Source organism: Gymnoscopelus braueri (genome assembly GCF_963280865.1).
Source record: "Gymnoscopelus braueri genome assembly, chromosome: 21".
In the NCBI taxonomy this organism is placed as follows: Eukaryota; Metazoa; Chordata; class Actinopteri; order Myctophiformes; family Myctophidae; genus Gymnoscopelus; species Gymnoscopelus braueri.
This window is the reverse complement of record NC_137623.1, coordinates 24,668,201-24,812,379: the sequence shown is the minus strand read 5'-3', so window position 1 is coordinate 24,812,379 and position 144,179 is coordinate 24,668,201. Positions and strand designations below refer to the sequence as shown.

The 144,179-nt window shown below is 43.1% G+C and overlaps 7 protein-coding genes across 10 annotated transcripts in view; 3 read left to right on the top strand and 4 right to left on the bottom strand.

Annotated features, from left to right (window-relative positions):
- Positions 1-19,991, top strand: part of qtrt2 (queuine tRNA-ribosyltransferase accessory subunit 2) — a 20,732-nt gene extending 741 nt beyond the window's left edge. Inside the window, exons 2-9 of one of the 3 annotated variants that reach the window (XM_080417367.1) lie at positions 142-351; positions 1,258-1,313; positions 5,763-5,839; positions 6,493-6,702; positions 8,764-8,963; positions 11,281-11,450; positions 18,206-18,323; positions 18,568-19,991. In XM_080417367.1, the coding sequence (XP_080273493.1) occupies positions 149-351; positions 1,258-1,313; positions 5,763-5,839; positions 6,493-6,702; positions 8,764-8,963; positions 11,281-11,450; positions 18,206-18,323; positions 18,568-18,820 (1,287 nt within the window). In that variant the 5' untranslated portion in view covers positions 142-148 and the 3' untranslated portion in view covers positions 18,821-19,991. Of the gene's footprint in view, positions 1-138; positions 352-1,257; positions 1,314-5,762; positions 5,840-6,492; positions 6,703-8,763; positions 8,964-11,280; positions 11,451-18,205; positions 18,324-18,567 lie in introns of those variants that run through there. The other 2 variants (XM_080417368.1, XM_080417366.1) reach the window with 2 other exon arrangements.
- Positions 19,992-64,071: 44,080 nt separating this feature from the next.
- drd3 (dopamine receptor D3) lies at positions 64,072-95,872 on the bottom strand (the record flags this gene model as incomplete). The annotated part of the gene is given in 9 exon segments (XM_080417897.1): positions 64,072-64,268; positions 67,232-67,607; positions 68,625-68,672; positions 71,556-71,601; positions 71,603-71,810; positions 74,678-74,814; positions 79,904-80,016; positions 82,620-82,955; positions 95,764-95,872. Coding segments are annotated over 8 exon segments (1,419 nt in total). The 5' UTR covers positions 82,914-82,955; positions 95,764-95,872.
- Positions 95,873-100,060: 4,188 nt separating this feature from the next.
- LOC308077285 (thiosulfate:glutathione sulfurtransferase) lies at positions 100,061-104,654 on the bottom strand. Of its 2 annotated transcripts, none has more exons than XM_080417912.1 (4): positions 104,565-104,654; positions 102,685-102,807; positions 101,915-102,077; positions 100,061-100,435 (listed from the first exon to the last, which is right to left on the bottom strand). In XM_080417912.1, exons 2-4 carry the CDS (start codon positions 102,773-102,775, stop codon positions 100,381-100,383), a joined length of 309 nt encoding a protein of 102 aa, XP_080274038.1. In that variant the 5' UTR covers positions 102,776-102,807; positions 104,565-104,654; the 3' UTR covers positions 100,061-100,380. The 2 variants fall into 2 exon arrangements, with proteins under 2 accessions (XP_080274038.1, XP_080274037.1); XM_080417911.1 differs by having other exon boundaries at positions 104,269-104,644.
- A 5,832-nt stretch (positions 104,655-110,486) lies between these two features.
- On the top strand, positions 110,487-112,089 carry LOC308076845 (cystatin-B-like). Its single transcript, XM_080417356.1, has 3 exons — positions 110,487-110,661; positions 111,313-111,414; positions 111,727-112,089. Exons 1-3 carry the CDS (start codon positions 110,593-110,595, stop codon positions 111,853-111,855), a joined length of 300 nt encoding a protein of 99 aa, XP_080273482.1. The 5' UTR covers positions 110,487-110,592; the 3' UTR covers positions 111,856-112,089.
- A 1,680-nt stretch (positions 112,090-113,769) lies between these two features.
- Positions 113,770-119,834, bottom strand: mix23 (mitochondrial matrix import factor 23). Its single transcript, XM_080417365.1, has 5 exons — positions 119,769-119,834; positions 117,798-117,923; positions 117,046-117,192; positions 116,597-116,656; positions 113,770-115,274 (listed from the first exon to the last, which is right to left on the bottom strand). Exons 1-5 carry the CDS (start codon positions 119,817-119,819, stop codon positions 115,224-115,226), a joined length of 435 nt encoding a protein of 144 aa, XP_080273491.1. The 5' UTR covers positions 119,820-119,834; the 3' UTR covers positions 113,770-115,223.
- An 866-nt stretch (positions 119,835-120,700) lies between these two features.
- Positions 120,701-124,920, top strand: fam162a (family with sequence similarity 162 member A). The gene is made up of 5 exons (XM_080417235.1): positions 120,701-120,885; positions 121,898-122,026; positions 122,687-122,798; positions 123,620-123,728; positions 123,835-124,920. The coding sequence occupies exons 1-5, from the start codon at positions 120,843-120,845 to the stop codon at positions 123,958-123,960; spliced, it is 519 nt and encodes a 172-aa protein (XP_080273361.1). The 5' UTR covers positions 120,701-120,842; the 3' UTR covers positions 123,961-124,920.
- A 1,076-nt stretch (positions 124,921-125,996) lies between these two features.
- kpna1 (karyopherin alpha 1 (importin alpha 5)) lies at positions 125,997-136,806 on the bottom strand. The gene is made up of 14 exons (XM_080417597.1): positions 136,766-136,806; positions 134,758-134,891; positions 134,111-134,224; positions 132,964-133,066; positions 132,762-132,856; positions 132,057-132,188; positions 131,801-131,889; positions 131,610-131,709; positions 130,661-130,824; positions 129,908-129,986; positions 129,302-129,427; positions 129,087-129,214; positions 128,409-128,584; positions 125,997-128,119 (listed from the first exon to the last, which is right to left on the bottom strand). The coding sequence occupies exons 2-14, from the start codon at positions 134,881-134,883 to the stop codon at positions 127,932-127,934; spliced, it is 1,620 nt and encodes a 539-aa protein (XP_080273723.1). The 5' UTR covers positions 134,884-134,891; positions 136,766-136,806; the 3' UTR covers positions 125,997-127,931.
- Positions 136,807-144,179: the final 7,373 nt, after the last annotated feature.

Genomic DNA, 144,179 nt, shown 5'->3' with positions numbered 1-144,179 from the left:
GGAAACAAGCCCTGGTATCTGGGCTTTTTGTGTTACCCTTTTAGCATTATTGTATAACTGGTACCACTACCTCTTTACCTTTTGCAAACTGTTTATAAAGTATTCAATCAATCGATCAATCGGTGCTTGTGTTGCAGACAGCAGCAGGATGAAACTGGAACTGTCCCGTGTGATTCACGGTGGATGCCGGCTTGGTGTTCTGACGGGGCTCGGCAGGGCCGGGCAGCACTCTCTGGAGGTCCCTGGATGTTTACTGTACACACGCTGCGGGACAGTACCTCACCTCACACAGGACACCCTACACACCCTGACCAACCTGCCCTCTGTCACTCAGCTCACCCTGTCCACAATGTAAGCACCCCACCTCTCTCTCTCTGTCTCTCTCTCTGTCTGTCTGTCTGTCTGTGTGTGTGTGTGTGTGTGTGTGTGCCTCTCTCTCATGATGAGAGTAGGATGTGTCGTCTTAATAAGATGAGAACTTAACACAAACACATACTGTATTTGTAGTTTGCATGTAGGTAAAAATGCAATATGACAATGTCAAGTTAACTAGCTGACTATATATATCCTCCAAAAATGTCAATAATACCAATTGTTATTGTTGTTGTATTTTTAATCGTTGATTAGTCACCTTTACAACGAGGTATAACTCGTAAGGATCGTGCAACACCGATAAACGTGACCCATGTCCAGGCGCGAGTCACACACCTGTGACTGGCAGGTCGCTGAAAACGAGAGAGATTACCAACAGAAGCATATTGGTAATCGTTTAGCTGTGTTGCTCATTCCAACGATTGCACGTTAACAATAACAACGATATCAATTACAATACCAATTGGTATTACTGAAGGGGAGAAATAATCAACCGTAATTAAGTTGTGTGCTCTGTTGGGTGGAAACCTTATATGTTCAAAACTGTTACTTTTCAGGATTTAAATTCAAAAATAGCAAAAGTAGCAGATCTACAATCTTCGCGCCGCTGTAGGATGATGAAGTAGGGCATTAATTTACGACGACACTAAAAGTTAGAATATGGAGATAATATATAGACAATATATATATATACTCTCAAAATTCGCCCTCCCTGAAAAATGTGCCAGGAGCCACCACTGCATCTTATAATAAATGCACGGAACCTCTGTACGTATGTCCGTAGAATACATGATACTCTATGTGTTTAGCATCTATAGCATGTATTCTCATGTATGGCTGGGTCATTCTCCCTGACATTGTTAGTCTCTCTTTCCTCTCCTCAAGAGCAGAACACCAGGAAGTATTGGAGGAGTTCAAGAATGGATTCAGGACATTTTCAGGTAATGCAAGCACAAGCTCCATGATGATTTTTTGATTGATTCATATTTCTAATGAAATATTTTTTCTTTCTTACCAAGTACTGTAAATCACTAGAGGAGATATAATTTGAAAAATACAATACCAATCCATTGGTTGAACAAACATGCAAAAATAAACAAGACATACAACAGTGTTTGAATATTAACTAGGTTTGGGGTAGTTATGCTGAGCTCTATCCTTCTTATAGTGTATTTCTGTTGCTTTTGATGAACTGGCAATGTCGCATAATGTTTGATGCTTCCTAGCTTCATGGCATTTTATGTCTGTAGTTGGTTTTGGTACTTTGAAAAAGCTCTGGCTGTTTCTCAATAATTGTACATGTCGCAAACTACTGTCCCAATTAAACATTTTGTGTCTAGCCAGGAACAGTACAATGCCCAGATGTGAACTCGATCCGCCCTCTCTATCAGGGATGCATTGGTGGTGACTTGTGTAAACTTGGGAAAGCCAAATATCCCTGAATATAGCTTGAGGAGTTCAATGGACAGGTGGCGCCATCTTGAGAGGTGTTTTTTACTTTCAATGGGGTGACGTCACATTCTCTTTCTTCGCACCAACCAGTGGCAATAGCGGAGGAGAATACTCAAAAACAAATTTTCTAAATATTACTGGTGTTGTGTCACAAACTGTAGTTTTAAGATTTATTTTAATGCGAGAATGTAGTTGTTTAAGCCATTAAATCTGGGAAGCATTCTGTGTCATTTGAGATTTTAGCATTGGCTATTCAAAAATAGCAGATATACAAGCTCACAGTGCATCACTTCATGCCACGCTGCAAGCTTGTACATCTGCTATTTTTGAAAACTTTTGAAAAATCTTGAAACTCCCCCCAAAATATTGAATAATTTAGATTTTTTTTAACACAAATTTCTCTTCTGGGTGTCCCTGGCTCAAAACCTTTTCAGGTGGGGCGGGGTCGTTGGCCAAATACATATCATTTGGGGGTCCTTGGGACGAGAAAGTTTGAGAACTACTGATTTAGAAGGCATTTGTAGAATCGGCCGCAGGTCTTAATGGGTTAAATTCAAATCGTAGTAGTAGTTGTCTGTCCCAAAATATTACTCGGGTGCCTGGTCTCTTATCTGTGGCAATCCTTTTTTAGCTTACTTCCGTATTGACAAACGCTGTAAGGACAATGGAGCCACAAGGGGTGTAATAAAAAAAGACTATTAAAATGAATGTTACAGTATTACTTTAAAATTACTATTGGGTGGAGGTGGAAGGCATACAGTATAATGTATAATCGCTGAAGGAGGCGCTAGAGCAGGGGTGTCCAAACTGTTTTCAAAGGGGGCCATTTTTGAAGATATGAAAATAACTTAGGGCCGACTGCATCTCCTGCCATAATGAACCATAACAAAGTCACATACAAATGCACAATTTTAATTAACTACAGTGCAATATCATCAACAGTCCGTTGTTGGCAGTGTAGCCGAATGAAAGCCACTCATCTGTGGTGTGAACTAAAACCATTAAGTCCTTTTTTCAACCTTTTTACACTGAATTGCAATTATATTTACAGTTTGATGGTTTTGTTCAAATGGCATGTGTAGCCAAATGTAACCAGCTGTGAAAAGGTCTCTACAAAAATGAAAAACATCCTCTCTTTCACATCTTGAGAATGAAACGACACAAGGAACAAGATACACAAGGAACAAGATAAATATTGTGAAAATAGCAGATCTATAAGCTCACAACGCCTCGCAACGTGATGCGTTGTGAGCTTGTAGATCGGCTATTTTCAACATTTACTTATATTATTCGACAATTTGGCCAATGTTTTAACAGTTTTTATAGTATAGTTTTTTTTGTAATTATGCAGTAATGGTCCTTTTTTGTCACTTAAAGTTGTATTGCCTTTTTTGTTACACACACACACAAACATACCACATCAGAAAAAGACACGAAACCAAACAAACGAAAAGAGAACCATAACCAAACAATAAACGAAAATACAACCAACTGTTAAATTTCCAATTTGGAATCACATTACTACAATGTCACATCTTCATACTGTAGTAGTCTCTCTCCTCTGTATCAGATGGCCTTCCCACAAACCTTGTCTCTGTTAGAGTTTGTGTGTATTATCCATTTGATCCAGCTGTAATGGTATTTTGTCTTTTCTTTTCTTTTTCTTTTTTGGAGGTATTAAAAAGGTCTTAAATTGTCAATTCACTGTCATCTAGGGACCCCCACCACAGGTTGAGAACCACTGCGCTAGAGGAAAGGCCATGGGAGTCGGCAAAATCATTAGTGTTCATCCTGCAATCTTTGTCAATAGTGTGCGACTTGATTGAGTAGAAAATGTAGATTGTTGCATTTGGACCTTTTTAGTCTATTATGCTATCTTTCACTATTCTATTCTTTCTTCTCTTTAAATGCTCTTTATGCATTATGTAAAACACTTAGAATTGCCTTTTGTCTATGAAATGGTCTAAAATGTACCTTGCCATCAAAGCTCCTGCATAATTAATTTCAATTGTATTCAATTGTTTTATTATTCCTTTTTTATGTTTTGTGTAAAGCACTTTGAATTACCTTGTTAAGGGGGCGGGTGCATTGTTGTTGAAATGTGCTATACAAAATTACTTGCCTTGTCTTTTTACAGCGTCAGTATAATTATAGCATTGGAAATGTCACACATACAGTATTTAACAATTACAATCACTCTGGTGTATATGTTACAGGGAAAATGGCATTCCAGGGAAATTGAAAGGGGTACGCTTGTTTTCATGCCCCTCATGCAATTCTGTAGAATCAACGCTAGAGGGCAATGCAAGCCAGACATGAGCCCCACACCACACACGCACGCATGCACAAACCAGCACGCAAACACGCATGCGCACACGCGCGCGTGTACACACACACATACACACACACACACACACACACACACACACACACACACACACACACACACACACACTCCAGGGGGCGGGCCTGGCGGGCTATGTTAGTGCAGTGAGTGGCACTTGGGGCAAACGCAGTCCCCACACAACATCATTTACGATTCTGTGCCTATCGGTACATAACTCGGACGGCGCTTAAGTCGACTAGCAGACCATCGGCCGGTCGTCGCGGGCACTCGCGCCTAGAGGCGCTCGGGCGCGACTCCTCGGCCTCAAGGTCTGCTAAGTCGGAGCGCCTTCCGTCATGGTCCAAAACTATACTTTATCAGCGAAAAAAAAGTAGTCCGCGGTTGTTTGAAAAAGTAATGTCCCAAGCTGGAGTCAAACCCCGGCTCCCAGTGGTAGTGGGTGGGGAGTCCAATGATTATCGAAGTGCGCCACTGAGGCTTGTACTAGTGGTGCAAAGTAACAAAGTAGATTTACTCAAGTACAATTTTGAGGTATTCGTACTTTACTTGAGTATTTCTCTCATATTATCCATTTTATTTTCAGCGTTCCCCTAGCGTAGCTTCCTGGTTAGTATGTTGTTGTTGTGGTCGTCGTCCTCGCATCAAAGCCCCGCCTCGCAGCACCGCCCCGTGCCTATAAAACAAGCGCTCCCCTGTCAATTTCCCTGGAATGCCATTTTCCCTGTGACATATGTTCTAGTGTGTTTGTGCTGGTTAAATTGCAAAGACACAAGCGAATTACCCATAACCCATTAAGACCTGAGGCCGATTCGAACAGTTTTCTGTAAAATGTTGCTATATCAGTGGTGCTGGAACTTTTTCATGTTAAGGACCCCCGAAGTTATGTGTTTGGCCGCCGACCCCCACCTGAAAATGTTTTGTGTCAGGGACCCCCAGAAGCATAGATTCAAGTTAAAAATGTTTCCTTAGTTTAAATATATTTATACATTAAAAGATTTGCACAAATTGTCACGCTATTTTTTTTTTTATCGTGGCACAAAGTGACGTGCTATGAGCTTGTATATCTGCTATCTTTTATAAAGTATAAAATAATGCTTTTTAGCGCAAATCTAAAATTACACGCTTGCTTTCCCGCTCTTAATGCGTTAAAAACATCCATTTGCATAAGGAGCTCAACTCAAAACTAGTTATCCTTTGAGGATTATATATACAGTATACCCCAGACGCATGACCTCATTTACCTATGCTATAGTAACGTGTACCTCAAAGCCAGTATGCTGCCCCAGGCAACTAAAGTTGAAATTACAAATATAATTGCCATCCTGATCACTTCATCATGGACAACATTATTAAATTGTTGGCTCCAGGGGCTGTGGAGAGTGAGAGCAGTGATTGGCCAGTTGGAAATGTGAGGTGTTTGCTGCTGGGCTTTGTCTGGAGAATTAACTAAGAGTCCTTGAACTGCCTAGCTTAATCACCTCACTTTGTAAAGTCTATTTTCATACTATATAAACGTTTTTTATGTTGATTTGCTTGGCGAGTCATCTTTGCGTTTATTCTCTGTTGAAAGTATTTTCTTGTTTTCACACAGGTCTTCATGATACAGTGTTGTACTGCTCTCTCCATGACCCTGCAGCACAATGCCCTACAGGCCACACAACCAACAAGGTCAGGGGCCACCCCCCTACATATTCATCAACAGAGAGATGCACATAAACATGACCTTTTACCCAGTGGTGGAAAAAGTACTTGCATACTTTTACTTAAGTAAAAGTATCAATACTGCAATGTGGAAATGCCCTGTAAAAGTCTGGAATAAAAAATTTACTTGAGTAAAAGTACCAAAGTATTGGTATCAAAATGTACTTAAAGTACCAAAAGTAGAAAGTACTCATTATGCAGAATGTCCCATTTCACAAGTTTTCACAATTATAAAATGTATAAAAATCTTTTGAAAATAGCAGACTTACAAGCTCACGATGTGACGCATTGTGAGCTTGTAGATCGGCTATTTTCAAATGGCCGAAATGTATATAGGCCTGAAGTGGCTAATGTATGTTTTGTAATAATAATCAAGATCTACAAAGTAACTAAAGTTTTCAAATATTTGTAGTAGAGTAGAAGTAAAAGTACTTAAATTGGAAATACAAAAATACAAAATTTTACCTAAGTACAGTACTTGAGTAAATATACTTAGTTACGTTCCACCACTGCTTTTACCATTATATATACAGTATATATGAATGATGCATTTTTCATTGTGGTTGTCTGACATTGGATGTCTGAGATAATAATATAAAATTATACATCTCTGTTGTCAGACGGTGTCTGTGTGGGGGAGTGGGGGGCGGATAGAGCTGACGGTAGCCAAGTTCATGGCTCTCCAGAAGGCAGTGCTGCCGGATTGGTACCAGAGCATGGCAGACGGAGAGACCTGGCAGTGCAGTCCCTCTCGTAAAAGGGTCCGAAAGTCAGTGGACCGAACTCTAGCCCACCTGGACGAGTGTTTGCTGTTGCACCACAACATGCAGGTACACGCGACGAACCACTGGTCTCCCCAAGGGAGGTATTAGACTGTGTGATTATGTTTAGTGTATTTCTTATTTGTTTATTTGCACAATACAACAAAACAACATAGCCAGCAACAACATAAAAAAGCAGATTGTGCAGATGAGATAAGAGTTAATCTTATCTCAATTCACATTAAGAAATACTAAAAAGCAAGTCTTTTGCACACCTACAAAGGAGACAGGTGCGTAGAAGAAGATCATGCGAGGGCCCCAGCGTACTGAAAGCATTTGCTTAATATAATAAGATTTTTGAAACCTCAGGTGTTTCATGTTGCGTTAAGGTTGCTGTCTACGCTACGTTAATGTTCATTGTATTAACGTAAGCTTCAAGCAAGTAGCATGTCTATTGTTCACCACGTAATGTTACAGGCTAAGGTTACAGGCTTATTTGCTAACCAAAATGCTTAGAATTTGTATACTCCGCCGCGCCTCATTGTTTATGTGGCTTGTGCCCAAAAGAACGGATCTATAAGCTGTCGACACAACCATGACGCGGTGCGTTGATAGCTTGTAATGTTTTTTGGGGTGATATTTCTAAATGAGAGTCTGATAGGGAAGACATTGGTTTCCACCCTATATTGTGGAGATAACTGCTTTACCAAATAGCCTAAGCCTGAAGAACGAAGAAAGCCACTCACTTTTGAACAGTTTTCATAGCATGAGAACATACAGTAGAAGAGCAAGTCACCATAAAGTATTTTCTACTATCTAACTATCATTTAACCTTATGAAGTAAAGTTATGCTTATGTTGTGTACTTACTGTAGCCGCCGCTATTAGTCATTGAAAATGTTGATTGTCGGAGGCACGGTGGCGCAGTCGGTAGCGCTGTCGCCTCACAGCTAGAAGGTCCTGGGTTCGATTCCCGCCGGGGACGCTGTGGGCGCTGGGGGCGTGTCTTCTCCTCCGCGTCATCAGCGCCCATACCCTAGGTGGGGTCGGCGAAAGGGCCTACTCTGTGTGGAGTTTGCATGTTCTCCCCGTGTCTCCTAGGGTAGTTAATACCCTCACAAAAACATGTAGTAATCCTGGTCGCTATACCGCCTCCCCCATGACAGACGGGGCGCCTGATGGAGGGGAAGGGAACTGGTTGGAATAACGTGTTCCTTCCACGCGCTACGTCCAACCAGGGAAACTCCCCCCTGTCAGGTGACAAGAAGGTCAGTTGGCTCTCATGCCTGAAGGAAGCATGAGCTCGGCCCTGGCCTCCCTACTGTGGGGGACTGGTGTAGTGCTGGTGTAGGGCTGGTGTAGCGCCCAGGATCACTTAGGAAATTGGCACCGGGTGAAAAAAAATGGGTTACAAAAATCGCGGGATAAAAATTTTAGTAAAAAAAAAAGAAAATGTTGATTGTCCCACTTTCTATAATACAACAATTTATTATGAAAGAAAATGTAGTCATTAGATAAAAATGTACTATCGGCCAGACCTTATTGACAGTAGCTCAGCTTATGGACATAATGCTGGTTACTAGTATTAGTTTTTTCAAACCATTTAGTTTTTTTTAATTTTTTTTCAAACGTTTTTTCTGTCATTGCCTCTCGCCGCAATGACAGTTCTGTTACTGGCTACGTGCAGTTGCTCTCTCAACTCCATCAACTCGGTGCCAGACAAGCTAATACACAACAAATCGTTGATCTTTGTATGCTGGGTGTGGGTGTGAAAGAAGCAAATGCCACCCACCCACTAATGTCCCCTCACTTTTTCCCTCATGCCGGCGCCGTTGCCTTGAACCACTTAACCCCTGACTGACAGGTTGGTGCCTTGCATGGATTCCGCCGCCAACATTGTGTGAAAGCGTCTGTGTATGGGTGAATGTAATGCACAGTGTGAAAGGCGCTTTATAAATGCACCATTTATCTGACTGTAAACATGAAATGTGGCAAATGTCATTATTTAGCCATGGCTCGTGTTAACCGTCGATTCTATGTGCGTAGGATTTGTTAAAGTGAGTCATCGGGCACCTGTAAACAACATGAACCGTGGCCAATTTAATTATCTATCGATTCCCGTCGTTGCCAGGAGCTGCAGGGGGTGGAGGTGTTTGGAGTGGTGGAGGGAGGCGACATCCTGGAAGAGAGGTTGCGCTCAGCCAAGGAAACGGCTAAGAGGCCCGTAGCCGGTTTCTGCCTGGACGGGCTCCAGGCGGGCTCCATGGACCAGGCTCTAAGGAGCCAGCTCATCAGTGCCGTGACCAAGGAGCTACCGGAGGACAAACCCAGGTGGCCATTGTGTTTCACATGATGCTGTAGTGCTGAGGGAAACGCATCTCTGTCATTTTTCAGATTTCTTTGGCTATTCAAAAATAGCAGATATACAAGCTCCATAGCGTGGCACATGAGCTTGTAGATCTGCTATTTTTTTTGCTAATCTTTACAAATGTCTTCTAAATCCTAACAGTTTTTTGAAAAAAATTATGTTGTTATATCAGTGGTTCTCAAAACTCTTTCATGTCAATGTTTTTGGCAGCCGGTCCCCATCAAAATATGTTCGAGAATATATATGTATTCAAAGATTTGCACAAATGTTCAAGACTTTTCAAAAATAGCAGATCTGTGTGCCGCGCTATGAGCTTGTAGATCTGCTATTTTTGAATAGCCAAAGTATAAAATAATGGTTATAGCTCAAATCTAAAATGACACGGAATGCGTTCCTGGATTGAATGGGTTAATGGTTTTTGGGTTACTTTTTCTTTTGACACAGACAAACCGATACTTCTGATTATCATCACTTACTTAATCTAGGACACCTCTTCCTACTGTTTACAGTGCTGTATTCTGTCATTCTGCCGTTGTTTGCTTTCCGTGTAAGGAGCTGTAATTATTAAACACTAGAGGTTGCCTTGGTATTCATTAACAAAGGAGATAATGCATGCGCATCCAATCTCTCAGGTGCTGGATAAACAATGATCAACAGTCAAAAAATAAAAATAGAATCCGCACACACTGGTATCGCTGCTCCACTTAATTGTTTATTGCAGTTCTCAACATTTCTACACATGTTGAGAACGGCAATAAACAGTTAAGTGGAGCTGCCATACCAGTGTGTGTGGATTCTATTTTCTTGTCCTATGTTCTGTCCTCGACTCGATAATAATCTGATTCAGAGAACAGCTGTGTCCTTTACGGGGGACCAGCTCAGCCAATTAGGTATCCAATGGCTCGATCACACAGAGACACCCTTACAGTTCCGTTGTGCTCTTTGCCATGTGCACCACCCAACACCTCCCATTCATACTGCGTCGGAAGAACTATCATTATTCTCCTTCTCTGCTTGACCTAGACACTGCCAGAACGGACTTATTGGCCCCCTGTCGTTCCATCCTTTGATCCACACCTTCCTTGCCAACCATCACCTTTCTCCCATTATGGTGGCTAATTCCCCTGGAAGCCATGGCAACGCCCACCTTTCCACTTGGAAGCTATGACAACCGCCTTTGTTTTTCACACAAAGAATATCTCTCCCAGGAGTCTCCCAGTTCTCCCAGCCAGCGGTGGCATTTCAGTGGCATTTCGTTGGAGGACACTACTACCGTCCCTAACCCTTCTTCTGAAGGTGAAGGATAATCTCCGCTGGCCGTGACTCTGAGGATTGAGATTGAACCCTGAAGGAGCAAAGTACTCAGCATCCAGCTGCCCAGAGGCACCCTGCCGGCCTTATTGGGTTTAGTGCTGAGTCATGAATCTTGTCCGATCAGAGTCGCTGCTGGGTGTTCTGGCTGCTGTAAGATACAGAGGTTCCCTCTGGGCCGTGTAGGGTCATTATGGAATGGTAAATGGATTTGGCCTTGGTACCTACAGGCAGAGGGTCAGGGAGAGAGCCAATAAACTGGAACCCACTAGAAGGGAGAAAAATACACAATGTGAATTTTTGGAGTGACGCTATTGTCAATGTAAAGACGCAACAAAGAGCAATGTTTTATGTCTGCACACGAAGTGACGTGAATTGCGTTAGTTGAAAAAAATTCAAATTAAGTTGAAACGGAGAGACACCCATTGTTTGTGTGTGGGGCAAATATCGCTCTAGTAGAATTGCCACGTCTGGTGTGAATGCAACATACAATCCGCTTTTTATGAAGAAAAGACACTGCCTGGCCCTAGAGGGATCGTGCACTTTGTTTACATAACATAAGCTCTGAGTAATCGCTCTACATTCGTCGCTATTTTGGCCTAATATCCTGCAATGGTCATTTTATATAACAAGAGGAGATAAATTGAACTCGCTATGTCCTTTTTTTTGGGAGAGCAGAAGAGTACGGCCGACAACGGGGAAAATGGAGAACAGTACATCCATTATAGACCATAAGCTCGGACATGCAGCTTTGCGTTTGTCTACCATCGTGATTGGTCAGCTGATAAAAACTGGCCCACGTCCCTGAGCGCATTTCTCAAAACTATTCTCAACTTTTGAAAGTGCTCCGCTCGGCCAAAGAAAGCGCACTGACCAGCGCCTTTTGGTCATGCATGATTTCCTGTCATTGTATTTGTTTTTGTTTTTATGCCGTTTGATGCCTGTGCTTGCTGTGTGTTCTGTACGTAGACTGCTCCAGGGAGTTGGGAGGCCTGACGAGGTACTGGCATGTGCAGAAGCGGGGGTGGACCTGTTTGAGAGCTTCTTCCCGTTCCAGGTGACAGAGCGAGGCTGTGCTCTCTCGTTCGACTTCGACATCTCCTCAGACCCGGAGCGCGCAGGTACAGCGCCGACTACAGGTGTGGTGCATCGACGTGTTATGACATGACATGAAGTTCGGTGTTAGATCAACTCTTGACGTAGAACAGTTTGGTACTTTGTTCCAGTGTTCAAATTATAGTTATAAACATGGTCTTTAGGGCGGTAAGCAATAATGTTTATCTTCTGAGAAATTGATGAGTGTGCAAGTGAAGTTTGACACCCAAAAGTAGAACTAGTACATCTGGCGTTATGGAAAGGCACAAATTAAAAGGGACAACCCATCATAAGAACATATCTATGTATATAGGTGTATGTATACTATATATGCATTATGATTATGTGTACAATCTCAATATATAAAGTGTAGACCTCTAGTCTAGAGTATTGTTCAATGTACAGAGCTTGTCAGGAGAATGCAGATCAAATTCACATCATCTTCTACTCTGCACAATACCCCATTTAAACTCCTGTCAATCTCCCTTCACTGCTTACAGGCATACAAGTATATCTAATGCCACAATCCCTCATTTTGACACTGCAGAACCCATTTTTATGGAGAGAAATTGCTTTTCGGGCATTAATTTTGATAACTGCCTGAAGTTTTGTTGACGAAGCATTTCAGTTAAAGCACACAAGGAGCAATTTGACTTTTGTTGGAATTGAGAGCTTGATTGTAACTTATTTATCTTTATTTTTTCTTTTACACGCATGTTTTATCAAAGGAGACATTAGAATTTGGGTGCACTTCCTTGTTATTTTTCACATTGTTGCTCCGGTAATCAAGTGACCTTTCATGTAAAGCGCCATCTATGCCTAAAGCCAATGGGAATTGGTGCAGGTTTTTCTTTTTCTTTCTCGTTTGTTCTTAATGCCAAAATGTGAAAAACAACTGAAGTATCTCCTCCTGAGGGTCAGCGCCGTATGCAGAGAAAGACCCACCCATAGAAAGCTATGATTTCACCATGGAATTGTCTGACAAGGAAAATCTTTCTTCCAACAATGTGAATATACATAGATAGATTATACCTAGTGGAAAGCAGTGTGGTGTGAAACTCCATTCCTCATGGAACGGTATTGCTTTCTTCTTAGAAAAGTAAAGGGACTTCCCTACTGCTTGAGTAAACACTTTGAAACAGTGGTGTGTTCTAGTTTTTTTCGGAGGGTATACAATGTTATTCCCTCGCACACTCGCGACATGCGCGTTGTCACCAAATGAAATGGTTAGTAGAGGGTATACAATAAAAGAATATATATCTTGGACGGCATACTACGTATATAGCGTAACATGGTAGATACACTACTACCATGTTACAATTGTATCTGCCCTTGATCAAAGACCAAGAATGTACTGTATGCCTTTATGCGATAGTTAAGTGGAGAGAGTCGGGGAGTCATGCAGCAAAGGTCCACAGGGCCTGGGAATCGAACCCGGGACTCGCTGTCAGGTATCAGAGCCTATGCAGTACCTTAAAGTTGTACAATGCAGAATCACAAATAACGATTTTTAGCAACCTCTGCTGGTCACTACCGTCACTGCATACAATTTCCCTAGTCCTCGATTACCCAGAATTCCATTCGTTTTCACCGGAAGCCGGAAGCGTTTCAAAAAGCGATCTTTTAATTGTTTTATACTATCTACGGATCGTTTCTCTTAGCCAGTGGAGCATTAGTTACCATGAGCTGTGCTTTCTTTTTCTGTTCTTTTTCGATCTTCCAATCCTACATTATCTTAAAATCAGCGTGAGGTTCCTTTTTGTTAATAGTGCGGTAGTTCCTGGCCAAACAGGAAACCGTTGCGGTAGTTCCTGAGGACGTCGGCCACGACGTCATGACGTTGGCCAGGAACGTCATTTTCCCGGGAAAGTCCCCCCCGTACACGTTCAATAGAAAATATATAAATAAAAGGCTTCCGGGGGTGAAATTCACGGAGTGGGTGTCACTCGCAAAAGATATACAATTTAACTTTAGTTTTGTTGAAAACGTTACCTAGTATTACTTTAACTACTCAACTATTGCCGCCCCATATAACTGTCTCTGACAAACAAATCTGTCTGTATCCGTGCATAGTTGAAAGTCATGATTTAACTAACTATAATCTCTCGTAAACAATCCCTGATGTGGAACAACAAATATTCAATGTTTGAGTATGCTGGTAGTGTGTGAGGTGAGGTGTGCATGCTTAAAGTGGGGGTGGGGGAAGTATATTTTTCAACGGTAATTGCGAACGCGGGAGGAGGCGCGGCGAAGCCGCGCCTCCGACCAAGTGGAGCTTACTATGTAACCCTGCTCGGGTTGTGTCTCTGTATCTCTGTATCTCTGTGTCTCTGTGTGCAGCTCCTCTGAGATAAGTAAATGTCCAATTTAGACGTACCATACATCAAATGAAAGGTCTTTGAAAACTGAACACACCTGTCAAGGTTGCGTTTAAGCCCGCCCCTTCCCCCGGAAGCCACGCCCCGGAGAAGGCTCCTAAAAACTCCCCATTGAAACCCCATGTTAAATGAAAAGTGCCCGAATCGCTCCCAAACTTTTTCTACCCCCCCTAAGTGGGGGTCTACGAACAAATACATCGGGCTCGGATTTTGGCTCCGCCCCCCGGAAGTGGGTGAAACAGGCACTTCAAACACTTTGTTGAATTGTTCAAAAACATTCCAAGTTTTTTTTTTGGGAATTTGTATTTTTCTAAGATGCTCCTTTTAACGGAGATTTTTTGTACTTTGTACTTTTTTTAAAATATTTTTTTTCATTCTTTTTTTTTCTTTTTTTGCGTTCGCTTACCGCGTTCGCGCGTCTTACTTGTAGAATACTAATATGTGCCTAACAGCTAAGGGGTGTGTGTGTGTGTGTGTGTGTGTGTGTGTGTGTGTGTGTGTGTGTGTGTGTGTGTGTGTGTGTGTGTGTGTGTGTGTGTGTGTGTGTGTGTGTGTGTGTGTGTGTGTGTGTGTGTGTGTGTGTGTGTGTGTGTTCTAATATTTCCCGAATGTGTATGAATTAATTTGGTAAAGTGTCAGGATGACATTGCATTCTGTCTCGTGGGAAAGTGGAGATTTTACTAATTGCACGTTTTCCTTCTCTAATGGATATGAAACTAGAGGACAATTAGCTGACCCCAAGTTAATTATTGGGTGAGTACAAGCGAGTGTTACAACTTTTAACAGCGATGAGTCCCAGGAGGGCGTGGACGTGTTCCATGGCAGATGTAGGCTAGGCTTTATACAGTATACAGTTGTGTTATTGTGCACATACTGTAGTAATGTAATATCATTCGCTGCTCAATGTCAACTATGGAATTCAGCACGACTGCTTGCTCTTTGTTGTAGTCGAGAGAGAGAGCAAGAACAGAGAGAGAGAACACAGAGAGAAAGAGAAGAGAGGGGGAGGGAGAGAGAGAACGCAGAGAGAGGGGGGCAAACAGGTAGCTTTAGTAGTCAGTGTTTTGCTGTTTTTGCATCATTAGCTGTGCATTATTGTTTACTGACAGTGCATGTATTTGACCATGTGGTCTGTAGTGAAGATATTATTTATCTTGTATTATATTATATCCGTAGGACTGGTTTACTTCTTCTTGTGGAGGTTGTAAGGCTCAATCCCGTGGTTTGGAAGTTGAGTTCTTCTTCCTTGGCAGTCAATTATATGCTTGGTATCAAAGATATGGTGATATCTGATTAACTGATATGATCAAATACTTGTCCCCCGTGGCATAAATACGATGCATTCCGAATCTATTTCTGTTCGGTTCCAGTATTTATCTCTAGAGATGTGACATCATGCTGTGACGCCACGCTGGCGTTGGCCAAATTAGGCGATCTTCATGCTGGGCGTCGTATTCTTGGTCACAGCTTGGTCACAGCCGTCTGAATTTGGTGTTCAAATTCACCTCTTCTTTCATGGAATCTTCTTGATTTCCTCCTTACTGATGGCTAGTTGGCTGGTAACTCTGGGAGCCTGATCAAACGCGCTACGAGTCATGTATAGGTACGATCGTTCACTTGTACTACGGCTGCTCTCTGGTATTGACCACTTTGTATGTCCTTGGCAAAACTATCATTTTGACGCAAATGTCCACCACCAGCTGGCATGGTGGTGACCCCTGATTCACTTGCCTCGGGTGGTCAGTTCAAATAATTGAGTTGAAAGAAAGTCTACCGGTGAAATCAAATCAATGTAGAGTGAAAGTCGTTGCATCTATTTAATTGGAGGTAGCCATTAAAGCCTGCCCTAGACTCTGTTCGTTGTCCCCAGCAAAACAAGCAGAGAGAGGCATCATTATTAGTGTGCTATCTGGGAGGCAATGACAGTGCCCTCTGTGGCCTCCATTAGATTTTTATTTTTTTTAAGCTAAGAAAGTTATTTTTAAAGTCATGTGACAAAGTGAAGTTCTGATAATCAGTTCTGCTCAGGGACTGTGATGGAGTTCATTCGAGGTGAGAACAGAGCTGTACCAACCAGCAAACCCAGACGAGAGACTCCAATTTCCCCTCTTGGACCAATTAGAAGACCCTGTGGGGTGGAGACTAATCATCCTCTACACCGACACGATATGACGACCATATGCTAGCACACCTGCTACCCCTCTCACTTTGTTTTTTTCTGGTCACACTCCTCTTTTCCGTGCTCTCTCTTTTCACTCTTCCTTCTCGCCATCTTTTCCTGTTTTTTATTTATTCCGGTTGTTTTTTTATCTTTTTTCTTCTGTGATAAATGACTTGTGAGATGCTTTGGCTGGGCGGTCTTAGAACTTTTTCTCTGAACTCGGGCACCTCCAGATGTCCACATCGGAAAGGAGTACTGTATAGTAGCAGTAGTGGCTCAGAGCCTCTCTGCCTGATGACCAAAAAAAAAAAAAATGTTGGCTTTCCACGTGGGAAACCCGGGTTTGATTCTCGGGCGTTACATTGGTGTCGTGATCCGGAATTGGGTTTCCCGGTAGGGGGGAGGTCAAAAGGGGGGGTCAGTGTAGCAGTAGTGGCTCAGAGCCTGATGTCTGATGTAGGGCTTTCACGACTAGAGGTTTTTACTGGTCGACTAATTTGACCCAGTGGTAGTCGACAAAAAAATGAAAAAAAAAATGTTTTAACGCCATTACTATTATTATTATCTTCCTGCCTTTATTTTTATGCCATTTTAAGGTAAGCGCTTCTGGCACAGCAGCACATCAGCGTCTCCAAGGATCCTCAAAAGGGGGTTATTGCCCAATAATAGGCTATTATTGGGCATACTTTTGACCCCCTTTTGATAAAAATGAAGGCAGGAGGATAATAATAATAGTAATGGGCCATTACTATGGCATTAAAACAATGAAAAAAAAAAAAAAATCTATTCGACTAGTGGTAGGTCTACTAGTCGACTAGTTGGTGAAAGCCCTAGTCTGATGACCAAAGCAGCCTAATACAGTATGTGTCCCAGCGAAGGGAGAATCCTCCTTTGGGCTAGTGGTTAAGATGTTGGCTTTCCACGCGGGAGACCCGGGTTCGATTCTCGGGCGTTACATTAATAAACAAATAATAAACTCCCGCTTCGTCCACCGACTTAATTCTTACTTAAGTCTCTTGTACTCCCTTTAGTTTTGCCCTTTAACTTTAACTTTACATTCTGTCTATAGCAGTGGTTCTCAAAGTGGGGTCCCCAGCAAAATTTGTTATTATAGCATGACAATAATTTTAACCACTTTATCCATTTATACGTTGGCTATTCAAAAATAGCAGATATACAAGCTCACAGCGCGTCACTTCGTGCCACGCTGCGAGCTTGTACATCTGCTATTTTTTTTAACGTTTTTATCTCATCTTTGAAGTATCAAGAATCACAAATCTTCTCTTCTGGGGGTCTCTAGCAAAAAAAACTTTTTTAGCCAAATATTTATCAATTTGGGGGTCCTTGGCATGAAAACGTTTGAGAACCACTGGTCTACAGTGCCTCGTGCACTCCCCATCCTCTTCACTTTCTCATGTTTAACCCATTAAGACCTGAGGCCACTTCTAAAAAAAATCTAAATCCTAACAGTCTTTCTGAAAAAAAAATATGAAAAAATATTTTTCACGATTTTTCAAAAATAGCAGATCTACAAGCTCATAGCGCGGCACTCGGTGCCGTGCTATGAGCTTGTATATCTGCTATTTTTGAATAGCCAATTAATTCTAAAATGACACAGATGCGTTCAGGTCTTAATGGGTTAATTTACGCTTTGCCCTTTTTTGCACTCGTACTCATCTCCCATTCCCTTTTTACTGCCTTAGCACCAGCACTTAATGGCATTGTTCGATCTCCCCTTCATCTCCACTGCCATGTGTGTTGCTGTAGCCCAGTTTCTTTATTCATCGCTTCTCCCTCTTTCCTTCTCTTTTATGTCCTTACTCACCGCCGTGCCGTCTTTGTGTTTGACAACTCTTAAAGGACTACTTGACCCATTTCCATCCTACACTGTCTTCATATAACTGGTCCTCACTAATGCTCATTATAATATGGTACCATTTTTGTCTTCATGGTCTGTGTCTCAGAGGAGGGCTGTGAACAATTCCGAAATCTGCCTACCAGTGACATCATCTGGGACACAGCTAAAAATGGTACCAACATGAGCATTGGTGAGGACCAATTATTTGAAGATGGGTTGAAAATGGCTGAAAGGACACACAGCATTGTTTGTAATTGGGGTTGGGTTCTCTGAATGGGGTGTTTTTTTTTTTTTTAAGGTGTGATATCATTTAGGGTAAATATGTATTTTTAGCAGGGGGTGAGATTGTGCACAGTGTTTAGGGATTGTTGCATTGATGTGACTAATGCATTATGTTGGCAGTGCTGGAGCTGAATGAAGAGAGAGACACTGTAGGGGAGTCACAAGAGAATGGGGCTGTTAATGCTGAAGACCAAGCACAGCTGATAACTCCTTTTGAGATCAACCTGAAGGACAAGAGGTTTGTCGCCTTAATATATTCCTGGAGATTTGTTGTGATTTTTATTGTTGATATTATTCTATTGTTCTATCCTAACCTTTATTTCACTTCTGAAATACCAGCTCAAGATCTCTTGTTGACATTGTGTGGTTGCTCCCACCATTTCTTCGCTACTCATTCACAGTGACCCAAAACGTGTAATTTTCTGTTGACCTTTGAACTCCGTAACTGACACTGTCTCTGCCTCGCTTGTCTTTCTGTCCAGATACCGGGAGGACTTCAGGCCCCTGGTGGAAGGGTGTGGCTGCTACTGCTGCAGGAACCACAAGAGGGCGTATCTGCACCACCTCCTGGTGACCAATGAGCTCCTGGCAGGAGTGCTGCTCATGCTCCACAACACAGCCCACTACCACGCGTTCTTCAGGGCCCTGAGAGAGGCTCTGGCCACCGATAAACTGGACCTACTCAAGAAGAGGGTGCTGGGACAGAGGGGTGCGGACACAGCAGCTAAAGACTAGCACGAATAGTCCCATAGGGATTTCAGATGGAGAAACGGAGGGGGCGTGTTGGAGGAGAGAAAGAATGCTCCTCCTCTGAAGGTCAATGGACTACTGGACTCACTTGGCCAGAGGCTCAAACAAAGCACTGCCTTCCACTTCCAATTAAAGTTCAAGTTCAACTTGAGTGTTTTATTTGTATCGTTATCTATCTATACATTCCAGGGAACTCTGTTTGTCCTAGACATATCTTCAATTGTTCATTCAATCAACTTAACCCATGGCAGGTGTATTGTCGAGTGTGAAGTGGCTATCTTGCAAACCGCTCTCCAGAACGGGACCACTCCGTTGCAATCAAAAGGATGTACTCTGACTCTCTCTGGCTCTCTGTGAGAGCTGTTAAGCCAACCTGACGGCCTGCGGGGGGAAAAACTGGCCAGAGGTCATTCTGAGAAATTGAGTTGTTTGAGGTAAGGCCAATACATACAGTACAGTGCATACATATAAGCTAGGCTTCAGAGGAAAAGGTCAGGAGAGGAGGTGGGTGAAGGGTAACTAAGAAATAGCACAAACCTGTGCTATTTCTGTCTTGTGATTTCCATCCAGGTCGTTTCCTTGAACCTATCTTATTGATCCGAGGAAATGACGGGGAGACAGAATCCATGGCAGGTGAAGGACGGAGAATTAGAAGGGAGGAGTCACAGGAGAAAAGAGCGAGAGAGAGAGAGAGCGGGTGTTTGAGGGAGGATTCCATAGACAAAGGACTAGGAGGATGGTAGTGGGGTATAAATCATGACTGCGTCCTTCTGTGCCTGCTAACATGGTCTAGTTCCAGGTCAGCGGATGACTAATGTGACTCATTAACATACCAGTACGTCTAGAACAGCAGCACAGACCAGAGGGAGTGCAACCAGAACAAACAGAAAAGCCTTCCTGTGAAATGTGTTACCTAGTCACCGTGCACAGGTGACTCACCATGTATCCAGTGAGATTTCCTTTACGCTCCGTTTGTGCCTTTTTCCACAGAGACTGGTGGGCGCGATACCATTTAATGTGCCGTTCATGCTTTATTGATTTGTCCAATTTTAGGTTTCTGTCTTCAAGATTGATCATGCTTTTTGCTCCTGCTCGGTTTATCACTTCTAGTAAGAGTGAGCTGTCATGTGTAATAAATTGAAATGTTTGCTTTTTACCTGGTGAAGTTCTCTTTACTTGTGCAAGCATGCATGCACCCACGCACATACTGTACGTACATGAAGCAGACTTACATTGAGCAACTGAACTGACATATGATGGAAAACGTGTGTCGGATGAAAAGAGCTCACATTCCTCTTATCTAGTATGCATTCATACAGAGGTGATGGGCGGGGTTGTCCCTTCCTGTCTGAGAACAGATGAAGAACTGATAAACAGACGGTGGGAGTGTGCTTCTTTTTTTCTTTGAAGGAAAAGTCTTTGAAGGATGAATGCTGTTGACTGCATTAGAAAATAGAATATTAACTCAGTCAATAACAGCATTCCCCACAGTATAGTCAATATACTGTGGGGGATATACTGACAAACTGAGTTACAGGAGGAGACCATGAGGGATTCATGGAATGTTGATGTTGTGGACTTTGGTTGCTATGCATGCTTGCTTTTGTTTGTGTGTGTGTGTGCGCGCGCACGGGGCATTATGTGGAGAGCATTGCATTGTGACTAAACGCGTGCACGACACGTGTGTGTGGGGTCATACGGAGGGCACTGCATCGGGGACAAGTGAAAGTAACGAGATAGATAGTATTGCTGTAAACAGTCAAACTATGGAATATATGAATTTATCACCCAATTACTGCGTTCAGTATTGCACAAGTAGATTGTGTGTTCAGGACAAATGTAGTTGTATTGTGTGGATTTGTTGGCACATGGAAACCTTTATTGGTGTTACCATTGTACAGTGTGTATACTGAAAAATCTATTGATTTTTTTTATTGACTGACAAAGCATAAGGACAAAACGACCGATTTCACATTTTGCTCAAAAGGGTGACCAGAAGGCTTATTTCCATTGTGGTCCTACTTGGTGTTGTGACAAGGGGAGAAACAAAATACAGCAAGAAAGCAATAAAATACATTAAATTCAGTTAAAACCAGGACCAAGTGGTATTAAGAAAACCCTTTAAGGATGGATGGTTGACAGCCCTAAAACAGTTCTGGAGGCCAGTGGTGAAAGATCATTGCTGTCCTTTTCCCCTTTCAGGCATATTGGTTTCTGGGTGGAAAAAATATGAAAAATTCACACATGCTCATTAACTCTAACCTTGGAAAATAAACCATGGTATTTAAAAAATATCCACATCTGACTAAAACTATATTTTGGATACTTTGCTCTAATCTTTATGTTTATCCATCTTTCTCCTCAGTGGGTTTTGTCATTTTCTTTGCCACAGGCTATGTCATCTGTTGTGCTAGTCTGAAGTCTGCACAAAGTGTGGGCTATATGGACTAGTTTTTGCACTAGTTGATGCACTTCAGTAAAAATAGCAACCCCTTTTAATACTGGATGTGTATTTTCCGTTAGCCCCTGCGCATAGCCAATAGAGGGAGCTTTTTCCCTCTACCAACCAAAAATCTATGTGAAATATTACAAAAATATATATTACAGATAGAATATAAATCTTTTGATTTATATTCAACACACTAATGGGAGCCAGTGTTTCTTGGAGAACAAACATGCTGTTTTACTGAATTTGGAAACTAAATTCAGTTAGGTGTATTCTGCCGGCCCTTTTGGCGTAAACATGATGACCATGATGACCAGTCAATTATTTTCATGAAGCTGTGTGTGTGTGTGTGTGTGTGTGTGTGTTTGTCAGTTTCACTTTCACTTTCACTGCTACAGTGTGAGTGACAGTGGGGCTCCCTTTCAAAGAGGCCTGATCTCCACACAAATCTCCAGGTGGCCCATGTAGCTTGTCTGAACCAATTATACAGAAGTAAAAGTGCTCCTCCAGCGGATCATTAAAAGTTTCTCTCTCCATTCCTCTTCTCTCCTGGAACAGCTTTTGCTGTGTGAGTAAGGCCTCACCTTTATCTCACACATCCAGATTGCTATTGACTATTATGGCAGCACAAAGAGTCTACCTGCTCTATAAGAGCAGAGAGGTACACGATACAAGATTCTTTATTTTTTACATCCCGTTATACTATTATGAAGAGTAAAATTCTTGGGTTTTTACTCCTTGACATTGCAGCAACATGAGAAAAAAGCAAAAAAAATAGCAATGAAATAACTACAAATGGCAGTAAAATGGTATTAAAAATACAGCAATTGCAACAATATAGGTGCCTTTGTTAGGCAATGTGTTTATGGGTCCTACCCCTCTCTTTTTATACTTTATTGAGTCAAGACAATACTTATTATTAAGTTAAAAATGTTTTATGTTCCTGTTAACAGACATTTCGGATTTTTTTTGTGTGCATGTAAAAACCCTTCACCTATACTTAGAAAGGGGATAAACTAAATTAAATAATTTCATTCATGTATCCGTATACATATCCTTTATGAGGGAACATAAACAAATATATAGTTAATACAAAAAAAATAAAGGGGGGGCGGTTAGGCTTTGTTGTGTCATTTTGGTAATAGGTCTTCCGTTTTATTTTATTTCGTTTTTGTTTCTGAATACTTAATATTTAAACAAACATTTCTTCTTTTTTTTATGAATAAAAATCTTCAAAAATATGGTCCTTCTAGCGTCATTAATCAAGTTTTTTATTTGAAAGATAGAGAGCCCTTTCCAACATATGGTTATTAGTTTGAGAGCTGTTATTCATCAGAATCCAAAAAATATATAAATCTTCCCTCTGTAAACCTTTGGGAGGTGTTCCCAAAAGTATATTGTGTTTTTCTAAGTTAACAGCTCTTCCAAATATTTGTTCTATAGTTTGTGAAACTTTTGTATTTGTATTTTGGGGCATGTAAGGAAAATATGGGTATCGTCCGCCTTATTCTCCCTACATCCCCTCCAGCAGAGTTTAGTGTGTACTTGGATATCGACAGATGTTTGGAAATACCTTATAGTCATCTTTCAAGCATATTCCGTCCTAAAAAGGGATCTTGTATGATTGAAAATGTCTTTAAAACTCTGATTCCACTCATTTCCTTGTATAATTATTTTCAATTCTTTATCCCATTTATCCTTAATGTAATCTAGATCTTAAATTTTGTTTTCCTGAAATATTTTATAAACTTGCCCAATTGTGTTTTTGTAATCATGTCTTACAAAAGACATGATTGACTATATATCTCAGGAGAGGGTCTCCAAGAGTTTTTGAGAATTTTGAGATTCTCTTTTAAGTAGCTCCTCACTTGCAGATATCGATAAAAATGATGACTAGGAAGACCATATTGATCTGCATTCGAAAGAGATCACCCATCTTCTGAGACCTTTCCCTTCCCATATCGTAAAAACAATCAATACTGTTTGGAGTGAAATCTGAGTCACATGACATTTCTCTCAGATAGTTAATTTCTTGTTCTTTGACTTTACTTATTTTACATATTGTTTTCCAAATTTTAAATGTATTACGTATAGAGTGATTTAGTCTGTATTTTGTTATAAGATGTAAAGATCAAAGTACTGAGTGGCTCAACCAGATTAGACTATGAGCTTTATATTCCATCCAAAAAAGGGATCTTGTATGATTGAAAATGTCTTTAAAACTCTGATTCCACTCATTTCCTTGTATAATTATTTTCAATTCTTTATCCCATTTATCCTTAATGTAATCTAGATCTTAAATTTTGTTTTCCTGAAATATTTTATAAACTTGCCCAATTGTGTTTTTGTAATCATGTCTATGATGGGATTTGACTATATATCTCAGGAGAGGGTCTCCAAGAGTTTTTGAGAATTTTGAGATTCTCTTTTAAGTAGCTCCTCACTTGCAGATATCGATAAAAATGATGACTAGGAAGACCATATTGATCTGCATTCGAAAGAGATCACGCCTCTTCTGAGACCTTTCCCTTCCCATATCTTAAAAACAATCAATACCGTTTGGAGTGAAATCGGAGTCACATGACATTTCTCTCAGATAGTTAATTTCTTGTTCTTTGACTTTACTTATTTTACATATTGTTTTCCAAATTTTAAATGTATTACGTATAGAGTGATTTAGTCTGTATTTTATTATAAGATGTAAAGATCAAAGTACTGAGTGGCTCAACCAGATTAGACTATGAGCTTCCATTTAAGGCTCTCATTATTCATCCAGATTAAGATGTTTTTTTAAAAAAATAGGTCCTACCCCTCTCACGCTCTTGCTCTCTCGTGCTCTGTCTCCTCCTCTCTTCCCCTCTCTCTCTCTCCATACAGTATACAGTGTGTGTGTGTGTGTGTGTGTGTGTGTGTGTGTATTTATACATACATATATGTTACAGTATGATTGGAGAACCAGTACGATTGAAGAAGGCTCGCTCGTTTTTACCACCCACCCAGCAATTCTGTAGAAGCAACACTAGAGGGAGCCACAAGCCAGGCTTGTGCACAAGCATATATTGCCGCGACCACACACACACGTGCGCGCGTGTGTGACCGGCTTCGAGTGCTATCAATGCATTGAATGGGGAAATAGGCGAGTTTATTAGACCTTTCAATGGGCGAAATAGGCTACTACCTACCCGCGATTTATCAGACCATTCATTCAGGAGCTACTGACCTACTTGGAGGCGGAGCAGTCCGCACAACAATATTTACGATTCTGTGCCTATCGGTACATAACTCAAACGGCGCTGAGTAGGCACAGGCGAACGTCACACCGTTCAGGACGGCAACTCGGTCGCCTTAGCTCCCTCTGTGGTCCTTCACGGGGTGACAGTTCGCCTGTGACTGCGCGCCTCCGTCAGGGTCCAAAACCAAAAGCGAAACCTAAACTGAACTATTAAGTCATGTCAGTTGGTAGGTTAGTATGTCTTGATAACACCCAATGAATGGTCTGATAAATCGTGGGTAGGTAAGTAGGTCGCCTATTTCGCCCATTCAAAGGTCTAATAAACTCGCCTATTTCCCCATTCAATGCAGATAGCATTCGAATCAGGTGGACTGTTAAGATACTTTTATTGTGTTCTGCTGGCTTTTGTTTTAGTTTCTCCCTGACACACACACACACACACACACACACACACACACACACACACACACACACACACACACACACACACACACGGAGGAGGAGAAGGAGAAGGAGGAGGAGCTCCTCCTCCTCGCGAGCCTCGCTAATAAACCCTGTCTCGAAAAGCCCCGCATCGCCCCGAAGCCCCGTGCCTAAAAACGAGCGCTCTGTCTTCAATCGTACTGGTTCTCCAAACGTACTGTGACATATATACTAGACCGGCCTTGGGAACGATGCAAGTCGGGAACAAAGCAAATTGTGAATGCATGCATTGTGCTAACGTGTTGCGTCATGACGTGTCGATCAGTGTGTTCAGGTTTTAGTAATCCGCATTGGCCGAGTTATTGCAGTAAAATAGGCCCTCCTCCACTCCTTCTCTTCCTCTCTCTCAACCTCCCTCTCTCCTGCTCCCTTCATCCTTCCTTCTCCCTCCCTTTGTCAATCTGTCGTCCCGGATGGGCATGTGACATCTTAAAAAACAGAAACCGGTGCCTAACTGCATCGATTTGCTCTGATGACAGGGATCACTATATATACGGATCTAAATTCATTGCCTGAAAATGTCAATTTCGGTCATGTCCATATTTACTACCACTGTAGTCTTGCTCCCACCCCCAAACTCGCCGGCTGCTGACCCCCAGCCAGAATTTTTACCCTTGACCCCTTTGAAGTGTGTGTGTGTGTGTGTGTGTGTTTGTAGGTCCTGTTTTAATAAATGCACATGCCCGTATATGTAGTTGTTTGCCTGTTAGTGTGTGATTGTGTATGCACAGCTGTAATTGAGCGTGTGTGTAGAAGGAAGACAGGCAATAGGCTGTTGTGTCCATTGTTCATAAGCCTGTTTGCCTGAGGGAAAGATATGTCCCGGGGGCCTGCTGGTCCGAGCCTTGAGAATGAGGTAGACTACCGCTTGCCAGACGGTTTACAGCTGAAACAGCCTATGGTTGGATCCTACTGGTTTGCCGACACACTGTCCATTGTGTATATCATCCACTGATGCTCTGGGCTGTCCACAGTCCACACGACCCACTACAGCGCTTTGCAGTGGCGGGCAATACAGTTCCCATTCCAGGTGGTGATGCATCCTGTCAGAATGCTCTTCGTGGTGCTTCTGTAGAAGGCCCGTAGGATCTTGGGCCTCATTGCCAAACTTCTTCAGCCACCCAAGGTGAAAGAGGCATTGCTGTGCCTTTTTCACCACAGGCCAGTGTGCTCATCCCCGGTGAGATCCTTGGTGATGTGAACACCTGGGAACCCGAACTTGCTGCCGACTATACAGTACAGCAGATCCGTTGATGGGAATGGCGTCCATTCTCCATCCTCTCTTCCTGTAGCCTAGTCCACGATCAGCCCCTTGTGATCAGTTCTATCACTGTCATTGGCAAACTCAACCAACAAGGTGGTGCCATCTATGGCTACGCAGTCGCGGATGTACAGGGAGTAGAGGAGGGGGTACAGGACACTGCCCTGGGAACCTGCTGTGTTGAGGGGCAGATCGAGTGTTGTAGTCCATCCTCACCACCTGGCATTGACTCCACAGGAAGTATAGGATCCAGGGGTTGAGTCCTAGGTTCCTGCATTTTGGTGTCGAGTCTAGAGAAGACCATTCAGTCGAATGCTTAACTGTGGTCTACAAACAGCGTTCTCATTTTACTCAGGCATTTAGCAGACGCTCTTATCCAGAGCGATTTCCAATTGCGGAGTATGCAAACTAAACATGAACGGAACCCAGATGGATTATAATCCGATCTAATTGGCTTTGTATGCTGTATACATCATGTAAATTGTGACAGCCTGACTTTACAGGTTGAGCTGAACATTTTTATTTTACAAAGAGTACATCCAAAGGGAATATGATTAGATATAGTTAAGATGTGTTCTGAGTCAAGTGTATGGCAGAGTCCACACCACAACTGTAACAAATACAATGGTGAACAATATAATTATTATAGTTATAGTGCTCAGTGCGAACGGCCCTTTACTCTGTGCCTCTGCCCCAGAGGTCAGAGAAAGTTGAATGAATGGTCAGCTACATTTAGTTTAGTAGGACAGAGGAATGAACAAAACGATCATACGTAGCCAGATGTGACCTTTACTTATGAGCATCGTCATCAAGTAATTCTTGAGCTGGGAGGGAGATATTTTCATTCAGGATCATTACTTTGCTGAACAGGTTGTTGAAAAGTCAGAGAGTGCAATGTGGAAGACGATTGCGTTTCCCTAAAGCTGAGGTTCTTTCACCCTTGGCTTGTACTGTATGTAATTGCTTGACATGTCATCTAATGATGCTGTGACTGCAACGTACCTCAACAGAATGATAGATATATCGATAGATAAATAGATAGATAGATAGATAGATAGATAGATAGATACTTTATTAATCCTGAAGGAAATGTGTTCTGTTCAACAGCTCCAGTTGCCATACATTCATACAGATTTGTCAGTAAAAGAAGCTGATGAATATAAAATACATTACATCAATAGAAATAGAATGCAGTGAAAAACGAGTAGTGCAGTAAAAAGAAACACAGTTAAACAAACACAGCTATAACTGTGTGCTGATTGGGGGAATGGAAATGATATGTACATGTATCATGCAACCTAATGTAGTGGGTGTTGTTTGTGCTATTTCCAGGACCATAATTATTACAGTATCAGGGGTAATTTGCAATGCAAGTTTAAACTAAATATAATTAAGTGCCACAGTAGCACGTGACCTATTTGCCTTTATTCCCACAGGGACAGAAATATACGCAAGAGCGATGATATTCTATTTAGCATATCACCATGTTTAATTTCCGTCTAACCCTTCAAACCAATGCAAATAGCCGATCAAGCCACAACTCAAGTGTTCCTGTGTTGGTTGCCATTACTTATTCATGAAATCCCCCAAAAAACCTCCTGACTGGCTTTTTATTGTAAAACAAGGCTATACTTACCCAGCCTGGGTTGCAGAGCAGGAGCATAAACAAACCAACAAAAACATGGTTAGAAGTAACCTCAGCAGTTGTCTACCACACCAGTGATATTGTCTCTTGTTTCATGACAGATCTGAACTGGACATTGGTACTGTTCTTGTGTGAGGAAACACAGACAACAAAACAAAACACCCTGCTCAAATTGGCGTGTAATTATGTTTTTCTTCAGTGTTTTGGTTATTATAAATCTTCAACTGAGTCTGTCCTTTCGCTGCCAAGATCCTAACGTGGTGGATTGGCCAGTGTTACATGGGACACGATTTGGTGCTGGATGTGTCTACCATCATTTTAGGGCACCATAGGTCTAAAGAGATATACCGTACATTTGATTGATTTTGGCAAAAAATGCATATACATAATTTGTCCATGAAAAGCCACAAGGGGTTTCATATCACATTTTGACCAAAAAGGTCCAGGAATTTAGGAACTATAAGCTCTTGGAAATGTGAGAATATGGCAACAAGAACACTAGTTGCTGAATTCATAGTTTCATTCATTGTTTATTTTGCAAAACAGATTTTTTTTATCATCGCCAATACTTTTATTTGGTCTGGTACATTCTGCAAGATGCACTGATGTGCCTGCAACACCAATAACTCTGCTGCTACTATTGCCTCCTGTGTGTATATTATAAACAAGTGCAATGTGGAATGTAAATACATATACATTCATGTAAATTCCTGTTAGACAGCTTAACTAAAAAACACTGTAGAGCTCAAGACCCTGATGCTAGATAGGAGGGCAGCGATTCAGGAGTCCCGAGTTGGTGTTGGCTAGACTGCACTCTCGCATCGCATATTCATATTTATGCCCTCTATATTTTTATGCCTCCGAGGCTCCGCCGATGACAGCCGTGGCCAGAGGCATATTATATTTTCGGGATGTCCGTCCGTCTGTCCGTCCGTCCCATTTTCATGAACACGATATCTCAGGAACGCCTGGAGGAAATGTCATTACATTTGGCATCTGACATCTGATTAGAATTTGGGGGCCAAAGGTCACTGTGAACACACATTTTAATTAATTCAAGTTAATTGATTGATATAATTCATAATTATACCAAAATGTCACACAAATGTCTAATAGGATAAAATGATGACGTTTGCATTCCTATTTTGGGTGGAACGTTCACCAGAAATAGCAAATCTACAAGCCCACAACGTGTCGCACTGTAGTGGAGGTCCCTGCTTCATCTCTCTCTCAGCTAGGGGTCCTTGGCCTGAAAAACATTGAAGACCCCTGGATTAGGACATGGACATTGAAAGTCTGTAATTGCCTTTCAAAATTAGTGGGAGGGACCTATTTATTACCAACAAAACTAAAAAGCCATTATATTATGAACACAACATCCAATGAATCCCAGAATTGAATCAAATGTTGAGAGGCCTTATAGAGCGCACCTCCTGCCCATACAGGACACCACAAATGCCAAACGTTGCACCATATGTCGTAGACATTCTATTTCCCCTGCAGCTTCCTCAGGTCCTGATGACTGCAATCCACAACTTAGTACACAAGCCCTGGCTAGGCAACCCAGCCTGGCAGAGATATGTGCTCTGTGGAGTGCCCCTTTCTAGTTTCCATTGAAATGGCTTTAAACATGAAGCAGAAACAAGCAAAGACATGCTTTCTTGTGAAATAGACTGATAATTAACACATATTGGAATAGTTCTTAAAGTCTCCTGCTGTGCAGGAATTAAGATACGCAGGTGTTAAAGGCTGGAGCTTTTGAGGAACTTGAGATTTCTGAAGTTTTTTTTGTTTTGTTCAAGGTTTCCTTATTGGTATTGTATTTTCTTACATACAGGTCAATAAGCCAAAAGCAATCAAAAACACCTCCCACCCCCCCGAAAGAGCCACAACCCTGGTATCTACACAAAAAGACAATACAAACAAAAGAGACACAATTGCAATGAAAGTTGAAAGAAAATGTAAAACAAAGATGAAAACAAGTCAAAGAAGTGAAGTATACACAGGAGATTTCTGAAGGTTTTAATCACTTAAAATTGTTGTTGCCTACGACAAAGAGGTTTGTAGAAGGAATGAGAAATGAGAAATCTGTTTCAGAGAGCACTGTACTTCTAACGTTGTGTCATTTGACTGCTATTTGTATCCCACTTGAGGATCAATTATCCATGGCCTAGTACTGTATCATCCCTGCAGACAGCAAAAGTGGAAGCTATTCCTCTTGTTATCACTCTGTGAAGATACCAACCGTTTCGCCTTGTGGTTTGACATCAATGTTTTCTCTGACTTTCAATTTCACTGAGCATGTTGCCATGTGTGTGTGTGTGTGTGTGTGTGTGTGTGTGTGTGTGTGTGTGTGTGTGTGTGTGTGTGTGTGTGTGTGTGTGTGTGTGTGTGTGTGTGTGGGCGTGGGTGTGGGTGTGGGTGTGTGTTTGTGTGTGTGTGTGTGTGTGTGTGTGTGTGTGTGTGTGTGTGTGTGTTTCAACTGCAATAAAGTGCTGAATGCTTTTTTCCCAGTACAAATGAGAGATTTATGGAACGGGTAGAATGTTTTGCCTGATTCCATCTCCTTGTGTACTGAGGCATGCAGTATTGATCCAGGGGAAACCGAGCGTTAAATGACTTTGCTTTGGACATGGCACTAACATGCAATACAAATTCCCCGTTGAGGGACACGGTGCACTGTAATATATTCTTCTCAACTAATGTGAGTTTTGGCATACATTACAATTTATTTCGAAAATAGGACAATTTTCCTTCATAATGTAAAATGTAAGCTGAGATGAGATGAGATATACTTTATTAATCCCCAAAGGGAAATTGTGGCGTTACAGCAGCACAGTGTAACAAATAGATAATTAATCTACAGACAAACAGAAACACCTCAAACACAGATGTGTATATCATGCACAGTATACATTGCTGCTATGCTCACGCACCTTTTTATATCTTATCTCAGGTACTAGTGTAAATATGTAGATAACTTGTTTGGTTTTTCTTTGTTCTCTTGTTTGATCTCCTTTTCCACTTGCCCCCCCCCCTCTTCTTCCTCCCCTTCTTCTTTCTATGGAAATAACGTTACGATGGGAACTATGCACGAAAACAAATTTCACCCACTTTTTTAACTCTGTAAACCTGTGATGTGACAATAAACTTGATTCTGATGGACATAATCACACAAGACCAGGGCCGACACAGGACCATATGTATTGAGGGAGAGAGTTCTTAAGCATTGCACAGTCATACATAAAACATATACATATCCATTTAGGGATAACTTTGGACAAATCACACTATCCTAACCTTAGTGTGTGTGTGTGTGTGTGTGTGTGTGTGTGTGTGTGTGTGTGTGTGTGTGTGTGTGTGTGTGTGTGTGTGTGTGTGTGTGTGTGTGTGTGTGTGTGTGTGTGTGTGTGTGTGTGTGTGTGTGTGTGTGGAAACAGGGATACTGGCAGCAGCTGAAGTTGTGCTGTAGTCACTCTCACACACACACACACACACACACACACACACACACACACACACACACACACACACACACACACACACACACACACACACACACACACACACACACACACACACACACACAGATGCAATGCTGAAGTAATGAAATAAGCAGCGGGTGTTGTGTTTATTTTCATTGAGTTGGAACAGCGTGTCTGTGCCTGTCCACGCATGCGTTCTGTAACTCGAAACGTATGACACATATCGCGCCAGTGCACAGGGCAAAATGTGGGAGAAAATGGCAAACATTTATTGATTATTAGAAGTGGAGACACATGTAAAGGTAAAAAAAAATAATGGTTTTCATGCCAGAGCCATGAGTGATTTTTGTGGCAAGTTTGAAGAGAATTGGACAACTGCTGTGCTATGAGTTTGTAGTCTGCATACATACAGGCTGGCTGGGGCCGGGCTTCAATTATAGTAGAGAAGATAGTGGAGAAGATGGAAGGTATTAACAAGGATTCTGCTACATTGGCCATATCTATCAATTATAGTAGAGAAGATAGTAGAGAAGATGGAAGGTATTAACAAGGATTCCGCTACATTGGCCCTATTTATCAGAGAAGATGGAAGGTATTAACAAGGATTCTGCTACATTGGCCATATTTCAACCCTTGGTTTTTCATAATCAGAACAGGAAATGCCTTTCATGGTCTACACCTGCAGTAAAGTATTAATTGTCAGTGGATGCCCCTGAAAAAAATACTAGAGAGCAAGAGTAGAGCAAGGAATGTAATTATGACTCAGATAGGCAGAGTGATGAAAGACCCAAACCAAATGTCAGAAAAAGATTCTTCTGGCAGCTGTGAAAAGTGTAATAAATCAACTCAGAATGTTTTAAAACCTGGCTGGCATACTGTTCTGGGATGTTCCAAAATAGATGAACCCCATACATTTCTGATAGTTTGGAGTCTAGAACCAAGAAGCAGTTTCCTTTGCTGTGTGTCACTTCCTCCCTGTTTCTCTCTCTCTGTCTACACTGTACATCAAAAAATAAATAAAGGCACAAAAGCCCCAAAATATCTAAAAGGAAAAAAATCATCAATTTGAGATCTTTTGTTGATTCTTCCTGACACTCATTTATCTCTTTGAAATGTCACCTTGCGACCTTCACATACTGTACAGTATGTGGAATAGCCAATGCACGTACACAGCAGTCAATAAACACACACAGTCTTACTGTCCATTATTCCTACCAATCAATAACATTTTCACACAATCTCTAACGAGATATATAAACGAAATTGAACGATTCCGGTTGATGGACATGGGAGAAACTAAGTGAGCGTTATGGGAAGGAGGGTGGCATTGGAAGACAAAGGATAACTAATGGATTGGATGCTACGCTGCGTAGCCTCAAGACTATTGCTGTTCACCACTGTCGACAAATGCCTAGACTGGCTTCCGCCAGCAGAGAGGGGGAGGAAGGTGAAAATGGACGCAGGTGATGGTAAGCATCAAGGACAGCAGAAACCTTTTAGAAACCAAAGGTTTCTGCTGCCCTCGGTGCTTCATCTGTTGGAGTAGTTTAAACGGCTACAGTTAGAGTGGGCACCAAGGAAGAGTGGGCACCTCGATGCAAAATTGACTATTTTGTCCAAAATGTAAAAAAATATATATATTTGAAAAATTGTCTTAAAGGAGTAGTTCACCACAAAAAAATCGTATTTTCTATCAATTGCACACCCCATGAAGCCTTGAATTCATGGATGTTTTTTTGTTTTTGTCGCATTCCTAAGACAATAATTTCATGACCAGCGGAAAGATGCTAAGGTATCCGGTAGGAGACACAAAGTAGAGTCTTTGTGTCTCCTACCGGAAATACAGCTGGTCATCAAATTATTGGCTTAGGAATGCGACAAAAACCACAACAAATCCATGAATTCAAGGCTTCATGCGGTGTGTAATTGATAGTAAATAAGTAATTTTTTGGGTGAACTACTCCTTTAAGTAATGTAAAGTATACATGATGTGAACATGTAGCACGGTACATTATTATCAGACTCGCCGTAAAGGTACCCTTCAGCTTCTTGTTTCTGCCCCCCAAAAATTAAAGAAATACAGGTTTTGTAACAATTTGTAGCAATTGTAGAAATATTAGGCCTTAATTGTCAAATGTTCAATCGTGTTCTAATCATGTATACATCACATTACTTAAGACCGTTTTCCAAATATTAAATGTTTTAACATTTTTGACAAAATGGTTCTCAAACAGTGGTCCAGGCACCACCAGTGGTCCTTGAGGGGGTTCCAGGGGGTCCCCAGCCAAATTAATAGTTAGGAACCAAATTGACCCTTATGTGTCTGTAACTCTTCCATTTGTACACTCTCAGAGTTAAATGAACACTAATGATGATGATACAGTGTAGATTGGGACCCCCAAGAAATCAAAATGGTTGAGTCCTGCAGGCATATCTTTTCAAATGGGGCTCCGTGGGCTAATATGTGTCAATTTGGGTGTCCTTGACACGAAAAAGGTTGAAAACCACTGGTTTAAACTACTCCAACAGATGAAGTGAGTGAATGAGCTACAGTATTATGAAGGCCATGCGTTGCATTCGAACGCTGGTGCAGATGTCATGAAACTAAATTGGGGCCCAGTATCAGACCTCAACCCTACGTCCCTGAATACTTATATGAATGGAGGACCCGGCGTAGCAGCGATGGAGAGGAAGGGCGTTTTCATGCCTGGTTTATAAAGGATTTGTGTGTTGTGAATGTGACTGGAGGAGTACAATATACTGTACATCCTACCTCTATTTGTCGGATAATTGGCAGCCTATACTTAGAAATGAATGACGGGTACGAGAATGAAATGTGTAATTAATTAGTCATTATTTATGACACTTTTTGGACATCATTTTAATGTAATTATATTTTGTTTGGTGCTGCCGTCACTCGTCCTCTGTCAGAATAAAATAGATGAGGACCAAGCCCCCTCTGTCTACCGTATCTCTCACACTGACACATTCACATTTCCTCTCCCCCTCAACCCATTCACTCACTGAGGGTCTCCCTCCCCCCGAACCACCACCGCCATCCCAAGGAAGGCTTATAGCTTTAATTGCTCGACAGAATGCCAGAATGAGGGAAGTCTAGGTGCTGCTGAGGGCTCAGACTGAGACAGGTGTGACCGTGCACAGAATGCATTACTTACGAATGCCTGTAGTGATGAAATATTGACTATGTTCTTAAGAGTGCTTATCTGCGGCAAAAAGCAATGTCCTTCCATTTGGGTAAAATTGTAATTTTGCGGCTGTAATTCGCTCTTTTATCTGCCTCTGCATCCAAGGTGAATGAAAATGAATCACCTCCCGCGGGAAGTACTGGCAGGCTCCCACTTTTAGATTTGCTTCCAGTAAAGAGACGGAGGGAGGAGGACTGATTAATTCTGATTCATCGGCTCCCTCATTAACTCTTAAAAGCAACATTTCCAAGGCCGAGACCTGGTCTGAAAAAGATAATCAAGAGTGTCTTTGTGATGTTAATTCTGGGAGCTTAGGACCCTAATCACTTTTAAAAGAGATTAATCTAAAAAAGCATCAATGAAGCCCTCACGCTTTAAAATACAATTGACTCAAATATTGGGAACATATCTTCAGTTGCTCCCGTAGTAATTCTATTCTATTATTATTGTCTTTATTATTATTGTGCGTTTCGTTTAATGACCATTATTAATGGTCTGTTTTGAACAAAATGCCTCAAAACATGAACACAGCATGCAATTTCCGTGAAATTTTGCACGCACATTCCCACTACGCAGAGGGAGAAATGCCACCTGAAAATGTTCTGTGTAAAACTTTGTATGTGCACTCATAGAGGCCAAGGAAAAAAACTGCATTTTTCACATCTGCTATAGCGCCACCAGGAGGCCGACTTATGTAAAACCATCTTGATTGGCTAAGAATGGCTTCCAAAGTTTGCAGAACTGCTCTGTTTTGAACAAAATGACGCAAATCATGAACGCAGCGTCCGATTGCGGTGAAACTTTGCACAAACATTCGCGCTACGTTGAGGAACAAATGCCACTCTTTCAACATTGCCCTATTATAGCGCCACCAGGAGGCCGATTTTTGCTAAACTTTTTTTTATAATACTCCTACAAATTGTGTCCAAACATCACGCAAATCGCTATGATCTCTTTAGTCAAGTGATCAAGACGGTTCTGTCCGATTTGTCACATTCCAGCCTGATTGGCGAATTCCGAACGTTACTGGCCCACTCTAACCTACCTGACCTGGCGGAGACCTGTGCTCCAAGGAGCACTTTTTCTAGTTATTATTCTATTCACATAATTCACCACACTGGGGTGAGATAAACATTGTCCCTTTAAGAGCAGATTTTCAAGAATCAAGAGAATAAAAAATCAAGATGGTCTTTTGAGTGTTTATTTGTCATACAGGTACAAGCAGTGAAATGTTTCATGTTCTGCAGGACTGCAAAAACAACAGCAATTCAATATACAATGAGATAATGATAGATGTAATACTGGATTGTAATGAAATAAAAAATAAGAATACCAAAAATAAGATAAAAAATCACACCCAGTGTGAAGTGGGCGGTGTGGTCACAGTGGTCATCACAGTGATGGAAGTTCACTTAAAGAAAAGTAATATTGTGGACCAACCATTGTACACCCCCCCTTAACTTAAAAAAAAACATAAATGTGTTTTTTTTAAGTGCATAGTCCTATTTATAGGGCTATGCACATGTGTCATGTTTCACTAGCCAATCACAGTCCTGAATAGACTGTGATTGGCCAATCACGGTGCAGGGTTAGGGGGGTACACTGGTGGCCAATCACAGCGCAGGGTTGGGGGGGTGCAATTCTCCAAACCTCACATATAGGGGCGGTTTCACCGCCCAAAAAGATAAATACAAAAATAAGGTTAAAACTGCAGGCAATACACATTCTAACCTTCTGTTGAAAAAACTGGAAAGAGATAAAAAATGGAAAGACAAAAAATTGCAACAGGCTACCCTTGTAAATCCGCTGTCTATTTTTCCCTTTAAAGGTAGGGTAAGTGATTTGCTTTGGTTAAAATAAGTGTTAAATAGCTCTATATTCTGATAGTACTCATTGCTATAGAGTGTTTGTTCAGTATTAGGAGTCTCCTTGTCTCTCCAGCTCTTTATTAAACAGAAAATGCATTTTCGTTTCAGTTTCAGTTTCATTTCCAATTTTATCCAACCAGGACACAGAACTCAATCAGGATACAGATTAAACAAGTGAAATTGGAAGTGATGACACTAAGAAATGAGCAGACAAAATTGGAACTGGAACACTATACAAATGAAGCTTAAAAATGGGTACTTTCTCCTGATTGGCTGAGATTTTGACACCTACCGAAAAATGTATTTTCTGTTTATTAAAGAGCTGGAGAGACGGGGAGACTCCTGTTACTGAAAAAACACTCTATAGCGATGATTACTATCAGAATATAGTATTTTAACCTTTTAACAAAATACTTTTTGTTTTAACCAAAAAATATCACTTACCCTACCTTTAAGTAAAGTAGCTTATCAGATAAACTAGCAACTTGTACTACTACTTATTATTTGCATCATGAGGCTAAGGCAACCCGGAAAACCCCCCTACATCCGCTGCCAGTACTGCTCCCGGTTTGGCTACAATGGGAAATATGGCCACAGGCTGAGTAAATAAGCGATTTAAACGGGTAGTTTCGCTCCGGACCCAAAATATTATGCTCCGGACCAAACCTTAAACATCCGTGCGGTTTGGAATCTACCATTAGTTTTGGGATACGATGTATACAAAGGGTAAACAGTGGAGTCTTGGCGGACGTTCCACCGATTCTGGATGACAACCACATAGAACCTCATCTCGGAGCTGTAGCTATAGCGGAGTGAGAGGTTCTTAATGGAGCTAGTGAGTCAGTAAGATTCAATAGCAGTGACATCACAGCAATGTGTGTGGGGAGAAATAAATTGGCATAACGACTAAATTGAGACAAAAAACACATTCAGGACACAGAGCAAAAAACTAATAGTAAGACAAAAGAAGTGAAATATATGCGAATAATATGAGTACAAATTACGGCACAGAAGGATAACAAAAAAAAAACATCTCAATGCAAGGCAGCATGTTTATTCATGCAGTGTGATGGGGTTCCTCAGGGAGTAGGGACTCTTCAGTGGTTATCTTGGCAAATTGAGCTCTGGCAGTGCAGAACCCTTTACACACTTTTCGATCTCATTTACAGACTACAATCGATACTGATAACTAGCTATAGCTCATTACAAATGCGCAATCACAAAACTTTCGGCCCTCGTTTAGGTGTTTGTCATTCAGCCTGAGCCGAAGAGAATGGTTTCTTAATTAATCAGGGGCCATGACACCTCACAGGGGACATGTAAACTATGGATGAGTTGCAAATGAGTGTGGGCTCAGCTCCACTTCAAGGGGGGAAGGGGTGTCACCTATAGCCTAATAATGCATGAAGAGATTTGCAATGTTATCAGAGGCTGTCAGGGGCAAGATTCACCAACTGCTGAGTAAGATAACAGCCAATTAAGAGTCTTTAAGAGTTTTCCACAATTATACTACTTCTACACTGGCCAATCAATGCCCCATAAAGAGTCCAGGGTGAAGAAGGCCAAAACAATCCGTATCCATCTGCAGCATCTCATGGCCAAGATTTTTTAATTATGCAAAAGCTCTATCTGTGGTAACTTTTAATTGACGTGGTCTCATGCGGCTCTTTAAATATGTTTTCCTTTTTTATGGTTTATTTTTTAAATTATAACTCATTTTGGTTTTCACATAAGTTCAGTCATAATAATAATAATAATAAACTTTATTTGTATAGCACCTTTCATGACATGAAATGCAGCTCAAAGTGCTTTACAGAGCAATAATACAATTACAGTTAGAACCAATTTAACAATAAAGCAAACAAAGATAAAATAAAATAAAATAAAAGCAAGCAAAAGCAAAGGCATAAAACAACATTAAAATAGGGAATACAGTGAGGAATTAAAAATCAACCAAAGAATCAGCTAAAAGCAAGAGTGAAGTAATAGGTCTTGAGCTGTGCTTTAAAGCTATCGACAGAGGCTGCCTGTCTTAGGTGTAATGGGAGTTTATTCCACACTGTCGGTCCGTAAAAGCAGAATGCTGCTTCACCGTATTTTTTATATGTCATTGTAGGCACCTCGAGCAGGTCAGCACTTGAAGACCTGAGGGCCCGGTTTGGAACATATCTCTCTAGGCAGTCAGAGAGGTAGGTAGGTGCCAGACCATTTAGAGCTTTATAAACTATTAAAAGAATTTTAAAATCAATCCTAAAAACAACCGGGAGCCAGTGTAGTGAAGCAAGAACTGGAGTGATATGTTCTCTCATCCTGGTTTTAGTTAAAATTCTGGCTGCCGCATTTTGAACAAGTTGTAATCTGTCAGTTGTTTTCTTTGGCAGGCCAGAGTAGAGTGCGTTGCAGTAATCAAGCCGAGAGAAAACAAAAGCGTGGATCAGCGTCTTTGCATCGTCTAACGACAGATAGTCTCTAATTCGCGCAATATTTCTAAGATGAAAGAAAGCAATCTTGGTGACATGATTAATGTGTGTATTGAAATTCAATTCAGAATCGATAATCACCCCCAGGTTCTTTACTGTGGTGTTACTTTCTACAGCCAGGTTACCAAGTCTACTTGTTATTGATTCTCTCTGCTCACTGGAGCCAATTATGAGAACTTCTGTTTTATCCTCATTTAGCTTAAGAAAGTTCTCACTCATCCAGCATTTTATACTGGACAGACAGGTCAACAATGGGTCTAGAGCGCAGGGGTCGTCTGGAGCTACTGAAAGATACAGCTGGGTATCATCAGCATAGAAATGGAAGTTCACTCCGTGATCGGCGATGAGTTCTCCCAGCGGTAGTATATACAGGGAGAACAATAAGGGACCCAGAATTGAGCCCTGTGGAATACCAGAACAGATGTTGTGTTTGTCTGAGTCAAAGTTAGCTAGACTGACAAAATAGCTTCTGCCTGTTAGGTAAGAGTGAAACCAAGACAAGGCTGTGCCTGACAAACCAATCCAGTACTCCAAACGTTGTAGTAGAATTGTGTGATCAATCGTATCAAAAGCAGCGGTTAAGTCAAGAAGTAGGAGAACAGATACATTTTTGTCGTCAGCGGACACCCTTAGATCATTAATTACTTTTACAAGTGCTGTTTCTGTACTATGACCTTTCCTGAAGCCAGATTGGAATTTGTTATGAACCTTATTGTTCTGTAGGAACACATCCAGTTGATGAAAGATAGTTTTTTCTAAGACCTTGCCCAAAAATGGCAGATTTGAGATTGGTCTATAATTACCCAGCACCAATGGATCAAGGTTGTGTTTCTTGAGTAGCGGCCTGACTACAGCCGTTTTCAGTGAGTCTGGAAAGACGCCTGAAAGTAGAGAGCTGTTTACAATTCTTAGGATATCTCCAATAACACTGTCTAAAACCTCTTTGAGAAACGGGGTGGGTACTACATCCAGTGAGCAAGATGATGATGTCATCTGTGATATAGTTTTACGGAGTTCCTCTTCATTAATTGCGCAGAATGATATTAGGCTTCCTCTGGAGGGATCTACATTTTTGCACCATGCACCATTTGCCGCATTTGCAGTGCTAGCAGCAGCATTTATAATACCAGCTCGAATGCTAAAAATTTTGTTTTCAAAAAAGGATGCGAACTCATCACACTTAGCTTTAGAAGCAGGGAGCGACTCCTTGTAAGCCTGGGGGGGGTTTAAGAGATGTTCAATGGTAGAGAATAAGACTCTGGCATTTTGCTTGTTGTCATTGATAATGCGTGAAAAATATGCCTGCCTTGCCAAGCGCAGTGCTTTGTTATAGGCCACTGTTGACTTCTTAAAGATCTCTAGGTGGACAGTGAGTTTGTTTTTTCTCCAAATTCGCTCAGCTTTACGACATTCTTTCTTGAGTGAGCGCATGTGCGTGTCGATCCAGGGTGTTACTCTAGAGTTAAGTTTCTTTTTAGTTTTCATAGGAGCCACTATGTCGAGAGCTGACTCTAATTTGAGATTAAAATGTTGAACCATATCATTCACTGAGGGAGCATCAAGTAGGGGGGGCACCTGCACACACGCCAGATGACGAGGAAACTCGTTTGCTGCAGATGAGCTAAAAAAACGTTTTTTTATAGTATATTCTGTATTGTTTTTCCCTAGATCAGAGACAGTCATATTAAAACACAATAAATAGTGGTCTGTTAGTTCGGGCTTATCAATAATACTGTCAACAGTGATATTCAAACCTTTAGTGATCACCAAGTCCAGGGTATGGCCATGTTTATGTGTTGGCCCAACAACATGTTGAATAAAGTCAAAGTTGTGCAGTAACTGTAGGAAACCCATAGCCACAACATCCGAAACATGGATGAACAATTCATGTGCATTCAGACACAGCGTGTAAAAGAAAACACACAAAACAAACACAAATATAGCTGCTAGCAGCGATACAGGGGCCAAGCAATGCAATATGCAACATAGAAAAAGCAATGTGCAATATGCGCAATAAGTCATTGAAACATAATCGACTGAACTTGAGAGAAAAAAAGACTATGCAATTAACAAATGAGCATTGGAAACGACTGTCTTTATTATGTTGCTTATAATGTTAGATTTCAAACTCTAAAATTTCAGTTATCAAGACAAAAGTTTGCCCATTTCTGTACTTCATCTAGACAACACAGATGGATTGTAAGTATTCTAATTAGGTTTATGCATTTTATCACTATAGTGACAATATGTGGTTAGTCGGCTTCATTTTTCGACTGTGGAGGTCGGGGTGCCCTTCTACCACTGTAAGAAGTTTGAGAGAAATAATGCCTGTTGCATTTAAGCCTAAAATAGGAAATAAGCTACGTAGCGCCACCATTTTGTTTTCACAGGTCAATATTTGAGTTCAGGGTGCTGTTTATAATAATAAAGATCTTATATGATTCTAACAGGGGAAACTAGGTTTCAGCTTTACCCAGCTGTGGTGATCATATTTAGCACGCAGGGGCGCAACTCATGGACACCTCAACCCATGACCAGGGACAGGATTTTTATTTATTTATTTTTTATAAACTTTATTTTGAACTTGCAGATAAAATAAAACAAGAACCAAGAACAATGAAAGCCACAATATAGAAATAAAATACAAATGAAATAAACAAAAAACATTTAAAATGCAATCATTGATCATCCCCAACATCTTCAAAAAGTAGGTAGGATGAAGCAAAACGTATTTACTCCTACCCCCGTCTTATTTAACATTCATAATCCATATAAACAATTACAATTCCAATCAAACCATTGATCTTCAAACTCACAGGCTGCCACTCTACCCATTGCGCCATGGCCACCCTGTTGACTGTTGATGAGCATAAGGTCATGAACCAAGCCCCTGTTTCACTCACACTACTCTAGCTCAGTGGTTCCCAAACCTTTTAGAGACCCAAAAGAGAAATTTGATTGTCGTTCCGGGACCCAAACTAGTGAAAATAGCCGATCTACAAGCTCACAATGCACTGTGATACGAAAAGTTGAGAGCTTGTGGATCGGCTATTTTCATAAGGAAATATGTTGTATATTGAAATGAAAGTAGAATTTCATGTTATCTTTAAAAAGTCCACATGCTTGCATTAATTAATAAGGTCATGATTTGTGTGTGGCAACTTAAATCAAACCTGCATAAGGCAAAGCTCGAACCAGGGACCTTAGGACTCACAGACAGGCACTCTATGTCTTGAACTACTGCTGCTACACCCAAGCTGTGATCGAGAGAAAGCAACCTATGCAGTTAACAAATGAGTATTGGAAACAGACAGTTGAGCAGCATATTGAGGGATTCTGGGTATTGTAGTATCTTTATTATACAATATTCATTGGCTCACGGAGCAACACAAAATGTTGAAAATATGGTTTATTTTATGTTTCTTGTCAAATTCTCCGTAACATACTCACTATGGGATATCAGCGCCTCCAGGCGATGCACAGAGCTACATACCATAAACTCCCGGGCCATTCATTGGCTGAGAAGGGTATGTCACGTGTCCGGTAGACCAGAAGAGGTATAAAACCTCTTGCGTGACGTGGCTCACCCTCTTTCGCTTCTCTGCATGGCAGATGCAACAGCTCAAGACATACCTACCTGGGTTCTGCATATCGTGCCTCGGACTCCATCATGCCTTCTCGGCGAGGCATTACCAAGATGCACCGGGACGTTGTGAGGACTGCGCTCTGTTCTCCACGCTGCACCTCGATAGCCGCTTAGCAAGGTCTAGCGCCTTTGCTGCGGGCAGCAGCGGCGTCCCGTCCCCGATCGTCGCGGCTCCAGCGACACCCCGCATGGACACCGGCCCAGGGAACGTGAGTGGTGGGACCCACCATGTGCGTCCTCAGATCACCATGGGCCCTCCAGCAGTCCCGGCTGCGAGCGGCGCTAGCCACCGCTCGCAGCAACACCAGGCTGCTACACCAGCCGTGCTACGCAGCACTACGACAGCCGCTGGCGCTGTGCCCGGGGGAACCACCCAGGTGCAGCTAACTAGCGGCGCTTCATCCCCCTCTTCCCAGCCGTCTTCTCCGCTGCCACAACAGGCGTACCGGGACAGTGGTGCGTCGCCAGACGACAGCGAGGGTTCCGACGACGACAGCACCCACAGCATGGACGAGGGGGAAGAGGAGGGTGAGATACCCTCGTTCCAGGAGGCTTCCGGAGCGGCCGCCACCAGTCCTCTTCGGGACGGCGTCCTAGGAGCTTCGGGCGGTCAGCTGGGGCCCAGCTGGCCGGCCAGCCAGGAGCTGGAATCCGATGCCGCCAGACGAGAGGAACCAGTCTCGGCCATCATCGAGAGAGCCTTGGCTAGATGTGGTCTCGAGCGCCCGCTGGAGGAGCGAGCCTCCTCCACCGCTCCGGATGACGACTACCAAGGCCTGGCTCCCCAGGATCAGCGTGCGCCAAGGTCCAGGAAAGTCCCGGCCGCCAGGGGCTTCGCGAGGGCCCTCATGTCCACCTGGGACAACCACTCCGAGCCGGCTCGGCTTGGTTTCTCTCTCGACGTGGTGGACGCGCCAAAAATGGGTCTCATCGCCTGCACCCCCATGGACCCCGTGTTGGCCCAGGGCATCGTGGACCAGCGACATGCAGTGGCCCTGACTCCCGAGCCTCATTTCACCGTCCCCAAAGAAAAGTTGCTTTCCGTGGCGGTAAAGAAGGCTTACAAGTCGGCGGCGCTGGCAGCGCGCGCGCTAAATATGGTGGCCATCCTCCAGGGCTCGACAGCCAAGCGGCTGACCGAGCTAAAGGAGGCTTGGGGCGAGGACGCTGAGGAGCTGGAAGCTCTACAGCAGTTGACCATTAAAGTCACTCGCCACGCTACAGCATGGGTGGGGAAGTCCATGGCGGACAGCGCAGCGATTGAAAGAGCTCGGTGGCTCGATCTGGCCATCTTCAGATCCGAGGTGGTGGATGCAAAGAAGAGTGTCATGGCGCTCCCGTTGAGGCCAGACAATCTCTTCGCGGGCGCTTCAGAATTCCTCCGCGTCTCCACCGATTCCAGGAAGGCCCAGAGGGAAGCAGCGGCTGGAGTTTTGGAGCCAGCTCCTCCTCCGTCTTCAAAACCCTGCAGCGAAAGGCCCGCAGGCAGAGGACGTTCCTCCTCCTCTCGCCGTGGACAGGCCAGCACCTCTCGGTCCTCTTCGGCCCAGGCGAGCTCGCGGGAAAGAGCTCCCGACGCGGGGAACAACCGGGGCAGAGCTTCTCCCCGTCAGCCACCCGCATCCAACACCAGCCGGCCTCCACGTCGCGACACAGGGAAGCCTCGCCGTGGCGGGCGGGGTAAGTGACATTTTATCGCCGGTGCACAGACCGGCTCAGCCCCCCCCTCAGCCGTTCATGTTGGGGAAGAGGACAGTGGCTTTTCAGGCCTCGATGGACAGAGTCAGGGACGGCTCCACGAGTGCGAAAAAACTTTGTGTACAGAATGTGGACGATTTATGTGTGCAAAGCAATGTTTCCGTGAAAAGTGCGATGTGTGCAAAGGTACCTTTTTTCTGCCAAAGAAAATAAATGTGTTACATGTTACAAACAATCTCGTTCTTTCACGTGGCCTAGAGCAGCGGAGCAGTGGGGTCCCCGTCCCGAGGGCACCTCTGCTCCAACGCTCTCATTGTATAAACCCACAATGCCTGGGGCCCCCGAATTCCGGGGCTCCAGACATTGCTGGGGTAACCCCTGTGCATGCAATAAATCAATGTCATCTTTCCATAAGCCCACAATGCCTGAGACACCCGAATTCCGGTGTACCAGACATTGTTGGGATAACCTCTGTACATGCAGTAAATCAATACCATCATTCCATGAGCCCACAATGTCGGGGACACCCGAACCCCGGTGTCCCAGACATTGTTCGGACAACATCTGTGCATGTTTTGGATCATATGAAGGTAATAAAAAAAACGACGTCGCCCTTGTCCGCCAGAGGGCGCCAAAGCGCCAGTGGAATAGGGTCACGCCGGTTTTGCCTTCCGTCTCACAGGCTTCCGTCTCACAGGAAGCGACCAAACGCCACTGTGAACCGGAAGTACTTGGGTCAGAAAGAGCGGACCTCTGTCTCCGCCATTTTGGAGGGACAGATGCCCCCTTTGCCGTACCGCCTCACGGGCTACGGGCCTCGTTCGCCGCTAACGAGCGACAAAGCACCCCCTACGGGGAGGACGACTTTGTCGACGCTCCGTACGGAGCCTTTGGGCTCAGACGAGAGGGTGACGGCCAAAGTAGGCTTATTTCGGACGGCCCCGTTTGTCAGAGTGACAGCGCCGTTGGTTTCCATGGAAACAGACAAGCTGCGCTGGCAGACAAACCGGATGTTGACGTCAGGGAAGGTCCCCGTGACCAGTCACGTGACCCCGCCGGGTCCTCGGGACGGACCGTTAGTACCTCTACTGCCTCGAGCGGACACCTCAGGGTTAGCACCGCCGGAGGCAGTGGCAGCGTCACTGGTCCCCATGGCAACGCACACAGGGTTAGCGCTGCTAGCACCAGTAGTAGCGTCTTTGGTCCCCCATGACAGACAAAGTGTTGTTTTCCAAGGCAACGGGTCCAGCGGCCAGTACTTTGAGGGAGGAGGTTGCCTCCCTCTTGAGCAAAGGCGCTGTCACAGAATTACTTCCGAACCAGAACCGACTGGGTTTCTATTCGAAATATTTTCTGGTGAAAAAGAAGGGGGGGGGGGGTGTACGACCCATTCTGAACCTGAAGGGTCTCAACAAATATCTGACGGTTTTCAATTTTCGAATGCTGACAACCGCTGCGCTTTTACGCACGGTGCGTCAGGGGGACTGGTGGACCAGCATCGATCTCAAAGATGCTTACTTCCACATCCCGATTTACCCACCTCACAGGAAGTTCCTGCGCTTCGGGTTCGAGGGGAGGGTGTACGAGTACAATGTCCTCCCCTTTGGAATGTCTCTCAGCCCCAGGGTGTTCGTGAAATGCACGGACGCAGCCGTGGCTCCACTGAGGAGGCAGGGGATCCGTCTGTCGACTTACATCGACGACTGGCTCTTGGCGGCGGGCTCGAGGGAGGAGGTGATGCAACACACGCGTGTGGCCATCTCTCATCTAACGTCTCTAGGTTTCACCATCAACGCCAAGAAGAGCGTGTTGGTTCCGTCCCAGCGGACCACCTTCATAGGGATCCTACTGGACTCGAACACGCTCGTGGTGCGCCTATCCCAAGACAGGATAGACAGCTTTTTGGCCTGTGTGAGGTCTTTTCACGTGGGGCGTCAAGTCAGTTACAGGCTGTGCATGCAAGCGGCAGGTCTCATGGCTTCGGCCATACACCTGGTCCGTTTGGGCAGGCTCTACATGAGACCTTTCCAGAGGTGGATGTTGGCTCTAGGGATCCCGTCCACTATGGGTTCTCGGAAAGTGTTAGTGCCTCCACGGTGCGTGGAGGCACTCAGGCCGTGGTCACAAGCGGTTTTTCTGTCCGAGGGGGTCAGTGTGGGGGTTGTGACGTCACGGATGGTCATCACCACGGACGCCAGCCTGACAGGCTGGGGGGCCGTCCACGAAGGCCGCTAGGCCAGGGGAGTGTGGGACCCCAGTCTACGGGAGGCCCACATCAACTACCTGGAGCTGATGGCGGTTTTCCTCGCCCTCAAACACTTCGAGGCTCACATCCGCGGTTGTCATGTCGCTATCAGGACAGACAACACCACGACCATGTGCTATATCAACAGGCAGGGGGGCTTGCGCTCCCAGGTGTTGGACAGCCTGGCGTGCAGACTGACCCGTTGGTGCGACTCGCGTCTCGCGTCAATACGAGCTTCGCATGTACCGGGTCTACTGAACAGCGGAGCGGACTTACTGTCCAGGGGCGGACTTCGGTACGAGAACTGGTCCCTCAACCCGTGGGTGGCGGACCTGATCTGGGCCAGGTTTGGCCGGGCGCAGGTTGACTTGTTTGCCTCCAGAGAGAACGCAAAGTGTTCTCGCTTTTTCTCAGTGAGGGTGGGGGACCGTTCCCTGGGCATGGATGCCCTAGCACACGACTGGCCGGACGAACTGCTGTATGCGTTCCCGCCACTGGACCTGATCCCCTCAACACTAGAGAGGGTGAGACTTCAGGGTCCGTCGGTGCTGCTAGTGGCTCCAGCATGGGGCGTGTGGAGGTCAGAGATAACACCTCTCCTCTACGCCGATCCTTGGCCCCTCCCACTGTACAGGGACCTAGTACGGCAGGGAGGGGACGACATCTTCCACGAGAGGCCTCAGGTCCTAGACCTGTGGGTTTGGCCCGTGAGAGGGAGACCTTGACTTCTTATGGCCTGCCCCCTGATGTGGTGGCTACCATCCAGGGGGCGAGGGCCCTTTCCACGAGGTCTGCATACGACGAAAGGTGGAACCTGTTCGTGTCGTGGTGTCTTGAGTGTTTTGAGTCTGTGGATCTGAAGATCGTTAGCCTCAAAACGGTTATTTTGGTTGCTTTAACTACAGCTAAACGGGTCAGCGACATACATGCGCTCTCAGTGAGTTCGGAGTGTATGAGGTTCTTGGGAGACGACAGCAGGGTTTTGCTTAAACCCAACATGGCGTTTGTTCCCAAGAATGGAGTGGTGACCCAGACACTGGTTGAGCTGGTAGCTTTTCATCCGCCTCCTTTCGCTTCAGCGGAGGATAGGCGGCTGCACTGTCTCTGCCCAGTGAGGGCTTTGAAGCTCTACTGCCAGAAGACGGTGGTCGGCCGGTCGTCGTCGCAACTTTTTGTCTCCTTCGGCCCAGGTGATCGGAGGAAGGCAGTGGCTAAGGCGACGCTTTCTAGATGGATTTGGGATGCCATTAGGCTGGCCTACGTCAGTGGTGGCGTTCCAGTTCCAGAAGGACTGAAGGCTCATTCTACTAGGGGCGTGGCTACTTCCTGGGCCCTCTCCAGGGGAGTGTCGGTCCAGGAGGTGTGCGCGGCCGCGAACTGGTCGTCTCCATCAACGTTTGCGGCCTTCTACAGCCTAGACGTGGCAGCGGCGTCAGTGGCGCACGCTGTACTAGGCGTGGCGGCTGTCTCTAGTTAGAATGGGGGGAGTTAGGCAGGTTTTTGTGTTTAGCCTGCCTTCTTTCTCTTCCCTACCTTCCTTCTCTTGAGTCCCCTCGGAACCACCTGTGGTAGGTTTCCAGGGGAGGGGGGCCCTGTTTCCTTGTTTTCACTTAGGGGACAGACTTGTGTCTGTTCATTAGCTGAATGAGGCAGACTTGGTCTGTCAGGGTCCTTTTCTTTCAAATGTATACCGCACCCCGGCCCGGAGGGCTGGGGCGCCCGTGAGGCCAAAGGTCACGTCCGTGGGGACGGGGCCTTGCGGCTAGGGGGCGTGCGGACCTGGGAGGGTTTCGGTATGGCTATAAGCCCCAGGGGGGTTTATGTATCCCATAGTGAGTATGTTACGGAGAATTTGACAAGAAACTCGAGGTTACGGATGTAACCCCGGTTTCTTTAGAATTCGGAGTAACATACTCACCTAACACCCCTGTTTGTGTGCATCTGCATGCAGAGAGCGGTTGTTAAAGAGGGTGAGCCACGTCACGCAAGAGGTTTTATACCTCTTCCGGTCTACCGGACACGTGACATACCCTTCTCAGCCAATGAATGGCCCGGGAGTTTATGGTATGTAGCTCTGTGCATCGCCTGGAGGCGCTGATATCCCATAGTGAGTATGTTACTCCGAATTCTAAAGAAACCGGGGTTACATCCGTAACCTCGAGTTTTTGCACATCAAACACTCAAACACTTTGGACTGACGAATGAATGTAATTTCATGATATATTAGTTGATATTTGATATATAACAAAAACAAAAGGGTGCCTTTAATTAGCACTGACGTGCTTGGCCCCCTAATAATAATATCAGTCCTACTATGAATGTGCAACATTTCTGTCCATCTCCAGAGACCAGAGTTCTAGAGTTCTCTCTGATAAATATTTGTCACTTTCTTTGGCTCTGGAGCTCTTCGTGTGAGGGTCAATGAAACAATCATCCAGCACAGCTAGGACAATGTTTGGGCAATTTGAGATGGCAGAGATAGCAAACATTTCTGGGGGGGGGTCACATGTGATGTTCTTTGCTGCCATTTTCAGATGGCCACAACAAGCCTGAGGGTGCCTTAAATTGGGAGTACGAGCGATAATACAACGTTGCACACATGGCTGGACCTCCTCTGTATAGTTGTCTGTCTGTAAGAAAGTACTAGTGGGCTTACCCTGTATTTCAGGGTAAGCCCTTTGAGTTCTCAGCACCAAAGTTACCACCACCTTTTACAGTACAGTAGCCCAAGCACCTGGCTTTTTAACTTTGGGTGTGCATGCTTTATTCATGGTTATAAAGTAGGCTCTCTCCCACTCCTTCCCCCTCTCAATCTCCCTTCCTCCCTCTCCTTAACTCCACCCCTCTCCCTGACTCCCCCTGTTCCTATCCCTCTCTCCCTACCCCCCCCCCCCCCCCCCCCCCCCCCCCCACACACACACACACTTTCTGGAAAGTTACTACCCCAGTGGCATTAGTCTTTGCTATTCGCAATAAAATCTTTAATATTGATGTAGAGATCATACTGATTCCTTCATCCATAAGGCATTCATTTTAAGTTGTTGTCATGCCTGAGCAAGTATGATACGGTTTTGTGCATTTGTCATATTCTGTGTGAAACGGTGTGTGTGTGTGTGTGTGTGTGTGTGTGTGTGTGTGTGTGTGTGTGTGTGTGTGTGCATGCATGAGTGTGACTAAGCGATAGAATGAGTACAGTAGGAACTGCTCCATATTTTGCTTTGATCAAGTGTGACTTGTTTAAAAAGGCTTTAAGCTTGCTCCCCCCATCTGAACACTGTACACGTGACCTGCCAGGCTGCCACGGTGAGATCACACGTTGTGGCTCGTCATTTGCTTGAGATCTATTAGTGGTTCTAAGACTTCAGCAACCGAGGGCTTACATCTAATTACTGACAAAAAAGATTACATAATTGCCACCATGCACTTCAAGCTGTCCCTATACTGTGCATATACTGTATGCGTGCATATACGGTAGAGGCATGAGGCTTTTCCCGTATTTCAGTCACATCTCTCTCTCTCTCTTGCAGATACTTTGCAGGTTAAACAGACGTGTGTAGGAAGGTTAGGGGGCCTAGCGGTCAACCCATTGACTGCCAATCGCGTAGATCTACGCAAACCTATTTAAAGCCGCCACGTGCCAGTTGCGTAGATCTAAGTGATTTTATTTTTTATTTTTTATTTTTTTGACCCAAAGACCAAGGAGATATGATTTTTCGAAGATCTAGACTCCTATCCACTTCCTTGTTAACTTAAAACTTAAAAATTCTGTATCTCGGCTCCTGAGTACTTTTTTTTTTTCAATGAAAAATCTCTGGCAGTGGGCAAACGCGGCCAGAAATAATTTTGACAGTCAATGCAGATGGAGAAGAAAGTGGCTTTATACCTCTTGACATTCCATCTGCCGGCTGCTCCTCTTGCTACCTCCGTCTCTCACCCCTTTCCTCTCCCCAGGGTCTCAAAACCCTAATTTCATTACGAAGTGGAAGTGTTGGGCCGCCAGGGGCTGAGCCTTTTTATAGCCTGTTTGCCTTTCCATTATAAACAGAGTGAACAGGGGCTGTGTGTGTTTATCGCTATGGTGTTGCTATAGTAGCAGTCAGACGTTTTCCGTTATGCTAGCCGGCTATTACCATTAACCACTTAATCCCTATATTTGTTGTATGTACGACAAACAGCGAAAATAGGCCGATCTACAAGCTCACAACATGTCGCATGGCGATGTGTTGTGAGTTTGTAGACAGATTTTAGAAGCCAATTTCTTTGACCCCTTTTTCTCCCCAATTTAGACGTTATGCCAATTGATTCCTCCCCACACACATTTCTGTGTTGTCACAGCTGTTGTATCCTACTGACTCACCTGCCAGTGAGGAGCCCCCAACAGGAGGACGTATAGAGCCTTCGTCCTACTCCTCCCGCCCAACACTCCCCGCTGACAGGCGCCACCCTAGCCGGTAGGAGTACATGCAACGACCAATATCACCCTCCCCGCCCGACCTCCCTCCCCCGAACACGCGCCAAATGTGTTTGCATAGACAAACCGATAAAGCCGGTTGCATCATGGTGGATTCGAACCCACAACCTCCGTGGTGGTGGGCAGGGACTTTACCACTGTGCCACTGTAGACAGATTATTTCATGACTTTTCAATTAAAAGCAACACTCTCAGCTTCACCTCCAATATTATAAATTGTTTGCACTTTATGAACAAAAATATATGCATAAAAAGAAAAATAGAAAAAGCTAAGTATATATATATATTTTGTCCCACAGACGCCCATTATTTTTTAACCTCTATCCACAATCCTTCCAACAAATAGAGAAATGGTCTAATAACGCTCCCCTCCCCTGACATGATACTGACCATGATACTAACCATGATACTAACCATGATCTGACATGATACTGACATGATGACTCACATTTTACTGACCATGATTCTGACCTTGATACTACCGACAAGCAATTGGTAGCGGACTGTTTTAACAGTTTCTTCACCACAGTTGCAACCCAGTTGGTAAGCAAACTCCCTCAGCATTCAGGTCTGTATGGCCCCGACCACATTCAAGCTCACTATGAGAAACTAGGGGATAAAAAAGATTCCTTCTTTTTCAAACCTGTATTGACTGATGATGTGCAAAACAAACTCCTCGCCCTACAGCCAAACAAGGCCACCGGCCTTGACAACATCCCCACCAGATTCCTCAGAGACGCAGCGGTCTCCATTGCTCCCATAGTAGCCCACATTACAAACTTATCCATCAGTCAGTGTCACGTCCCACAAGAATTCAAGTTGGCAAGAGTAATCCCTCTTTATAAAAAAGGAAGCAAACTAGATCCTGGCAACTATAGGCCTGTTTCCATCCTTTGTTCCATCTCAAAGGTTCACTAGTAAGAGACCACACCTTCTGCTCAGGTTAAACAGCATTTATTGAACACAGTACAATGAAATATATGTGTATAGCTGGGGAGCCCAAGGTGGGGCGAGACTCAGGGTGGGGGTATAGTCTCGGGAGCCAGGCGACCGCCGCGTTGCTCTGCTCGGGAGCAGTCTGTCTGCTCGGGAGCGGTCTGTCGCCTTCGCTCCGACACTGCCCCGCCCTGGGGCTCCTGGAGGAAGGAGAAGAAATAACGTTAGAAGGGCAAAATTGGTGAGAAAGGAGGTGGTTGGGGAGGAGGAGGGGATTGGAACAACTAGCAGTGAAACACAAACAGGTAGGTGCTGCAGACGCAGGTGTATTTATACTTTGGTGATGGCAGCGGAGATTGGCTGAGAGATAAGCAGCACGGCTGAACTTGGTAAGGTGATTGCCTTATCAAGTTGAGCAGAGGTTGAGCAGAGGGAGGTCTCTACTCCTGAACATGCGTTGAATACAACTACATTTCACTAGTAAGAGACCACACCTTCTGCTCAGGTTAAACAGCATTTATTGAACACAGTACAATGAAATATATGTGTATAGCTGGGGAGCCCAAGGTGGGGCGAGACTCAGGGTGGGGGTATAGTCTCGGGAGCCAGGCGACCGCCGCGTTGCTCTGCTCGGGAGCAGTCTGTCTGCTCGGGAGCGGTCTGTCGCCTTCGCTCCGACACTGCCCCCAAAAGGCTGGCTTGGAAGTGGCAAAGCCGGAAGGCGGAGAAGGATGGCATCCGTCGTGCATTGGTGGTTCAGTGGTAGAACTCCCTGGTTTCGGGTTCGGCTCCGAAATCTGGAAGAAACTATGGCATGTACCATGTAACCTCCGGGCGAAGGCCGAGTCCGGTCCATCCTGGCAAGGCCGGAAGGCGGAGGAGTATGGCGTCCGTCGTGCATTGGCGGTTCGGTGGCAGAACTCCCTGGTTTCGGGTTCAGCTCCGAAATCTGGAAGAGACTATGGAATGTACCATGTAACCTCCGGGGAAAGGCCGAGTCCGGTCCATCCTGGCCCGGGGCTTCGGCCGGTCCGTGGACGGGATGCTGGGCAGTGGGGCGTACCTCGGCCGGGACCTGGAGAGCCGGTGGCGTCTAGGCGGCGACTGTCGTGTGATTCCTCCTGTCCTTGGACCCTCGGTCGGGCGAGGAAAAACTCCCTCCGGGGAGGATGGAGGAGGAAGAAACCTCGGGAAGGATCGCGAAGGAGGGGACCCCCTTCCGGGGCGGACAGGCTAGGAAACCAGCGCCGATTACGGTCGGCCTAGGTGGAGATGGGCGTTGCGTAGGTCGTGGACGTTCGTCCTTATGTAGGAGTGGTAGGCTTCTGAGGACCATCGGCCAAGGATGCGGACGAGGTGGTCTGACAGGCCGTGTCTGGATGCGGTGGAGGCGGCGCCGATTCGAAAGGAGTGGCCGGAGTAGAGCTGCGGTGGAAGGCCGGAGAGGGCGAGGATTTGGCAGAGGTGATGGTGGAACCAGAAGCGGGTGACGATGGAACCGGTCTCGGTGATGAATAGAGGGTCATGAGGAGTGGCGTTGAGGGATCGTCTGGTGGCGATGTAGCGGAGGATGGGCTCGTAAGGGCTGAGGGGCGAGTCCAGCTTAAAGAGATGGATGATGGATGCGTGCCCCTGGTCGGATTTGCTGCGCTTCAGTGTGAAGGTGAGGGATTCGCTGGAGTGGAAGGCGATGTCTGCTATGCTGGCGTGGTGTGACGGGTCGTACCGGGAGGAGGAGGACGTCATCTCGGAGCACCGCAGGAAGCCGAAGAACGCCAACAGGAACATGCATTCCAGGGTTAAGGAGACCAGGGGCGTGAGGTAGCCGGCACGGAGTGTGCGGAGGCAGTGGAGTAGTAGGTCGGAGGTTAGAGGGTGGCGTCTGGGTGGAGTCCGGACTTCGCTGCGCTGGAGGCCGCGGAGCAGCATGGTGATGTGGGGGTGCGAAGTGTCCGGGCTCTGCGTTCCGTCCATCAGCCGGAAGAAGAACCGGACTCCACTGAGGTAGACGTGGAGGGTTGAGGTGCGGAGGTGTAGTTGAGTGTGGCTGTAGGTGAGGAAAGCGGCGATGATGGTGACGTCTGATGACGGAAACGGGGTGCCGGTGAGGGTGTGGAACCGCTTGAAGGCGTTCCACGCCGTGAGGTAGCTGGATAGGGTCCTGGGTGCGAAGCTGTTAATGATGTGATGACGTGCCTGGGTGATGAGGTGTTGGAGCTGGGGGTTCAGGTGAAGATTGTCGTGGAAAACTGAGGGACCGGAGTTGGGTAGAGGTCGGCGTCCGGGGCGAGACGACGAAATTTCTGGAAGGAAAGGCGGGAGAGAGAATCAGCAATTTGGTTAAAGTGACCGGGGACATGAGCGGCACGGATGAGGAATTGGTGGGTGACTGAGGTCCAGATGAGGCGGCGGAGGAAGGGCATAATGGCAGGGGAATTGGAACGGCCTTTGTTGATCATGTCAACGGTGGACTGGTTGTCCGAGTGCACCAGGATGCTCCTTCGGGACCACTCGTGCCCCCAAAGAAGCGCGGCAACGACCAGAGGGAAAAGCTCGTGGAGTGCGGAGGAGGGGTGAGTGGAGGGGGGGGTGAAGGCGAGGAATTCAGGTGACCACTCTGAGGCAAACCAACGGCCCTGGTAGTAGCCCCCGTAGCCGATGGAGGGGGCTGCGTCGGTGTACAGCTGAATGTCGTCGGGGTTGGATACTAGCGTGTCATAAAAAAAAGTGATTCCGTTCCAGTTGGCTAACAGGTGACACCAGAGGTGGAGGTCGGTGCGGCAGGAGGGAGTGATGGTGACTTGGTCGTGCAGGTTGGGAACGGAGGAAGCTGTGGCGAGGAGGTGAGAGATGAAGGGGCGGCCTTGGGGAATTATGCGGAGGGCAAAGTTGAGGTGACCGAGGAGTGCGAGTAGTTGGCGTTTGGTGCAGTGAGGGGTGAGAATATAATTTTGGAGGAGAAGGGTGATGCGGTGGAGCTTCTCGAGGGGAAGGGAGGCCTTGAAAGCTACGGTGTCCAGGGTGATCCCTAGGAACTCCAGTGAGGTGGAGGGGCCGATGGTTTTGGCTTCGGAGAGGGGGACTCCGAGGTCTTTGAAGACCGAACGGAGGATGTTCAGGCCTTGGGCTGGGGGGGTTGAGGTGGGCTCGACGATTAGGAAATCGTCCAATAGGTGGACCAGGTGAGGGATGCGGTGGTTATTAAGGAGGATCCAGCACAGTGCTTCGGCCAGAGAATCAAACAGCTTGGGGCTGCTCTTGCACCCAAATGTTAATCTAACTGCGAAGTAGTAGGAGCCCTTCCAGAGCACGCCAAAGAAGGGCCAGTGGTCGGGGTGGAGGGGTAGTACCTTGAAGGCGTTGGTAATGTCTGCCTTAGATAGGAGGGCCCCGTGGCCGGCAAGGTGAATGAAACTGATGGCGTGGTTGACGGAGGAATAATGCATGGAGTAGTCTTGGCTGGGAATGAGACTGTTGATACTGGGGACCGGGGTGTTGTGGGGGGAGGAGAGGTCCATGATGAGGCGCTTCTTCCCCGAGTACTTTCGGGTCGCCACCCCGATCGGGTTGATACGGTAAACGGGGAAGGGAGGCTCGTCGAAGGGCCCCATCATGAACCTCTCCTCGACCTCCTTGGCCAGTAATGTGTCGACCGCTTGGGGGTCTTGGGTGGCGGACTGGAGGTTATGACAGGTGTGGGAAGTGGTGGGGGTGACTACTAACCCGGGGTGAAAGCCATGGGTGAAGCCATTGACGATGAAGGTGACGAAGGGCCGGTCGGGGTGGTTGCGGAGTGCGGTGGCAAGGGCTGGGATGTTGACGGGAGTGCTAAGGAAGTGGCTTAGTCATGCTGTTGGGTTGTGAGGGCAGGCGTTGCGTGTATGGGCGCCTCCACAGAAGGAGCAGATGTGGAGGTACCGGCAGGACGATGAGTGGCAACCACGATTGTTAAAATTGTTGCACACGGTGCGGCCTCCCTGGAGGAGGATAGGCCTCCCCAATTTGTCAGTCCCGCCGGAGTTCCGGGCGGGGTTAGTGACGGCTGCGGAGGGGGCGGGCCTGGGAATGAGGGGGGGCGGAGGGCCTGCGGAACGCATTCGGGGTTGCGAATGAGATGCGTTGGTGGTAGTGGAAGGGAAGGATTTGGGGCGGGGCTTCTCGACGGCTGTGGAGCACGCTTCGGCCGGGTGGGATGGCGCTCCGCAAATGTCGCAAGCCAGCGCAACCCTGGTTGCGAACACTCTGCAGTAGAGTTCCTGATCCTGAGTTCCCCAGTATGTGCATTGGTTGAATTGCTGCAGGCGGGCTGCTGCTAGCGTGGAAAACAATATGTGGTAGTTATAGAAACCTATACCGCCGAACCGAATGGCCAGCTCCAGTACGTTGGTAAGGTACTGGTCCATTTCGGTCTGGCGGTCAGGGTAGGCGGAGCACAAGACGTCTCTGTAAAGGGAGAAGGCGTAAGCAAATTCAACGGGGCTGAGGTCCCGGGACCGGGTAGGGAGGGACTGCCGTAGCTGCGCTAGGAAGCCGAAAGGGGTGGTGAACTCTCGGTTCCGTAGCGGGTCAGTGATGGAGGGTTGGAGTAATTGGGCCAGGTCAACGTACGTACCGGAAATGATCTGTTGGCGGAGGGCAGCGGGGACTAGGGAGGGCCGGTTTGCGTCCTGTTGAGGAGCTGCGGCTGGAGTAGCAGTGGCGAGGGTGTGTGATGGGGCTGGTACCGGGAACGGGTTGAATGCGGTGGGCAAGAGGGCTCCTGAGAAGGGAGCTGAACTGGGGTTGGGAGGTGCGTGGGAGACCTGGGCATACATCGAGGATAGAAAAGAAAACAGCTGAGCTGGGTCAGGTAATGGCGAGGCCTGAGTGGACGGTGCCGGCTGCAGCAGTGGAAGCGGGAGGGAGTAGGTGGGCGGCAGTGCGCCCTGAGCGAGGGGCAGGGCTTGAGGCGGGGGAGGTGCCGCCTGAGCGAGGGGCAGGGCTTGAGGCGGGGGAAGTGCCGCCTGAGCGAGGGGCGGGGCTTGGGGAAGGGGAAGTGCCGCCTGAACGAAAAGGTCGTAGAGCGGCAGGGGAGGTGCCGCCTGAACGACTGGCGGGGGGGCTGGCTGAGCCTGGAGGCGTGCTGTCCGGGGGCGTCTAGCGGGGGGAGGAGACTGGAGTGGCTGGGGTGCGAGACGCCGTGCGGCGTGGGGAGGAGCACAGGAGACGGCCGGTGTGTGGCTGAGTGCCGGGCGCCGATGCTGCGCTGGGGGTGAAGTTGGGACTGGTTGAACGGAGGCGTGGGGAGAGGGCGCGGTGCGCCGAGGCTGCTGCCTTGCGGCGGAGCGGGGGTGGGAATGGGAGGGAGGGGGGGGGTTGGAGGTGGGCGGGGTGTGCTGCTGCACCACCCGCCGGCGTGCTGGTGAGGGAGAGGAGGGAGGGAGGTGGGGAGATGGCGAAATGCGCCGCGATGGCCGCCGTGCGGGGGAGCAGGAATGGGAGGGAGGGGGGGGGGGGTTGGAGGAGGGCGGGGTGCGCTGCTGCACCACCCGCCGGCGTGCTGGTGAGGGAGAGGAGGGAGGGAGGTGGGGAGATGGCGAAATGCGCCGCAATGGCCGCCGTGCGGGGGAGAATGGCGAGGTGCGGAGAAACACCTGCCTGCGAGGCGTGAGCCCTGCGGGGGAGGAAGGCGGGGGAAGGGAGGAGGGAGGGTGGTGGGGAGAAGGCGAGGCACTGGCCGCAGTGGCCGGTACCTGCCTGTGAGCTGGAGGAACGTAGGAGGCTTGCGTCGGCCGGCGTGAGGGTGAGGGAGGGGGGGGGGAGGAGGAGGGCCGAGCGCTCACCTTACGTTGGGAGGGAGGGTAGGGAGCAGCGGGAGAAGTGGCTGAGGATGAAGTGCGGGCAGCGGAGCTGGAGCGAGCGCCCCGAGTGGGCGGGGTCGATCCTGCTGCGGGGGAGGGGGGCGCAGTGCGCTGTGTGTGGAGGTAGGCCAGGTAGGCTGCGAACAATTCATTTTTGCGGCAATTTTTTTGAAATGGGACGCCCCTCGCCGTGAGAACCCCCTGCAAGCCGATGACCGTCCAATCGTGAATTGATTGCAGAGGCAGGGAGGTGGGCGGGGCTTTCCTCTGCGGACGGCCACCGGTTGCAAGAGGCTCGAGGCGAGAGGCTCCGTGGCTAGAGGCGAGAGGCGAGAGGCTCCGTGGCGAGAGGCGAGAGGCTCCGTGGCGAGAGGCTCCGTGGCGAGAGGCTCCGTGGCGAGAGGCTCCGTGGCGAGAGGCTCCGTGGCGAGAGGTGGTGGGTGTCTGGCTGTGAGGAGGATCGGGTCCGCTGTCCTGCTCTTCTCGGCACTGCTGGGCCGGGGGAAGCGAGCGTTGGTGTGCCGTGCTGCTGGTCTCGCGGTGGACGGAGCGGCTGGAGCGGCCGCTGTCGGAGACGTGGGAGTACTCGGAGAAGAGCTCCTCGTCTGACGCGTTGATTTGCAGCTCGTCCATGACGGACGGCGGCCCGAAACCTAAACAAAACTATGCTACGCTACCTGGCTTACCTGCTTACCTGCTGTGAACGCTTGGATTAAGGTTGTTTTTTTGTTTTTTTTAATGCTGAACTGGCTAAGCTAAATGCTTTGGACGGGTCTGCACGGGGAGTTTAGCTGTTATGATGCAAAGACTCACGGTGGAGACGCGCGTTTGTTTTGAATGACTACTAGGTAAGTTCGATCTGGAACGATTGGAACAACTAGCAGTGAAACACAAACAGGTAGGTGCTGCAGACGCAGGTGTATTTATACTTTGGTGATGGCAGCGGAGATTGGCTGAGAGATAAGCAGCACGGCTGAACTTGGTAAGGTGATTGCCTTATCAAGTTGAGCAGAGGTTGAGCAGAGGGAGGTCTCTACTCCTGAACATGCGTTGAATACAACTACATTTATAGAGCGATCAATCCAAGAACAAATCAACAGCTACCTCAGCGAGCGTAAACTGTTGTTTGAATTCCAATCGGGCTTCAGAACATCCCACTCCACTGACACATGCCTACTATATTTGACCGATTACATCAAACGTGAGGTAGACTCGGGCAAATACTGTGGCATGGTCATGCTGGACCTCCAAAAGGCGTTTGACACTGTAAACCACGCAATTCTACTTGATAAGCTGAAGGCGATTGGTTTTGATTGCACATCACTAAATTGGATGAGATCTTACTTGGAGGGTAGAGAACAAGTGGTTGACATCAACGGAACCATGTCCTCATCCCTCCCGGTGAGCTGCGGGGTTCCTCAAGGCAGCATTCTAGGACCGTTACTGTTCCTTCTATACATTAACGACATGAATGCTGCCTGTAACTGCAAACTGTTCCTGTTCGCTGATGACTCGGCACTCCTGATCTCGGGTGAGGACAAGTTGCAAGTTGAGGAAGCTCTCAGCTCTGAACTCTCAAAAATCCGTACCTGGCTTACCGATAACAAACTGTCACTACACCTTGGGAAAACTGAATCCATTCTATTTGGGACCAAACATTCCCTCAGTAAAATGAAGGTAAATGACTTCAAGGTCAAAGTCGATGACACAATCATCACTAGCAAAGAAGAGATTACCTATTTGGGATGTATTCTTGACAAATACCTGACAGGTGAAAGCATGGCAACAAAGGTGGTCAAAGGAGTAAACCAGAGAAACAGATTTATGGGCAGAGTTTCCTCTTTTGTCAACCCTCAGGCCCTCAGGCCCCTCTCAGGGGCCCTGATTCAGCCCCTTTTTGACTATGCTAGCTCCTCTTGGTACTCCAACACCTCAGTGTCACTGAAGACTAAGCTTCAAACCTCCCAAAACAAGTCTTCTCGGACTGGGGCCCATGACCCACCTCTCTCCCACTCACTTTGCCAGCCTAGGCTGGCTCAGGGTGGAAGACAGGGTTAAACAACTAAAAATGGGACTGGTCTTCAAAATTGTAAATGCAGATTTGCCCGAAATGCCCCCTATACCCGCATATCTGTATAAATACCTCGAAAAAGTTAGTGACACCCACAGCCACAAAACTAGAGGGAGCGTAAACAACAATCTGGTACCACCCACCCATAAAACAAACATGGGCAAATTCTCCTTCTATAGCACAGCCACCAAGGAATGGAATAGTCTAACCCCATCCCTCAAAAAATGCAGTTCGCTGGGCTCATTCAAAACAGCCCTAAAAACTCATCTTTCTGGAGGCCTAAAGAGGAGCTAGTACCAGTTTCCCTGTAGACAGACGACCCCCCCCCTCCTCTTTTTTGTACATATTTTTTATTTCCTCATGCTTTTTTTGTATATCATTTTTATTTTTCCATGCTTCCCCCCCCCCCCTTTTTTTTGTACATATATATATATATATATTATTTTTTTTCATGCTTTTTTTTGTACATAGTGGTATTTCTTTCTGTATTATCTGTATTTTCATGTTGATTTTTGAACTGTTTGGTTGCTACTATATATGTCTATGAAATTAATTCAAGGACCCCAACGGAAACAAGCCTGCAAGGACTTTTTTGGCCGGACCTTTTAGACAAAAGCATTATAAATGTAACTGTGTTGTTTTACATTATTTTGCCTAATAAAAATGTCAATCAATCAATCAATCAATACTGACCATGATACTGACCTGATACAGACATGATACTGACATCATGCTGACATCATACTGACTGCACATGATACTGACCATGATACTGACCATGATATTGACATGTTACTGACCAGGATACTGACATGATACTATGATACTGACCAAGTGACCATGATACTAACCATGATACTGACATGATACTGACCATGATACTGACATCATGGGGAGGGGTGTTGGTGATCTCGCCCAGGGTGCCAGGATGGCCAGAATCGCCACTGCCCACGTGGACCAGTCAGTCATCTTTGACAATAGTATGACTCCAAATTTGGGCAAGGTTTCAGCCCGATTCGAGCCCCTTCACTTATAGGCTTACCCATGCACTTGCATATGTTTTCGCGTGTCGCCAACAATGCATGCCGCACAAATACACACCTGCACATACATGCCCAAAGACAGCACATGTTTGCACTTGCACAGACATGCATACACCTGACATCATACATGCAAAGATGCATGATGCAACAAATACACCACTATTTGTACACAAACAAACGTAGCATACCAAATGTAAGGGATAATGCATTGGGGGTATGGTATGTCTGTTATGAGAAAATAACCTCACAAAAGGAGGCTGCTACAGCCCAACGCAAAATGGAGAGCTGTTTACCACTCTGAAGAGCTGTTATTTTCAAAAAAATAAAGGCAGTGCATGTGGTATATTCACCAGTAAAGACTACACCTCCAAACTAAAATAGTATTTTTCAGTAAATAAAGGTTATTATGATGATATACTGTGGAGTGAGATGAAGGGATAAAGGGATAAAGGAATGAGGGTGAAGGAATGAGGGCTCAGGTGTGGAAGGCGATGAAGGGATCAGGGGAAGTACGAATAAGGTGATGAGGGGTAAGAGAAGATGCAGGGGGGAGTTTGGGATGGAGGCATGCGTAGCCTAGGAGCATGAGTGTGGGATGAAGACTCCAGGTGGGAGGAGTGCAAGCCAGAGACTTTGCCTTGGGGGGTCCATTGAGCGTGGGAGTCCGGTGAAGGAAGCTGAACGTAAAAGGTACAGAGCACACTGACAGGTTGCATTACATCTGCTGCCATTCAGCTGGCAGGAGATGTAAGTCACAGAGCCGAATCGACATAATGTGTAAAAAGGCACAGCCGGCAGGACAGTTGGGTCTGTCAAGGCCTTTCACAGGAATGTCAGGCTCTGTCACAGCCCTGTCACCGGGATGTCAGGCCCTGACACAGCCCTGTGACATGATACCATGATACTGACATCATCAGTATGTGTCAGCACCATGGTCAGTATCCGGACAGTATCATGGTCAGTATCATGGTCAGTATCATGTCACAGGAGCCACATCATTGTTAGACCACTTTTCTATTTGTTGATTAAAGTAATTGAAAGGATTGAGGATAGAGGTAAAAGGAAGAAAGAAAGAAAAAGGTTCTATGAGATTTTATATATCTTTTAGCTTTTTATATTTGTATTTTTATGTATGTATGTATTTGTGTTCATAAAGTGCAAACAATTTATAACATTGGAGGTGAAGCTGAGTGTTTCCAAGTTGCCAGTTTTTACATGTTAGGAAGCACACACAGAGGTGGCTGTGTTTGGTTCTGTGTAAATGTTTGTCCTGAACGACCGAAACGTTGAAATAATAAAGAGCATCTTTTTTTGCAGGTTCCAGACAGTGTGCGGGACCTTTTTCTTTGACTTCATAGATCCCTTTCTGGTTCTGTGTAAAAACAAAAAGCAAAGCTGGCACAGGATCTCTGTGTAACAGTGGCTTCTGTCTCTCCAGCTATCCATATTTTCTCCTCCTCCGTGTGTCTTCTTCCCATCTTCAGCCACCCTGTTCCCCATAGTCTTCCGCTCTCTTCCTCCTTTCTGCTTTCCTACACACTCCTACACACTGTTTTTCATCTCTGTCATCATTCTCTGACAGATTTCCTGTTTTCACTCTCAATTCAATCACCTCCTCACCCTGCTCCTGTCTCTCTTGTTCTCTTTCATACTGTAGATCAGATTCCTTTTTATCTAAACCTCCCTCTTCTCTTTACACTCAGCTGGGTTCTTGATGTGAGCTGCGTCCCCAAAGGCCAACTGGCTCTCTAATCCACTAATTCCCCATGATATCGCGGAACACATATACAGTAGACACAAGTGTTAGTGTATGCGAGAAAGAGACAAGGCCTTTGAGAGAATGTACATACTGACAAGCAGCTTACGAATGTTCCATTAACTTTATTCACAACACAAAAGTAGCATAGCCTGCCAATTTCACAGTTTTTATACCCCTGCCTGAATTGTTAAGAACACAAATTCCCACCCACAGCTGACTTCGAGGCAACATCCTCAGATCTTGCAAGCACACAGCAGGCAGCCCTAAATCATAGGAGAGCTTCATCAATAAGCTGACAGGAAAGTACAAAATAAACAATTGAAATGCCTCCAATGGGTACAACATCAAAGTCTCACATTTGGAAAAGACGCCATGTTGAGCACAGTGCCGTTACAAAATACATGACAATCTTCATAATGATTCGAGTCTCATCAGGGACTTGGTTGACTTTTTTCCCCTGCACAATGCAAATTAACTACATGGTATTGTGACTTGTACATGCATTGGTGAGTAAACATGATGGGAGGTGGTCGGCAGCAGCAGGCTATAGGCAGCCTTAGGGTAGTATTGTCTCTCAGCCTCAGATCCGAGGTCTATTCATCTGTCTCAAATCTCCATCTCAGCTACTTTTGAAATGAGTTCAATCTTGTGTCAGAACCAAGTGGGAAACTTCTTTATTTATGTATTTCCAATTAAGCTTTGTTTTTTTTCATCCAAGTGTCGTTATGCCAACTCCCAAATTCCCCACACATTTCTGTGTAGTCTTGTCACTGCTGCCCCTACTTGCACACCCGCCAGTGATGAGTCCCCGCCGGGAGGACGTAGCACATATAAAGAAACACCCAACTTCTCACTGTTCCAACACCCCCCACTGACAGGTGCTGCCCCAGGCTGTATATGCTGGTGCAGTATCAACGATTGCCAGACTTTGTGATTATGGACGCTTAACCAGAAACTTAAAACCTGAATTTTATCTACAGGTAATGGCGAACAGGGGGCGAACAGAAAGCAGTGAAGAGTAGAACCATTTAACCGAGCAGTGCACATATATCACGTCCACAAATAAGTCCACGTAACTGTTACATCAATAAAACAAAATTGAACATAAATATGTTGAGGAGTGATGCCATTCGGAGGGTGCCTCAGCCCTCTTTAAAAAAAACAAAAACACTTGAATTGGTGGAGTCTTGTTTCGGAATGAATCTAAGTAACATTTGTTTGTCGGCTGCATTTATTGCACATCCCTTTATGAGATCATTTGCATGCTTCATGTTGGCGCCATGGTATGCCCTGAAACAGGTACCTAAAGTATTGGGCCCCGACATGGCCGCCATGTTCATATGTGAAGCTTAATGTCCCCAGGCGCAGAGGAAAGAAATGGCATGCATTTCCATATCGGCTTCAAGGCACTCCCTCTGTCCATCAGCAGCTGAGGATCTTAATGAAGGCCCGTCTGAACTCAATGTTGAAGGTGGTGTAGATGACGGGGTTAAGGGCGCTGTTGACGTAGCCCAGCCAAGTGAAAGCGCCGTAGAGTTCTGGGGGTATGTAGCATGTCTTGCAGTGGGTGTTCAGGATGTGAGTCACGAAGAATGGCAGCCAGCAGATGAGGAACACCCCTGGAGCACCCAGATATAGAGGGAGATGGACGGAGCAGGGTAGGTGAATGGGTCAGGGGACACGGTGGGAATAAAACAGATGAGGCCGATAAAAGGATGGTCAAAAGCGAATGTGAAAATGGGTGAGTGGGCGTGCGTGTGTCCGTGTGCACGCGTGTGTGTAGTGAAGCAAGTGGGAACACAATATGAGAGTGTGAAGAAGGTGGGCCGTAGGAGTGGAGAGGAGAGGAAAAGAGATGGAGAAAAACACATTAGTCACACTAATCAAATACTTGCATGCTTTTGCTATCTAGCTTTCTTTTTAAGCTGTACTTTGTTAATACTGTATGTTCAAGATGTATAAAAGGGGAAGAAGCCAACTGTCATGAGTCACCTAACCAGGTACGTCTCACCCCAACATTGTATTCATTGTATTCCCACCATCGATGTAAAAAACAATTGCTCTATTGGAGAGAACAGAGATGTGGTGACTCTCTCTTTAAATGGCTCTGAGTTGGACCATGCCCGCATCGACATGGCTGATAATTGAAGCATGTGAGAAGCTAATTAAACCAGTGTCAGGTGCTACTTCATGGTCTAGACCAGTGCTTCTCAACCCTTTCAGGCAGTGACCCCTCAAAATAATCATATTTGAACTGGGGAGCCCCAAAATGATCATATTTGAACTGGAGACCCGACACCCTGATATGCACTTGTAGGAGTTGAGGCATTGCATTTATGTTTTACTCGGTTCCACAGATAAATATTGTGAAAATAGCCGATCTACAAGAGTTGCGAGGCACTGTGAGCTTGTAGATCGGCTATTTTCACAATTTCTGATTCCTATTCCTCTTTCTGATATTATTTGACAATTTGGCCGAAGTTTGACCAGTTTTTGTAGTATACCGGTAGTTTGTTAATTACATTTGATGCAGTAATGGCAAGGGCGTCAATGTGGGCTGAAGCTAAGGGGGGGGGGGTGCGAACCAAACTTCCCTCATTAACCTTAGTTAATACTGTTCTCGTTGTTGTTGTTGTTGTTGTTGTAGAACTAGCAGTGTTGCCAGCCTTTGTGAGAGAAACAAGCAACCAGGTATATGAAAACAAGCAGTGCGCTTATAATAATCAGACTTGACAGACAGACAACACTGCCAAAACCATTGTGGGGATTATACACGGGGGGATAAATCCTTCAAAAAGCATCGTGTTTGTGTGGGAATGATTTCTAAATTATATTAAAATGACTCTTAAATAACTCTTTGGGGGGGGACCAATCTGATTTTTGGAGGGGAAATTATTTTCTCTTTTTTTATGTCCCCATCTGGGGACCGCCCAAAATCATGTGGCGACCCCCTAGGGGTCCCAACCCACATGTTGAGAACCACTGGTCTAGACTCATGTGTGAACCTCCTCACCCCTGAATGTGCCAGACTACATGGCATTTCAGTTTGTTGCACCTCACTGCAGAGATGTGCAGCAAGGGATAATTGTGGTGCGACGGTTGATTTAAGCAGTCAAACATGGCCCGAGGCAAACTAATTACACTCAGGGCTGAGTGTGAAGCACACCTGTAGTGCCTTGATCAAATCGATGCACAAGAGAATATTTCAGCCCTTCGCTACACACACTCAAATGAGATGTCATGACAACACTATTTCCATCTGCTTTTACCGTCTTTTCTCAATCACAATCTCTTTGTAATGCATTGACCAGACGTCCTGCTGTGGCCAGGTTTACGTGCACATTAAAGGATGCTTTATTGGTGTGTTTCAAGCGTTAGGCTTTGGCTTGGCATAAGTTTGGTGTTGGGAGCATTGTGTAGGTGGTGGCTGAATTAAGCAGTCACACCTGGCCTGAGTTAAACAAATTAGACAGTGGGCTGGGTGTGATCAATCTGGGAACCCATTCGGTTAAAAACCTTAATACCAGCTTGTGGAGCAAGCTGGTCTATATTCAGTTCCTGCGCTAGTAGTGAAGGTAATGGTAGGTAATTATAAATAAAGTACGGTCATCTACATCATTTCGCTATCCAGCAATTCTAGCCGTCAGTTTCGTCGTACTGGGAGGCAAACTGCAGCCGTGGAATACACTGGAGTCAATTAGAGCCAGATGGACCAGCTTATGAAGAAACACTATATTTCTGAACGATTGAGATCCTTATAGAATACTCGGTCCAGGAAAATAAAAGAATACATATCACACATTGTTTTCTGCTGTGCTGCTTTTTCGGTGTATACACTGTATACGTTTATTGGGGTATCTAAAGACCACAAAGTATGTTTGCCAAATTATCCTGTCCATCATTGACCGGCTGACAACCAAATCTCACGATACTGCCGAGCCAGTATGGGTGAAGAGTAGTGTGTCTGTATCTACTGTAAGTTAGCAACGGTAAATTAGCGACTGTTGTGGGGAATTTGGTGACCTGTCAAATTCTTAAATTAACTTAATATTTAGTTGTTTTGGTCATGTTCAGTAAGATGCAAGAGTCATGACAGTACTTTTCAAGGGTTTTAGCTTGGCACAAGCTGGTATAAAATGACAGTTTCATTCATGTTTTTTTTTCGGTGTGATTGTTAATGGATGTATAGGATGAATCAGCCATCTGCACACACACTCAGGAGAGACAGCCTCTGTCATAACAGGGTGTTTCCATCTGCTCTGGCTTGCACCAACTTCCCCTCTCTACAACAAATGTGAGTGTTTGTACTTTGTAGCATGTCCCTGTGTATCGAACCCCATAAAGCCACTGAGGTGGTGTGTGGCAGGCAAATTGGCACAGCCATCATCGCAGACAACCTGGTGGACACTGCTCGTGACCAGCTGCTGTTGTAATGTGTTCCTATCTAAGTACGCATATGGCAATGCAGCAACAGGTGCATTAGAAATATTTATTTAAAAAGGAAAGAATTTATATAATATATAAAATGTGAATAGTTATATCTGCATCCTTCTTTTCTCAGCACAATGCAATAAGCACTCACCGAGCACAATGGCCAACATCTGAGTCGCCTTCTTCTCACGCGTGTGCAAGCTCCTGAAGCGTGGTTGGATGGACTGGGAGTGGGGTAGGGGCTGGATTGCGGTGTGTATGCGTCCGTTGGACACCTCCTTCACCTCACAGCTCCTCCTCCTCACCGGAAGCTGCTCCTCCTGTTTGACCCCCTCTCCTTCTTCCTCGCCCTCTCGCTCCTGGTCAAAGTCAGTGCGGCCACAGGTTGCGTGGGTAATGCTGCAGTAGTTCTGCATGTCCACTTTGGGAAGTAGGTTGTTTTCCGCAGGGCCTGTCCGTGGTCGTTTCCGCCTCAGGCATCCTGGCAACAGTTTGGACTTGGGGGGCCCGGGGGGCTCCGCACTCTCCTGTTGGTACAAATGACACAGCAAAGCTACGTAGGCTAATAGCACAGCCTCAGAACTGCTATACAGTTCTATAGTAGTCCGCTGCTTCCTATTAAGCAAACACACGCACACCTGAGACAAATTAACTCAATTTATTTGTATATAGCCCTTAGCCTCTGTTACAATCTCAACGAACTTTACAGGCCCGCATTTAATAATGGAAACAAAAACAACACCCCCTGTCCTTCAACCGGGTGAGGGAAAACTCCCAGGAAAAGACCCCCTTCAAGGGCGGACAGGCGTGTAATAGGTGCCGAGTGGTAGTAAAAGTAGCAAATAATACACAATAGTATTAATACATTAATAATAAAAACTCTAAAGGGAGTTATTACGGGAGGATACGTTTCACAAGATAATTGCCATAAAATAGAGGGCCGATGCAGGGCACCAGGCCCCTAGCTCGGAATCCTGATTTCTGTTTCCTTCTCTGACCCCAAGGCTACAGTATGTCATAGTTTTAACAATACATGTTTGTGCATGAGCAAACTTAGCTTTCCGTGGCCATAAATTGCTAGGGCCGGCCCTAGGCAATTTTTTTCCCCCCAGAGGCTGCCCCTGCCCCTGCCCCTGCACTCACACACACACACACACACACACACACACACACACACACACACACACACACACACACACACACACACACACACACACACACACACACACACACACTTCAAAGGCTAAAGAAACAGCACTGACTCTGGATCAATGAGAATATGATCACACAGTCATAAGGGTTAGTCATCCAGTAGACCAGTGGTTCTCAAACTGTGGGTCGTATCTAGATACGACCCACAGTTTATAGCTCTGGCTATTTTCACGATGATGAGATTTAACTCGTATACACCCACACGAGCACACACACACACACACACACACACACACACACACACACACACACACACACACACACACACACACACACACACACACACACACACACACACACACACACACACACACACACACACACACACCTACCACTTTAATCCTGGTTGGTGATAGGCCACTCTTGACCTTGGGGGTCTCCTATGAGACATCACAGGAAGAAATGACAAAAGCTTGACAAGATGAGCACACTTTATAAAGCCTTGACTTCATACACAAGTCAAATGTTGTTATTATTAATTAATTAATTCATTCATTTGTATTACATTTCTGTTCCAATGCATTCTCCCCAGTGTAGACACGTTTAACCACTTAAACCCCAGCATCCGTATTGTGGGGAAAGCTTTCGCCAAAAATAGAGAGCAGATCTACAAGCTCACAACACGCTGCGGTGTGAGCTCGTAGATCGGCTATTTTTGGCGAAGAGATTTGGTGTAGAGTACTGTTGGTCGCGGACCAATTTTTATGGGTCGTGAGTATATCCCCTTTTTTTGCTTCCTACATTAAAAATTATTATTATTATTTCAAAACATTAAAAAAAGTTTAAACAAAAAATTGCACAACTTTTCATCAATTAAAAACAATTACAACATTTTTCAAAAGTATTTCATAAACAAAATAATCTGTAGATCTGCTATTTTCACTAGTTTGGGTCCCGGGCAAATGTCTAATTTCTCTTTTGGGTCTTAAGCTAAAAGGTTTGGGTACCACTGGTGTAGATTGAAATAAAGCAGTTGTAACTCAGGTCCACTTTACTAAGAATAGAGTATGGAATACAGAGTGGTTAAAATCGATATGTATTCCAATGGAGCTCTCTGGGCCTGAACGCCTCAATGCAATTACTTTACTATTACTATCAGAGAGGGACTGCCAGCTTATTAGGGCCAGGTGTGTTTGATTTAGTTTGGCTTTTCAGTTCAGTAGGCTATGTTGCATGCATTAGATGAGGGAAGTTAATTGAGAGCTATTTTTTTTTGACATGCTATTCCTTGTTTTTATTTTGCGTTTTGACTGTAAACCATGTAGATATTTTACTTAGCAATTTGGGACTGTTTAAATTCGCTATCACTGTATATTGTATGTATATATTTTTTATTATTGTCATTCTATTCTATTTTCTAGCTTTAATACTTTTTTTGTTATATGTAGCACAAGTCCTACAACAACATTTGATTACTGACTACAAGTCCCAACAACATTTTGCTGCTTGTACCTGTATAAGTCAGTGACAAATACAACTTCTTGAATCATGACACACACACACACACACACACACACACACACACACACACACACACACACACACACACACACACACACACACACACACACACACACACACAAGAATAAAATAAACATATGCCTCAGACCTCACTTCCCCCACAAAGATCGAACATTTCTCCTTCAAAGGAATATTCAATTTCACATTCAACAGAAATTAAAAACAGAACAATACATGCTGAATTCAACTGCATCCTCCTACGACTACTGTATATATCACCACTAAATACCATCTCTCCCTGTCTCTCCCATATGTCTCCACCGAGACTCCTCTTCTATCATCTCCACTGAGACCTCACCTAAATCCCAGAATATTCACACTTTTATCAGCCAATTCTAAAACTGTATCTATATGCTCCAGGCAGTATGCACAAAACAGAATACTCTAACAGAATATTTCTACATTGCTGTATTCATACTTATAATTAATTAAAGAAAATACATTTTCCATCACTGGTAGCCTCTACCTCCTGATTCTTCACCTCCATTTTCTTATTGCAGACTGTCAGCCGAAGCTCCTCGCTCAACATGGCTCTGTGTAATGGAAGGGTCTGTGGGAGCGGATAGATAAATGTGACAACAGAGGAACCAGGGCAGGCTTCAAGCTCCACCTCAGCTTTCACCACCTACCCTGCAGTGATCAAACTCGCCCCCAAGCTTCTCAACTCCTTTGCATTCAGTGCACTTGCACATTAAACAAGCTAGCAATGAGCTCAATAGTGCCAAAGCGAAAAGTTGCCAACCAGAAATATGTATATACAGTATCACTTGACTTACCCACCAACATTTTAAAAATGCTATTACCGGTATGCTAAAGTAAACAACATGGATCGTATGATTTTGTCAGCAATTTAGATACCAGCTACCAATAGTCAATGTAATAGGCCAATACCAATATGCAATGCAAGAACATAGGTCAACAGCAACGTATGTGATCTTATAGTCACGTACTGTATAAGAGACAAGAGGCCCTATATTGCATGGCGTCTTATGCCTTATGACCAATCTTATTAGGCATTTTTATTATTTTGGAAAACATTTTAAAATAGTGAAAATAGCCGATCTACAGTGACGTCTTGTGAGCTTGTAGATCGTCTATTTTTACTATTTTAAAATGTTTTTCAAAATAATAAAGAATGCCTAATAAGGCATAAGATGCCGTGCAAAATAGGGCCCTATAGCTTTTATGTTTGTGCTGGGAGACAAAACGGTAGCCTACTACAACAAGCCACATCAAAATCTACTAGCACTTAAAGGAAAAAAGGCTTTGACAGTATGTACATTAGTGTCTATTATTGCAGCTACAGATAAGAAAGAGCCATGTAGAAGTTAAACTGGTGTTCATGGTATACACAAGCTAAAGGTTTGTAATACATTTCTCACTTGCCCTTATATCAGGCTAATGGAATTATTATCTCCCGTTCCGTTCGAAAATAACCATCTCAAAAGTAGTGAAAAGCTGTTTTCTAGGTCAGTGATTCAACCCTTTTAATTGCAAGGACCCCAGTTAGGCCACGGACCCCCATAACGCTGACAGTACAAATTAAACCAAATCCATTTGGCTCCTAACTATTAATCATTTAGCTGGCCGCAGGGACCCCCGAGGCCATGTTGAGAAGAACCAGTGGGTACTGTAGCTTACAGCAGCAACATATTTTTTTGGACAGCACACAGCAGGCTCTGAATATTAAAACATTTAGCAGCCTCCTCCTGACCTCACGTATTTATTTTCTTGTCTCTCACAGGCAGTGTAAAACCTGGTAAATGCCTAAATTGTAATGTAATTGTGTTGTGGTCTCACCGCTGATGGTAGGACTGGACTGGTAGGCTGGACTTTCCCGCTGGCCTGGCGGAAGGCGATCCTCTTCCGTCTCATCCTGAGGAAGATGTAGATACGTATGTACACCATCAAAGTGACGATGAACGGCAGGTAGAAGGACACCACCGATGAATAGATCACAAAGTCAGGGTTGGAGATGGAGCACACAGTGGGATCATCTGAGAAAGGGGGAGGGAGGTTACAACCATGTGGCACACAATGTCAAAATCTCACATGGAAAACAGACCGTGGCAACTATTAGACTTTTGGGTCTTCGATTCCATCCAGAACCATGTTTTTTGATTTTTTGTTTTTATGTTTCTACTATGACGAACAGGCTCAGAGAATGGGTGGGTGTCACAGGGAGTGTCCTTGACTGGTGGTCCTTGACAGGGAGTGTCCTTGACTTATCTCACAGGTAGATGTTTTTCAGTTGCAGTGGGCCCTCATATATGTCTAAGTCTGTGCCCCTTTCCTGTGGGGTCCCCCAGGGCTCGGTGCTTGGTACAATTTTATTTGCACTGTATTTGCTGCCACTATGACACATTATTAACTCTTAAAGGGACTATACCATGAAACGTTTTTCAAAAGGTTTGAGCCTAAATCAAGCCTCAGATATACTCATTCCAACTAACTTCTCTCTGGCTTATAAAGCACTTTCACCTGCAATACCACATTGTCCTGTTTGGCACGGGGCGCTATTGAGCCAATTTGTATGCATGTTATCTCATGGTTCTGTGTGGAAAAAGTAACCAAATCAGTTTGGCCTGTTTTGAGACCAATTTACAGAAAACCCCAGATTTGCTGTGAAAGCCTGAGTGTTCAAACTGGGGTATTTTTGGGGATAGAAGAGAGGTAGGGGAGACCAAAAACACACAAAAAAGAAGAAAAAGTAAAAATTCATGGTGTACCCCCTTTAACATCTCCTACCATTTTTACGTGGATGATATCCAGCTGTATTGCTCTTTTAAACTGCCCTGATAATTCTAATTCTAATTTGAACTGTTTTACATGAGTTTTCGTATGCTATGAAGGTCTGGTTGGCAAGTGACTTTCTCCAACTAAACAAGGCTGAAACCGAGGTGCTCATTGTGGCCTCCGTTGCCTCTAAGGTGGCTGGTTGCGTTCCAACCTCAGGAACCTTGGGGTCAATTTTGATCAGGCCATGCACCTCAACATGCACATCAAGTCGGTGACCCGTACCTGCTTTTTCCACCTCAGGAATATCGCGAAGCTCAGGTCGATTGTCTCATATACTGACCTAGACATTATTATTAATTTCCTCTCGCCTTGACTACTGCAATTCGGTTTTCACCTGCCTCAATAAAACTTCCATAGACCGCCTCCAATTAATTCAAAATGCTGCTGCAAGACTGTTAACTAGGACCAGCAGAAGGTGTCACATTACTCCAGTTCTTGAGTGCCTCACTCCTAAACTAAAAGAACCGGGGTTACATACGTAACCTCTAGTTCTGGCTGGAGTGGTGACACGTCCTCCCGGTGGGGGCTCCTCACTGGCGGGTGAACCAGCAGTGGCAACACAGAAATATGTGGGAGCACTGGGAGGGTTAATTGGCATAAAAACTAAATTGGGAGAAAAAAAAGGCTAAAGGGCTAAAATTATCTACTCTTGGATTTTAGAAGAAAATAACTATCTGAGGAGCACAATTGGGACAGGATAGCTTGAGTGGATTTGATCATGTTATCTATGGAAAATGGCCAGGTAAAGGAGCTGGATTATGGATGACTTCATGGAACGCAAAGCTCGCCAAGTACCCTTCAAATAGTGGTGAGTACTTGATGAACTGACAGGTACGTCTGCCAATTTTTCTAAACATTCTAGCTATTGATCATTTACAACAGTGATTGATCATTAGTTTTAAGCGGGTTTAAAAATCACAAGATTGCTGACAGTGTGTGTGTTCTGTTTGTTGTGTGTAATGTGTACTGCAGTGTCATGCACACACTGTAGTGTTATTTTGTTTCCCTTGTTTGTCCATTTTAACTAATCAATCAATCAACATGAAATAAAAATGGTCTAAATTGTGTTTAATAATCTTATAAATGTTTGCGAGGATGTCTCAAATGGTTTGAATTTGTGTGAGAAAGATTGATGAAGATGGAGAATAGACAAGACACCATTATTTGCATAATTTCTTTTCTGGGACAGACACAATGAAAGCTCAGAGGGAGACAGCTCAAGGAAACTGTAGTACATCATTCCGTAATACCGTTGACCTTGTCACACCAATATGACTGCTAACGTTCCTGCAGGCAGTTTATGTGCACTTAATTTTGAGTTGTATCTACTTGTAACTGACACTGCTTTGTCATTAGTTTTGAAGGATGTCCTCTTCATCTTAGTTTGAACGGCAGCCTGTCTCTTGAAGTGATGTGTTTGACGCAGTGACTGATTATACTGCAGGTCGGTGAGAGAGATTTGACAGCGATAAAATTAAGATGGATTACTGCCTGTGGAAGATTATTTGCACTATTTGTTATTAGACATGTACTGTGGTGTCCCTGGCGGTGAGTAGTTGACGATAGACTTCCCAACATGCCATAGGGCATGCTTATATTTGTTATTTTTTATATTAATGTGTTATTGTTTGCCTATGGGAATGCATCGGAGGGAATTATATATTGTGATAAATGTTATTGGTTTGCGTTCATGTAATCGTTTATTTTATCCTATGGGAATTGGGCTGAAGCCATGATTGAGCGGAGTATTCATGTGAGCATGTATTTATAGAGGTTCAATATTGTTTATTCAGCTCAGTTTCCCCTATGATTACGGGCAAAATGAAGAGGGGCAAACTTAGAATAATGTGTTTACAAACTGCAAGTGACAAATCCTACTTGTTATACGGTACCTTTCATTCAGTTTTTTTATGTGCATTTCAACTTCCATTACTAACTGAAGCTGTACTTCTGTCAGATCTAGCCAATACCCTTGTCCCACAACCTTACGGGTTAATTACACTCAGCTAAATGAACACTCCGGATTTTGTACTTTGTTGCTGTCCACCACTGGTTGACCACTGACCTGTGGTGTTGAAGCCAAACAGCAGGGGGCACGATACAGCAAACGCCAGGACCCACACTGTGGCAATCATTACAGATACCCTCTTCCTGGAGCTGTGGGTAGTGTTGTACAGGACAGGCATCACCACGGCTGTGTACCTGTGTGTGCGCACGCACGCACGCACGCACGCACGCATGCATGCACGCACGCACGCACGCACGCACGTACGCACGCACGCACGCACGCACGTGGAAACACACACACACACACACACACACACACACACACACACACACACACACACACACACACACACACACACACACAGAAAGAGAAAGACATACACAGCATTAACATACTGTGACAAGGGACTTGTGCAAGACATTCTAATTAAGGAAAATATGTGCTGACATAATGGAAAAGGAGTGATAATTACAGAAAGAGGGAGATAAAGTAACAAAGAGAGACCAAGAGAGAGAGACTAAGAGACAGACAGACAGACAGACAGACAGACAGACAGACAGACAGACAGACAGACAGACAGACAGACAGACAGACAGACAGAATTTAGTTGCTGAAAGAGGAGTGTGATCGGGATGTCAGAGAGATGGGAATAAGCCGCAAACGTAGCACTTTGCCTTCTTCAACAACCATGTGTATGCCACGAATGTATAATAAGCCTGGGCAAAGGGTGCAGAGCATAAAGCCATTGTGCTGGAAATCAACGAAGGACGGATGTGACATTATGTTGTAGACAACTGCCATGAATGCTTCATCAGAGTAATTATTCTATTCTCAGGGCAAAACACAGGGTGAAGACAGGGGTACAACAGCAGACTCCATGTCTCATTAACATCACAAATATGATGAAAAACTAGACAGACAGACAGACAGACAGACAGACAGACAGACAGACAGACAGACAGACAGACAGACAGACAGACAGACAGACAGACAGACAGACTCTGTGACAGTACATTTCCCTAGGACTCGAAGCTCATTGCTGTACCATAATCAACACGTCTTCATAGTGAACAAACGCATCACATAGGCCTCCATGGATTGGTTCATTTGTCTTCTCTGTTTGACATGGAAGCACTGATTTGCTATGAATGGAAACATCTGTTTAATACCTATCTATTTCAATCGCTAAAACCATTGAGGAGGGAGACCACTGTACAGAACCATCAACAGCTCATTGTGTATTGTACCCATGAATGTACAGTATAGTATTGCCATAGTTTTCTGTAAGGCATGGCTGCTTTTGTACTGCAGTTCCAACAAGAATTTCTCCTATGGGAGACAAAATAAAGTGAACTCTCCAGCACATGCAATCTTGCACGTACCTGTGGAGGCACACTATCTTGCACACTAAGAGGCATACATTATAACAAGGGTTCCCAAAGTTCTCAGGCCGCGACCCCCCAAAATAATCATATTTGAACTGTGGACCCCCCACCCTGACTAGCACTTGGAATTGTAGGAGTTGAGGCATTAAATTTAGTTTGACTCGATTCCACAGATAAATATTGTGAAAATAGCCGAACTACAAGCTCACAACGCCTCGCAATGCGAGGCGTTGTGAGCTTGTAGATCGGCTAATTTCACAATTTTTGTGAGGTAATATTTAGGTAATATTTGACAATTATATGAGAGGTATCAAAAAGAAATGTCACTTTATAAATGTGCAGATACCCTGTATACACTTGATTATTTGGGGACCCCCTGGGGTGTGCACAAGCACTCCTGCACACACACGCACGCATGCACGCACATGCACACGCACACGCACACACACACACACACACACACACACACACACACACACACACACACACACACATATATATATATGGAGGTCATGATGACTGCGCAGAGACCCTGGGGAGACGTATTAAATATTAAATATAACACAAAGAGGAAAACAAGTAGATACATAATGTAAATACTGGATGTACTGTGTAGAATATCAAGATTAAACATGCTAACTAATGCACAACACACGGCTGTTCTAACATACCAATGGAGTACAGTTAATATGCCATAGTCACGCAATTTACCAGCAGTGGTGGAAAAAGTACTCAAATGTTTTACTCAAGTGAAAGTATCAATACTGCAATGTAGAAATACTCTGTTACAAGTAAAAGTCCGGAATTAAACATTTACTTGAGTAAAAGTATTGGTATCAAAATGTACTTAAAGTACCAAAAGTTGAAAGTACTCATTATGCAGAATGTCCCGTTAAAGTTTTCAAATCTTTTGAAAATAGCAGATCTACAAGCTCACAATGTGTCCCATCGCGACGCATTGTGAGATTGTAGATCAACTATTTTAGATCGGCTCGTAGATCGGCTATTTAAAAATGGCCGAAATGTATATAGGACTGAAGTGGTTACTCATAATGGATGTAAAGATGGATGGATGGATGTTGGATATGTATCAAGGGAAATCTACAAAGTAACTTGTAACTAAAGTTTTCAAATAATTGTAGTGGAGTAAAAGTACAATATTTGCCTCTGAGATGTAGTGGAGTAGTAAGTAAAAGTACTGAAAATTGGAAATACTCCAGTAAAGTAAAAATACACTATGTTCTCTCCACATTTCTCTCTAATTCAGATTGCAAATGCACAAGCACACACCTGTCAAGATCTATAAGTTAACGCAGGTTGAAGAGAAATGACTTAGACACATGAAAACTTCATACAGGGCATGAACTGTTAATGTTATGGGACAATGGTATAAATATGGTATAACTAGAGGGACTAGGACAACCAAGAGAGAATTACTTATTCATTCCGTTGGATACATCAGGAATGAAGAAGGTACAGGAATCAGTCTGGTTTGTTTATTGTTTGTTACTATAATACCTTGTGATCGTACTCCCCCCCCCCCCCCCCCGTTTATTAATTTAGTTTAGATTGCTTTTCAGCACTACAGACAAGCTGAAATAACTACACACAGAGCTGGCGTAAATACAACACACTGTTTATTGAAGTTGCTTCATCAGAAGTTCTTTAATTTGCATTCAATTCCGTTTACTTTGAGTAACCAGTTCTGTGGGGAGCTGCTGGAGGTGATTGGCTGGCCAAGGAAAGAGGGACCAGCTGCTTCAGATCTGCTTAAGGTGATGGGGAAATTGGACAGCACCATTTTTCCTTCTGGGAGAGGCAGGGTGTTTATTACATTTAATACATCACATTAAAGCCGCCCCCACCCGTGCCCTGTTCAAAGCCTCCCTCAAAACCCACCTTTTCAGAATTGCATTCCCTGCCTAATTCTATTCCCCATCTATGCCTTTTAAGTTAGTTTTTTGCTTAGTTTTTAGCCTTTTAACTGGTTTACTCTTAATAAAGTTGTTACTTTTTTGTTCTGTTTTGTAAAGCGACTTTGAGTACCAAGAACATTGCTATATACATTTCTGAACAAATGTATTTTGGGATGTGTTCAGTTGCATCGTAATTTAATTAGTTAATATTAGTTAGTGTTGTATTGGTTTAGGTTGTAGTTATTGTTGCTGGTTTAAATGTTATGTCTCAGTGTATTCCACGTTGTGTTAAGATTGGACTGATCACCCACTATTATGTTCCCCATATCTCATTTTGGTTAGGTCAGTCATGCTATGCAGTTGAGTTGTGTTTAGTTTGTATAAGTTGACCTCATTTGTTTTGGACTTTTCTTAGAAGAACATTTTTGATCATCTATGAAAAAAAGTCCAAAACAAATCCACAAGTCTCCCTGTGTCTCTCTTGCCAAATCAACTCGGTCCTTGACATAGCTTGAAGATCAATTAGCTGCCTGAAGAGATGATTAACATTTGGGTCCAAAATCAAGAACAGATGGTAGGATATTCATGAATTAGTGAATGATCACTAGGCTGCCCTGACTAGCAAAAATAACACCACAACTGATCTGTGGATTTTAATTAGGTGGAAGTGATCACTAGGCTGTTCCAGTTCTTACAAACATAACATCAGACTTTCATGAAACTTTGTGGGAGTGATCAGTAGGCTGTCGACTGTTAACAAAAATAAGACTTGAATGGACGGGCGGATATTCATGAAACTTGGTTGGAATCATCATTAGGCTAGCTGTCCCGGCTGCTAGCAAAAATAAACCCATACTGATATTCATGAAACTTGGTTGGGGATATGCTGCCCAGAGTTTGCGATCAAAACCAAGGTAAACATGAATTCATGCAACTTGGTGGGGATGATCAGTAGGCTGCCCCGAAGAGGTGAAGTTTCGAAGTTTTTTCCAAGGGGGGAGATCAAAACAATGGCTCTCGACGCAATTGGTTAGACCTACAACCAACTACCAATTACAGTCTCCCATATTTGAATACTGGGCCCTGATTGGTCACCCCAGACTTCGGGAGCAGGAAATGGATTCACAACGGAGCAGTGCTAGACCCAAATCGCCGAGGGCAATTTTTTTTTTTTGCACTGGCAGATTTGTCTGGTCCCAGGCTAGACCTGAGGCCCTTTGCTGCATGTCCTTCCCCATATCTCTCTCCTGTCACTTCCTCTGCATTGTCGCTATCAAATAAATCCTTGAAAATGCCCAACGAATGTGGGTGTTCGAATATATATAAATATATATCTGTATGTAGGTATGAGTATGTGAATGTGTTATGTGTGGAGGTACATTGCTTGAATTATATTTTATATTATATACATTTTTGTATCTTTTATTTCTTGTATTTTACTTCTCTATGTATGTATTTTTATTATTTTCTTATTTTTTATTTTTCTGCAATATTTGGAAGCCTGTTCATCATGCTGTTAGAACTAGGAGTGAATCGTTGGAATATCTACTGGCAAACTACCATGGACTTTACCATCAAGGAGAAACAAACTGAGAACTTTCTAAAAAAGGACTGAAGTTGCTTTAGATTAGGATCCCTCTCCTCTGGACTGAATAGCCCACAACATAATGAGTGTTAAAGATACTTGAAATGTACTAATTTAATGTTACGTGATGCCCAAAATGACCAGCCTGTTCTAAAAACGAAAAAGAAAGTTTAAAAAAGAAAAAAGAAAATGCCCAACGAAATATCTATTCAAAAATAAAAAGAGAGCGATGACGTTTTGGGTTGAAAAGGTGAAATGTCAAGGTCGAGAGTCATAGAACAAGAGATTTAGGTGTGGGCAGGGTTCACACCCTAATTGTTTAATTATTTCTGCCCCCACCCCACTCCCACGGTAGTCCCACCACACACGCACACATACAGAATATATACACACTCACCTGTCAATGCTGATGGCGCACAGGTTGAGGATGCTAGCGGTACACATCATCACATCCAGCGTGACAAATATGTTACAGTAGAGCCGACCAAAGAGCCAGGCACCGCCAACTACCTGGACAGGATATACAGACACGTCAAACCACACAGAACTCCTCTCTCGCTCTCTTTGAATCTACATATACATGCAGTGTGGATCATTTGCATGCTTGTGCGCCAAAAGGCTTCAAAGTGCGACTGTGCTCTCATGTTCTTCACTTGACTGGTGCCACCTGCCCTCTTTATATTCAGCACTCCCCTCACATGTCCCAGAGTCGTAAAACGATGGCATCTGCAAGTTGTCTCTATCCTCCCAACGCACGCACGCCCGCACGCACGCACACACACACGCACCCACGCACGCATACAACAAGACAGCACAAGGGTCAAATTTTTCGCATCAATTCCAAGCCAATCTCACACAGATCCTCCCACTCAGGTTTGTCTTTAGGGAGTTTAATGCTGTATATTTAATAACTGAACATATACATTTCCTGTAAACTGTAACTGTACAGTTACTCCAAGAGCCCATACAGAAACCATATTGGGTTCACGGGGAGCGCACGCCAATTAGTGAGGATCATTTATATGCAGATACAGTAGGTTGAAAATGGGTGAAGTGGTCCTTTGACCTTGTGTGTTTAGCTGGTTTAATGTGTGTGTGTGTGTGTGTGTGTGTGTGTGTGTGTGTGTGTGTGTGTGTGTGTGTGTGTGTGTGTGTGTGTGTGTGTGTGTGTGTGTGTGTGTGCGTGTGTGCGCACTTACACACAGTCAAAGAATATCTCCAGTGTATTTAGAATTCTGTGCTTCAATGTCTAAGCCCATGGGTTCAACAAAACAGAAGTTTGTTCTTAAATAAGTGCGCAGGAAAGAGTGAAAAGCTAAATCATTTTGCAATGTCCTAAAATGTCTTGAATAGTGAGTAGTCTGTAGAACACTGGAATACCAATAATGCTGTAAGTTAACTTGTCTGGCTCAAATAAAAACACAAATGTATTGAATGACTCACTGATTTGCAGTTGGCTTGCTTTGCACATCGTTATTTTTTTGGGGCCAAATCAATTATTGGATGCAAATGAAGTAATTATGAGTCAGTCAGTATTTCTACAACAGTTAGTCATTATGTACCATAAATCAGGGGCTGTTTTACGCCACCCTTTTTGATAAAAGAACAGGTGATAACTGTTATCAGCTCTAGGGCTGATATGGTCACCAATCCGTGAAAGCTATAGTGCCACGGCGAGCAAGGAACCAAAGCCAAAGTAGTTTACGGTAATCTAACGTGGTCAACACTAGATGACGTGAAATCCCATCATCAAACGTCATGGGGCATTATGTGCATTAGACTCACATACCGGTGTATGGAGTCAAATGCACATACAGCCCCTGTCAAATGCACATATATGGAGATCAAGATGCACTGATGTCATGTCAACTGCACATACTGCACATGGAGATCAACATGCACTGATGTCATACACATCCTAAACCAAATGCACTACATGGAGATTTGATTTTCAACATGCACTGATGTCATACATAACAGAAACCATGTCAAATGCACATATATGGAGATTTTCAACTTGCACAGACACAACAGTTATTGATTCATCCCAGTGGTGTGTTCTAGTTTTTTTCGGAGGGATACGATAATCATTCCCTGCACGGCATGCGTGTGGTCGTGGAGATACGCTAGCGCGTTTTTAATGGATGAAATGGTTAGTAGAGGGCTACGCTTGGCTATGAAATATTTCACACTACGTATATAGCGTAACACGGTAGAACACACCACTGATTCATCCCCAAAAAGTATGATGATGAACAACACCGATTTGCGCATGTGTCCAGTGGGTGCATCTGAAACGCCCATACTGTATATGGGCGTATCAGTCGGATCTGCGGTACGACGTAGGTGTGCTGAACTCTAGATGTGAATGCCACGTAGCGGCCCGAACCTCTATGCATTTCTAAAAACCACAGACACACTTAACTACTTTCACTTTCAGAATTGTCAAAAAATATAAAAAATCACACCCAGTGTGAAGTGGGCGGTGTGGTCACAGTGGTCATCACAGTGATGGAAGTTCACTTAAAGAAAAGTAATATTGTGGACCAACACCCCTAACTTTAAAAAAAACATAAATGTGTTTTTTTTAAGTGCTAGTCCTATTTATAGGGCTATGCACAATTGTCATGTTTCCCTAGCCAATCACAGTCCTGAATAGACTGTGATTGGCCAATCACGGTGCAGGGTTAGGGGGGTACACTGGTGGCCAATCACAGCGCAGGATTTGGTGTGCAAATATCCAAACCTCACATATAGGGGCGGTTTCACCGCCCAAAAATAGAATATCTACAAGCTCACAAACACGTAGCGATGCGGCACATTGTGGGATGGTAGATCAGCTATTTTCGGTACTTTCGTCAGAAACTGTTGTTCAACGAGGTAGGGGATTAATTTACGGAAAGAAAAGAAAAAACATAAAAAGTTGACATATGGCAATACAAGGTTTCTGCCCGACAGCAACGATATCGTAATTGATCATAATTTGACCCCCGGTTTGGGAACCACTGCCTTAGGCAATGACAAATGCCTCGGTGACAATTTATCTTTAATCTGTCAAATGAGGACCCAAGCCTACTGAGAAACTTTGGAAATGCAGGCCGTGAAGTCCTCACCTCCAAGTAGACAGCCCAAGGCATGACCAGCGAGGCCACCAGGAGGTCAGCAACAGCCAGGCTGACCACCAAGTAGTTGGTGGTGGTTTGTAGGGAGCGCTCCCTCAGCACGGCCAGACACACCAACACATTCCCAAAGATGATGGCCAGGATGAGCAGAGAGTACAGCATGGCGTAGTAGTTACGCTCTGTGTCCTCCTGACTCCCCGCTGCCTCCAGGCTCCCGTTCCCTTCATCTCCTGTGAGACGGTCGGATTCATTCCAGAAGCGCTCAGCGCTGCTAAACATCGCCATGTGGACGTCCCGCTGACATGGGAGATGAGACGGAGGAGAGACCTGCCAGAGAGGAGCAGAGAATGATTTTTGTCTTCCCATCATAACCCCTTTCCCCCAAACAAACATTACTGTATGTAACATATAGGCAGTGGTTCAGTGCTCATTGCATGCGGTACCACGGCGTCCCACCAGTCTTTTGAGCAGGAGCACGCGCACACACATGCACGTCCGTGCATGTGCGTACCCGTGAGAGTGCGTCTACCTCATGTATCGATCAAAAACAACTCTTCACACCTTAGCACACAGTACTTAGCAGAACACACAATGAACCATTGATATGCATCTAGCCAGGGTCATTCCTATGCTAATTCATTCACACTGTTGACACTCGGCAGCTTTTGTAAGCTTTGGTAAGAGGTGTTACTTATCGATACGCAAGGTAGTTTTTGATCAAACTCACGGGTACGATTGATCTCACGGGTACGCACGTGAACATCCGTGCATGTGCGTGCCGCGTGCGTGTGCTCCTGCTCAAAAGACTGGCGGGACGCAATGTAATGCAATGCACCACTGCCACTACAACACTAGCCTGGTAAAGCCCCTCCCTCCGGAAAATCTCATTCCCATTTGATTTCAGGAAGGAGTCTGGCATGAAGGCTTAAGTTGTCTGGGCGTTTCTAGCGCATTACCAAAAAACCGAGCCTATCAGCGTTGTCGCTCATCGTTCTGTGATTGACAGCGAAAGTTGGCCAATCAGGTGGCGAGTTCGAGTGAGCCCGAATGGGACCGAGTGCAGCCGACAAAAATGGAACGAGCTGCCATTGTTTTCTGTGGGCAGTTAAACGTTTTACTTTCGGTTTTAAAACGCTCTCAAACTTCTTTTTTGAGGCACGGAATTTACTTTTAAGATATCTTTTGGGTAGAATTTTGTTGTTTAACTTCATATATGTGGTCAATTAATCATCATTTTATAAATAAAAATTTAGAGAACCGGCGATCATGCCAGACTCACTCCTGAAATAAATTACAAATGAGATTTCCGGAGGGAGGGTTTACCAGGCTACTACAACACTGCATATAGGACAATCCTTTCCTTATCTCTTGCCTTACCTCTCTCCACACTTGCACACACACACACGTGCACGTGCACACGCACACGCACACGCGCACGCACACACACACACACACACACACACACACACACACACACACACACAAACACACACACACACACACACACACACACACACACACACACACACACACAAAACACTTTCTGAATTGAATGGCAGGACAGACATTTTAATGGGAAAGCGCCTTCTGGCTCCTGGAGAATCCCAATGGTTTAGAGGGATAATCAGTGAAGTGAAATTACATTCAGTGCCACTGGACGTCTAAGACGTCCGTTGTATCATAAGCCCTGTGCCACTGGACGTCTAAGACGTCCGTTGTATCATAAGCCCAGTGCCACTGGACGTCTAAGACGTCCCAAAAAATTGGAAAAAAATGTTCAGAACCCAAGATATGATGATTTGAAAATGTTCTGCTCCATTCACTTCTTGTTTAACTTCTTACTGAAAACGGCTGTATCTCGGCTGGTAAGCACTTTTTTTTTTTACAATGAATTGGGGGAAATGAAATCTGGCCAAACTGCCAGAAATAAGTCAGGCACTGAATGAGTTAATTTCAGCTCAGAAATACAATAATATTCATAATTATTATAAAAGTTAATAATGAATAGTCACTCCTTTTCCAACAGAGAACAAGAGATCTTTCATAGAACAGGAGCTCTTTCATTCTTCAAGGTCTCTTAATACTTTTTGCAAATTGTTAATGAGGCGCAGTTTACGGAGCTAGTTCAGGCCAGGCAACTCAAGGGATTGGGCTAACCGATCAGGTGACTAAGTCACATGCACTCTTCTCCTGGTCGGTGGGTTATAAGTAATGCTCTGCCTACCTGCTCAGTCTGGTTGCGCTCTTCTGCTGCTCTGACGTGCGACGCTGCTGCTGCTGCTGCTGCCGAGATCCTGCCGGATCTGCTGCCCTTGCTTGCCTTGCCTACGTATGCTGCTGACCATGAATAGTCTCATATTGTTCCTTGGTTGATGGTTATTTGCGTGCTGCATTGTCCATGCTGCGCTAATCATAGCTACTCAGCTGTGTGCTACTGGTTCTAAACATGGTATTACTTTCTTTACTTAAGTTAAAAATCGCTTGCTAAACGCTCAGCTCAAAAGCAGTAGCGTTCGTCATTGATCGATCTCAGTATGGTCAACTAGAGAGTGTAGAAATAGAGTAACGACACGCTTGATCCCGCCGCAAACGGGCTCCTTGGGTATAGTTCCAAACATTGGGACTGCCTGCCTCATTGAGATAGACGGAGCACTTCCGCATTCCATTCTTACAATGGGAGTCGACGCTAGTGTCAGAACTCTCTTTATGGCACTGGGTTAACGGTAGTTCACCAACAGTGTTGCTTAAGTTCTGTTTCCTTATCGTAAGCAACGATGGGCTTGGGTTATGGTCCCCAGTTTAGCGTGCATTTGTTCAAAGTAGTTCACTTTATCTCAAGATTGGGTTTCTAGACCTAGTTGCTTGCTTCTCTCTCAAAAGATGACATCACCTATCTATCGTTCACAGAGGAACGGATGCGCGCTGACATGGCTGGTAAGTGCTACTGCCATGGTAGATAGAGAGAGAGGGCATGGCGTCACTTTGTGAGTCGCTTTGCTTGTTCTGGCTCTAATGTTCAGATTAATATCTTTATGTAGGCTACTGGTTAAAACACGGATATGCTCAGTTGGCTGCATCTTGCTAATTTATAGTTATTGTATTCATGGATAGTTCAGTGGCTTTAGACGGTACTCTTATTCTGAAGAGCTCGTCCACCGGATGTTGTTTGAGGCTTATAGTTGATGACCGAACACTTCTCTACCCATGCAAAGGAGAGAGGGGAAGCTAACTTGTGAGTAGTGTTCAAGAAGTAGTTGCACTGCAGTTTAAATGTTAATGCTGCTAGAATCATTGAAATGAGATATCTCTCGTGTAGCTATGTCTGGCATCTATTTGCAGAGTAGGAAAACTCACTGTTCATGTTGATGCTAAAGTTGCAGCACTAAATTGCTGCCATCATCTCAATGTTCATGTTAGTGCTGAAGTTGCTGTACTAAATTGTACTAGATTGCTGCCATTAACACGATGGTCTCCATTATGCTAAAGCTCCTCACTGCATGCTTCTACTGTTCAGATAATGCTAGTCGTTCTTCAACTGCTACTAACTGACTGCTGATCATGATTAGGCTAAAACTGCTGACATTGTTTCTGCAGTCAATGCATGCTACTCATACTAGTGCCATCATGATGATCATGCTAATTATGTTGACTGCATTCCTAGGCTACTGCATTAATGCTACTCATTCTGCAATTGCTGGCAAAATGTCTGCTAATCATGATTATGCTAATGATGTGGACTACATTGCTACCACTGCTATAATCGACTAATGCTGCTAGTACTAAAATTGCTGCAAACGTGCCTATCATGAACATGCTAAGTTACTACTAGTGCTATGGCCACTACCTCATTAATACTGCATTCATTTACCTCACATTTAGCAATTGAAAGCAATATCACGCAAAGTCATTTATCAGCATTCATTGATATTCTGCTTTGTGCTTCTTTTTCCATGTCCGGCTTAATGCATGGTGATGGGATGCCTAATGCCGATGGGGATGAGTGCTGTTCACCTTGGATACTGGGGAAGTCAGGTTTGCAGGCCTCGTGTCTTCAACAGTGACAGTGTCAGTGTCAAATCATGTAGCAGTTCAATTGCTCTAATATGTGGTGGAGGTAAAGTAGGCCGTTTCATATTACGATGAAATAATCAAATGAACTTGCAGCGCAGATTAGACGTTATTGGTTGCATTCTACCGTTGCATGCTCTCGTATTGCTAAATTACACTTGTTAAGGATCAGGATGAGCTAAAGGGATTCTCATTTTGCTGCATACACTTGGATAAGAGATGGTAGAGACGTTGTAGCACAGGCTAACACAGTACGTTTGCTTCTTTGTAGAAGCTTTAGATTGTCGTAGCACAGCATGTTTGCTTATGTGGAAGCTTTAGATTGTTTGTAGCACAGGCTAGCTCAGCATGTTTGCTTCTATGTGGAAGATTAGATTGTTGTAGCACAGGCTAGCACAGCATGTTTTGCCTATGTGGAGGCGAATTGTTTAGCACAAGCTATCACAGCATATGTTGCTTCTTATATGGATAGCTCTGGATTGTTTGTAGCATAGGCTAGCACAGCATGTTTTGCTTCCCACGTGGGAGCTCGGATTGTTCGTAGCACAAGCTAATTCAGTTGTTTTGCTTCTTATGTGGAAGCTTGGATGGTCGGTAGCACAAGCTAAACACAGCATGTTTTACTTCCCATGCGTAAAGCTATCAAATTGATTGTAGCACAAGCTAACTCAGCATGGCTTGCTTATGGGGATAGCTCTGGATTGTGGTAGCACAAGCTATCATGGCATGCTTGCTTCCATGTGGAAGGTATATGGTACAGTATATAGAAAAGTTGGTTGCCAAGTGATGTTGTCATGTTATGAGCAACAAGCTTACAGAAGTAAAGTTATTGCAACAGGATAGATGGTGGGGCTTTAGTAGAGTCAAGATATCAGTCATTGTCAATGTTGGCTGGTGCGCACCAATCCGCGAAATATCTCGCAGGACGGATAAAGAGGGACTCCGATCCTGGCTGCTCCTGTTATCAATAGTTACACTATGTTGATGGGCTCTTTGCTTTTCTCATGCTTATCAAAAGCTGGGTGACTGGAAGTCTTTGTCCCCGTATAAAAGGCGCTGCTTTATCCGCCAGATTGGGATGCTCACGGCATATTTGGCACCACATCACAGTGTGTTCATCACTGCTGACAAGTGTTGCAGCGCAACCAGCAGCTTGCGGTGTGCAACTGACTGTGTCAGGATTTGAGGCCACACTCGCGCATTGGTGTGCAGCATGCGTCCCCACACATCCACAGTGAAGCACGCACTTTTCACTGTGGATGTGTGAGTGGCTTCAGGAAGTAAATTCCTGTCCCAGCGGTCTATAACGGCGTCATCTCGTCCAGGGCGGCTTACCATGGTAATTGCAAGAATAATTCTGCTTCTGGTTCTAGATTCCAGGTTGAACTACCTACGCTCTTGGCGGCTCTGTGAGCTCTAAGGCAGCGTGAGAGAGCTGCTCGAGATGTGGGCTTCTCAGTGTTCTCAGCACTATGCTGCATCATCTACTGTGCGGGCCAGCACAAGGCTCTCAAGGTAGCGTTGAGAGAGCTGCTTGAGATGTGGGCTTCTCAATGTCTTCTCGGCACCTATGCTGCATCATCTACTGAGCTGCCTAGCCTCGCTGCTAAACTCTGCTAAATCAATTCTGCCAACCGTCTGGCTCTGTTGGGCCGATTCAGACTTGCAACAGATGGCATTTCGTGCTAAATCTATTAGGCTATGGATGGAGAGGGATATCGGCGTTAGTTAATATTATTCACATGTCACATGTCTAATAATCTGCGTCAAGCTCTGCAAGCTATAATTTAAGCTTGTATACCATATTCTTTCTGCATCAACCGCTATGATGCTAATTGCTAACATGCTGCCACATGGCGCTTAACCCATTTAGACCAAGGCCGATTTAAAAAATAAATAAATAAATAAATGGCAACATGAACCCAAAATGGGTTAAAGTGGTCATAGGATGGCCGGGCTAATCCAGAATTGCAATAACATTGTGTTTGTCTCTCCATCTGTAGGCCTAAACTTGAACTGGTTCACTGCAAAGCTGCGAGAGATCTGCTCAAGCTGCGGGCTTTCTCCATCCTCCGTATTGGTGTAGCTACACCTGCAGCGCTGCTTGTCTTCTGCTTCTCTAAATCTATGGGGCGATGGTCCTCAGGAGCTTACGTAGATATTGGTTTATAAGGATGACATTCTGCAGGCAAAAAGCTCATGAGTATGAGTGCTCTCGCTGTTCTATCGCTAATTCAATAAATGCTGCTTGAGCATTATTGACGCTTTAATTACAACTCGGGTGGATTGCTGGGGATTTAGTTTAGTGGTGATGTCATGGTGCTAAAAAATGTTGGTTTATTTATAGCGCTAAAAAATGTTGGGCTTTTCTTGGTAGCGCTAAAAAATGTTGGGCTTTCTATGGCAGCGTTAAGAAATGTTGGGTTTCTATGGCAGCGTTAAAAAATGTTGGGTTTCTATGGCAGCGTTAAAAAAATGTTGGGTTTCTATGGCAGCGTTAAAAAATGTTGGGTTTCTATGGCAGCGTTAAAAAAGATTTGGGTTTTCTATGGCAGCGTTAAAAAATGTTGGGTTTCTATGGCAGCGTTAAAAAAGATTTGGGTTTCTATGGCAGTTTAAAAAAATGTTGGGTTTTCTATGGCAGCGTTAAAAAAATGTTGGGTTTTTCTATGGCTATGCAGTCAGGCTAATCATATCAAGCTCAGTCTATTAGTAATTGCTGGTTCAGGGATCGTTGGGTACTGATTCAGATTTTAAGTAAAGATAGCATGTCTTTACACACATAGTCAGTACACTTTATTTATTATGGATGATAAACAATAGTTATCATTCATCATAGGATGACTTATAATATATATATGTGTATATATATATATATAGCAGATTTCTTTGAAAAATAAATAAATATAGAATGTCCTCTTCGAATCCGAGTTGGTGCGGCACAGCGTGGACGCCATATTAGGATACCGTCTAGGACTCCTGAATTCAGGGATCAGCGGGTACCTGGATTCATCAGGCTCGCTGAACACATGGATGCATGCTTGCATTTGTTTAGCTTAACAATCAAATGCTGAGGAACTCGGACATTTCATCATGCTTAGCTGAACACAAAGTTCATGGAGCTCCACCATTCTCACAGATGGTTGGTCCGGCGTCAGGCTCTGTGTTCCCAAGCGGTTTTGGGGGTTCTTGCTGTTTTGGGGGTCTTTATTCATTCCCTGTAAATGCTATTTGGCATGTAACATTTATTAAAATGTTATTCTTACAGGGAGTGAATGGATTCAGAGTCCTGACGCCAAACTATGCTTCCTTATGCTTTCTATATCCATGCTCAAGCTTGCTCAATAAATATATATTCTAATCCAATCCAAGAGTTGTCTGACTGAAATGAGGCGCAGTTTACGGAGCTAGTTCAGGCCAGGCAACTCAAGGGATTGGGCTAACCGATCAGGTGACTAAGTCACATGCACTCTTCTCCTGGTCGGTGGGTTATAAGTAATGCTCTGCCTACCTGCTCAGTCTGGTTGCGCTCTTCTGCTGCTCTGACGTGCGACGCTGCTGCTGCTGCTGCTGCCGAGATCCTGCCGGATCTGCTGCCCTTGCTTGCCTTGCCTACGTATGCTGCTGACCATGAATAGTCTCATCCCACCGCCTCCCCGGCATCCACCTGTAGGTTCTGTTTCTAGATCCCCGTGGGGGTCTTTATTCATTCCCTGTAAATGCTATTTGGCATGTAACATTTATTAAAATGTTATTCTTACAGGGAGTGAATGGATTCAGAGTCCTGACGCCAAACTATGCTTCCTTATGCTTTCTATATCCATGCTCAAGCTTGCTCAATAAATATATATTCTAATCCAATCCAAGAGTTGTCTGACTGAAATAAAGTATTCAATCAATCAATACTCTTCATGTTTAAGGCAGGTGATTTTTTTTTTGACTAGAGAAGAGTTTCATCCAAAAGTATAATACAAAGCTGCAAAGCGTCTGCATCTTCACAAAAAGTCTGTTACTGGGGTGTTGTTTGTCTTCTAATATAAATAACATCAGCACATTGGTCCCAGTATAGTTTATGATCTATAATAAGACCAAGACATTTTATACTCCAACACTAACTCAATGTTCTCTGATACTAGAGTGGGTGGTGGAGCATGACATTGAAAATCTAAAATCACCTCTTTGGTTTTTGATGTGCTCAATTTCAAATGTGAGCCCTCAGACCAGTTGAAATAATTTAGAACTGGACCATGTTCGACTTCATCCCGCCTCAGTAGGCTGACCAAAGTGGTGTCATCTGCAAACTGAATGATGTGGAGTCCAGGGTTTCAGTCAGTAAAGGTGACAGTACACTGCCCTGTGTTGTGCCAGTAGAGGTAAAACTCACATCTGACATTGTGTTGCCTACCCCTTACCCTTTGAGATCTGCCCATACGAAAATCCAAAATCCGTAATTAGTTTGTGAGTCCAGTCTAAACTGCTCTTTCAGTCTGTGTCAGCCATTGGGTGAAGAGAAATCTGCAAAGTGGACTCATGCATACTGTATGTTTGACAACAACAACTTATAGAGGGCCCAGAAGGACCTGCTTACTGGAGTTGATAATGTGGGATTTGATAATTGTCTCAATTGATTTAACTACCAATGAGGTGAGGGGAACTGGCTTGGAGTTATTAGTAGAGGATGAATGAAGGACTTTAGGAACTCGTTAATCGTACAATAGTGACAAGTTGGGGCAAAATCTAACCATGCGTCACCCTGCAATGGGACTACCCATTCTCGTTTTTCAATGCTCCAGTAGTCCCACCCACGTAATGCAGAAATGCCATTCTCATTTCCAACTCGTAATAGGTTGACACGTCAGCTAGAACACGTTTAACACAAGCTAGGCGCGCCATCAGAAGCGGACGTGAGCCCTGTGGCTGTGAGGCACCCTCGAGCGTGGCGTAACCCTAGCGAGTGGCTGTGCCGAGCGGTGCGAAATCCGCCTTCTGCTGGCTCAGTGCCGTTTGAGTAGCATACCGATAGGTTTGGAATCGTGAATCATTCGTCCTCGTCAGTATGCGACATGACAAGACCGCCTCATTGGGTCATCGTCTGACGCAGGGGAATCCCGTCAGTGCAAATCGGTGCCGCATGGTCAAATCCTGTCCCAACTCCACTACATCTCAGAATCATTATTCATTCATTATTCCATTACATACACATTTGACAGATTAATAGTTATTTTGCTGATATAGATTATTAATAATTAATTAAATTATGAATCAATAATCTTCTAAATGTTTCAAAAATAGCTGATCTAAAAGCTCACAACGTGTCAGGATGCGACATGTTGTGAGCTTGTAGAATAGCCAATAGGGCTTAAGTGGTTATTAATGATCAATAATTATAGTCCAATATAAAATTATATAATGGTTCTGAAATGGCATTCTGCATAATGAGTACTTTTACCTTTGTACTTTAAGTATATTTTGTTTGTGCTTTGACTTAAGTAACTTTGAATGCAGGACTTTTACCTTTAAAGCATTTTTACACTATGGTATTGCTACTTTTAGTTAAGTCCAAAATCGTACTACTTCTTCCATCACCGGCTCTCAAACATTTGCTACACCACGTCCTGAGAGGGTAACCCATTTCTTTGGTGGTTTTTACTGAGGTTACGTTTAGGATTAAGCTTAGGTTTAGGCATAGTTTTACTGAGGTTACATTTAGGAATACCTGGTGGCGACCGTTCCGAGGTCGCCGGATTTGACCTGAGGCGAGCGTGTTTTGGGGTGAGCGTTCTTGTATTCCCTGAGAGAGCTGTGTGTCTCTTGCTGAACAGATATAGAAATAGACCTTTATTGGGACCTTTACAGGAATGGCACTGACCTGAGTGAAAATTTAATTCATTTTGTTCGCTGAAGAGAAGCACACCGTTTCAGCTGGGTGAGTGTCTGAATTATTTTGTCACTCTCATCTAAGTCACCCTGAGGAGGTTTTTTGCAGAAGGCCCATGCCCGTTTTGCTCCATTCTCTCATTTATTCTCCAACCATACTTACACCTGACTATAGTGCAGACTATAGTGTCCATACGCCGTTTGTGACTGCCTGGGTCAACATAATGGTAAACAAACAGATCCATCTTATCCACCCCGGTGAGGGTGTAAGCTGGAAGACCCAGTGGAGCCAGACGATGGTTTCTGGCTCAAATCCAGAGACATTTTATGGTATTCCTCTAAAGTCTACTTCGATGTAAACTGGCTGCAGAAAATTTGATTAGGATCTTGTCCCCCTCAGCAGTAACACATTTTCTGAGCCTCTGGCTAATGACTGAGCGAGCCTTCTGGGGGCACTGTCTGTCTGTCTGTCTGTCTGTCTGTCTGGACTCTGGAGGGTTAGTTACACAGCGACCCAGTGTGTTCTGGGAGACTAGAGCACATTAACTGATAGCAACCACCTCCGCAAGTGGTGGCACACGTGTGCGCGTGCACACGCACACGCACACGCACATACACAAACAGTGTATACAAAATCGGTGCACCTTGTTTGGCCCCAGTTGTACCTGTGCATTGACTACGTAAGAACCACAAACTTTCCACTGTTTGCCATCCTTTCAATGTGACAATGGCACCAGTTCTTGAGAAGCAAATATTGTAATAATAAAGGTGGATGAATGGGAAGTGTACATAGTGTACATCAGTGGTTCTCAAAATGGGGTCTGGGGACCCCCAGGGGTCCATGAGAAGGTCCCAGGGGGTCCCCAGCTAAAATCTACCATCGAAATCAATTTTACCACATTAACCTTATATACATAGGTTTTTTTTTTTTTTTGTAATCCTTGAATCGTGGAATACTTTTTGAAACATCTTAACAGACATTTTATGGGGGTTCCTGTCACAGCCAAATACATTCATTTGGGGGTCCTTGACATTAAAATGTTCGAGAAACACTGGTGTACACATTGCATGGTGGCTGGGTTTCCATTGTCACATACAATTACCATTAGATCACAATCAAATGGGATTCCATCAATACCAAAGGAAGTCGATTGTTAATTGGATCATATATCTGTTGAATATCCCGATGAAGCAAATTGTCACCCAAACGCAGGACAGCCAGCCAAGGTAGTGTTCAAAACCCAACAAAATTGGTGTTTTAATACAGGAGACAGGTGCACATGAACATCTCAGACAGACTAACACATGTGACACAATACAATGACTCACCAAGGACTCACTGGGGAACAAGACTGATATACACATGAGGGGTGATTACAAATTAGATACAGCTGGGGCAACCAGAAACATGTAACTTAGAAAACTAGACAGGAACATACATAGAAATGCAAGACCTAAACACAACAATCAATGACACAAAAGTCTGTGACTGTGACAGTACCACCCCCCCCCCTCTCTCTCTCTCTCTCTCTCTCTCTCTCTCTCTCTCTCTCTCTCTCTCTCTCTCTCTCTCTCTCTAAGGACTGCTCCAATGTCCATGAAGAAGAGACTTGAGAGGAATGTAGAGAGGGGACAATAACATGCTTGAGATATCAGGTAGACAGGTGGGCAGGCAGGGAAAGGGGCTGAAACCCCCCAGAGCTTTTTTCAACTGCCAGAACAGGAACAGGGGATTGACAATGGGACTGGAGTGGCATAGGACAGTCAGCACGTGAATGACCAGGACTTCAAGAGGAGAGCCATCACGAGCAGAACTTCTAGGAGTGACACCATAACCCGCCCAACCAGACATCACAATCAAACTAGTATGTGCTTCAGTAGTATCCCCTCCAACAGATGACCAGCTGGTGCGTGAAACGATTTCCCCCAACAGTGGACCAGCCAGCTGGAGCATCAACAAGTCCACTTGCCACTCTTAGGGCTCATAGCCTAAAGCTCTGGTAGCCTACTGCAGTCACAGAACCATAGCTACATGAATACAGGAAAGGTGGGCACTAGGGAAATCTGGGCACCATCTTTTTGGGAAGACAGGGCACTAGGAAAGAGTGGGCACCAGGAAAAGTGGGCACCAGGAAGACTGGGCACTGGGAAAACTGGGCACTAGGAAGAGTGGGCACTAGGAAGACTGGGCACCGGGAAAACTGGGCACTAGGAAGAGTGGGCAATAGGTGCACTGCCTGTGAGACTGCATTCCCGTGCTGTCACATGCTCAGTAGTCCTGCTGTAGTTTTAGCCACAATTAAAATAACAATTGTTTTCATTGGTTGCGTAGACGTTTATCACGTTCTGTTCATGTTCTGTACATGCTCAGCTCACCTAATCAGTAATCAGAAAACATGAACAATGCCTGTATGTAATAACGACTATGGTCATCTGCGAGCTGTTTTCTATCCTAACGTTGATCATTTAACAATTTTTTTGGTATCCTTAGAATGCTGAGGTATTTGACAATTTTCTGAATTTGTTCCATTTTTTAACAGTACTACTATTTTGGCAAATAAACTCTTATATTGTAGGTTTTGAAACTCTGTTATGTTGTACTTTTGACCTCAGTACTATTTGGGCAAATAAACATAGAACCTATAAACTAGACCAGATAACACATAGAAATACGAGACCTAGACACTACAATCAATGACACAAAAGTCTGTATGTGACTGTGACACAAATAAAGGTTTAAACGCCAGATTGCTGTTTTCCTGCATGTTGATGTTTGTCTGTAAGAATTTTGCCAAGAATTTCAATTTCCAGTTTGACATAACTTAATCATGCTATAGGATGAATAGGCTAATCAAGAATAGGCTAAATGTAGTTATCCAAACAGCATAGACTATGTCAGCCAAAGAAAGACACGTGGGATTTATTATAGTCATTATACCCCAAAAAAAAAATTGTAGCTTTTTATTATTATAATGATTATTTCCTGCCTTTTCTACACATGCAGAATGATTAGGTGATGATTGATTGATTGAATACACGCTACAGTTTGCAAAAACAAGGCAAGAGATTTACCCCTCAGGGCTTGTTGTGTCCATTAAGGTCCTGTCCTGTGTATTCAATTCATCGTGACATTTAAAGACAAACAATAATTTACAAAATAAAAAACCCATCATATATCGAAGTTCCATACCTGTTACTCTTTTCCAGCGAGGAATTCATGAGGTGCCATCACGGGGTGCGTTATAAATCCATTTCTATATAAAAGTATAAAAGGAGCGCTCATTCTCTGTGCGCACAGGAGAAGCGCACCGAAGGCATGGATGGAGCTCTCTCTCTCCGCTGATCCGCTGTCCGAGCGCTGGCCGCATGAAGGAGAAAAGTAAACTCCGTCTTAACTGTTACACAAATGGATGATAGTTTCCACGGATGAGAGACCATTTTCTGTTGGAAATGAATGTGCGCTCCTCAAGTCCGGATCCCTATGGAAATGTAAAGAATAACATAGGCTACGTGCTGTAGCCTACGTCACCGTTATCGTTCTGTAATCCCACTTGGCCAGTGGTGGAAAAAGTGCTCACATTTTTTACTTAAGTAAACGTATCAATGCTGCAGTATCAAGCCAATGGGATTTCTTGGTTTTTTTAAATTCCTATTAGCTGACCTTGTATTGAACTGTACTTTCATGTGCTTTTTTCTGCAAACTTCTAATAAAGTATTCAATCAATCAATCAATCAATCAATCAAAATAAGTATAGAAATACTCTATTACAAGTAAAAGTCCGGAATTCAAAATGTACTTGGGTAAAAAGTACAAAAGTATTGGCATCAAAATGTACTTAAAGTACTTTTACATTACCAAAAGTAAAAGTACTAATTAGGCAGAATGTCCATTTCAAGTTTTCAAATGCATAAAAATCTTTTGAAAATAGCAGATCTACAAGGTCACAATGCATCATATCCCTATGCATTGTGTGCTTAGATCGGTTATTTTCAAATGGACGAAATATACTACATGAAAACTCAAAATAATTAAGGGATCAAAGTGTTCCCTACATTTCTTTGAGCAGTATATATAGGGCTGAAGTGGTTCATATATGTTTTGTAATAATAATCAAAATCTACAAAGTATCGGCAAACTAAAGTGTTCAAATAAATGTAGTGGAATAAAAGTATAATATTTGGATCCAAGATGTAGTGGAGTAGAAGTAAAAGTATTGGAATTACTCAAATATAGTACAAATGCCAAACAATTGTACTTAAGTACAGTACTTAAGTAAATGTACTTAGTTACTTGTCTTTCCACCACTGGTAATCCCACCTGGCTCCATATTACACCTGACAATAAAAACCTAATGCAGTAAAAACCTGACAGTAAAAACCTAATGATGCAGATAGGCTAAAGCAAACAATAATGTCTAGAATAAATCACTTATAGGCATGTTTGCAACATCACTGCCAAAAGCCCTAAAACTAGGCAACTTAAAACATCCCTACAGTAAGCCCATCTTATTCATATTTTAAGCATTTAAAATGTGTCCCAGCTTATATGAGCCCATGGTGTCCCAGTTTATATGAGCCCATGGCCTGCAATATGTTATTACCATCATTGAAAAGTTACATCCTGTAATCCACCATCCATGACCTTGACCTTATAGATGTTTATCTTTCAGAAATGAAAGACAGCAAGCACCCCTATATATGGACCTCAAAGCAAAGCAGTCCTTCAAATTCACAAGCAGCAATGGGGAGGTGGTGAAATGTGTTCAATAAATCCCACAGCAGCCGACAAATAGCTTCAGCGAGCCATTTCTAACCAGTAAACGTAATGATTTTGTGTCACTGTGTGTTAAATGCGAATACCTCCAGGCGTCCTTGAGGGTAACAGGAGATTTGATCCAGGCTATTGCTTTCTACACAGAGCTCATATTATGCATGGTTTATCAATTGTGCAGAACTGAGAACTTCTCAAATTATCCGAGTCAGATAATTTCCGATAATATGTTATAATGTGGATGTTTGTTTTATGATTCACTTCTCAGTGAGAAGTGAATAATTAACAAGCATCCACATATAATCTGAAATTGATCTTTACTCGCTCGTTTTAATTGTTCTTCTTTTTTAATCTGTGGCACATGGGTTGGCCAACACCCAAGACGTAGACTACATGCTGAGATTTGGCCCAAATTACATTGAATAGCACAAGAGGGGAACAAAGGCTTCAGCTCATCCAAAGCAGTATAAATAAATGAGTCTCAATTGGTTGCATTTAGAACTGTGATTTATGCACGTTGAACATCAGTGGTGTGTAGCAATTGGTACTACAAGGCACAATGAAATAAAAATAATTGTTATCATGTGTTTAACAATTTATGGTCCCTGCACAGGGGGATTTAAGACTATTTCATTTTGAGATTATTTGAGAGTTACTTAACCTATATACATTTTAGTAAATTGTCATTGAGCCTTGTGGCCCAAAGCCACCCAACGGTCCCTGGTAGTCAAGTACCCTGGGCACTGCATGCCCCCATTAACCCGGTCTCTAATATGTCCATGTTCCTGCATACAGAACAGATATAGAATCACCTCTACTTTATAAACTCACAATAGTCCACTACTATGCTGCTCTTATAAAGCATGGAAACTAATCCACCTCTCTCTCTCACACACACATATGTTCAGTTATTAAATATACAGCATTAAACTCCCTAAAGACAAACCTGAGTGGGAGGATGGATTGGCTGGGGATTGATGCGAAAAATTGGACCCTTGTGCTGTGTTGTTCACACACACACACACACACACACACACACACACACACACACACACACACACACACACACACACACACACACACACACACACACACACACACACACACACACACACACACACACACACACACACACACACTTTATTTTACATTTAAGCCTATTTGAAATACATATTTCCATTACTTTTGAGTAATTTGCATTTGACAGGCCTGAATGTAATTTGTCACAAAACAGATTTTAAAAATATACAAAAACTTTGGTATAGAAAAGAAAAGAAAAAGAAAGTTATTTCATTCGTTTTCATTTAGTTATTTCAGTTATGTCAACGTGAGAACCTACAAGTTCTTAGACTTAAATAGGAAGTCTGTATCTTCATTGCATGTCATGCATGCTCCCAGAGGAACATAATGAAGGATGCAGAGACCTTGGGCTGACCCCTTAAGCTATTGGCAGCTGTTCAGAGCAGTTACTCTACACTTGTCCAGACTAATGCTGGGCTAAAGGTTAGCGGTTAAGGTCAGCCCTGAGATGACCCTAACAATAATGGTTAAGATTAAGAACAGTGTTGAGAAATGAAAACGTGAACCTAATATAATTCTTCGATGAATTGAGTTCCACCCCAATGGAAATAAAACATACCCTCTCGCCATGCCTTTCGGCCTGGCGGACACAACAAGCCATAGTGCTTTCTTGGGTTTAAAATCCTCTTAACAGACCTTGTATTGAACTGTACTTCCCTGTGCTTGTCTTTGCAAACTGGTAATAAAGTATTCAATTAATCAATCAGGGCTGGGTGAAGCTCTGCTTAAACTGTGCTGCCATCTATTGATCTAATGCTTGTAGTGCAGCCACAGAAGGGTCTCTGCCAGTGGTTCTCACAAGTGGCGTCTGGCGGCGGGTACCCCCAAGGGTCCTTGAGGGGGTCCCTAGCTAAATTAGTGATAGCATCTAAATCAGTTTAACCACTTTAAATCCTATTTTATAATTCTGCTATTAAAAAAAATAGCCGATCTACAAGCTCTCGTGATGTGATAGGCTGTGAGCTTCTGCTATTTTTGGAAAAATATTTTTGACATGAAAATGCCACTGCTTTATACTACACTACAACATCTGAAACGCATCTTTCTAGTTTGAGACTTGTAGGCTACTTGTAGGTCACGTGATCATGCACTGCAGCTTACTGTTCTAGCTCAGTGGTTCTCAACCTGTGGGTCGGGACCCCCCAGATGACAGTGAAGTGACAATTTAAGGACTTCTATTACCTTTTTAATACCTCAAAAAAGATAGAAAAGAAAAAAGACCATTACTGTATCAAAAGTAAAACTATACTATAAAAACTGGTCAAACATTGGCCAAATTGTCAAATAATATCAGAAAGAGGGCCCAAATTGTGAAAATAGCCGATCTGCAAGCTTGCGAGGCGTTGAGAGCTTGTAGATCTGCTATTTTCACAACATTTATCTGTGGAACCGAGTTAAACAAAATGTAATGCCTCGACTCCTACAATTCCAAGTGCTTGTCAGGGTGGGGGGTCCCCAGTTCAAAGATGATTATTTTGGGGGGGTCGCAGCCTGAAAAGGTTGAGAACCACTGCTCTAGCTTACACATACACACACGCCATAAAAGTGCCCATCATGGTTTGTAACAATGTACAAAAACAATACATTTTCATCCAGTTTAATTTAATACACTTTAAAGATTTACACAGGCACATTTCTTGGGGTTAGGGTTATGATTCACTTCTCTTACAGTGAATCATAAGTCACATTTTAAAGATATATAGGTTAATGTCTTAATGATTAGACATGCAGCAGGATAAAGATAGATATGCCATCATTCTATAGTGTAAACATTCAATATGTAGTAGCTGAACTAATAAATGCTGAGGTGCTTAACTAGCCTAAAATTGTGAAGCATAATTTCACAATAATCAATAAACTGTCTGATCTTTATGTCTACCATTAAATTGAAGGTGCAGTACTTTTAGAGTGGAAATGATAGGTCAGATTTCAGTCCTCTGGATTAAAGGAGCAGATTCACTTTCCTTCACGGGCTGCCCACTCAACGTACCCTCCTTTGTAATGTCTTGCCCTGAGAAACGAGAGATAATGGAATAATAGAGAAGGGAATACAATTTAAATTTATTTTGTCAAAGGCAATAACATTTCACATTTTTCATAAAATATTGCTCTTTCCTAATTGAAAGTACCACATAATCAAGTTTAAAGACATAATGAACTGAACAATATATTTTTCACACTTTTAGAGCATATCCATAGTCATAAATTGAATTTTTAGTGTATCAAAAGTGCCTCAAAGTCCAATATTAATTACTTACTTCCTGTCAAATCAAAACGTAAATCAACCCCTTGCGAATAATCATGGATCAGGATTTCAGCATTACAAACTTTCGCTTTAAACACTAAAACATGTATCTGAATTATGAAAACATTTGAGGTGAGATGATAGGCAATGCAGTAACATAAACATTCTTCGGCACTGACACTCTCTCTCTGCCGGACACAAGGCTGTGTCGTTTTACATTCCATAGCCTGAGGGGACAGCTAGCTTTGTTTGACTGGGATTTTTACAATAAATAAATCTTTCACTGTTCAGCATTCTAGATACAGCATAGATTTTTTTAGTTGATGTTTCACAGCAGTACCCAATAAAGATTGACACCTAATAGTTCCAGAGCAGTAGACAGCCCACTGTGCAGTTTGCGATGTTCAATAGCCTTGCTAATTTGATTGGAATCCACTTTAGTTGGGCTGGCTGGAACCCAGCTCATTAGGTTAAAGATCAGTCAATATCATTTATTAGCTTTTTGGTCAATACATGTCCTCTGCTCCTTACACCACAAGTCATGGGATTGGAAATGAGTGATTTATTCTGCAAAGTATCTCTATTCTCTCCAGGGTTATAGCCTACCATCACAAGTGAATGTCTTGCAGCGGTTATCAGTTTAAGAATAGATTTTAAGATTTTATTGAATTAAGGGTCATAAACAGCATGAGGAGGGAGCTAGTTGAAAACACGGAGGTGCTGCTAGCTGCCAGGCTCGCCATTATGCCAGCCATTCTGTAAATCGTCAAAGGTTGCTGTTTTCTGCGAACCCCTTGGGGAGACAAAGCTTTAGCTGGCTCTGATCATTCAGGTGCCGTATAACCCTGGCCTTGGGATCTGATGAGCGCAAGCTTATCCCTCCGCTCACCCAGGGCAAATAATGGCTGGGTAGGCCTATATTATAGCAGTGGTTCTCAAAGTGGAGTTTGGGGACCCCCAGGGGTCTGTAAGGGGGTTCCAGGGGGTCCTCAGCAAAATGTGTTAACATAGCATACAAATCGGTTTAACCACTTCAACCCATTGGCTATTTGGAAATAGCCTATCCACAGTCTCACAGCGTGTCGTGGTGCGACGTGTTGTGAGCTTGTACATCTGCTATTTTCAAAAAAGACCAAGTTGGGGGTCCTTGACATGAAAAAGGTTGAGAACATCTGTATGATAGCAACAACAGCAATAGCAACAATAATAGTATTAGTAGTAACAGATTAATCAAGTCTTCTTTACCTGCTGAAGCCTAGCTGACGAGCAATAGCCAGTGCTTTCATGCTCCTGTTCCCTCGTTGGCAATGGAACACTATGTTGTCATCGTGTTTCCTGGGGGCTTTCACCTCAAAAAGCCGTTCAAAGTGCTCTGAGGACAGTTTCAATGATTCCTCCAGATGACCCACTGAAACATAGAAGCATACAAGCATACAAACAAACAAGACAAGCACACACGCACACTCACAATAATCGTATCGTGGAGATTTTAATTTATTGTGAAATTGTCCTCCGTCATACACTAGGAATTAGCTTTTGTTGAGCTGCAAATTCAGTACCACTTAAACCCTCTATACCCGGTAAAGAGTGCATTTGGTCCGCTCTTATTTCACTCTACACAAATCCGTTCACCAGAAATAGCAGATCTACAAGCTCACAATGTGTTGCAGCGGCTATTTTTTGCAAACGTTCCCCCCAGAATAGGGATGCTGGGGGTTCAAGTGGTTAACAAAGGTGCCATTTTAAGTTTTAAGCACATTTTGATTTCGCAATATCGTTAATCGATTTTTTTAAATTTATTTTTTCATATCGTCCCATCCCTAACAGTTTATAAAAAAGGAAAATTGCATACAAATAGATGTAATGATCTAATTTAAACAGATGCTCCTATCCAGAATGACGTACAAGTGCAAGATCAGATTAAATGGCATTTACCCTATAGTCAACAAATGACAGGGTAACTGGTCACGTAAGTAGAGTGCAAAGAAAACAGGGGCAGACGTCCTGAAACTTACATGGGATGTTAATGGAGTCTGGAATACGTCCAGCCAGGAATTCATCAAGATTCCGGACATCAAATAGCTGAATATTATGGCCTGACAACATGGTTTTCAGTTGCTCATAGGTCACCTCTGAATCTGAAATGGACAAAAAAATTAGGTTCCATAATAATAATAATAATAATAATAATAATAATAATAATAATAGTATAACCTTTCTTTATAGAGCACATTTCAATACAATGAAGCAAGTGCTTCACAGCTGCCATTAACAAAAATGCAACAGAATGTCACAGAATGGATAATGAAAACAGTAAAACAATAATCATAAAAGTAAAAGTAAAAGAAGCTTAACATATAGGCTGCTTAGATAAAAGCTATTACAAAAAGTTATTACGTTCTGAAATAAAAAAGGAACCCATAGGAAACCCAGTTGCTTTTATACAACTTACCATCCATAGTTTAAAAAGGACACTGTGCAGTGTGTATGTATGCTAAACATAAATATCTTGCTGATGGTGGGACGATTGTCCTGAGAGGCTAAACTGGGCCTTTCCATCAACAATAGAGATGCATGAGGCAGTGAAAGGGAAGGGACCATGGCATTTCTATGAAGCCTCGTCATAGCAGAGTAAAGACGGCAGCAGCTAATTAAATTAATAACTAGAAAAAGTGCTCCTCGGAACACAGGTCCTAGGAGCCAGGTCAGGTAGGTTCAAATCCGTCTTGATCACATGACTATAGAGATTATGTGTACCGATTTGCGTGGATGCTGTAGGAGTATATAAAAAAAGTGTTTTGCAAAGATCGGTCTCCTGGTGGCGCTATAACAGGACAACGTGAAAAGGGCCTCGGCCTAGTGGGAATGTGCGTTCAAAATTTGGCGGCAATCGGACACTGCGTTCATGATTTGAAATATGAAATATAGAAAGATCGGAAAGATTTGTGTTGATCACATGACTATAGAGATAAGGTGTACTGATTTGCGTGATGTTTCGACAAAATCTGAAGGAGTGATATATATTTTTTTGTGTGCAAAAAACGGCCTCCTGGTGGCGCTATAAAAGGCTGATGTGAAAACTGCAGGGCAGAGGTTCTGCTCTGGCATCCAGGCAATTTGTGTGCACAGTTTCACGTTGATCAGGCCTACGATGCCGAAGATTAGCTGTTCACAGACAGACAAATGGACGGCTGGACAGGTGGACAGGGTGCAAAACATAGTCTCGGCCACCCCTTCGGCCCATTTGATTAAGGTATGCAAAGAGTAAACATTGACAATAGTCAATAGGCCTATTGTCAATGCTTGATAACTGGTAGGCTACACCTAATCCAACGCATGCCTATACATTGTATTAGGGTAGCTGTGTATCCAAACAATGATGACACAGGATAGGGCCACTGTGGGCCTATGTCAATGGAACAGATGTACGCACTGACGCACAATAAACATAATTGCAATTGAGCTACATTTATGTGACTTATGTAACCCTATGAGACTTTCTTATGTTATGCTGCCCATCAGATAAAGTAATTACATCATTGAATGCCATTCAAGTACAATTCAAGCCATAAAAAAAGTTATAAAATGATGATCTTTACCACTGTCGATTGGCTGGCCAGGCTTTGATGCTGATGCTGATGTAAAAGTCCGCAAAACAGACAAACCATAGATGAACCGGAGGTTCACAAAAGTCTGACAAACATGACGCGACAGCAGACAGGACAGCATTTTGAAAAGTGTCAGAGGAGACTGGGATTAATCCAGGTCTCAACTTTTGTGCACTGCCCAAATCAACGTCACGTGATATTTGTACAAATAGAATACTGATAATAATTTACTTTCTTGGCACTGTTTAGAAAATAGCCGAATTCTAACAAGGTTCACAAAAACTAACCTTACATGAACCTGAGGACGCTTTACATATCCAGACAGGATCCCATGCGGTGTAAGTACTATATTAACTGGACTCTGGACTGTGGTCGAGGTGTCACAAGTATGGTTAGAAAATAAATGAGAGAATGGTGCAAAACCGTAGCCTGATAAACCATCCCCCCTCCGGAAAACTCATTTGCGTTTGATATGCAAATTAGATTTCCGGAGGGGGGATGGTTTACCAGGCTAGAAAAACCTGGGCTTTCTGCCAAAAAACAAAAAACTCTAACTATCTGTAAGTGTGTGTGTGTGTGTGTGTGTGTGTGTGTGTGTGTGTGTGTGTGTGTGTGTGTGTGTGTGTGTGTGGTGCGTTCGGAAATTACGCACCGGAGCACACTCGCCTATTAGTTTGTATTGGCCAGTGCGCTCAGTGCTGTATTTTCGAACGCGCCCTATATATATATATATATATATGTGTGTGTAAACTAAACACACACACACACACACACACACGCACACTGTTTTTTTAAACGGTGTGCCGCTTTGCCTCCTTCGTGTTGCATTACTGCCACCTTCTGGAGTTGTTTAACCCCTACCATGTCCAGTTTCTCAGAGTTCTCTCGACAGTATTATTGCTCTCTTCAGAAATGTAATCAATCATACTTGCATGGGCCCTTCCCCAATGAAACCAATATCGGCAGGCTCTGTCATGAAATGTTGTTGTTGGGCTTCCATTGTAGACAGCGCAGACCGCGCGCAGACATCCTCTATACGTGCATGTGTCCTTCACTGTTTACAGTTCAACTACTGGCAGTGGCAACTTGGTGTTTTTAGGTATTAATGTATATATTTGTCATTTTTGTTTTGTAGAAATACATTATTAACAAGGATGGGTTTCGTCGAGACGATATCGTATTTCGGTAAATGCCCTCCGCTTCTTTAACTTTGCTCTTCACATGGACTGATTTTACCTGTACGTTAACGGCAACGCTGCGTCACCATTACCAAAGCCTGCTCAATCATGATTGGTCAATATTACTAGGACTACAAACGGAAACCAGAACACTACTAGTGAACGCCTCCGAATAATATATTTGTTTCTGAGGGGTCAATTTATTGTAGACACAAATACATATTGTCATTTTATTTATTTAGTCTACCGAATAACAGGGATTCTTACTTAAACGTTAAATGTGTGGGTTTATACAACACAGAGTCTCTAATTGTGGCATTGTTGGGTTGTGTGGCACAGTATATTAGAACACCCCCCCCCTCGTAGTGGATGGTATGGTCCAAAACGGGGTCATATGTAGCGTTGCCATGTCCGCTTATTATAAGCGACTTTGAGCTTGTTTTTCTGGCAAGTTGCTTGTAAATATTGGTCGTTGCGGGTTGCGTTTTTTTCCCCGGCTTGTTTCTAAAGTGTAGTTGCTTATTTGGGCTTGTTTCCTAAATGTTGTTAAAACCAGTGTTTCTCAAACACTTTCAAGCCAAGCCCCAACCCCCAAATTAATATGTATTGTTTGTCCCCTATAGTCCTTGGGCCAAACCCCAAAATCTCACATATCGGTACCACCTGGGATGGCAAATTCTAGTTGGGATTTTTTTATTCCTATACATCCCTAGATGTTATTTTTGTATGATAGACCTTCCTGAGGCCCAGCTAAATTGGGGTTATCAGCTGCTATAAAGTTACCACCCCCCATTGAAAAATTGCATTTTAGACACATGTGCATATCTTGGTATTGGCTCACGTTCAGGACATATTACAATGTTTTATATTTTATGTTTGGTATCATTTTTAAGGGGACACTTTGAGCTTTCATTCAAGCCCTTTGGTGACTATGTATGATAAGTACAGTGGTCACTTGAGCTCTTCAAACCATTAATAACTTTTTTTTCTCACAATTTCCGCCTAAACCATATATTTTCTTTTAGTTCTGTGGCATCAAGAAACATCAGAGACACAAAACACAACAACTGGAATACTGACATGACCCTAAGGATTCAGGAAATGTATAATTTACCCATAGTATTTCATTCTGAGGTGGTCATTTTCAGCCTTATCTTAAACAAGCACTTTTTATGAGAAATAGACCGGTCAATAGGCATATAAGAAAGAGTACCACTAAACCTCCCTAAACATTGATACAAAAGGGTTTTCAATTGATTCTGGTACCTTTGGGCATGCTTGAGAACATCCCAAATATCCAGGAAAATATACTTAGCAGAAAGGCATAATTTTCAAGATGGCATCCAAGATGGTTGCCAGGAGCTTAAAATGTCTATATCTCAATTACCATTCGGGGCGGCCATAGCTGAGTGGTTAGTGAGCCCGCCTAGGGAGCCAGAGGCCCTGGTTGCCCTAGCCTGGTAAACCCTCCCTCCGGAAATCTCAATTCCATTTCATTTCAGGAGTGAGTCTGGCCTGATCCGCCTGTCTGCAATATTGGCTGTGCTGGAGTTGGGCGGGAGTAATACCGTTGACTGACAACCCCTTCAGCCAATGATAATTTTTCCCCTTCAGCCAATCAGCAGTTCACCAGTCTTAATGTGACGCGACGGGACTTTTGAGACAGCCATACCCAAAATGGGTTGCCTTTTTCGGGTACAATGGTGTCACTGCCCGCCCCTACCGGTTCTCTAATTATTATTTTTTAAATAGGCTTTGTCATGATTAATTGACCACATATATGAAGTTAAACAACTAAATTCTATCCAAACGATATCTTATAAGTAAATTCCGTGCCTCAAAATAGAAGTTAGAGAGCTTTTTGAAGTAAAAAAATAGCGGAGAATTGGCCGCACAAGAAAAAGATGGCTGCCGTTCGTGTTTTGGGCTCACTCGAACTCGCCACCTGATTGGCCAACGTAAGCTGTCAATCACAGAACAATGAGCGACGACGCTGATAGGCCCGGCCGTTTGGCATACAGAGCCAATATTGCAGAAAGGCGGATCATGCCAGACTCACTCCTGAAATGAAATGGAATTGAGATTTCCGGAGGGAGGGTTTACCAGGCTATGGTTGCCCCAGGTACGATTCCAGGCCAGGCCAGCATATGTGTCGATGAAATGAAATTTGTCCCTGAGCAAGACTCTTAACCCCTAATTGCTCACAGGCCCTCATTGGAAACAAGCCCGCAAGGACTTTCATGAACGTCCGTTAAAAGGAATTATCCTTATCCTACCATTCAACCTAGAAAGGTGGTTTTGGTGTCGTAACCCTAGGTTTTGGGACTCAAGGAATGCGACTGAATCAGTGAAATTACCATAGATGTACAATAATTACAGATGAATAGCAGCATAATAAGACAACTTTAATATGATACTAAAATAATGTACAACGCATACACTATAATCATCCTGTCTGGTGCAGGGCAAGAAGACACCGCCCCAAAAAAAGATGTAAAAAAATATATACAGATGTATGCATTCTATACAATCATGTGTGAAGCAGAACATATGTTAGAGTAACAAGGCAATCCTAGTTATGACATCAGCACAAGCTAAACCACAGGTGACATAATGACAACAGAAAGAATGTTACAATGTCACTTAACATCATAGTGCCATTGAATTCACTGAGGGTCAATTACCATAGGCCTTTACAGTAATCATATATTAATTAACAGCAGTTAATCAATATCAATATCTTCATCTTCATCTACTTCTGAGTCTGTCAGCTGTGCAGGGGCTTCTTCCTCACTGCATTGGTTGGTACATGTTTGTAATTTGCACAGGTTTGTGCACTTCAGCCCATTGTTGAGACATGGGCACTCTGGTAGTTTGCATGACCTCACACACTTGCAGGATAGAAACTGCAAGACAGCATCTGGTGCTGGGGAACCACGCATCCACTGTATTTCCAGCTGGCCTTCATCATTTGTGGACCACCCATGGTCCTTGGGGCTTGGTACAGATGGCTGGGTTTGAAGAGACTGTCTCCAGATAGCAGCCTGATAGTTGGCACGAATCAAATGCATAAATAGGCAATCCTGACATGGTGGAAGCTGGCTGGACTCTATCTGCCCACGTCTGGTGCAGAAAAGCTGGTAGCGAAGAAGATTGACATCTGTAGTGTGCGTAGAGGGTACATACATGCGGCAAGTGATTTCCTCCAGCTTCTTGAAGAGCTCATCGGAGACAGTCCAAGCACGGCCCAGCTCAAGGAAGGCTTCTTGGTATGTCCTGTCTGACTTCAATTGTTTGAAGGTGCCCATTTTTCCACGTCCTGCAAATGCACTTACAGTGTCACAACCAGTGAACGCGTGCATGCCAATCAAGGCACCAGCAACACTTTCCCAGAGTGATTGGCAAAGTTTAGTGATGTCCAAAAATCTTGTCCTGTTCTGTGTGCCACATTTTTGGTACACACGGCATGGGATGTCCTTGCTGAAACCAAGAGACAGTACCAGAACATCAGTGTCATCAGCTATGATGACCGCTGCCTTGTAGCCAGACTCTGCTGCATGGAGAGCATGCAATAGCATGCGGGTGTCGGCTTCTTCCTGAGAAGATCTCAGTTGTTTTACCTCCTCCCACTGGTCCTTGGTGATTTTGAAGCAGACGTCTTCACAAGTGACATACAGTGTCTTGTCTTGAAGTTTATCTCTGTGCTTGGGCAGTTTCCATTCGTCCACCAAGAACTTGATGAGACTGGCTTTGTTGACAGAGCTGCAGAGGAGTTTCCTCCACTGCTGAATATTGTGGCCAGAAACGATGTTTTTGAACTGGAGCCCCATGTGTGCACCTCTGTTTGCCCTTTCTGAATCTTTGATTGACATGTCCTTGTAAACATCAAAGACAACGTCAATCCGTTCACTATCACCACCTTCATGCAAGACCTTGGCAACAGGCTTCTTTAAATACTCATGCACATGCATGTATATTGCATTTTCATAACCCTTAACAAGAAATAGTTGGATTGTTCTTACCAGTCAGCTGTGACAGCTGTCCCATTCAGCTTTGATTCCTGAAAAAACTGCTCCACCACCAAATAATAGGCCACACCCACTTCATCAACTACTTTAATTGGACACAGGTTTGTTTAATTTATAAAAAAAAAGGAGCAGTGTGATGTCCAAAAAGTGTGTTATATAACTTTTAATATGTTGTTGGCTATGAATGAAAATCCGCCTATAGAGAAAAATAACAAAATGTCAAAAAATATAAAAAGCTGCTCCTATGGAAAGGCTATCATATTTTTATTTACTTATATTGGCCCAAAAAACAATTTAGTATAGGTAAGGTTTTGCCGACTTAGTGGTACCGATATCTGGTCTGGCCCAAGGACTACTAACCCTCATCTGAATGTCAGGGAGCCCCATACCAGATTTGTGTTGTTAGGATGTTTCAAAAGTGTCTTCCAAATATTCCACATTCTGTTTCAAGATTTTTTTGAAAATAGCAGAACCACAAGCTCACAACGTCTTCATAGTCAAAATATTAATAAAAATAAAATATTTCCAACATATTTCTAAATTATTTTCTTCTTCTGAAATATTTTATTTCTCATCAGGATGTAATGATCATTAGACTCAGAGAAACCTCCCAGACACACTTCCCAGAGAGAGTTCAGAGTTTGAATGAATGTCGAATTATGTGCAGGATGTCACTTGCATACAGATGTATGGGGAGTGGGGACACATTTTAATTGACAACATTTATTAAAATATTGTATCCTCTCTCTCACACTTATGCCAGTGTGCCAGTGATCACCCTGCCTCCTCTGTGCCAATGTTAGTATTGGTACCCTTGCCTAAGGTTGTGGCATTGTTATGAGCACTTAGCACTAAACTTTTGTACCAAGTTTACTAAACTTTACTAACGTGCTCATAATGGCCTAGTGCACTAATTACTTCTTTTGGGCTTGTTTTCATATACCTGGTTGCTTGTTTCTCTCTCAAAACCTGGCAACACTGGTCATATGACCCAGGCTCACCACAGAGTAGCGAAAATCAGCTGAGCTCTCTGTCAAACACACAATTAACTCACTGAGTCAGTTTACATTGTGTATTTTTTGTTGTCCGCTGCTGCATAGATCGACACAATGGCCATGTGTGGAGGAACCGGTGATGTGAAGAATGCAGATGAGGATGTTCAGAAGATCTGTGACGATGTGAGTATAGATATAATAATAACACAGTATTTCATTGTTAGAATGACATCGCCAAATCGAGGCTAGGCTACAACACAGTTTTTGACCCAGTGTATTGTTTAATCATCAGTGGTGGAAAGTAACTAAGTACATTTACTCAGGTACTGTACTGTACTGTACTTAAGCACAATTTTGAGGAATTTTGACTTAAACTACAGGATTACTTTCAATTTTCAATACTTTTACTTCTACTCCATCTGAGGCAAATATTGTACTTTTACTCCACTACAATTATTTGACAACTTTAGTTTCTAGTTAGGTTGTAGATGTGAATTATTATTACTAAACATACATTAACCACTTAAAAAGCTCCCTATTTTGGCTTTTTGAAAATTGCCGATCTACAAGCTCACGTGTTGTGAAAGATTTGAAAACTTTAAATGGGACATTCTGCATTATGCAGAATGTCCCATTACGGTCCCAGTACTTTTACTTTTGGTACTTTAAGTATATTTTGATGCCATTACTTTTATACTTTTACTAAAGTAAATTCTGATTCTGAATACCAGACCTTTTTTTTTTTTACTAGTAACTGAGTATTTCTACATTGTGGTATTGATGCTTTTACTCAAGTAAAACATTTTGAGTACTTTTTCCCACCACTGTGTACAGATGAAGTCGCATGTACAGGGAAAAACAGGGAAGACCTACGACGTTTTCCAAGCCAAGACCTACAAGACCCAGCTAGTTGCTGGAACCAACTACTTCATCAAGGTAATGAATGAGCAATATTAAACTAAATACATTTAGGGGGGGAAGCGGTCCCTCAGAATCAGATATGGCAACCAGTAGTGCCGAAAAGTATAGCACTTTTGACACTACAATGTCCATTCACGTTGATGTTCCCATTAGAACACACATGGACATGGTAAAACCAGTCATTTGATTCTGCCTTAAATGTTTATGGAGAATGCACAATACAAGTCAAAGACGTGGAGCCCAACAGGATAGGATCTTTGTTCTATAGGGACACATTGTTCAAAGAAATTGTATTGGTTCTTCTTAACCCTTTTATCTCTCCTGTAGGTTCATGTTGGTGGAGAAGACCACGTTCACATCCGTGTGTATAAAACGCTCCCGCATGCAGGAGAAACACTAAGCTTGCACAGTGTCCAGGAGGCCAAGGCCCACCAAGACTCCATTGAATATTTTTAATATGACCACGTAACAAGTTTAAACTCCAGTGCCTATATGAGTCACTTCTCATAATCCTCTATATCTGTATCTTTGTGGTACAGTACATTATTCAGCCATGTTAACTTTGAATCTCATTCCATTTCCATATTACATGGTTTTACTGTTACTGATGAAAATATGTCATTGTATTGTTTGGGAATGAGAAGGATAAACTGTTTTGTTACATGATTTAATAAAAAAAAAGCATCCTAAGAAAAATGTGTCTGTTTCAAAACAAAAGCATTATTTTGTGGTTGCCTGAGATACAAAATATGATTAGGGGCATACTGTATCCAGTGTGGATGGGTGTGTCAACCACTCCAAGTGAAAGATGAAGTGTCAGCTAAATCTAAAAGCCTCAAATAGTCATTCATTATTGTGTATTCATGTGACCTGTCCTGCAGTGAATTACTCACTACCACGCCCATACTGACTCAGTTATACCTTTAGGTTGGCCCATATTGCAACTTCATATTGTGTTAGAACCATGGAACCTATTGATGGGTGAAAAAAAAAGTCCTCAGACAAAGTGTCAATTAAAACCCATTAAAACCAGGAAAGCAAAAGTCATTTTAGATTTTTGCGTTGACTTTTCAAAAATAGCAGAGATACAAGCTCACAGCGCGTCACTTCGTACCACGCTAAGAGCTTGCATATCTGCTATATTTGAACATTTTAGAGGGAGAAAAAGTGAGAACTTGCTCTACAAAGAGTTTCAGTGAAATGTAATTGTTTATGTAACCTGTTTACATGACTCTTTAGCAAGGCTACTCAAAGGCAGCTGACAGATGAGTCATCAGGTCTGGTATGCCCCTTTTCTTGTTTTGTTGAAGCTCACAAAAAGCCCTAGAAATATGAATTTTCCACTACAGTATTCTCACAAATCATTCCACCACTCCACCTACATAGCCGACTGAAACAAACGGCAATGTAACCTGTTATTCGAGATTTCTTTCACTCACCAGCTTTGGCGCATCTCAGCACTTCATCTGAAATGTCCACTATAAGCCACATGTATACATACTGGTGACAAATTCAAGATTTTAAGCCAATTGTTCATTTGCCTAAACAAAAAGTTTTAAAGAGCTTTTTGAAGGCATTACAACTGTACTTGTACACTGGTCTCCCTCAATTGTTTTTGCATTGGATTCTTGCCTCCTTGGGAACCCTAGGACTCTCCACTTTTTTGGTGTGGCAGGACACGAGCAGCCAGAATAGTCTCAGTGCAACTTGTGCAACAAAATAAGTAGACCCCCCCCCCCACACACACACAGAGCCACTTTTTGCACCACTGACCTCTCGAATGTGAATTTGTGTTTGTTGTGAAGCGTTTATGCACTGACGTACTGTTCTTGCTGATCACATACTGCGTTGACATTATCAGTCACATGAGGAAGTTGCTCTACTGTTTTTCCATACCGCACCAATGCTTGATGACTGATGAGCATCAGTCATCAAATGTGCACTTTAGCCGACAATTCCCAACCCTATTTAAAAATGTTTTTCCATTCCAGCAAGTTATGCTAATTGTTTTGCTGGAAAGATTATGGCACTGCATTGAAAACACAGCTATACATAGATATGTAAGTAAGTACATTTAGATTTTCTTTTTATAATCTACTAAATTGATTAGTATGACTAACAACTTAAACCTTATTTTATACTTCCAATCCAGCCATTTTCACTATTAACGAACCCTCTTTCATATTCACAAGAGCTTTTCCTCTTCCCATCCTGATCCTAAATCTAGGCCAACTGGGCCTGCTCAGTATTTTATACATGTGCCACAGTTAACTGCTTAATTGTACCATGCAGTGCACCTGTATAGAAGCAGTCATGTATAGTTATGTTTTCCACTTAGTTATTCAAGTTTTCCCTTTAATTTGTCAGCCCTCCATACATGTACGTACATCACATTTACAGTCTTCTGTGTCCATGCAGCTGCCGTATTGACATCATAAATGTCATTGTGGTCACTCACTCATGGCAAACTAGGTAGACACTCAGTACTTGGCCAATGAATTTTGTTTACTCTGCTACACAGCTCGACCAGAAGAAGTGATTCTTTTATACAGCGATTTCTGCATATGTATCACATCCATGGGTTGTCTCGGCTTTTATAGTTGTTTGGGTTGTTACAGCTTAGCTGTAACAACCCAAAGCTTTTAATTGATGGGAATTCAATTAATAGGTGTTATATTTAGTGTTTTTTAACCCTAAATATTTTTACACTATGCAAAGCATCACCTTAACAAATGTCTTGTATGTGTAAGCAATGCAAATAGGAAATAAGCATATTATGGGGAAAGGGGCCAAACACATGTCCTACACTATTGTTCTTTTTTTTTCTACTGTTAATTTAAATTTGCCTGATGAAGGTCTAGCACCAAAATGTTGCAATATATCATTACAAGTTAGTGTGCAGGATGTTTGCAACTTTTAACCTACACTTCTGTATAGCCACAGCAGCCTCTGGAGTCACAGCATTTTATTAAACAATTAACAATTTCTATTGTGTGGGTTGCAATACTGAGGCACATTGATTGACTCAGTTGCCCATGACATGACAATAGAGAGACATCTTGCACTCTGTAAAACAGTATTCTGATCAAAATTAATATCAAATATGTACTGTAAATACTGAATCAAGCTTAAACACCCTCTGCAGTGCACACAAAAGCCTGAGTACGAGTAGACATTAAAATGACCCCAGAAGTGTTTTAAGGAAATACCCCCTTTTAAGTAGTTGGGAGATTCCTAACTGTAATAATCATGCTCTTAGTTCAGCATCAGGTGATTCTGACAAACCGAGAAAGGTTTAGCACGTGTTTGGATTAAGCAATGGCCCATAAGTGTACCCAAATTGAGGAACTACAAGAACTATACAGTAACAACCTTCTCTCATCGTTAAATATGGAATAAAACGGCACCTAAAATGGTAAATATAGTGCAAACTCGCTTCATACAAAATTAAAGCAGTGATGTGGATGAGACCGTACCACGCTGCTTGTATTTTCTGTCGGAAAATAAGATGGATTTACTTTTAATCAGCTTAATGATTAATTTAAACCACAGACAAGAGCCACTGAAAAACACTTCATTATATTTTTCTTTAAAAAAAATCTGTTTGGTACAATTTCAGAAAAGAAACAGAGATGACTGGTCTCACATTAATGTGGTAACACCACAACACTGGTCACAATGGTTTGAGTGTGGGGAAGAGGTTACAGTTGCCTGGGTGACAAACGTCCTGGTGCCAGAGCAGAGGCAAGTCACAGTTTCAGCTGCAGTCATGATGCAGCCTCCTGATGTAGCACTTCTTCTTATTAGCCACAACAGACAACAGTTCAATTCACCTTAGGAGGCGTGTAGTGGATACGGCACCTTTCACTGAACACCTGGATGAAAATAAATAAAACATATAATCAACGTTAACCATTTATGCCCCATTTCAGCAAAAATAGCCGATCTACAACCTCCTAGTTGAGTAGAGTGAATATAATACCTCTGTTGACTCTATGAATTGACCAGATATGCCATTTCCACATGAGATATAAGATGTGTTATGTTGTTATTTTGTTAACAGACAAATGGAAAGGAGCGAAAACATAATCCCTGTCCAAGTCTATTGGCAACAAAAGACCAGGATATAATGACGGTATTACAAACTTAATCAAAAGCTTGTCAGGAGGTGGATATGGCCTCAGTCCACCAGAACAATTAGGCTCACTTGTTCACAATGTAACTCTTCTTCACACAGATGCACTTGAGGACCTGAAGCCTAGTATAAATTTGTTCAGACACTGCCTGTATATGGAAAAGTTAAACGAAATGCTACTAATGTTCACTATGGCAGTGGTTCACAAATGTTTGTGGCTCAGGGCACCCCTATACATATGCTTTTCATCCATGGCACCTTACATTCATGAGACAGAAATGGTGCCATCTTATAATGAGCATTAATGAGGACCAGTTACGGTATATGAAGATATGGTTGAAAATAGGTGAAGTGTTCCTTTTACAACTTTATCTGGTTTATGTGAACCACATAAATGGTTAAAGGACAGCATTTATACAGTATAGCGCCTTTCTCCAAAGCGCTTTACAATGTATTTCCCATTCACATACCGATTTTCGAGGAAACCTGCTCATCAGGAGCAGTTAGGGGTTCGTTCAGTGTATTGCTCAATGACAGGTTGACACGCAGCGGAATGAGCCGGGGATCGAACCGGGAACCTTCAGATTTCAAGGTAGAAAACCTTCAGATTGTCTGCCTCCTGAGCCACTGCCACCCATCAGAGTGCCAATGGTATTTTGAGTTTTGAGGTTAGAACTGTGTTTACTGAAAATACGTTTGAGACTGACTTGTGCTCCTGGCAGCACCCCTTGCCCCCGTTTGGCTGCTGGGCTGTAAACGAACATGACTTTAACCATTTAAAACTCTATAGTTCTTTTACCGGGGTCCCAAAGGGGTCTATACTTGGTCCCCTTGTTTTTTCCCTCTACAAAATATGTCTTCGCCTACCTACCTTGGAACGTGTTGAGAGATTGTAGTCATCGCCAAATGTTCACCAATTATGACATGCCCAGAATAGGGACGCTATGGTTTATGTAGGTAAGTTAAGGACTAGTCATTATCTGATTGTGCAGGTTTTTCCCCCTCACTTTTAATATTGAGCAACATGTATACTGTATCTTCAACAGATAACTGTCTTCTTACCTTCAGACTCCTGTCATTGACAACTTCTTCAACATTCAGCTCTGACTGCATGAATTTTAACTGGAGGAACAGATGATACATCACATAAATTGTTATTAAATGCAAAGCTATGATATAATATATATTCTATTTTAGGTAAATGTTTTATTTCAGTGTAAATGTAAAGAGACAGGAAACCAAGGAGAGAGACATGCGAGACAAGACAGAGGTCATATTCAAACTCACGTCCTCAAACTCACTATAGGAGCGGTCTGTACACTAACTTTATTGCACAGACTTTATTCTTTTAAAATTTGTATGAAAATGCCAACATCCCCCCTCTGTTATGTGATAGGAATTGGATTAGGCATATTATATCTACCAACTAGCCCCAGAACATTGTCTCTTAGCTGTCTCACATCTTACATGTGTGGTGTTTAGTGCCCTCTAGTGTGACAACGATGATTTACCTTGGTCTGCTCTTTCCTGAGTTGTTTGTTTAGGTCAAGATTTTCGTTGTCTTTTGCTCTTTTTTCACGCAGCTGCCCCACCACCTCTGATGTTTGGGCTATGCACCCCTTGATAGCTTTGTCTCTGCTCAGATGTGCCGCCATCATCTGCAAGGTACATGGAAAACAATCCTTAACCACTTAAGCGTACTAGCTCCCTACTCTGGGGTGAACATTTGGCAAAATTAGCAGATCGACAAGCTCGCAACATGTCGCAATGCGACATGTGATGAGCTTGTAGAACGACTATTTTCCGCAAAGATATTTAGTGTAGGGTGAATAGGGAGTACAGTATAGAGGGTAACCGGAACGCTCACCCCAAGACACACTCGCCCCCATTTCTTTCGTGGACCACTCGCCCCCAGCGGTTCTTGTATTCTTGTAATTGTTTTACTGAGGTTAAGGTTAGGAATAAGGTTAGGTTAAACTTTAGGCATAGTAAGGTAAGGTTAGGGTTAGGAATAAGGTTAGGTTTAGGCATAGTTTTACTGAGGTTACGTTTAGGAATACCTGGTGGCGACCGATCCGAGGTCGCCAGATTTGACCCGGGGCGAGCGTGTTTTGGGGCGAGCGTTCTTGTATTCGTATAGAGCCCTGGGGGACTCTGGTCAGCTCAGCATATGCTGGAAGGCAGCAGCAACAATATAATAACTCAGAGATATAATATACAACATCCCAAACGAATCAATCCAGAGGACATAAATCATACATACCGATTCATAGAGTTGTTTGCATGTCTGTGTGGCATCCACTTTGCCTGAGAAGGAGACTGTGGGCACAGTGGTGTTAAGGGCATGGACAATGCGGTCATCTATGCCACGCATCGCCTTCAGGACCTCCTGATGGAAGTATAGACAGACAGAATGACAAACAGCAGCTGCAAATTGAACCAGTTATTAAACCTACAAAAGGCAATCATTAAATGACTGCCAAGTCAAGTCAAACTAAAGAGTAAACTCAGGTACCCAGATGTCTATTGTCCATTAATAGAGAAGCTTTCTCTAGTGTGAAAAAGAAGATACATGTCCCTCCATAATGTGTAGAGGTGTAGGTTTGATTTTAAAAAGCCTGCCCTGTTCCTTATTAAAATTGTCATAGCCTTGTATCAAGACTATCATAGATGTATTTGATCGATTTTGACATTTGCATACGAAAGTAAAAGTCAGACTCGATCAAATACATCTATGATAGTCTTGATTCAAGGCTACAATTGTCACAGCTGAAACCACCTGTCATAGTGCCACATTTATAGTGGCACTATGTTCCTCGGAGTACACATCGAGGAGGACCTCAAATGGGTGACACACACCACTACTGGCTCCGCCACCTGAAGAAGTTCGGAGTAGGACACCGCATCCTCAGGCTGTACTACAACAGCTCAGCTGAAGGCATTCTATCAGGCTGTGTCACAGCGTGGTATGGAAACTGTACTGCCCGAGATAAGCCTAGTAGCCTACAGCGAGTAGTGGAATCGGCAGAGCACATAATGGGAGGCGAGCTCCCCGCGCTCCAGACACTGTACAAATAGCGGTGTGTAGTCAAAGCCCGGCGCATCGTCAAGTCACAAACTATTCAACCCCCTACAACGACCGGGGCCGGGCAAGGGGGCCTACCGCAGTATCAAGAGGTCAGGTTCATGAAGAGCTTCCACCCGGCTGTCGTCAGACTGCTGAACAAGGCTCATGCCTTTGTTCAGCCTGAGGACAGGCGGTGCTGTCAGGCTGGTCTCTGACCTTTGCTCTTCCTTGGACATACCTGTGGATTATACCAGGGACAAGTGTCTTGGACTTTTTCCTTGCTCTTCCTCATGGACCTACTTGCGGATTATACCATTGTCAGTCTACTTTATGTGGATTATGCGTGACACATGCTGACATTTTGCACCTTAAATCTCATGTACAACGCACTGACTTTTGTCTTTTTTTGTGTGTTTTATCATGCACAGTATACATCTGCTGCTATGCTCACGCACCTTATATATTATCTCAGGTACTTATTTACTGTGTAAATATGTGAATATGTAAATCATTTGTTGATTTTCTTTGATTGATCTCCTCGCCCCCTCACTTTTTTTTACTTCTGTAAACCTGTGATGTGACAATTGACAATAAAAGCTGATTCAAAATAACAAAAAAGCTGAAAACAAAGTTTTAAACATGAGACGACTATAAAAGCATGCGTGAGAATGCGGTTTTATGATACTGGGTTATGCAATACTTTTCGCAACTCTTCATATGGTGGCCAAAATAATCTGATACGGTCTATAATTAAAACGTTGCAATTGTTAAAAGGAAGATGACAACCATTCTCTTGCAAGAAATAATACCTGGCTTTTAGGGGTCTGGGGATCTTCTTTTTTTTTTAAAGCATTTTTGTGATTTTCGTCAAAAATAACAAAAATGCTTTTTATAAAGTCAAATTATACTAATATCCCCAGACCCCTCGGCCACTGTCAACGTGAAATGTCCATTTACTTAATGGATAAGTTATCCAACCCCGTACATTGAACTCAATGGATGTGAGACACAGAGCAGACGGGGTCACTCATTCAGTTCATTGCCCCCAACTAAGCCCAGGATTACATTTCCTCTACAATCCCGTCATGTTTCGAATCGGATGAATGTCATCTCAATAAAACATTTACACTAAATGAAAACGCAAATGCTTGCACTGCAATTTATTACCTGAAACATTGAAAAGTCCTCACAGTTTAAAGTTCCACCGGGCGCCGCCATGGTGGACTGCGAGGTCCTCTGTTGCGCAAGCTGTTGGACAACATGCCTGAATTAAATAATATGGAAATCAGAGCATAATTCAATTTAGGATTATTTGCGTATCTATTCATTAAACACGTGTAACATTAACACCAGTTGATAATCGTTTCTTTAGGGACAATTGTATAAAAGTTTGAGTAAAATAGCTATGTATTGATTATGCAGTTTTGATCAGGCACATGGTTCGGCCTCCTGTATTTCTGCCAGAGGGTCCTGTTCATTATGTATATGGCAAGGTAAATAAAAATAAGGTATAGACATCTACGTTTTCACTTTCCAGCAATTCCAGACGGCAGATTCGTCGCACTGGGAGGCAATCTGTAGCGTGGAATACTTTTACCTCTACTACTCCACTTCTACATCAGAAACAAATTGTACTTTTACTCCACTACAATTATTTGAAAACTTTAGTTACTAGTTGCTTTGTAGATTTGGATTCTTATTACAAATCAGACATTAACCACTTCACTTCATTTCGGCCATTTGAAAACAGCCGATTACAAGCTCACAATGTCGTGATGGTCGCATTGTGAGCTTGTAGATCTGCTAATTTTCAAAAGATTTTTTAAAACATTTTATACATTTCTTTTGAAAACTTGTGAAATGGGACATTCTGCATAATGACTACTTTCTACTTTTGGTACTTTAAGTACATTTTGATACCAATACCTTTGCACTTTTACTCAGGTAAATTTAGAAAACCAGACTTTTACTTGTAAGAGAGTATTTCTACAATGCAGTATTGATATTTTTACTTTAGTAAAAAAATGTGAGTACCTTTTTCCACCACTGTCTGCGTCAATGGCGCCTGCCTGGCCCATGGGGTGACCGTACCTTCTTCTATCATAGCCGTGGTACATGGAATCTGTCAGAAGCAACAGCAGCAGCGGCTTGACTTTCAACACAACTGATCCTATCCAGTGTTTCATGGCGTCGTAAAAAACTATACTCGACTGCGATTATAACCTCCATGTCCTTACAAACATGAATTTCTTAAAATCTCGGAGTGTCATTGGCAACTTGATTGGTGCGTATTGTGTAGTTCTTTATATTCAGCGTTGTTTTGTTTTGGTATGCATGGGGGGCATGGATAGGACTGGCACAGTGTTTACACTACAGCCACTACTGTGCTGATAAGTACACGGTGTGCTAACTGTATCTTTAATAGAACTTAAGTTGCCCGTCTGGCCACATGGTTTTGGTTTTGTGGGGAATTGATAATATAATGTTACGCTGACTTGACTGTTCTTCTGTAGTGGATCATTCTTTCATTCTCTAGAAGACTGAGGTTCATAGTTTTTAATGTTGGGAGGATGTGGCTAGAAAGTGGTGCCAGTTGTATTTATTTTAGTTGGATTTATTTAGTGTTTTGTTCTAAACATAAAGACAATTGTCCCTAAAGCACATGAAAGTAACACAACCTTTATGTTGAAGGTTAATTGTGAAATGTAAGGTGGGGTAAGCAATCAATGAGGAAGGTATTGCATGCACATCCGTGACCCATGTGCAAGACAAGCAAAAGTATCATAAAAAGGTCTGCACTGTCTGGTGATGCTGAAAAAGATCTGCTGTGTTTTATTGCCTCGTCAACGTTTCGATCTATTCAGATCTTCATCAGGACATAACATGATGTGTATATATATATATATATATATATATATATATATATATATATATATATATATATATATATACACATACACATACACATACACATACATACATACATACATACATACATGATGACATTTACATCATGTATATGTCCTGACTCCTGATGAAGATATGAATAGATCGAAACGTTGACGACGCAATAAAATAGCAGAGCTTTGAAAGTGTACAATACTTTTTTTAAAACCCTTATAGCCTTTACCTGAATAAAGAAGGCGCTGGAGCAACTCGGATGATTGGAGCCTTTTTATTTTAATAGCAGGGTGCAGAGCACAGGAAAAACAACAACATTGTTTCGATGTCAGATTATCTTCGGTCAGGTCAACCTTTTAGCCTTTATTCAGACCTCTTGCTCTTTTTTCCCACAGGTCAATGGCGCAAACAGGTTGTGGAGACAGGAAGCCGTAGAAGTTTGTGCATTAAACCCGCCGAGGCAAAACCAGAGCTCCCAGTACCTGTAACACCAGGGCCCCCACCTGCTGTCCCAGCAGCACCCGGTACGAACACACACTCTTTGCAGAATAACTCTCCTCCAGTTTCTACAGCTACAACTAGCACATTATGACATACAAAAGCTAAGCTGGGGGGAAAAAATAAATTATAATAATACATACAGTTTAAATAGTACTTTTCTGAGCACTCAAAGTTGCTTTACAAAACCGGGAGAAAAATAATCACATCCAATCACAGAAATTACATTCGGTCAACAAGACAATGTTTTACTTTGTACAGTGATTGAACATAGATTTACCCTTTTGTAGGAAATTACTGTCATGACTAAATTAAAATGTATCATAGGTAAACCCCTTTTCCCTTTTTAATTTTATTTTCGGTTTTGTAAAGTGACTTTGAGTACTCAGAAAAGCGCTATTTAAACTGTATGTATTATTATAATTTCTATGGCAGAGGATTCTTTTCCCCTCAGCTCAGCTTTTGTACGTCATAACGTGCTAGTTATAACTGTAGAAACTGGGGGAGAATTCTTTTGCATGTCCCCAAGGATAAGGAAGACAGGATGTGGAGTCACAGTGCAGTGACTGAACTGCACTGCTTAGAAGAGCCTATCAAATTAAACATATCTTCAATCAGTTTGGAGTTTGGAATCAGTTTAGGAATTTGTATGTATTTGTTTGTCTTTTTTTTATTTTTTATTCCAGCACCCCACTCAGGGTTCAGGCTCCCAGGCTATCAACCATCAAATTTGGATAAGAAGATGTTGCTTTGGTCTGGACGCTTCAAGACAGCAGACCAGATCCCAGAGTTTGTGTCGTAAGTAGCTACTTCCTGTTTACACCAGACCTCCCATGAACACTTGCATCTGATTGGCTCTTTACATAACTTTATTAACATCATAAGCACAGAGCTAGGTAATTGGTTGAGTGGTGTATCTGGAGGACAAACAACCATAGTTCAAACGAGTTCTGTTTGGAGCTGGAGGTAATTATCCTGGTTCCTGACATTAGGGAAAAGATGACAGAACTAATGTTGTCTAGATGACAACAACTGATTACCATACCATATCACTCATATTATCGACAGACCACACACGCCGCCACCTCCAATATCTCAATGACTCTTAATGAATGAATCAATGAATGAATCCTTAAATCATACCGATATGGCACTTGTCTTTTTGATCATTCTGAATTAACACTCGTATATCGTTGCCGTCTCATCCTGATTTTAACACATATATCGTTTCTGTCGGGTAGAAACCTCAATATCTCCATATTTCAACTTTTTATGTTTATGCATAAATGAATGCCCTACTTAGTCATTCTACAGTGTCACACAAAAGGAGCAAAAACAGCCGATCTACAAGCTCACAACGCGGCGTGATGCGGCGCGTTGTGAGCTTGTAGATCGGCTATTTTCAAATAGCCTATGTATAAAATAGGCCCAAAGTGGTTAATGTATGTTTTATAATATAATAATTTATATCTGCAAAGTAACTAGTAACTCAAGTTGTCAAATAATTGTAGTTATTAAAAGCACAATATTTATTTTAAGTGAAAGTCGTTCGGTGTTTCTGTGGGTTTTGCCTGCGTGATCTTGTATGAGAGACATTTGTTCATGTGCCTGGGCTGCAGGTATGAAATGATTGATGCTGCTAGAAACAAAGTTCGAGTGAAAGTCTGCTATGGGATGATGGTGGGGACAATGGCGGCTTGTCTGGGGATGGTGCTCCTGGGCAAACGGGTGAGTGTCAATATACAGCATTAGACAATGCATTTTTGTGTGTGCACAATGTATCCTTCTCGTTCAGGTTCTCGTCTCACCTCAAATGTGTCATCCTTTGGTCCAGGCTGCAGGCAGGCATGAGACTCTCACGGGCCAGAACATGGAGAAGAAAGCCAAGTGGAGGGAGGATTATCAGAGAGAGAGAGAGGCTGCTGCTGCAGCTGCCGCTCTGGAACAGAAGCCTCAATAACCGGCACCGCCATTCAACACACAATGGACGTACCCCCACAAAGCAGGACCCTCAGTCCCTCTTCCTCTGTGCATCACAGCAAGGCTCATCCGATCTCACCCTATGTGGGCATGTAGAAGCACCAAAACATAGATCACTTTTTGCACAATAGTGCTCATACAACCTCGAGATCAGCATTGAATACAGTTCATATAATTAAACCACACTGATCATGGATCATTTAATACATCTGCAATAGCAATCAGGGTTCATAGAGAATGTTATGATCAAAGGTGTCTGTCATTTTGAGGATATGTGTTAAAACCTTTGTCTACTGAAAGGAGTAAATGCTGCACAATTTATATAAAGGCAAGCATCCCTCAACATGTGTCAATCTGTTCAAATGTTGAGGTATTTGGTTACGAGGATCAAAAAGGAGAAAGGTAAACCTCCATAAAGATTTTACAGTTGACATTGCAGTATGGGTATTAAGCGTTGAAGGCGTTTTTTTTTACTTCCACGTTTTTAGTATACTGCAGATAATAATCAATTGATAAAATATTTTATAGGAGAGGATAGTTTTATTTTTTGGCAGACTTGTTTGCTTCAACTTCTCCCTCCATTTCTCTTTTCACCAGCCGCAGTTTTATAGGTTGACCTACCAGTAACCTGTCACGCCATACGGTACCTCTTTCTCAGGCTGTCGTATGCAAATGCCTCAAGTGTCTCTCTGTTATAATCCAACAATGGTAAAGACGGCCCGTCCCGTTTTCAGCTGTGTACAGTGCACAGTATACTATGTTTTCATATGAGAACGATAAGAAGTGGATCAGAAGTGATCCTGTTGTTCACTTTTTGGCCCCCTCCTTAATGGCCTCATCAGTAGACTTGCTGCTCTGATCCTTGCTGATGTAACACTGTTTCTATGTAAATACCTGTCGTAATAAACAGTAAAGTAATCACAAAAACAGACCAATAAAATGAGTACTCATGACTTATAATCTGACATTGATCTGTTATGATAAAACACACCTGAAGTCGGTCAGAATCACTGATTAAGAATGAGTGCTAGACCCCAAATCCGAATGAGTGCTAGACCCCAAATCCAGTATACATATAGAAGTAGTAGGAATTGAAAAAAATCCCAAAAATGAGCACATCCCAAATTTCAAATTAGTGGAGGACAAAGTTCTCACATTTCCACTTTTATTAATTAGAAATGTGGGATGTGCTACCTTTTGGGAATTCTTTCAATTCCTATTTTTGATATTCACTGATGTTTCACAATACAATTTTTAACAACCTCAAATTTGAGAAGGCTGTTAGAAAATTATGTTCAGCGATGTGAACTGTAGTGCTTTTGTAATATTTAATAGACTACAAAAGTGTGTTTTAAACCACTTATACTTTCAAAGGGGTGTACATCATGGCTGGTGGATGTACTTGTACATCAAGCCGCCTCGCACTACAGAAACAGGAGATAGGCTCCTTCCCTATGGGCCACATGGCTACTTAAATGTCAATGTGTCATGGACAGCAACGCCCTGCCAGCAACACAATGTGCCCCTAACTGCTCCCTAGGTGCTGTAAGAGCGCCCATGGAGCATTTTGATGGGTTAAATGTAGAGGATAAATTTTACGGATGTGCAAATGTTCCATCTGTGACAAAATTCTGTGACCCTTTCCTCTGGACTGGTGATGGGAGGTGCTTTTTCTGTGGGTGGGATTTCATACATTAATCAAAGATGTTACCTGCCTGCGTGCCTCAGCCAGTTAGTGCATAGACCAGACCATACTATATATACATACATAATATAATGACCATAAGGTCATTATATTATGCTCTTAGCATGAGGACACTGGTCTCCGTCTTATCTTGCAAGGCTCTCCTCTGTCTCATTGGTTTCCTGTCTCTTCACAGACCTGTCTCAAATTAGTAAAACAAAAAGCCAAAAAGAAACCTCCCAAATAGCCAATGAATTTGCAACTGTAACTCAAATGACTGTGCTTACGGTTTTAACTACAATAAAAGCATTTCACAAATAAAGCCAAGAATAAACCTTCCAATTAGCCAATGTATTTTCAACTGTAAATGACTGTGCTTATGGTTCTAACTACAATAAAAGCATTTCACAAATAGTAGGTCATGAAACAGCATTTATGCAAATGGCATAACAAAGGACAGTTACACAAACTCAATACAACAGCAGTATTGAACATGAGCTGGTCATCTCGTGCAGAGATGTTTTGACAAAAGTAAGAAATGTAAAGAGGACTTGGTAAACAATAATTCAGCATTGTTAACTTATGTAATCACCAGTATTTTTAAGTTTAAGCTGGATTTTTATTTTCTTTAAATTACCCGGCTGGATTTCTGAATACGGATTATGGCACCATCAGAAAAATGACAGATTCTGCACCCCCCAAATAAAAAGTATCTCTTAATATATTTTGTACAACACTCTAGAGTAGACCTTCCCCCCAAAATAGGTTTGTGGCAATGATTTAGAAATATTAAACTAAACAAACAAACCTGAAATTACATTGGGAAGCCGTATTTTGAGACTTTAGCTAAAAAGCCAAATCCAAGAGATATAATTTACTTTGTCAGGGTAGCGTTCTTAGAGTTTTGATGAGGCATCATCTGCTGACCCCAATTAGTCCGTCGTTAACAGTTTTCAGTCCTCAATATGCTGGACCCCATCGTGGGGTGGGTAAACAGTGAGGTGCATTGTCGTCCTTGCCACACCAACAGGAGACTGAGGATGTAGACAAACACCCCTTTACGCCTCACTTCCTGAGGAGGGAAGAGCTGTGCCATTAACACAAATGAATCATTCAAATGGCGAGCGTTAAAAACTACTGTATGAGCTGGCGTCGGTCCCGAACTAAAGTGCTGCAAATAAAATGGAATTATGGTAGGATTATAATAAAATTCCCACGGGTCTGCCGTTGGACAGGCTCCAGGGTTAAGTCTTATTTGTCTCGTCTACGTCTGTCCATTAAGTCTCAGTGCGAGGGAAGACTCCAATTCCCATGGTTCCAAGGGGTTTCGTGCGTCACGCCATAGGCAGGAGGCAGTCCAAACTCTTAGGGCTGGAGGGCTGTATGAGGATAGACAAGAGTCCCCCCCGTCCTCCCACTCTGGAGGAAGGAATGCATGATATGGTATCCAGGGAGGGTGCACAAGCAGCCTGGTAAATCACACAACACAAGCTCCACCCCTCACCAATGCTGTCGCGCTCCTGATTCGTCCATCCATGGCTGGAGAGAGGAGGTAGTGTAAGGTACCTCTGAGTCACGTTTTAAGTGCCTTCAGTAGAAGTCAGTTCAGTCCATAAGGGTGGGACTGGCCACGTCGCGCCATTGACCACAGTCGTGTGGTCAGTCCTACGGTCAGTCCAGTGTTTAGGATTGACCATTATTCTCTAGGGATCTGAGTGTGTGTGTGTGTATGCGTGTGTGTATGTGTGTGTGTATGTGTCTGTGTGTGAGAGGGGGGATTGGGTAAAATCACAACCACAGTGTCTTGAGTCACTAATGCAGTTCCATCAGACAAGCAGCACGGTTCAACAAACTCTCATTTGCTCGCAAGAGATGGGATCGTCAAATAATTATGGGGAATGTAGATGATGGGAGGCGAGCCTTTTGACATGGGATAAGTTCAAGAGGAAAGTCCAAAAAAGTAGAGGGCTCATTTGGAGTCAGGAAAAGGGAAGTGAATCCTTCACAAACTGACTAAGACTGCATGACTTGAACCTGCATTGCACACACGCACACAGATGTGCTCCGGTAATATCATTACACTTTTTTTTATAATCATGATAAAGATGATTAAATCAATCTCTCTTGAGTTGGGAAGGGGATGGGGAGGGGAATTCGAACCAGGGTTTTTTTTCACCCGTGGTTGTGGGTAGAGAGAAAGAGAGAGACAGGGAAAGGAAAATGGTTTCAGTGGGGACGAAGGTGGCGCATGGAGGGGAGAGTTGGCATTATAGCTGAAAGCCCTCCATTGGGCCCTCGCACTGCTGGAAGAGGAACTGCTGCTGCGTCAAGTCGACAGCTGGGGCCAGGGATGGGTCCTCGTCCTCAGGGCTGAAGTAGCGCTCAATCAGATCAAATGCCTTCTGATAGATGTCCTGGTTCTCGTGACCCTGGAGGAACTCCAGCTTGTCCAGACCTACGGAGGAAGGTGGACCCATAGGCAATGGCATTAAAAGTCTGATTCAATCTGTGGTAAATGCTGCAACACCATTATCAAAATTAGGCATTAGGGTTGCCGTTTTGAGTAGCCGGTATAATTTATCTACCTATATCTATCTATATCTAATTTATAACTATGACAACGTAGAACTCCTCACAAGTACAGTACCAGTAGCATGGGTAAAGGATTCAGTTTGCAAGCAAATATACATCAGGTTAATATTGACCCAGATATAGTAACATGACAAATGTGTCAGTATGCCTACCATAGGCCTCCTCTATGTTTGCACAGTAGGGGTTAATGCCACCACCCCTCTTGGCCTCCAGCTCTCCCAGTCGCAGGATGTTTTCCAGACCGTTCAGAGCCACTTGCACGATCTTAGAGTCCATCAGTGTCAGCAGGTCACACAGTGGCTTTATGCAGCCCAGTTCCACCAGACATCTGCAGGGGGCAGTACACACAAACAAAACATCACAGGAGAGTCTGAAATTGCTGCTTTTAATTTCAAGGACAACCATAACTCAAGAGTGTACAAATGAAACCAAATAGACCCGTAAGGGTCCATTTGGTTTCATTTGTACACTCTCAGTAAGGGTCCATTTGTAAACCCCTCAAGGAACCCAGATGGTCCCTGGACCCCACTTTGAAAATCACTGAACTAAGGTATCAGTCACCCAAGATACAAAGCAGCTCTTGTCCTCAATATCCCTCAGTCAGAAAAATCATCTCTTCACTTCTCTTCACTCACGTTTCAATTTAAAAATCCTACAGCTAGCGCTGTGACCAATAAATCAATGGCCATTTACTGTGTAACGGCAGGTGAATGCAATTAACCACCTGGTAAGATAGAAGAAACGATGCTTCCAGCCAGGGTTGGTGACAATTCTATGGGTTATTTTTATGGCTCCGTCAAGATAGGCTCTGTTCATAGTTTGGGTCTCACCTGATCTGCTCTGTGGAGCCTCCAGAGGTGGCGTTGGTGATGGCCCAGGCCGCCTCCTTCCGTGTGCGAAACTCCGCCACTTGCAGGATATTAATGAGAGGAGGCAGCAGTCCTGCATCCATCACCATCTAAGGACACAGGGAGCGAAACCGTAAGCATGGATAAACCATATCATGACGCTCTTAAGATTAACTGCAACGCGCCAGCACACGCACCTGTATCTGTGCCCGGTTCCCTGCAGTGATGTTTGAGATGGTCCAGCAGGCTTCCTTCTTGATGGACTCCTTGGGGCTGCTGAGGAGGTGGAGCAGGGACTGCAGGGCTGAGCAGTTCAGAATCACCTGGACAATACAACACACACACACCCAAAGTCAAAACTAAGCACCAATCTGGAAGTTGAGTCATTCTTTCTATTTCTTGACAATGCAAACAAGGTTACAACTTTCCTGCTCAACTTGACTTCTCCTTGAATGCAATTACAGTTGGATTTACAATGCCCTAAAGCGCAGAGCAAGCACCAAGTAGTTTACCACTTAAACCCTCTATACTTAGTAAACAAATACTTAGTTGACCAGAGTTGGCTCTGTACTTGGTCCGCTCTTTCTTTGCGGCCACGCCTAATCTCAACAGCCAATCGCAATGCTACCCGTTAATTTTGACCTACAAAGGGGGACAAAGCTAAGTTGATGACGTGCTTTGCCCCATAGATTAAAAAATTATACCAATCAAATAGATGCCCCTAACTATATCATCGTGTGGCATTATATTAGCTTAAGTGCCATTTAAACCCAGGCCTTTCTGTGTGCAGATGTCACCATTACCTGTGTCTGTAGGTCATCTCCTGTGACTATGTTTCCAACGGCCCTCAATGCCGGGGACACCACTTTATAATCCGAGTGCCTGGAACAACACACAGAATCCCAATGATCAGTGTGAAACACCTCTCTGTAAAAGCTAAGACACACCTCACACACAACTCACTGTAGACGACTCTTAAGATGATAAATGTAGACAACATGTCTCTCTGCAACAGTGTGGGAAAGTCGTCAGATTGCCCACAGCCGTTTGTGTTGAACACATAGGTTAATAATTAATTGGATCTAATGCACATTACAGCTTGTACGACAGTGTTGTAAGTCACTGACTCACTGTCAGTTATATTGGACACTAAGAGGGTGTTTCAAATTATAAATCAACAGTAAAAGAAGCATACAAAGTGGCTTGGATGTTCTTCTTTTGAGTGGTGATACAATAAAACAGGGCTGGCTGTTCATTTAAATATAAACATTCATATGGTGCTGCAGAATATTCTGCTATTATCTTATTCACAGCTTATGTTGATCTTAATGCATTATAACCTAAAAAGTGTCCCTAAGGAGCTATTGAAGTCAGTTCAAAAGACTTTTGGAACACAACCAGCAAGTGGAAGTGATGCCGGTCTCAGAAGTCGTGCACCTGCAGATGTCCTGACTCTCCAAACTAGTTCGGAAAGCCCGGTCCGAACCGGAAGCTTTTTTCCGACATCAGAAGGACATGTATTATTGGCCTTTAGTGTGATCCTGTGCTGGCCTTACAGCAGTAGCTCCACCAGCCTGCGGCAGACTCCCGAGTCGATGACGGCCTGGATCTTGTCGTTGGGGCCATCAGACAGGTAGGAAAGTGCCCAGCATGCGTCGGCCAGGATGTCTGTGTCATTGACAAACAGCAGCCAAGCCAGCACACTGAGACACGGGGACACCTGGAGGGAACACAGGTAAAAAAAAGGCTTTATAAAAGGCACAAATAAAGAAATAAATACATTTTACCGCGACACGTCTCGCAGGATGGATAAAAGAGGGATACATGGATAACTTGTCTGTGCAATGGTCTGCATGATGCGGAGCAGCGGGACCCCGCTTCTCGTGAATGATTAGCACTCCCGACATTAACTCCAAGCCTCGTCAAGAGGGCGACTCCGATCCTGGCTGCTCCTGTTATCAATTGTTTGCACTATGTTGATGTGCTCTTTGCTTTTCTCATGCTTATCAAAAGCTGGGTGACTGAAATTCTTTGTCCCTGTATAAAAAGGCGCTGCTTTTATCCGCCAGATTGGGATGTTCACGGCATATTTTGCACCACATCACGATGCGTTGTTCATCATCGGTGACGAGGGCATGTAACGACGCCAGCAGCTTGCTGTGTGCGCTGTGTCAGGATTCGAGGCCACACTCGCACATGTGCAGCATGCGTCCCCTCCCCCTCCGCCTCCGCCCATGGGTGTGTATGGGGCGCGTATGGGACGGACGCGTGCATCAGCGTGAATGTGTGAGTGTGGCTTCAGGAAGTAAATTCCTGTCCCCGCAGTCCCAGCTGTTGGTACGCGAGAGCGCCTCCCTTCGTCTGATGTGCCGCGCAGCATGCATTTTGACGACGCATGCGCACTTGCGCACCAGTTATAGCTATTTACAACAACAAACAGCTTGTGACCTTGAGTTGTGGTGGGCAATGTGGCAGGTGCACTGCTACTGTATCTGGATAAATTACCTTGGTGAAATCTGGAGGCGGGTTCTTCCCTCTGCACAGGTTTGAGAGTGCCCAAACAGCGTTCCTCATCATTGTCAGACGATTCTGCCTGGCCAGCAACCTTAGAGAGCAACGGCGTTCTTTCAGTTAAAGAGCAAAGTCACTGCTTTATCAGTATAAGATCAAGTGAAATATGCTGAGCTGCCACTCACTGCACCAGGGAGGGTAGGATGTTGCAGTCCACCACATAGTCTCTGCATTCTGTGCTATCGCCTGCTATGTTCCCCAGGGCCCACACCGCCTGGTGGAGATAGTCGAGGAAGATTCAAACGGGGATCACAATTAGTCAGACATCCATTTAAGCCCTATATAATGTTGTTGGCTATGTTCGCTATTTTCCTCCCCCCACCACATACACAAGTGTGACGTCAGAGTGAAAGCACTGGGGTCAATTATAAGCTTTCTTACCTGTTCCTGGACGTCTTCAAAGTCGGAGCTGAGCATTTCTATGAAAATGGGCACAGCTCCTGACTGGATGACCACACGAGTCTGGTGAGACGTACCCGATGCAATGTTTGTCAGCACCCATGCAGCCTCAAACTGAAAAGAACAAATACACGTCTCACTTTATTGTGCGTTGACACCTTGTTTGCAAAAAGGACCACAGTGAAAAGAAGTCCTTGACTTTATTGTTTTATAAAACGTACATGTTTTAAACAACATGTGCGATTTGTGGGTTTTAGGCCATCTATATAAATACACTAAACTAATAATTGTGCCGTTTCTCATCTAGACCATTGCTTTTGAAAGGGTTTCAACTGGGGCATGAAGTTTAGAGTTGAGTGCTTCCCAGTTCGATCCTGCAGAGTTACAATCTAGGCAGGGAAGTGAATGAGCAACACTCATCCGTCCCTAAATTCCAACCGCAGAAGTGCCCTTGAGCAAGGCACTTCAGGCAACAGGAACTGTGGTTGTACTGGGCAGCTCCCAGGTGTGAATGTATATTAACGCTACGAGTATGAAACAGGGCGTTGCTGTAAAATGGAATTTGTAGTCAGCGAACCTTCCCTGGGTAAATAAAGGTTAAAAAAAGATTCAACCTTCATTTGACCGTGTTGTTGTGTTAAGACAAAAGTCCTGCACACAACTGCCACAATACCAGATGAAGTGTACCTGTAATGTGCAATTTTCTCTCCTCTTCAGGAACTCCACAAAACGATCTACCACCCCAGGAGTGGCAATGACCTCATCAATAGGGGGGTTGGGTTCTGTGTAATACCAGGCAGAGCAGTGTGAATGCAGACTCAGAACACAGGCTAAGTTATCTAATGAGGAAAACCTCATTGATATGTGAGGCTGTGGCTGGCACCCTTACCTTTAGAGAGGAGCTTCCTGAAGCGCTGGGTACCTACCAGCTGCTGCTCAGGAGAGTCGGAGAAGATCATCTGAGTCATATCCTCAGAGATCGCCGCCCCACCCTGTGAATGTTTGAAAGAGTCATGATCGAACAAGACAAGGTGGCTTTACATTAGGGCTGCAACTATTGATTATTTTCTTAAACGGATAATCAAGAAGCACATTTTAAAATAATCATAATATAACAAAATTCTAATTCATATTTTTAACACATCCCTGCCATTGACAGAGATCTCCATCATTTCAAATCTCCGTCTTTTGAAAGAAAAACCTTTTTTTCCCCACTAGAGGAATGATGATACATAACGATACATAATGAATTAATGAATACCTGGCAGGGAATGTGTTAATATAATAATTTAAAAAACATCTGATATCTGTCTATATCACACGTACTCAAGACTAGAAATAATTACTAATAATAAAAGAAACACAAAAGAAATCCCCCATGTGTTTAATAATGGACTGCATGTGAAGCTGAAGTGACAAGCAACTGACATTTTTGTTTCTCCAGAAGCACTTGAACATACGATGGAAGACAGTCAATTGTGTTATAAATAAACAATGATTGTGTTAATATGATAAGCTTACATTCATATTACACACCATAGGCAGTCCTGTAACTTTCACCACCCAAAAAGAAGAGATTAAATCCAAGTTTTTTTCCACCACAATCGATTCTTTAAAAAAAGCTTTTTTGATTGATTACATTGATTAGTTCATTAACTGTTCCAGCTCTACTTTACATGACTAAATACTGCCATGCCCTAATAATAGCAAATGTATGTAGTTAAATATCTGTCTACAGCCATGAAAGACAAGGCCGGCACATAGTCATACATAGTCTATTGTTTTCCTTCCCCTTTCTATCATAAACACTCATTGTCTACCGCTCTCCATCTTTCTCCGTGTCTGGGGTATGTTTTTTGGGGGGTTGTGCAAAGTGCGTGAGTATGAAAAGGCGTGGGGAAAAGGATCGAAACCGCCTTTATACAATATAATAAATGCATGTTTTATGTAGGCTTGTTCCATATCATCCTCACAATAGAGGATTAGAATTCAGGTTAATAGGCTATAAGCTCCCCTTTAAAATCAATCTTCCTTACCGCGAGTGGATCCATGTTGTTGGCCTGGGACTCCAGATAGCCGCTATCAGCCATCCCATCATCGTCCAGGGCTCCATCCTCCTCCACTGTGGCAACATTCCTCCGTTTGAAGAGCTGCGACAGCAGAGAACAGTGTCGTTCATTTACATATATTCTACACTACTATATACAGTATACTAATCAGACAATACAGGATTGTTGAACATTTTCCTATTTGTATGTATGGTTATTTTGTAGTTTGAATAACTACTACTTTACTATCTGTCTATTCTTTATTTTATTATTTTTTCTATTTAATGTTATGCACAATGTTGTGGAAGCTTGATGTACACATGTTTTGCTGCCTAAAATGCTGTACCAGCAGTTTTGATTGATTGAATAATGAATACTTATATCCATATACAGTTTGCAAATAGTACAGAGGTACGATTGTACAATGATGCTAAAAGGATAACACAAAAAGCCCTAAGGGCTTGTTTCCATCCATTGTGGTCCTATGTATTCAATTCATCAAGACATTTAAAGACATACAATAACATGCAAGAAATCATCAACACTAGTAGCAATAAACATACCGGTATGTCATTTCTGGTGTTAAGAAAAGGCAGAGCGTTAATTAATTACCATTCCCCCCAAACGTGGCTTACCTGCTCATCCTTCTTCTGTTTGCGTAGCTGTAGACCTTCCTCTTCCCTCCTCCTCCTCATCTCGTCTGTGTTGAGCGACTTGTTCTTGTAGCTCTTGAGTCGTGCATTGTCCTTGCTCTGGCTCATTGTGTAGCCTAGTAAAACAGAAACGTGTAGGGGTCAAACTCAATGAAAATTGGGCCACATTAGGTTAAATATACAGGTTGTAAGACTGGCCAGTGTGTGGACCTGAATCCCTGGTCAGGACAATTAGTTTCTACATCAGCAAAAAGAACACAGTCATGCAGAATACAGATATATCAGTGCATGGCATTAATCAACCCAGGCTAAAGCAGCCGTTCTCAAAGTGGGGGTCAGGGGGTCTTTGAGGGGGTCCCGGGGAGTCGCCAGCAAAATGTGTTAATATAGCGACAAAATCCACTTAACCCTACTTGAGCTTTACACAGAAATAGCCAATCTAATAGCTCAGAACGACACATTGTGAGCTTGTAGATCTGCTCTTTTCGATTGGAAAAATCTTGAACATTTTGGAATAATACAAATAAACATATGTCTTCTCTTATGGGGGTCCCTGGCAAAAAATCGTTTAAGATGGGGGTCTGCGGCCAAATATATACAGATGAATTTGGGGGTCCTTGACATGAATGTTTGAGAATCCCTGGGCTGAAGTACAAAATCGCTCCATTACAACACGTTTATTATTTATTATTATGAAATGTGCCATGAAGTATACACCAAAGCAAAAAGACTCAAAATCCTAGCAACAGAGAGCATCACCCATTTAAGGACATATCTCATTCCAATATACATTCTAAAATACTATATGGATACAGTTCAGCAAGAATCGTCACATTTGGTGTTTCTTTCATCAGTTGCGAGTCCTCCTCACACATTAGGAGCCAAGACTAATACATTGATGAATACATTGCAGTGGTGGAAAGTAAAGTACATGTACTTAAGTAATTTTGAGCTGCTTTTTACTTAACTAGAGTATTTCCAATTTGCAATACTTTTACTTCTGCTCCACTACATCTCAGAAGCAAATTGTACTTTTACTCCACTACAATTATTTGAAAACTTTAGTTACTAGTTATTTTGCCGATATAAATTATTATATTATAAAACATACATAACCACTTTAGCCCTATTTTATACATAGGCTATGAAAATAGCACATCTACAAGCTCACAATTGCATCACGTTTTGAGCATGTATATCGGCTATTTTCATACATTTTAGTGCTTTTACTTTTGGAACTTTAAGTATATTTTGATGCCAATCATTTTGTACTTTTACTCAAGTAACATTTTGAACACACACATATCCGAGTAAGCTTCTTCCACCACTGATAAATTGATGATCAAACAAAACCAATCTGATATCCTCACAAGAGTCCCTGCTAGTTGGACCATATATAGTCTGATCACATCAACTACATAAAGAGATGTCCTTATTATCCTGGCGATTAATCCACCAATAACTTAAATAATGAATACATAATAATAAAATAAATTAATAATGTAAATTAGATAACAGTTTAGGTACAATAACCAGGCATTCATCATTTGACACAATGTCATGTTGTTGACAAGTGGGGGGGCATCTGAGGATACTAGCAAACGTTAGCTTGGTGCTAGTACTCGTTTAAAAAGCGGTGACCTTCAGTGATTCACAAAGCTATCATAACAACACGAGGAAATGATGAATTAGTAATGATTATGAATAAATAATAATCTGCCCCGGCCTAACATCACCTTATACGTTCTAGAGAAGGCTAACTGCCTTAGCATGCTAGCTAATGTTAGCCTGGTTTAGCTAAAGCTAGCCTTAGCACCTTGACAGTGAAATCTATAACCTCTTAATGTTGGCTCAAATCACAGCGTTAAAACCCTGATGAGGGGTCGCTAAATGTCTGCCGCCACTGAGAGGCTGACCAAAGCTCTGCATTGAACCAGAGAAGCTACCAAACTACACGATAAAGCAGTGTATTTGTATATTAATGTCTGACCTGTCAGATCGGGCTCTCTAATCCCCTTATTCGCTACTAGGCCACAGTTTCTACCGGTGTGGATATGCGCATGCGCGACGCGTTTACCCCCAGTTGAGCAATCTCGCGTGATCAGAGGAGACAGATAGAGAGAGAGAGAGAGAGAGAGAGAGAGAGGGAGAGGGAGAGGGGGGGGGGGAGAGGGAGAGGGAGAGGTTGGGAGAGTTCTCGCTCACAACATAATTTATTTATTCACTAGCAATTTGTAACAAACCAAGCCGCTTGAACATGTGTTCAGAATTCAGCATGTTTGATGATTTAAATTGCGGAGACTGGAGAGACCCCTTATTATGGCGCTTCACTGCATCCCAAAGAGTGCTTCCCCCTATACGTTAGTGCCCCCTAATGGACATGTCAATTATCACGGTAGATAGTCTGTCTGTCTGTCTGTCTGTCTGTGGACAAAATCTGTTCTGTTGTAGGGGTATTACAAAAAAAAATGTTTTGCTAAAATTGGCCGCTGGCCTGGTGGCACTATAAATGGGCAATGGCATTTGTTCCTCAATGTAGTGCGAACTGCGAATGTGCGTGCAAAGTTTCACAGCAATCGGGCGCTGCATGCGTTCACGATTTAAGGCATTTTGTTCAAAACGGGCCAATCCTGCAAACGTTAGATGTCAATCTTAGCCAATCAGGATGAAATGTGTTAAATCAAACAGATCAGTCTTGATCACATGACTATAGAGATCATGTGTACCGATTTGCGTGAAATTTGGCAAAAATCTGAAGGGGTAATAAATATAATGTGTCTTACATAAGTCGGCCTCCTGGTGGCGCTATAAAAGGCAGATGTGAAAAATGCAGGGCAAAGATTTTGGCTTGGCCTCTAGGGAGTGCGCATACAAAGTTTTACATAGATCGGTGCAGTTATAGGTAAAAACGCAAATCGGCCTGTTATAGCGCCACCATGAGGCTGATTTGAAAAATGTCAAGTTGCGTTTTTTCCTCTGCCCAGTGGGAATGTGTGTGCAAGATTTCACGGAAATCGTACGCTGTGTTCACGATTTGAGGCATTTTGTTCAAAACGGAGCACTCCTGCAAACTTTGGAAGCCAATCTTAGCCAATCACGATGAAATATGAAAAATCTGAAAGACCCGTTTCGTTAAATGACTATAGAAATGCAGTGTACCAATTTGCGTGATGTTTGGACAAAATCTGTAGGAGTACTATAAAAGAAATGTGTTTTGAAAAAATCAACTATAGCACTATAACAGGCCGATCTGAAAAGATTGTGGCAGAGGTTCTGCTCTGGCGCCCAGGGAGTGTGCGTGCACAGTTTCGCTGCGATGGGCCCAACGGACGGTGCCAGACATTATCTGCTCACAGACAGACGGACACACACACGCACAGACGGACTGATGGACAGGGTGCAAAACATAGTCTCTGCCACGCCTTCGGCCTGGCGGAGACAACTATAAACACACAAATTTAACATTAAAAACTTTTAAGTTATAAAAACTTTTCTTTTTGTTATATTATATATGCAGACAGTATTGTAAACACATATTACACACAAGTATTTCTCTCATCTCATCACACTAAGGCCAGGGAAATATATACTCATAGTGTTCTTTGCCTTCCTTTTGTATCTCTGTCCATATGAATTCTGAGATGGATGGATGGATGGATGGATGTGAAAAATACCAAGTCTCGACTGGTTATTTTGTCCGATCAGAACTTAAACCGAGATGTCTGACCGTGGTTCACAAGGTGAGTTAGTATCAGAGGCTGAAATAGAATAAGTGGAAAGAGCTCCATATAAACATGTGAGTATCTGGGTTGCTAAGGCCAAATTCCCTGGTTAGTATATGCTACGGAAGGTGCTGATCTCTCTCGTGAGAGTTTGGAGTTGGCCTTGAAGATGTAGTCTTGATGAAATCCATGTCAAAGAGTTGTGTCTTGGAGATCATTTAACGTGACACATCCATTATATCCTAATGCCAGTCATGACTCATGCCCATAAAATGGAGTCTATAATTTCAGACTTAGATAAGTCAGTTGACAGTTAGCTCCATATATGGAGTTCCAGGTCCTTCATGATATGGTCTGACTCACAATGGTAACCATAATGACTGGGACTCGAAAATGTTTAGTGGGTAACTACAGTATGATGACAAGCTTGGAGGACACAATGGCACAGCATTCTCACATGTGATCCTGCTGTGTGCCTGTTTAACTCTTGATTGAACAGGCTAATGTGATCAACTGACAAAAGCCATGAGCTGACTGGCAAGTTGGAGCAAAGTCCGATTTATAATAGAACATTTTGAAAATGCTCAAGTGGTGGTAACTGTGTAACAGCAACTTGTCACTGACGTTATGTAGTGGTAAAAACATTTCTACGTTTTTTTCTTCTTCCTATAGCCTGACAGGTGAACACGTGCTGAAAGCCCATAAAGTCTTGCTCTTGCACAACCGAAACCTGTTTATGCATTTGATAAAAAGGTCATCGTCTACACCAGTCTTGCTCTTGTCCTTGCACTGTTAAAAGGTAAGTCTGTTGATTTTCATCATGCTATTTTGTTGACACTTAACAACCTATAATGTCTATAAAAGGTCATGTCTACAATGCAGCACAAGAATTCTCTAAAATTATACAGATTATATTTTTTTAATAATCTGAAAGATGTCATATTATTGACATTTGACTATTAAAAAATTATAAATAAACTCACACATAATGTATTGATATCATCATGACTTTTGTTGTAGTTGACCACAATGGGAAAACACAATATTAGCCTTCTGACCGTCACAGTTGGGTCAGTTCTACTCTTTATCAATACTCTGGTATTCAACGCACTGGCAGGAGGTGGAATATGTAAGTTCAAGTTTTGTTACTTTTGATGATACATTTCTTGGTTACATCAACTCTGTATCCCAGCTAGCGTCTTTTGGTTAAAACCATCATTATTAGAAGTATTATTTTTACTATTATTATTTTTACCATTTGTTTCTTAGATCCCTTTGTGACAAACACAGGCAACGTATCAGATGCGTTCGACACAGAGCTCACACCTGTAGGATGGACCTTCTCTATTTGGTCTATCATCTACATCTGGCTCACTTTAATGTTACTTTACTTTCTCTCTGGCCTCTGCAGAAGGTAAGAACCTGCATAGACTATGTTTAAACACTTACAGCATAATCGTGCCTAGGGCTGGGCAATATGAATTCAAATCAACATCACAAATTCGATTATTTCAAACGTTTGCCTCGATTATGATTAACCCAGTGTGTTAGAAAGCTGCCCACGCGCGCACGTGTGTGTGTGTGTGTGTGTGTGTGTGTGTGTGTGTGTGTGTGTGTGTGTGTGTGTGTGTGTGTGTGTGTGTGTGTGTGTGTGTGTGTGTTGGGGACAAATTGAACCAAATTTGATCCACGGAGCAACCCACCATTCTTAAATGATGCATGCAACAGCCAATATTAACTGCCGGGTCGTATTTGACCCGTAACACCACAGACGTTACCTTTCTATTAGAAACCTTCAGAATTTTCTAAAATGGTGACAAATTATTTTGTAAAATAGCTGTTTCTGAGGATATCATGAAGTCGTGTTCCCATAAGAAAAACTAAATGGTACTTTTTATCTAAACTTGAAACTTCTTAAAAGTTAATTATGAAATGGTTTATAGTTGATAGATAGATAAATATGTATTTATCGTTCTGATAAAACATTTATTTCATTTGTATGTGTCAGTATGGTGGAATTGCCTGTGCCTCCCAGTCAGTGAATGTGTCTTGATTGTTCTTGTCTAGCTGGGCCTTGGTATGTGTCAACAACAATTAGATAGCAGGGTATTAAACCTCGCGATTGTTCACATATAGTATTGAACTTGGTGACCCTGGTCTCCAAGGAGACGACACTAGTTCCCTAGGAGACGCTTACAGTTTGGGCCTACAGCTGACCGATGACGTGATGACGGAGGAGGAAACCAACGCTCTGTGTATAAATCTCTGTACTTGCTGTTTAAACTTCAGAAACCTAGTATCTGGAAGCCTCACTATGTGACTTTTTTTAAATTATTTTTTTTTGTTTTTGTCCAATCTGTATGGTAGAGTATGTTAATACAATATAACGTATACAATTGGGGTGGTGGTATTTTGTCTCCCTGCTCTTCTATTGAGACTTTTAGATTGTGTCAAAGGTCATGTCTCACCTGGACACAGGATCTGACACGAATTTTGACCTGAAGGTCAAGATTCAATTTATCCCCTGAGCAAGCAGGCCGGCTCTATTAGCTGATTTGGTAAAAATGTCAGCACTTGCGCAGGAAACCGGGTTCAAATCCGGGGTAGAAGAGGAAAGTTACAGTTACTGTACAGTACAGTGCAGCTGTAAGTTGTTAGATTTAGTAGATTATGAAAAGAAAATAGTGTTGATTCGTTGATATACAAGAAATATATATATATATACAGTATATAATATAAATATAATTTTGATACATTTTTGATTAATTGCCCAGCCCTATCCATGTCTTGATATTGCAAATGTATTTTTTTTTTTGTTGGTGGGTGTGTTGAATTAGGCAATATTACTGTACATACTGATATCATTTTTCTTTTTTTCTTTTATCCAGGAATGCATATGGTTATGTTTACTGCAGTCCTCCAGTTCTGTCACATGGATTCTTTATTACCTGGTTCTTAAACATGGGCTTTAATGTAGGATGGCTGTTTCTGTGGGACAGAAGGTGCTTTTCCACTGTTCTTTGCTTCTGATACTGCATAATATACTGTGTACTGTACTGTATATGATTTGTTTGGTATTTAAATGTATCTAAATATAATACATGGTTCTATAGTATCTTGGTTGTGTTGGTAGGCAATATGTAATCAACTTGACATCCATACGTGTGAGGTGTGTTTATGACAATAGCAGTTGTTAATAATAACAATAATGTGACAATAATGTAACAGAACATTTCATGTGATTTGTTATTGGATTGACACAAGAGGTAAAGGTCTGTATTCATTCATGACATTTGGATAATAGTGAATTGGATTGCATTTCTTTGCCGGTGTAAAATAATTGCATGGAAAGGAACTAGACATGATAATATGTGTTCTGTTTTATTTATTACTTTTAATCAAAGGTTAATGATCCCTGCTGTGTGTTTCCTTCTGATGATCGCCTGCACAAACTGCATCATGATAGCATTCTCCTGTCATGGGCTCCATATTTATGGAGCCTGGCTCAACAAATACCACAAAGTCGACCTATGGCTCTTACGTGTGTTTGTAAGTAAAGTTTTGGGTAGGCTATACTGAATATCGAGTGCAACTCGCCTCTCAGAATATCTTCCTTCATAATCGTAGCAAATGTATAGCACTTATACTTTGATGTGTGGTTGTGTATCTGAGCACATTCTTCTTAATGACAGATTCAAAATGGCGTGGCTATGTACACAACATGGACAACAATTGCAACTTTGGTTAACCTAACCATTGTACTGCAAAATGATGCAAAAATGCTTCCAGCGGATGCTACCACCACCTCACTCTCTATTTTGACTTTAGTGTTGTTTTTGTGGTGAGTATGGTAAAGAATAGAATGCCCATACTGTACTCTACCCGCCTTATCTATTACAGTACGTTCACCATATGAGCACAGGTGGACGAAGTACTCCACCCCAGTACTTGAGTAAGAGTACTCCTGGTCAAATTGACAACACTACAAGTAAAAGTAGCTCAGTCAAAATGTTACTCAAGTAAGAGTAAAAAAGTAATTGCTTTTAAATATACTTAAGTATGCAAAAGTACATGCTTTGAAAAATACTTGACACAAGCCAGAAACACGCTAGTGTGAGAGCAGAAGTGTGTCCAATTGCATTTTAGGGAAGAAAAAAAAACAGCCAACCTAAAAGTACTCAGCCTTCCTAGAAATGTACTTGAGTAAAAGTAAAATATTTGTCTTGGAAGTGTACTCAAGTAAGAGTAATAAGTATTTAAAAAAATCTAATACTCAAGTAAAGTACAGATCCTCAGAATCTGTACTTAAGTACAGTACTCAAGTACATTTACTCTGTTACTGCCCACCACTGCATATGAGGTAGAGGGAGCAGTACAGCAACAATATTATACAGCGTCATTAGTGCAACAACATATGTGCTAAATTAATTCTTCTTTTTTTAAATAAATTTGATTTCTTACAGGTTTGTGCTGGAAAACGGTGTCCTTGATAAACATGTGCGGTACATCCTCACCATTTACCCTGTGGTGATCTGGGCACTCACTGGGATTCTGGTCAATAAATATGATGCTGCTGATCTCAGCCGCAATAACATCTTCACAGGTGAGGAACTGAAAACAACCTTATGGTCATGAAAATGTTAGATCCCGCAGATGTATTACAGACTTGATCCTCATCAGTAATTCATTGTGATGATATACAAGGAGAAGATCATTAGATATATTTTTACATTCTACCTTTGGACATCAAATTAGTAAGAAGTGACATTCAGTATAGCAGAATATTAGTCTGTCTATTGATATGTACTGTATACTAGTAATACTTTATTTCCTCTATTTCTCTCTCTTAGTGGCGCTGTTGGCTGCAGCTTGTTTCCTGTTTGTCGCAAAGATTCTGTTGGTCATTCAGAAGCACATCAAGCAGCCACTGTACAAAGATGCCTGTCCTGAGGCCATGTCACCGATGGAGATCGCTGAGAAACAGAAAAAGATATTTTCCTAGAGGTGTAGCAAGATACAAATTTGACAGGAAGACATGGCAAGGCATAAATACACCTTTTACTGATAGGCAAGAGGGGAGGAGAAAGGGGAATGGATTGGTGGGAAGTGAACAAGGGAGGAGTTGTTATCAGATGGAGGATGGGCTGGTGACAGATGAGTGAGGGGAGGAGTTGTTGTTAGGTGACTGGGTGAGGTAGGTTATCAGTTTAGTGATCATATTTGCATGGGAGCAGATTTGATCAGATGCTTTGTTTCAAGGCGTTGCCTTCCCGTTCCCCCTGAACAGACGTTGTTCCAACTTCATTAAATTCTCCATATTGATCTAACATGATTATCAATTATATATCAGCGAAATGAATGTACTCTTAATTGCCACCCAGACATTTGATTTATTTGATGAGGAATCTACTTTGATGGACACAGAACCTTGAACACACTGTTACTGCGTGAATCCTGATGAATGATGAATCCTGAAGTATAGCTATAATGTGCCAAAATTCAGCTGTTATTTTACACTCAGAGGTCGGTACAAGGGTAGGCTACATGCATGAGTGTAATACACTCAGACAAAAAATAACACACATCCTCCGTCTTTGGTGCTGAGCCAAATTGCAAAACAGCAGAATCATGAAACGCAAGGGGGCTCGCTCGCAACTCACTTTAAAAATACTTTATTCACAG

Bases quoted from the DNA above. Each gene is read 5' to 3' on its own strand.
- LOC308076845 (XM_080417356.1), top strand. From the start codon at position 110,593: ATGGCCATGTGTGGAGGAACCGGTGATGTGAAGAATGCAGATGAGGAT. The intron at 110,662-111,312 runs GTGAGTATAGAT...CACTGTGTACAG, and splicing joins TTCAGAAGATCTGTGACGAT to ATGAAGTCGCATGTACAGGG. The intron at 111,415-111,726 runs GTAATGAATGAG...TCTCTCCTGTAG, and splicing joins GAACCAACTACTTCATCAAG to GTTCATGTTGGTGGAGAAGA.
- LOC308077285 (XM_080417911.1), bottom strand. From the start codon at position 104,398: ATGCTGTCCTGTCTGCTGTCGCGTCATGTTTGTCAGACTTTTGTGAAC. The intron at 102,078-102,684 runs GTAAGTTTCAGG...TCTATGTTTCAG, and splicing joins AGACTCCATTAACATCCCAT to TGGGTCATCTGGAGGAATCA. The intron at 100,436-101,914 runs GTAAAGAAGACT...CTCGTTTCTCAG, and splicing joins CGTCAGCTAGGCTTCAGCAG to GGCAAGACATTACAAAGGAG.
- fam162a (XM_080417235.1), top strand. From the start codon at position 120,843: ATGAATTTCTTAAAATCTCGGAGTGTCATTGGCAACTTGATTG. The intron at 120,886-121,897 runs GTGCGTATTGTG...TTTTTCCCACAG, and splicing joins TGTCATTGGCAACTTGATTG to GTCAATGGCGCAAACAGGTT. The intron at 123,729-123,834 runs GTGAGTGTCAAT...CCTTTGGTCCAG, and splicing joins TGGTGCTCCTGGGCAAACGG to GCTGCAGGCAGGCATGAGAC.
- kpna1 (XM_080417597.1), bottom strand. From the start codon at position 134,883: ATGAGCCAGAGCAAGGACAATGCACGACTCAAGAGCTACAAGAACAAG. The intron at 132,189-132,761 runs GTACACTTCATC...TGTTCTTTTCAG, and splicing joins GAGAAAATTGCACATTACAG to TTTGAGGCTGCATGGGTGCT. The intron at 131,710-131,800 runs GTGAGTGGCAGC...TTGCTCTCTAAG, and splicing joins ATCCTACCCTCCCTGGTGCA to GTTGCTGGCCAGGCAGAATC.
- mix23 (XM_080417365.1), bottom strand. From the start codon at position 119,819: ATGGCGGCGCCCGGTGGAACTTTAAACTGTGAGGACTTTTCAATGTTT. The intron at 116,657-117,045 runs GTAAATCATCGT...CTGTTCCTCCAG, and splicing joins TCAGGAAAGAGCAGACCAAG to TTAAAATTCATGCAGTCAGA. The intron at 115,275-116,596 runs GTAAGAAGACAG...ATTTTCATCCAG, and splicing joins TCAATGACAGGAGTCTGAAG to GTGTTCAGTGAAAGGTGCCG.